We start from the raw sequence: 121,896 nt of genomic DNA on the forward strand, positions 1-121,896 counted from the left end.
TACATCAAAACAAATCTAATACATTATAGTTTCCCAAGAATGACCGGTAACATCTTATGTTCGTTTCCACATATGTGTGTAATAACTTTCTCCAGTAATTCTAGGATTCGTTTTAAGGTGTACTTATTTAACTTGGAATCGTCAAGAACCGGTAACAGAGCAACAGTCTTGTCTTCCTAGCCTCTTGTGACTCTTGTTTTGGCTTAAGGTACAAAGAGGGAGGGAGATTCATGTAGAGAAAGAGTAGACAGGGTCTCAATCAGTGCAATTGGGATATCCTATGATCCCTATATGCCTTAGCTTTACACATTTGCCTTCTAATTTACCATTGCACGGACAATAGGAATCATGTTTAATTAATATCTTTACTAGGTTTAGACCGCTAAAATAACAGTCGGCCGACGAACTATAATTATGATGTGCTATTGAATTGTGTGTTCGCATTCTAATTGAATCATTTTTATATAAGCAAAGAATTTGTTCTGATTGCATTTGTACAGGTTTAATTGATTAGACCCAGTGCTCTCGTAATCTCATTGATTAAATGTACACAATCAATTAGGACAGTAATCAGAGTATGTTCTAATCGATTAAACTTAGTAACAGAAACCTAAATCAGGGCTAGTGACCTCAAATGAAAAGTTATAGTTGATTGACAAGTGACCTCAAATGAAAAGTTGATTCCCTAGTAAGATAATGCTCGAGTTGCTATATGCTTTGATGAAAGTATGCTAATCCTATTTCTAGACTTAATTATGACCATGATTAATGTTATGAAATGTGAATGTCTTGTTGGAGAGTCCAAGGAGCGTTGAGAGAAACAACAGGTCAATGCTCCAGGACCAGGACCACAAGAGAGGGAAAGGCCACATTTCCGCCCAAAAGCTTAAGTCATTAGGTATATGAGTCACCTGTCTTATATATCCAACATCCTTCCCATTCATAGTCGATGTGAGACTTAAAAATTCATATTTCTACTGTTGTGTATTGATCTAATTAATTAGAATGGTGCTCTAATCAATTAAGTGCAACTAACTCGATTAAGGTCCTGTTTCGATTTGTTTGCTTAAGCTTATCTAATGACATAAGAACATGTGAGACTATTAGTAAGATCTTATGGAAACAACTTATAACATGTTCACAAGTTGTTTTCAACTTATTTATTTACACAACTCTCCAAAATAGCTTATACATTAACACGTGTATGATAAGCGCTTATGCTATAAGCGCTTTCGCAAAAAGAGTAACGAAAAGTAATAATGATTGGGAAATTGAACCTGGATAACATCTTCAACACGATCATTGCATCGATGAGCTTTAGGTTCAGGATGATTCTCTCCTGTTATTCCCCATGGACTCTCTCTTCGTGGAACTGGCCTTGTCTCGCTCATCTTCTTCTTCTTCTTCTTCTTCCTTCGCAACTCGTTCCCAACTCAACTCAACTCGTTCACTCAACTCTCTTTGCTTTGGTTTTGTCCAAAAACTCAGACTACAGTTTCTGTACTTTCTCTATTGGGCCGTTCCTCTATATCACCGAAGTCCATTTTTTCTATCAAATATATTGTTCATACCCCTACACTTGTTTTCTCACCCGTTATATATTTTTAAAATTCTCTTTATTTATTTTACCTTTTAAGTATGATATATTTTTAATTTTATTTGATTTAATAAAATAAAATGATTTTCTAAGATTTGAATTTTCTTAGATTTTTAATTTTATTTGATTTTAAAAAATAAAATAATTTTTTAAGATTTGAAAAATCATTGTTGTAACACTGAAGTTTAGTTTTTAAAATTGGCTCTAACTCCTTCCACCGTATGATATCAACAACAATATCATTTTACTTTGATAAGAGTCTATTTGTGTTAGTATAGAAGCTTGGATAGTTGGTTGGTCAGTTTGTCCGAAGAAACTACGTCAATAATATTTTAGTGTGTGGAGCAAATGAATAAGCAACCAAAACAAAATGAATGAGCAATTAAACACAAAAGTTAAAACAAGTAAAAACGGTGTGAAATTGAGCATGTTTTCCTCGTTTTCGTTTTTAAGACAATTTTCAACAGCTATTCATAAATAAATAAAATATTGTTAAAGAATTATGTGACTAATAGAAATTACCTTTAAAAAATTGTGCATAATTTATCCAACGACTAAAAAATCAACCACATAAGTAAATTTATAAGTAAAATAAAAGTTAATTTATTGGTATCATTTGCAAATTTATCAATGTGACTAATTGACTTTGAAAATATGAAGCCAATTAGTCACTAAACTATTAGAAAGAAAAAAAATCAAATTAATTTATGTATTAATGCCACTAATTCTCATTTATGTATCAAATTAACTTTGGAAATCTTATAAAAAAAAAAAAACTTTGGAAACAACATGAAACTGTTGAAATTTAAGTAACATGGATGATTTTACTTATTTCCTTTTTCCAATTTTTTTAATTTACTAATTTCCTTTGTGGATGAATTTCGTGGTCAAAAAGTGGACACACCACACATCAATTAACAAATTTATAAACCCATAGACGTCAGTTTGATGTACAAGTAACCTGCCCATAATTTGATATTTAAAGGAAACTTAAACTTTATTTTTCCTCATGCTACGACACTTACAAGGATATGATAGATATTTTTCTTGCGTGACACATTAAACCACCTAACTCTTCTCCAACATTTATGTCATAAATAACGAACATAACAAATAATATTCAATCAAGAAATCTAAGTTACTAAAATTGAGTAGACAAAATGGAATGCATAATCCATTTCAAAACCTTAAAAAAGGTTAAAACGCATGGAATGAGAAATTAACCACTCTGCATGGTAGTGCATGATCTAATTAAAGCAATAAAGCACAATTTTTTTAACAATAGAAGGAACATAAAAGGTTACATCACATTAAAGCTACAACTTAATCATAATCAAAATGATACTACCGACTACATAGATATATTGTCTTAGAAGGTGAAGAGAATATCTTCATTATAGCTCTTACTCTCTCTGATTTTAAATATAAGTTAAAAAAAGTTAAATGTATTAAGTTCAAATTATAACTAAATACATTTGACTTTTTACTTATATTTAAGAGCAGAGAAAATAGCTTTTACTATTACATAGGGAAGTCAATTCCCGAACCTTAATCCTCTCAGTCCTCAGTTGATCGTTCTGAGAAGGAAATCTTGCAAGGTGCGCTCTTGACTTCTTCCCATCCTTTTTTATATAAGCCTAAGTTCATTAAACCTCTTCATTATCCAAAATGCAATGCTTACCCTTTTTCTCTCCTTAACTGCACAAGTTAACAAAATTAAATCACATTAAAATGTAGAGAGCAAACTAAGAAAATTAATTACTATTTTAATCAAATTCATAATTCGTTACTATTCCTAATTACCTTTTCAACTCTATATGATTAAAGAGAGAGACTATACAATGCAGTCAGTAATTTACACCATTAAATTAATATTTTACTTGCATCGTTCACTTGACTTAAATGTGGTGTAAAACTCAAAGGTGTAATTCACTGACTGCGTGAATACATGCGTGATTACATGATTAATTAATAGAAATGTATGTAGTATAGGATTCATACCTTAATTATGTCCCATTAGATGACTTGATGGTCAAGCAACTTCACCTGACAAAGAAGCCTTAATCCTCTCAACAGTACAAGCAATAAGATTATTAACTGTAGCAACAGATCCAAGTGAAAGTTTTGCAGTAGGAACAGAATCAACCAATATTTGAAATGCAACTGTTAATAATGATCCACCATTTCCATTTTCACCACCAACACCACCATCAGGAAGTATAGCAAAGCCAGATGGAAGAAGTGCTACATAATCTGGATCACCTCCATTTAGTACCACATTCATTGCAACTATGTCTACAGGTGCATAGATCACAAATGAACCTGTTGTGTCTGTGCAACTCTCTTGTAATATCAACATGTTGCTTTGGCTTGAATTTGCACTCTACATGAAAATAATGTTATAGTATAATATAATTAGTCAAACTTCACTTTTGAATTTGAACTACCCACATGATTTGCAGTCACGCATTTGAAATGTCATTGACCATTCAGATAAAATTGAACTGAACGGTAAACAAATTCAATTTAATTTTATAATTTGAAATACTGTGTTTGAATTTAACTGTCCGATCTTGCTCAAACCGTTTTTGATATCATGACAGTGTGAATGCGAAGAATTTTTTATATTGAAAAATTTAGTTGTCATATTTTTTTTTTTAAAATATGACCTAAAGTCAACATACGTTCATGATATCATGACACTGTGAATGCGGAGAATTTTTTCATATATTAAAAAATGTAGTTGTCATAAAAAATAAAAATATGGGCTAAAGTCAACATACATTCACTCGAAGAAGAGAAACACAATTTCCAGTATCTCTTCCATTGGCAATATGTGCCATTTCTTGAACAACTCCACCATTGGAAAGGATATCCCACTGTTTTCAAGAGGTTGAAAATGTTAGATGAATCAAATATAAATAAATAATTAAATCAATATCACAATATGAAGAGTATACATATACTAGTAGTAAATCGACAAAGAATAATTTGGAAGCACTTTGGTAATTTTATTATTTGTAAAAATATATTAAAAAAAAAGGAAGATTTAGAAAACCATCATTGATATAAATTAAAAAAAAAATTACGAAATAATTGAAATATTTCTTACTAGGGATAACACATGATTATATAATAATTTGACAATAATTTGTACTATAAAGTGAGATGACATAAGATAAAAAAGGGAACAAAATTTCATGCAAAGTTATTCCAAGGTCTTCATTAAAAGGTGGAGTCGGTGTCACACTTTCTTTAGCAAATTGACAAAGATGTATGTATGCAATTCAAAGCAATTGATATATATGAGATCATAGAGAGTAGAAACTAGACGTATGGTAAAATACAAAATCATACAAGATGATGACTTCATATAAACTTAGTATAGAATAAATAAATACATCATACATTTAAACAAAGCAATTTTACTTAATCAAGAATAATCTAACAACCTATGATCACACAATAATGCAACCTAAAAATTCAAGATTTTCAAGATTAGATAATGATTGGTGTATAATTGTTTTCTCATTATAAATAATAATACTATTATTCTTTGATTACCTCACTTCTTGAGTTTTCATCTCTAAGAAATTCAAAAACTCTTTTTGGTGTAACTGGAAGCCAAAAAGAAGTTGCAGCACTAAGGACAATGCCAGCTGGTCTTCCTGGGTCATCTACACTTTTACGGGTCATTACCCTTACATCATCAGCTCCTGTACCCGAAAGTGTTGTCCACGTGTGTGCTGTTGAAGCACTCACTCCAGCACAAAAGCTTATGCACATTCTTTCAGCTAGTTTTAACATGCTCTTTCTTCCATCTTGGTTTGTTATCACTAAACATTGCAATATCACAAGCTTAATTACTTAATCATCAAAAAAATAAAATAAGGTGGAAAATTAAAATAAAACCCATTAGTTATATCTTGTCTCCCAAAAATTTAAATTTTGATTTTAGTTATTAGTATATTTGTGACACGCTTCTGATTTTTGAATTATGTCATTGTGGTTTTGAATTCGAAAGATATTAGATCAGAAATAACATATTTCAAAAATTACGAGATGAAAATACATGATTTTATGGAATGAAGTGTGTAATCTAAATAAAAAAGAAATGGTTTTTTATTGATACCGCCGACATCGACTGTGGGAATGTTGGTTGCCATGGCACTAGCAAGTCTTTCACATTGTCGATCTAAGGTTGCAATCCAACGTTTTGCACCAAATGCATGTCCTGAGCTAACAAGTTGTTTGTATAGATTATGAACACCTCTATCATCCACTTCTACATGCTCCACCCATATAACCTAGAGGAAAACAAAAAACTTAATAGTTAAATCACATAAAGATCAAAAAAAATATATTCCAACTATAACCGCACAATGGATTCAGAATGGCTGTTGTAGAAAAACTACGCAGTTTCACGCTGTTGCGAATCTCGGCCATTCATTTGTGATCGGGAGTCTCGGATTAAATACAAAAAAAACAACTATCAAAAGATCTCATCCGTCAGTTCATGTCGGACGGTTCAGATGCATTAATGCATCATGCAGTAACTACACCAAATCCAAATCCTCGCATATTGTTCTAACATTTACAAAATTGTAATGAAAATAAAGAAAAATAAATATTTTTTTATACTAACCTTTGAGTAGCCATTGGGCATTTCTTGAATTAAGCAACCAGAAGGCCTTCTTCTACATCTAGCAGAAGGGCTAGGGCGCAAATTGTCCAAAGAAACATCCACAACTGCCCAAGTACCATCAGAATGTTGCTTACAATACCTTACAAAATAACTCTCTCTAGTTGGCACTAGTGGTGAAGGTACTTGAAGTTCTGCTGTCATCTAAAAATTCAAAATTAATTTAATTAATTAATTAATTCATTTTCATCTTTAAAAAATAGTATACTAATTAGTTTCACTATAAATAATCATATAATTAAGAAAATAAATATTTTACATAATGAATTATTCATATATACATACCACTTGTAATGCACCATTGTAGTTGCCTGCCACCCCAGTTGATAGAACTTCCAATGTCATTGCTCTTGAAACAATTCCAGAAAAAACTGTGGACCATTGGTTCTTGTAACAATAAAAAGAAAAAAAAATGTCAAATACTACAAAATTAAAAATATATTGCATAAACTTTAAATATTTTTAGACTCAGATCCTTTGGTGCAACGGTGCAGCAAAAAACATTACTACAAACTATTTTAGTTAAGACTATTTAATGAATTAAAGTTTGTGTACCACGTCCATGAGGATCTCAACAAGGTTAACATGATTCATGATGACAACAGAAGTTTCTCTTGAAGCTTCACATTTAAAACCAGCTGGTTTTGGACCAATTCCTCTAGGAAAAGACCTAACATATTCTTCTTCATTGAGTATGGAACCACCTTCAAGTGTAGTTAACCAAAGTGGATCACCCATTTGTGCCATTCCAATGAGTTCTTCCATTGCAGCAACAGCTAGTTCGATTATCATTGGTTTATCAGCTTCAGTTGGTCCACTTATTGACCTAAGAAGATCTCCGGCTCCATACATATCTCCTCCACCAATTCCTGGTTGTCCTCCAAAACCACCAATGCCGAGTTCTAGAGGACGAGGTGGAACCGATGAAGGGGAGAGTAGTGGGTAACTCACCACTGGCTTCCCGACGTACTTGGCAGCAATGCCTGATATCCTATCAATCTAAGTATAAACACCAACATATGGTTAAAATTTAATTAATCGACTAGGTAAAAAAGGTTGCACTCTTGCACAAATCTTCGAAAAATAAGGAGAAAAATAGAGGTATGAAATTCGGTAACATATTCAAATAAAGATGAACTGGTTGTCAAAATTTTAGGTAAACTGATAGGTCAACTGATGACAAAATTTTAGGTAAAAACAAAATTTCAATTAGTCCAATCTTTATACAATAACTTCTTGCAATCGTCAAGATTTTAAATTGCAATTGATGTCATTTTGCAATTTTTGATATTACGAAAAATTGTGGTCAAATGTCGTTGATGCAATTTTAGACATCTAAACCCATGATGTCACTATTCCAAACCACAATCTGATACTATTTTCGAAACCGATGATGAATGTATGTGTTGTCTCATTTTTCAATTGTAGAGGGTCAACTAGATTGATCTTGATGTAGTTTAATTTAATACCTCTTCTCTAAGGCGAGCATTTTCGAGCCTTAAGTGATGTTCATCGAACGACATTTCTCCAATAGCAGTTGGACCACCACAATTAGGACAAGAAGCATTGCTAAGCGCTTCTCTAAACCTCATGTTATCGGCACGAAGCTTCTCATTCTCAGTTCTTAGTTGAGTATTCTCATGCCTCTCTTGTTGAGTCTACAAACAAAACAAAAAAATCATCATTCTCTCGTAAACTTTCTTCATTTTTCAACTAAAAAAACCTCTCCTCAAAATTAGTTAAATCATTTACCTTCATTTGAGTACGTTTGTTTTGAAACCAAAACTTCACTTGCAATGGCTCTAACCCTAACTCTCTACTTAGTTCCTTCCTTTGCTTGTCATCAGGGTGAGGACATTCCTTAAAAAAACTAAACAAACAAAAAAAAAATCGTTAATTTAACGAAACCCAAAAAAGAAAAATAATTAAAAACTAGTAAGTGACTCGTGTTATCCCACGGGTCATTTACTACATTTTAAAAATGGGTTATTTTTTTTATTGATTACTTACGCTTCCATTTCTTGGATCTGATGTTGTGTATGACGGTGGTAACGTTTCTTCTTAGCACGAGGTTGATCTTGATCATCACCTGAATTAGCAGCTTCTTGATTTTCACTATTACCAGATTTTGTAGCACTATCAAATAATTCATCTTCACGGATTCTTGGAACATCACTTTCTGAAGTATTGTTGTTGTTTGTTGTCATATCAAATGGTAGAAGTTGATGATGATGTTGTTGTCCAGCTTCCATTAGATTTGGCTGGAACATTTTCTACAGATCTTTAAGATTCCAAATGCTTATTGTTTTCAATCTAACAAAAACAATTTAACACATAACATATAGTATATAGTACATAGTACTAAGTACATTCAACAACAAAAAAACAAGAACTAAAACAATTTTTCTTTATTTATTTTTGTGAATAATTTTGAGAAATGGTTATGAGAAAGAAAAGAAAAAACATGTGGATTTGACTAAGATTTTGATGTTTTTGAGGAAAAAGAATAACGCGGTTTCCGAATATCGAGAAGGATAGTAGTAGTACTTGGTAAAATACAAAGAGTTTTTTTGTTTGTTTGAGTTGTTTTTTCACTAAAGACTAAATTTTGACTTCAAAATTAAAATGACCCTTTGAAAGATAAAGTCAAAATAGATCAAACTAAATGACACTAGTCAAATTATTAAATTAACATTCAAACAAATTTATTAATATTATTATAAAATTACAGTATGATGTAATTAATCTTCAGATCATCAGGACTCCTTCGTTAAGAATCAGACTAAGAGAAAAAATAATGGAGTATTTTTGATGAAAATGCGAAAAGTTAAATTATTTTAAAAGTATGAAATAAGTAATCTTTGGATTATCAGAATTCTTTTGCTGAGAATCGGACGAAGAAAATAAAACAAATAATGGAGTAATTTTGATAAAATTGTGAAAAACAAAATTAAAGAAAGGGGAATGAGTGATTCACCTGGCCAAGAGAGAGAGATGAAGAAAAACCAAAGACACCAACGTTGTTGTTGTTTCTTCCGATGATTGAAGGCATGTTACTTGCCGGAATCATTAAACTTGTTTGCATATTTTCACAATCCAAAATTGCATGAACAAAAAAAAAAAAAAACTCTTTGTTTTTTCTTCTTCTTAGATCCTTTAAAGGACTTTCAAAGGATGAAAGGATGAATGAATTCTTCCTTAGATTCTTTTTGTCAGCTTTAGCGGTGTCTTCAACGAGTCTAATGTGTCACTTCAAAAAAAGAAACAAAAACATCAACAACATGAGTAAAAAAAAACACAAACAAAGAAACCAAAACGTGACCTCAAAAAAGTAGGATGATTAAAGTACAATTTTTTTTCTTTGTTCTTAACAAAATTCCTATCAACAAATGCTCTTTAGATGACATAATTAAAATGCAGATAAAAAATTTGTCAATTTTATTATTACACTTTAAATCAACACAAGCAAAATCGTTGTTGTACCGTTGTATATGAGTTGGAGTACCCCTCAGAAAAAATATAAATAGAAACATAAAATTTTAATTTTTTAAAAAAATATATGTGAATGACATTTTAGCAACCCTAACTATATGGAAGGAGACATAAAAATAATATAAATATATAACCGATTTCTTTTTGTAAAAGAAATGATCTTAGAGTGGTGTGAATATGAGATGTGAAATGAAGTTATGATAACAAAGACTTTTTTTTCACTTACCAAGAAGAAGGGTAGTTGCAAAGAGAAAAAACCTAGAAGAAGAAAAAAAAAATGTAGATCTACTATTATGGTACTCAAAAACTAGTAAAAAGAAGGAACACTTTTCGAAAGATGGATATAAATAAGTAAGGTTTTTTAGAGGAAGTTATGGAAAGTTGGGTGAGTGGTAATTAATTAATTAAGGAATTAAGGGAAGGGCTTGATGAGTGTTTTTAGATGGTCTAGCTAAAAAAAGGTATAGGTAGTTTAAAGAGAGAAAGAAGAAGAAGAAGATGAAGGAGATGATGAAGAAGGTGAGAAGACAAAGGAATTGAAGGAGGAGAAAAGAGTTAACGGATGGAGAGAAAAATGTGGCAGTGATGAGAGTTATTGCTGAGTGTATTGAGATGGTGCAATTGCATTTAATGGTGGGCGTAAGAGGTGTAGTAATTGCTAGTCGTGTATGAGAGAGACTTTATGTGAGAGAGAGAGAGAGAGAGAGAGAGAGAGAGAGAGGTTTTTGGTTTGTGTAGTAACTTTTGGCTTTGGAGAGAGTAGATGGTGCAAAATATGACGGCTACCAAACTCGTTAATTTTTAATTACTCTACTGAATTTACTTATTCACCTAGTAGTACTCTACAATAATATTTGATAAAAAATACTCTAGTTAAACTCGGTTTCAAATTATAAGTCACTTTGAAATAAAAAATTGTAATAAATTATAAGTTACTTTACATTACCAATGAAGTATTTAATGTTAGGTTTGCTATTATATTATCAACTATTTATTACTCTCTCTTCTTTTAATTCTTCAATTTATCTTTCATATACCATTAATGAAGGACAATTTTGTAAACTAACAACATAATTTGTGTAATTTTCCAAAAGTGACATACATTTTGGAACATATGGAGCAGTTGATAAGTTAGTTAATAACGGATGAGTTTTTAACGAATAGGTTTTAGTTTATAGATAAGCTAATTGATTAAATTTATAATGCTTAATAAAATTAACGGTTTAATTAGTTTATAAATATGAAATGACGTAAAAAAATTATGTTTAATTAATATTTAATTTTTTTAAGTAAGATTGCAGGGACAAAATATGAAGAGAAAATGATATGTTATAAGCTATTTGAAATAACGTTTGAAAAATAAACTATAAAGTAGTAAAATAAAATATAAGTTCTATTTAAAAAAAAATGTTTACCAAATAAGTCTTTTTTTTTATCATTCAAATTATAAATCTTTCTCCTTCTTTTTCCCTCTCCCCAACTCTCTCCTCTCATTCTTCTCTCTTTCTCCCCCCTATATATTTCTCCTTCTCTTTATGATACTAACTTTATAATTTTAAGTGGACTCATGTGTGCCAACTAAATTTTATGATACTCTTATATATATATTTTGCTCTAATAAGTGATTTCATCCTTAAGTTGGTTAACTCACAAATATCATTTATCTCTTTTTCATATTTCGTATTCTCTCTCGTTTTTATACTTCCAAATGCACGAAATTAATATTTTAATTCTATGGTACCTACAAACCTATAAACAAACACAATTAAGCTTACCATTTTTAAATATAAAAAGAATGATATGCAAATAAATTCACAACTCAAATTAGTAGCTTAAAATTGTAAACTATTTATAAGTATTGTAATAAAATTAAAGTAATTAGCGTACACTTTATCTTTGAATTTACAATATTATTTAACGACTATCAACAAATGAAGATATACGAAGAAGGAAGATATACGAAGAAATAACCCAAGAAAAAAAAAACAATAAATAAACAAACTACCATTGAAGATGAAGCCGGTAGAAAAAATAATTATAACATCAACAAATGAACAAATTAAAACGCTATTAAAAACAATAATTTTTTATTTTTTTTATAAGTTAAGAGCGTATTCAAGAAATGAGTAGATATCCCAAAACACAGCCAGGAAAGGAATCAAATGATCACGAAAAACTTCACTACATGCAGCAGAAGGAGGAAGATTTGTAACTGACCCGTCTGTATTAACTAAGAGCAAAGATGAATTGAAGATGAACCAAAGAAAAAAATATAAGCATAAACAACTAAACGAAAATGATATTGAAGATAAACTTAGAATGAATGCGAATAATGAAGAAAATATATATATATATATATAGAGAGAGAGAGAGAGAGAGAAATCATAAAAATATAAGAAGTAAACTTTTTTTTTGACACAATATAAGGACTAATAAACTTAAAATAAAAAATGGGTGAACTTTGTTTCATCTGTTCTATACTATATTCATCTCCCCAAAATTCCACATAATATGAATTCTTAAGAAACAAAATGCAAGAAACAAAAATTAAGGATAAGTTTAGAGTGTGTTTGGATAAGGGATTCTAGAAATTCAAGGGATTTTAAATACTAGACAATTCAATTGATTCAATTGAATTTCCTTGATTTTCAAATTTCATTGTTTGGATAAAGTGGTGAAATTCCATCAAAGGTAAAATTGTTTGTTTGGGAAATATAATTGAATTTCCTTCATTTAATTTTATTTATTTTAATAAAATCGACCCTAAACCAAAAAAATTGGTTGAAAAACCGAAAAAATCGACCGAAAAACATAAAATCGGCCAAAAACCCTAAAATCGACTATCAAACATTAAATCGGCCGAAAAATCAAAAAAATCGACGGAAAAACCTAAAATCAGTTAAAAAACCTAAAATCGACTATAAACCATAAAATCAGCCGAAAAACCTATTATTCAAGATGGCAAGATGGCAATGGATGATATTCATAATAATCATTTATATGGTTCAATTATTCAAGATTGTAAGAATTTACTCGATCTCTATAACGACTTTATAGTTGTCTTTACTAGGCGACAAACAAACAATAGCACTCATATTTTAGCACGAGCAGTTTTATACCGTACTTTTTGCAAGACTTTTGATGTCATTCCAAATTGTAATGTTACTATTATTATTTATTATGAATGAATGAAATATACCTCTTGAGTTTGCTTGCATCCAAAAAAAAAAATGTTTAGACTCTTGATTTTAATTTTAAATGTAATGCATAGACACTCTTGCATTTTTATTTATTGCTATTATTATTGTTGTCATGTAATAAATATAATTGCAGCGCCAACTCTCGGATTGAATCAAATCATTAGAATTTAAAAGTAGTGCATACTTGTATACACTTATGTTTCATATGCATATTACATATCATGAATTTATTTTAGCACCCAAAATATTTGGCAAAATAAATGAACAAAGGTGTTTGGTCATTATTCATTAATAAGGATTTTGCTATAAATTGCAACTCAGTCAAGATGAAATTATAACTCGGTCAAGATGTATAATATCGTTATCGATTATAAAGAAGATGAGACATTTGAATTTTGAAGGGTGTATTTAGCACTCGCATAAATTGCTAAACACGTACAATGTGTATATTGCATTTATTAGAAAAATGAAGAAATTTTGTACCAAAAAAAAAAAGAAAAATGAAGAAATTTCAATATAAATATAAGTTAATAATTGAGGGACGACATAGGTAGAAAGATCTTTAGGTGGAACACCGCTGAAATGTTCTCGTTGAATGCTAAGTCACCTCTTCAATTTGTGGGGCAATATGTGACTTCATATCAAACCACGGTTGAATTCATGTCATGAATATATAAAATGGTCTTGATGATTTGGATACATGCAAGTATTCATGCATTTATGATTAGTGTGCTAATTTGTTATGTTATTGAAATATTGAGCATGAGCTTATTATTTGTGCATTTATATATAAATTATTATAATTCACTTATTTTATACTTTTAAGTTTGATGATTCCATTCACTTTTTTTTTTCTTTCCCTTTCTATGGTTGTGTTCTGGGCCGAGCTTAGAGCTCGAGCATCAGAGGGTGTCGAACACACATACCATCCGAGCATGTCCTAACGGTCAGATACCCTTGCGTATTGTAACGGCCGTAAACCGGAATGATGAGCATTTACTGCACATCAAGGCCTCCAAGCCGTTTTCCGGCAGCCACTTGATGGCCATTAATGCCATCAAGGGCCTTAGCCCAGCGCTGGGGGCTATATATATGCATCTCACTTCATTTGCAAGGTACGCATCTTTTATAGCTAAGAAAACCTTACACACAAACTGACTTGAGCGTCGGAGTGCCTGCAGGTACACAACCCCCCTCCGCTCCAACAGGGGTCTCAAACGCTCTCAACCACCGCAAACGCCGGCGAAGTCGCATCGTTCTGGTCAACACGATCAGTGGCGCCGTCTGTGGGGACTATAGTTTCCCTGTTTATTCAAACCAAAAACTAAAAAACTTCCTCAAAACACCTTCTTCACGACCAATGGCTGGCGTTAACAACCACCAAATCCCGGAGCACGTGGCGGAGAACCATGGATCACCGATGGACTACGCGGCGTACCATCCGCAGGACGGACAATTCGCCTCCGTAACAGAAGATGGCCAGGGAGGGCAAGACGCACATTACGAGCCCTACAACCCAGAAGAACCGCAGATCCCTGTGGCTACCCCGCCACAGGCGACTCCGGCAGTGGCTATCCCTCCGGGCGTTCCCATGCAAGAAATGATGGCTGCGCTGGTCAATGCAATCAACCGCCAGTCGGACTTACTGCTGCAGCAGAACCAGCGATACGAGCAGCAGAATCAAAGGCTCGAGCAACAAAGCCGTCGCATCGACGCAATCGCTGAGTCGAGGGTCACGGCGCAAGCTCGCCCAGCTCGCCGTTCACCCACACCTGTGAGGAGCAGAACCTACTCCAGGTCTCGCTCACCACCTCGCCACAGAAGCGAAAGGAGGTCGAGCCCAAGGAGAAACGAGGCTATATCTCGAAACTCCACCCCGCCGAGGAGACATTCCCCTAGAAGGGACAACCCTCCTCGCCGTCAAAGGAACCGATCCCCGGAAGAGAGGGACAGTCACCAAGGCCCCCTCTCCCGAAGGATCCGAGAACTTCCCCTACCGGTCGGACTCGAAAAACCACCGGCAATGGATACCTACGATGGCTCGACAGACCCCGACGAGCACATCGAAAATCTTGAAGCTCTCCTCGAGTACAGAAATGTACGAGGCTCTATCAAGTGTAAGCTCTTTCCCACAACTCTGAGGAAAGGCGCTATGGCTTGGTACAAGAGCTTGGCGCCAGGATCCGTGGATTCCTGGTCGGACCTGTGCGCCCGCTTCCGGGCTCACTTCACTTCCTCGAGGCGTCACCCAAAAACTGAAGCAACCCTCGAGGCCATCATTCAAGGCGAGAACGAGCCTCTAAGGGCCTACCTCGAACGGTTCAACAAGGCAGCCGTTGAAGTGAAGGTCGATGAGAGCATGAAGCTGTACCTCCTCGACAGGGGATTACATCCAGACAGCGACTTTGCTAAAGCTGTCGGTATCGAAGAGCCGAAAACGCTGGATGCATTCTTCGAAAAGGCGAAGAAGTACATAACTTACGAGGAGAAACAAAGGGCCAAAGATGTCAGAAGGCCTAAAAGTCAAGAAAAAACCAGGAACCATGAAAAGGACGAAGCTGGAACCTCGCGAAGAGGTAACGAAAAGCAAAGGGAGGAAAGGATCAAAGATTCCAAACCTCCTCGGGGAAAGTTCACAACATATACTCCGCTGAATGCGTCAAGAGATCGCATTTTCGCCGAAGTCTCCGCTGCGGACTTCAAAAAGGCTGGGATCCACTTCCCAAGACAGCAGCCCATGAAGGCAAATACTGATAGGACAAAATTTTGTCGCTATCATAAAAGCCATGGACACGTCACTGAGGACTGTGTCCACTTAAAAGATGCCATCGAGATTCTGATACAAAAGGGTTATGCCCGAAGATATGTTCAGAATGACGAACAAGCACAACAACAACAACAACAAAGGCGGGAGCCTCAAGAGGTCGCAATGGCCATTGATGTTCCCGAGCAGGAAAACAGAGGCATCGTCCCTCAGGCGCTTGCCATCTCAGCACCTGAAATTCCACTCCCATCTCCGGGGTCAGACGAGGGAGCGCTCATGAGGCATTTCAACGCCCACCTGAATGGCTCATGGGAAAATTTCCCAAAAGCACTAGTGATAACAGGTGGAGGGCTAAACAAAATCACCCTCGGATCGGTAAAAAGGAAGTTCGAGGAGCTGGAAAACGTTTGCTCGGTGACTCCCATCACCGTCACCAAACCTGAGGGAGACTCCGACCCGCTGGCCTTCTACAAATCAGAAGTTCCTGGGGGCTCACCAAACTATCAGATACCACTGCTGGTGAGGGCTCGCATGGCAAACTTCGACGTCCACCGCATCCTCGTAGATCAGGGGAGCTCGTGCGACGTAATGTACTCGGGGCTATTCAAAACTCTACAGCTGTCGGAGAAGAACTTGGTTCCATATGTAGGACCCGACCTTCAGGGGTTCAATGGGTCGACTACCAAACCTTGGGGATACGTGGACCTCATCGTTACCTTCGGCGAGGAAAAGGCTATGAAATCCGTGAGGACGCAATTCATGGTCGTCGACTGTCCCTCGCTGTATAACTGCATCATCGGCAGAACTACTTTAGCGGAGCTGTTTGCTGTGTCGTCCACTGTTCACTTGAAGCTGAAATACTACACACTGGACGGCCAGGTCGCCACCATCAACGGCGACATAGCCGCTGCGAGGAGATGCTTCGAGGCCGCGGCAAAGAATCTGAGCACCGTGGCAACCCCCAAGAAAACTGAAAAGAAAAATCCGGGGGTAAACACTATTGGAGGTTCCGTCGACATCGATGCTCGACTCACAAAAAAGGAGCATCAAGAAGAAAAACAGAAGGACCTCGCCGATGCTGAAAAGAAAATCTACCGCCCCATCCCGGACGGAGATTTCGAACTGGTGCCCTTGGGCGAAGACCCCCTCAAAGGGATCAAGATTGGAACTGGACTCCCCGACTTGGTCAAAAAGCAGCTGATCGCCTGCCTTAAGGACAATGCTGAACTGTTCGCCTGGAGCGCTGCAGAGATGCCTGGTATCGACCCTGAGGTCGCTTGTCACCAGCTGACTTTAGATCCTAGGGCTAGTGCCGTTGTTCAGCGGCGTAGGAAGCAGTCTCCCGAAAAAGCGGAGGCTGCCGAAAAAGCTGTAAAAGACCTCCTCGAGGCAAATTTCATTTCGGAAGCTAGGTATACCACCTGGCTATCCAATGTTGTACTTGTTAAGAAATCGAATGGAAAATGGCGCATGTGTGTTGACTATACCGATCTTAATAGGGCTTGCCCTAAAGACGCTTACCCTTTACCTAACATAGACAAATTAGTAGATAATTCATCAGGATTTAAATTACTATCGTTTATGGATGCGTACTCGGGTTATAATCAAATAAAAATGGCTGAAATCGATAAAAAGAAAACAGCGTTTATGACCGAATCCGGTAATTATTATTACAACGTAATGCCTTTCGGGCTTAAAAACGCAGGCGCCACATACCAAAGGATGATGAACAAAGTCTTCAATGATGAAATCGGTGACATGCTCGAAGTCTACATGGATGATATGATCGTCAAATCCGAAGAGGAAGTCGATCATACAGCCCATCTAAAAAGAGTGTTCGACCAAGCGAGAAAGTATAACATGAGGTTCAATCCTGAAAAATGCACGTTCGGCGTAAAAGCTGGGAAATTCCTCGGGTTTTACTTAACTGAAAGAGGAATCGAAGCTAACCCCGATAAATGCAGAGCATTCTTTGAATTCCCTACGCCGGACTCAAAGAAATCTATCCAATCATTAAACGGGATGCTCACCGCCTTATCTCGTTTTGTCGCAAAATCCGCTCAACACGCGCTACCTTTATTCAAATTACTTCGAAAAGAATCCGCATTCGAATGGACAAAGGAATGCGAGGATGCGCTACAACATTTAAAACGAGCACTATCCGAACCTCCAGTCCTAACACGACCCAACGAAGGGGAGACATTATATCTTTATCTCGCCGTAGCGTCGGAGGCCATCAGCGCCGTTCTCATAAGAGAAACCGAGCAAGGGCAAAAACCCGTCTATTTCGTGAGTAAGGCTCTGCAAGGACCAGAACTCCGGTATTTACAGATTGAAAAAACGGCCTTAGCAGTAGTCATGGCTGCGAGGAAACTAAGACACTATTTCTTAGCTCACTCCATCGTTGTCCGGACTGATCAACCAATTAAGCAACTCCTCGCGAGGCCAGATATGACAGGACGAATGCTAAAATGGTCGCTCGAGTTGTCCGAATTCGAAATCTTTTTCGAAAGCAGAAAGGCTTTAAAAGCCCAAGTGCTAGCAGACTTCATAGCCGAAATGACCACGTCATCTACCCCGGATAAAAACAAATGGACCATCTTCGTAGATGGATCCTCAAATCCACAAGGGAGTGGCGCAGGTATCATACTCGAGAGCGGTGAAGGAGCGCTCATAGAAGTTTCACTCGAGCTCGCCTTTCCAACCACAAACAACCAAGCCGAGTACGAAGCTTTCTTGGCAGGGTTAAGGTTGGCTCAGGATATGGAAGCCGAGGAAATTAAGATATTCACGGATTCACAGCTCGTCGCATCACAAATAACCGGGGAATACCAAACAAAAGACGAGCGACTCACGGAATATTTAAACTTGATCAAAGAAAAATTAACCAAATTCAGACAAACCGAAATCAAGCACGTTCCTCGCGAACACAATGCAAGAGCAGATATCTTATCAAAGCTCGCAAGCACTAAGAAAAAGAAAGGCGGAAATCAATCGCTTATTCAGGAAACGCTATCCAAACCAAGCATAGTAAAATCCGCCGAGGTATTCCTGATATGCGAGATCAACACCAACAGCTGGATGACACCCGTGTTCGAATTTCTGAACACTGGAAACCTCCCACTTGATAAGAAAGAGGCGGCTAAGGTAAAAAGAAGAGCCTGCGCATATGTAATCCTAAATGGAAAAATGTACCGCCGAGGATTCTCCATCCCTCTGCTAAGGTGCGTCGAGGAAAGCGAGGTAGCCTCGATCCTTGGCGAGATCCACGAAGGAATAAACGGTCAGCACATCGGTGGACGCTCCTTGGCCAGAAAGGCCTTGCGAGCAGGATTCTATTGGCCTACCATGCAAGCAGACGCAAAAGAGCATGTCAAAAAATGTGACAAATGCCAACGTCACGGGGATATGCACTTGGCCCCTCCAAACGAGCTAAGAACACTATCGTCCCCGTGGCCGTTTTCTTGGTGGGGGATGGACCTCTTAGGACCGTTTCCAACGGCAGCAGGACAAAATAAATACCTAATAGTAGCTGTCGACTACTTCACGAAATGGATCGAAGCCGAACCTCTCGCCCACATCACAACATTCAACGTGTTGCGATTCTTCAAACGCAATATACTTGCGAGGTTTGGGATCCCTCAAGTTGTCGTTACAGATAACGGGACTCAATTCACGGACAAGAAAGTGCGAGAATTCATGGCAAAAATAGGTACAACCCAACATTTCACCTCTGTCGAACACCCTCAAACGAACGGCCAAGCCGAAGCTGCAAATAGGGTTATACTACGAGGACTCAAAAGAAGGTTGGATGAAGCAAAGGGAAAATGGACAGAAGAACTACACAGCGTACTCTGGTCTTACCGAACCACTCCACATTCTACAACGGGAGAAACGCCCTTCCGACTGACGTACGGAACAGAGGCCGTAATTCCAGTAGAAACCGGAGCATCCTCCTTCCGAACAGAAGTACCCCTCGAAGGGGAAGACAACCACGAAATGCTCAGAGAGGAGCTCGACCTCCTGGAAGAACTCCGAGACGGCGCAGCCCTCCGAGAAGCTACTTTGAAACAAAAAATAGCAAAACGGCATGACAAAAGGGTCATCAAGCGAGAATTTGACGTTGGGACACTAGTACTCCGACGCAACCAAAAAGATTCTCGCGAGGGTAAACTCGCGGCAAATTGGGAGGGACCTTATCGTGTTCGAGCCAAAACCGAAAACGGTGCCTATTATTTGGAAGATCTTTACGGAAAAGAAATTCCTCGACCTTGGAATGCCGAAAAGCTCAAACAATACTACAGTTGAGAGAAGTTCAAAACCATCCCTCAACGAAGGCTGTGTCTTCGCCCATGAGAAGCACGCCTATACAACGGAGGAGTGCTTAGGTACGGGCATGAATCTTAAAATCTAAAACAAAGTCGAGACGTTTTTGAGCTCGATGATGTTGGCGAGGAAAGCTCTAGACCACGGAGCACCATCGTCATAGTACACGCCCGGTAGAACCCCAGCTCGCGATGGGATGTTCACACCCCGAGGAGGAAAGCTTAACAACAGCCCCTCTCCTCGTTATTAGTTTGGATTAACATCTCCAAACACTTAGAATGGTTCCCCGCACCTTCTAAGCCCGGCATCTAATGGTACCAGCTACCACAATGATGACCACGATCCAAACACACACTAGCGCGAAGAAACGAATAGTTCGGCGTATAGAATGTTTGGAAAAAGTAAAAAAACCTCAAAATTGGTCGAGCGCAAACAAAAAGACAATCAAAGCATAAGCTTAAAAGCGTTGAGCGTACAAACGATCGATTCGACATTCAGAGGGAATTAAAAGCGTCGCCACACAAACCCTAAATCTAGATATGAGATAAAGGTAAAAAGGCAAGAGAATAAATCAAAGTACTGGTAGTTAAAGACCCCGAAGGGCCATAATTGTCGGTTACATCAAAAAAGGGCAAGTGCCCAAGCGAAACAAAGAAGAAAAAATAAATCTACACTTCATCATCAGGAGGGGTAACAATGGCTCCATCTCTCACCTCCTTCTCCTCATCTAAACCCTCCTCGTTCAAACCGGGGTTGAGAATCCTAAGCTGAGCCACTGCGTTGTTGAAACTAAAAGCTGCAGCAGCCACCATGTTGGACTCAAGCTCCTGGATCTTAGCGATCAAATCAGCACGAGAGGAGAAAGCATACTCCCCTTGAGGATCGAGCTCCTTCTCCCGATCTTCAACAACCCCGGTGACTTGGAGCCTCTCCAATTTCCCTTCCAGCTCGCTAATCAAACCCTTCTGCTCGTCAACCTTCTGCACGGCACTATCCCTCTCCTCGGACACCGTCTTGAGCCTGTCCTCCGCTTCCTTGAGATTAGCCGAGAGGGTCTTGCGCTCCTCCCTGAACACTTCGCAGGAGGCCTCGGATTCTGCCAACCTCCGCTGCAACGAAGGCAACTCCTTGCGAGCTTCATCCCTTTCCTCCAAATACTTGCACTCCCGACCATTCAAAAAAGTCGCCATTTCGACCAATTTGAGTAGAGCCATGGATTGGGCAGCTATCTCGGCACGAAGAACCTCAGGACCCATATCCGATAGGATGGCTTCATCCGCGGGATTAATCTTCACTTTGGTAGCTCCGGTCAGTAGCTCGCCATGAGCATAAAGTGGAGGGAGGACAAAATCGTCAGCAGGAAGCCCAGCAGTCAACTTGTGGGGACCGGGAAGAGGAGGATCATCCTGGCCAGAAAGATCCACGATCACATGATCCTGTCGAGAAGAGGTTTCCTCCTCCAGTCGAGTCCTCTTCGAGCGATCCACGTTGGAAGCTGTGGGAGACTGAGGGGCAGAAGAAGTTGTAGCAGCGCTGCTCGCCTCCCTCTTGTTCTTGGCAGCACGAGCTTTGCGGAGAGCAGCAGATCCACTGGTCATTGTACCTACACAAGTCAGAGCATCAGTTAGCAAAACAGAAGGCGAGCGAATAGAAAAAGCAATAACAGTTGGTAGAAAATAAATAAAAGAAAGCTATGAGCATACTCCAAAAAACAGTCAATTCCTCCGAGGTGTCGCAAGCGAGCAACTCTTTGGTAGCGATCACCTTCGGGCAGGTCAACCTTCGACCATCTTCCCCAAGCAAAGGCTCGCCATTCGAGTCACTCAGAAGGAACGGAGGCAAGCCCTCCACAAACTCTAATAATTTTTTGTAATCAGCTCTCTCCTCAGCTGACAACGCTCCCAGCGTAAACACGAATTCTTTGGTCGACATGGAATAATGATCCCTGCGCCAATAGAAAGGAAATCGGGCAAAATCCTCCTCGATAGGGACCCCCTGCTCGTCAAGCACTTCCTGTCCCAGCTCGTCAATTCGATGCCCCCTACGAACGAAATTGTTCCAACCTTTCGTCGTTATGGGCCTAACCCCATAGAAAACAGACTTGAACCCCCGTACCGACTCGTCGAACATATCAAAGAGGCGTTTCCGTTGCCTCAAAGAAACCCATCCATGTTTGGTGTCCGGTACTGGGGCTCCTTTCGCGAGCTTCCCTTTCGCCTGTTCCCCCCGAGGGCAGCTCCGTTGAAGGCCAAAATGGTAAAAGAATAAAGGCAAGGTGGGGCCCAAACCCAAATACTCAGCAGTCTTTTCGAAAGCCTTGATAAAGGCCAACGAGTTTGGATGAAGTTGAGAAGGGGCCAAGCGAAGATGACGAAAGATGGACACCTCCAGATCTGTGAAGGGCAGCCGAATTCCCAGGTGCTTAAAGGCAATCTCGTACATGGGAATCGTCCCCCAAGCCCAATTACTGCAGATCCTATGACGAGCAGTAGGAATCCGCACCTCAAAATCTTCAGTGGGAGGAGTCTGTATATCCGTGCACATCGTCTCTGGGATGTCACTCTCGCAATTCTGATAAATCGACTCTGTCTCTCGAGGTTCGTCCGCCACCCATGAAAGGTCGGCTCGGACACGAATTGACGAGGACGGCTGTTGATCTATAAACGAGACTTGACTTTGAGATCCTTCAGCCATCTAAAAGAAAACCTGAAAAAGCAGAGGAAGGAAAAATGAATTCGACATTCAAATCCACCCTTCCACCGCCAAATCAAGTGAAAGGGCGAGGAACTCAACAAAAGACTACGCGAAAACTGAAAGGGATAAAATACTCTCTCCGGGCGCTAAATTCATAAAATAACCGAGCACGAAACGCATGTGGTGCTCGACACTGTTCTAAGCCAAAACCCAACCGTCAGTTGGTAAAAACGGCGATTTCTCGCCTGAAAACCGCGGAAAACCCCTATTTTGGGGGGAAAAGGGTGCTAATCACCACCTACAACCTTCAAAAAAAGACTACCCAGACTACACAGGAAACATACTACAGCCCTACACCGCGTGAACTATCTACAACAATCCAAAGTAAAATCCAAACAAAATCTTCAAAGATTAAAAGGATAAAACACTTACTTGTTGATCAAATGAAGACAGGAATGAGGAGTTTGTAGTAGAAAAACACCAGAGAAAGCTTGGACCGGGAAGGCAAAATGATAGAGAAAGTAAGTGAGAAACTGTAAAGTTTCAAACGAAAAACCTCCCTCCTATATATAGGCCAACGCATCCGTACAGGAAAATTCGCGCCGCTTCCATCTGAACCACAGGATCGATCTAACGGTCCGGATCAATCACGATCAAGTGGCCCAGATGTGATCTCAGGAGAAACGAAAAGGCGCGAAAATCCAACGGTCCAAAACGACCTCGAAGTTCAAATCTCAAAGAATAGCCACTCGAGTGCTGTTTCATAGCCTTTACACGTGGCGAGAGGAAACGAAGCGACTCGTCCTTTCAAGTCACACCCGTCTGCTCGCGCAAATCTCGCGAAATCCAAGACACCACATCCCGAGAAAATTGCGACCAAATAAGGAAACGCAAGATCCTCGGAATCCTTCCCCTTATTTCTTTGCTAAAAATACGGGGAAAGCCGCAGCAATCGAATAAGAACACCGCGCTCCTCGACAAATTCGTAAAGTCGAAAACATGCTCGAACAATGAGTATAATTTTTCGATCGAAAGTCCGCTCGGAATGGTTCGGAAAATTAGCGACATTATTAAATCAAGAGCATACATAAAGCATGAGTGCAAATAAATTATGCTCGGGAAAATCAAAAGAGAATTATTTTATTAATGATAGCCCGTTACAAAGGGAAGAGAATTACAAATGGATCTGAGCACCTAATCCTCGTGCTCGGAACCTGAGCTAATCGCGGAATCCGAATCAGTCCACAGCACCTCCTCTGGCCATATCTTAGCCTCTTTCCCAACCTGGGACCCCCCTTCACCAGAGGCAGGGCCAGGAGGATAGAGATGGGGAGATTGATGAGCCCTCAGGAACTCCTCGACTGCCCCAATGAAATCCGCCGATTCGTCGGAACTGGAGGTATCAGAAGTATCCGAGGAAGGGAACATCACCTTAGCTTCTTTCCCCTTTTGAGAACGAGCCGGTGCAGGCTTAGGAACTTCCGCTCTCTTTTTCCCTCTTCGAAACTCAGAGCCATCAGCAACAACCTTCTTGGAATCCCTATTATCCATCGCTAGCCTTCAAACTCCGGATATGGGAAGCCAAAGGATAAGCAAGTATTTATAGCAAAACTTGCCACCCAAAGGACCAGTCACCACACCTGACATCCCATAAATGCGAGAGGCGGCTGCAGAATCCTAGGATTGACCACTTGGAATAAACGATTTTCCCTTTCCAAAGCTTGACTTTGACCATAGGGACACTGCGAAAATTCAGCTGCCCAACTCGGATCTGATACGTTCGGTAAATCGAGACGAATCGATAAAGCTTCAAGTCATTACCCTCGCCTACGAGCATAACGACTTGGGGGGCTCCTGTTCTGGGCCGAGCTTAGAGCTCGAGCATCAGAGGGTGTCGAACACACATACCATCCGAGCATGTCCTAACGGTCAGATACCCTTGCGTATTGTAACGGCCGTAAACCGGAATGATGAGCATTTACTGCACATCAAGGCCTCCAAGCCGTTTTCCGGCAGCCACTTGATGGCCATTAATGCCATCAAGGGCCTTAGCCCAGCGCTGGGGGCTATATATATGCATCTCACTTCATTTGCAAGGTACGCATCTTTTATAGCTAAGAAAACCTTACACACAAACTGACTTGAGCGTCGGAGTGCCTGCAGGTACACAACCCCCCTCCGCTCCAACAGGGGTCTCAAACGCTCTCAACCACCGCAAACGCCGGCGAAGTCGCATCGTTCTGGTCAACACGATCAGGTTGTTTACACATTAATCATGTGAGTAGATAATGAGTTGGCAGCTAGGAGAAGATGAAATTAGTGATGAAGTTGATGAGCGGTCCACATGCTAATATCACATTAGATAAATTTCATTTGTCATTTTGTTTCTTTTCACAATTTATTTTTTTGTGAATTATTTCTTTTTATATTATTTATGGTTTAAACACTTCCAAAGAAAATGGTGTCACATACACAGTCGGTTCGACTATTTGAAGGTCATATTCAAGGCCGAGGCTAGCATGGATAAGGCATATAGGTCTTCCACCATGGGAGACCACTTTTCACCCTTAGATCATGAAGGTGTACAATAAGCCATAATAAAGTTTTTACACTGTACACTTTTCTCTTGAGTTTGATAGAATTTTTTTAAAAAAAGAAATAAATTACAAAAAATTTTATTTTCAAATTTAAAGTTGAAACTCAGATCCATTTATTTAATTGTTAAATATATTTTTGATCCCTACAAAATAGATGACTCTTTTTATGTGGTACATGCATTGGGGTCGGTCCTAGTCACACGTATTGATATAAGAGTCTTGCAATTAGTCGTGTTAAGAGAATTTGCGTCTATTGTGTCTAGTTTATATTCTTTTGATATTATTTATTCTTTTGTCAAGTAGTATATTGGCTACAATTCTTCCTTTTTAAAGATGAATAAGTGGAGTTTTCTAAATTTAAACTCGACTCCTGAATATAAAATATGATATCCCTACTAATTGAGTTTAAACTTACGGAGACAATTTCCTTAGATATTATCCATGTGTTTTTGCAATTTTATGAAAGGATGATTAATAAGAATGATCATAATAGTAATAATATTATTGGACGTCTTGATGAAATTAGAATCTGATTAAGAATTGTTCAGTCCCGAAGTCGATTTTGAGTTTTTCTGAACAATTCGTTTAATTTGTTATACAAGTCATCTAAAATGATAGGGGTGTCCCCTTCTTTAACATCAATCCTATGAAGAAAATTCTTGCAACCGTCAACTAGCACAACATTTTTAATTGGTTTTAAATTTTTAGATTGCATAAATTACAAAATTATCATTACGACAAAACATAAATATTCTTAAAAAATCTTTAATAATATTTTTAAAAATTTAATATCAATTTATTTTTGGATTCAACATGTTTTTCTTATCTTTTATCCTAGTGGTTTTTAGGTTCTAACTCAACTCATTAATTCGTGAAAAAAAAATTAACAAGAGATGCATATGATAAAATAATATTCAAAATTAACTTGTTATATATATATTTTTAAGGCAAAAGAGGTTGAAGCTAACCAACACAAAATGTATTAAAAAGAAGAAAACCAAAAGCAGTAAAACAAAATGGATGGAGGGGACATAGACAAAAACTCATCAAGAGTTACAAATTCTAAAGTTAGAAACAAATTTGTTTTTGACAAAGCTATCTATTACAAAATTGGGAACTACATCCCACGAAGCAAGAGATACAAAGATTTACCAAAGTTAGCAAGAATATCAACTACTTGATTCTCATCACTATAAATTAAATATGAGACACAATACAATTTATTTGTCTTAAGAAAATCTTTACATTGTGTCATCTGTTTCTTAGGTCCCAAGGAACATTAGAATTAAGATTTTTAAAAGCTAATACCATCAAAATTGAATCAGTTTTCAACCAAATGTTTTTCCAATTTCTCCTGTGAGCCACTTCAATTGCCCTCATTGCCCCACATATTTTAGATTGAAAAATTGATGCAGTAAAAATTCTACAAAACAATAGATCAAATCTACCACATAATTCCTAAATATACCGCCACAAGAAGCCAAACCAATATTCCCTTTTACACCTCCATAAATTAACTTGTTATATGACCACCAAACAAACCATTAATGGGATCATTTGACTTTTTTCACTAAAATCCCTTGAGGGAATTGTAATTTTTTCCTATAATACTATTAATTAATAAGTAAATAAAATAAAATAACCAAAAACAGAAAAACTAAAATACGACCAAGAAAACATCCCCAAAGCTAAATAGCTTGTGATTTTTTCCACATCACAAGTTTTTTCCCCATAGGGCCACTCATTTGGATTGATTTATTTGTTCGCATTAACTAAAATTGTATTTTTATAAGTTGTTATTTCATAAATTATATTGATAAATTTTTTTATTTGTATAAGTTATTTTGAATGAGCTCAAAAATAAGTCAATCCAAACATATTCTCATTTACTCTCTCATTTGTTTTATTTTTTTAATTGGTATTAACTCTCCGATTCACATGAAACTTGATAATCTTTGAGTATGTAAAGTAAAATTTGAATAAGAATCATTCTTAAAAAAATTGAATTCTTTCTAAAATTAAACTTGAGTTGCTCTCTCATTTCTTTCTAAAAAAATTGAATTCTTTCTAAAAAAATTGAATTCTTAAGTTGCTCTCTCATTTGTTTCCGGACAAAGCAAAACAAGGCAAGGAGGGGCTTTCCCAATTAAAAGCACAGCACACACACACGCTCTATCCCTGCAGATTTGCTTCTAACATTAATGACTCTCTGAGTCACGCAAGCTGGCTCTGCAAAACCCAAACACCATTTACTACCTTCATGTTTATCTTGCACACATTCACACTTGTCTATACTCACTATTTATTTAGTATTTACTTTCTATTTTCATTTCTAAAATTTCAAACATGTACTATTTCTTTACAACTCTATTATACACACGTTTATACTGAATTATTTTGATAATAGTATATAGTTAAAAACTCGTACATCCGCACGATAAAAAAAAGTACAATAAAATCGACAATTTTATTTTAATTTTTTTTGTTAAATAGTTTTGTGGCTGAAGTGGGGTGTTTGGGGTTCGAACCCCAACCCCTGCATATAAAATACGATATTTCTAACCAATTGAGCTAAGCTTCCGAGACGTACCGACAATTGTATTAATTTGAAGAAAAAACTTTACAATGAAAATATTATTTTAAATGTTAAAATATGAAAATAGAATAATACTTTTTTAATATTCGTTATTTTAAAAAAGAAATATGAAAATGTGGTTTTTTTTTTGTTGAAGTTGAAGATAAATTAGGAAGGTTTTCATTGAAGGATGTGAAAGGGTATGGGACCGTATAGCTTAGGTTTGGACTTTGTAATGGATGGAGCGGTCCCAGGTTTCTCTGTACATTGCGTATTTAAATTTTAAATAACATGTGTTTTTTAATTGTCTTCCTCTCTCTTTTTTTAAGGAGAAATTACTGATTTTCGTTGTTGTACATTAATAAATAAAAAGAAAACAGTAAAAAAAGGAAAAAATAAATTAAAGTCTGGAAAGAAACATTTTTAATGCATCAATAAGGAGAATACTTTTCAAGTATCAAAGGACTCGAAAATAACAAGTTTATAATTATTCATCGATCTCAACATAATAAGAAAATATGTTCTCCCAATTCACCTTCATCATATCTTAAACATTTGCAATAAACGATTTCATAACAGTGAAATGTGTTATAATTCTCCAAGATATATAGAAGTACTAGGGCTGAGCAGAATTCATCGACCCGACCGAAACCCGGTCAAACCGATAGAGAAGTGAAATAACGGGTCGGGTTCCATCAGTTTACGGGTTTGCGGTTGCAATTTTTCGGTCTCACATGAGTATTCATGGGCGGGTGCGGTTTCTAAAATTTTCTTTTACATGAACCCAGACCCGACCGAACAACACTGATAGTAATATGTATCTACTACTCCTATTGTGTTAATGACAATATTTTGAAATGAAAAAAAGGAAATGACAGCACTTAGAAAAAGTAAGCCTATACTTTTCTAGGCCACAGCTAGTATTTTCCTTGGACTTCACACTATCTTGTTTAATCTTACACGCTTTCATTCAAACCTTTTTATTTTTTATATTTTTGCTTAAAACATTTCTTTCAATTAACACAACCTAGCACTTCTTTTCTCTTCTCAATTCTCCTCCTATTGCAATTTATTCCACCAATCAACTTCTCAATCTATCTTCCAACTTTTCCTTTCTTATCTCCATTAACAATTTTTAACTTTTCCAATTTTTAACTATGCAAAGGAAGAAGGCAAATACCCAGAACTGTCTTCATTTAGTTTAGATCTAATCTTGCTTTCATTTACATGACAATTTTATTTTGAATTTTATTTTGAATGAGATGTCTGTGCTTCTTCTACTCTAAAAATTTATTTTCTATTCCTATTCTAAAACCGTGTGAACCGACCCGCGTCATCCGTTAAACCGCCCAACCCACAACCGACAAAACCGATGATTTAAATGGTCGGTGATGGTTTAGTTTTCTTCTTCTTCGGTTATGGTTGATTTGGAGTTTTTGGAACCGAATCCGACCATAACCGACCCGTGCTCAGCCCTAAGAAGTACGGCATAAATTTACTAATTTTTTAAATTATATATCTTTTAAAAATACAATTTATACTTTTATTTATTTTTAAATATAATACTCTTTTTACGTCAAAAAAAAAATATTACTCTTTTAATAAATATATCTTTCAAGTATATTTTTTAAATGCATAAAAATAATTTTTTTCCGTGACAAATAGAAAGAAAAAAATTATTATTTAACATTTAAATATATACTTTGAAAGGATATAATATATCCACGATTGGTGATATTTCAAGTGTGTATATATATATATATTAATATTTATGTTTTCTTTAATTTGATAAAATGTAACATAGATGGTGCTGTAAAAGGGAACCCTGGTTTAGCTAGTTGTGGAGGTATCTTTAGAAACCATGTTTCAGATATGCTATATTGTTTTGCTAAACTTGTTGGTGTTGCCACTTCCTTTTAAGCTGAGTTATGTGCAGTCATGTCTGCAGTAGAGATTGCACACAAGATGAACTGGCATAACTTATGGATTGAATCGGACTCAGCTCTTGTTGTGCTTGCTTTCAACAAATCCAACATTATGGTTACTTATAATTTAAGGAATAGATGGAATAATGTCGTGTCTCTTTTCAAGCAGATGAATGGTATAGTGGCTCACATTTATAGAGAAGAGAATAAAGTTGCAGACAGTCTTGCAAATCATGGTTGTACGTTATCTTCTTTCACTTTTTGGATGCATGTTCCTGATTTTATTAAGGAGAGCATGTTGAACAACAAATTAGGTCTCCCGAGTTTTAGAATATGTAATTGATGGAGTTTTGGTTTTTGTCCCATCCACAGTGTTTTCTTGTTTTTTTTTTGTTTTTTTTTTAAAAAAAATATTTTTGTTTTGTTTGGATTGATGAAATATAATAGGATGAAGCGGAATAGAGTGGAGTGAAATGAAGCGGAATGGAATAAATTTTTCATACCATTTTTTGGATATTTTAAAAAGGAGAAGAACAAATTTTGCATTTCATCACTTACCTCTCTCAAATTGAAGGGGAATGAAATTGAAGATAACTGGTGGTATGAAATGAAATTCATTTCATCTTATTCCATTCCATTATTATTTTTCAATTCTAAACAATGAAACATTATTTTATTCCATCGATTTTCATCTCATTTCATTAATCCAAACATAACCTAAAAAAAATCCACAAACAAATTTACTTGATGTAAATTACATTTATTTTTGACAGAAATGTAAACATTTTTCTAAAGGGTCTTGTTAACATGTGCCCTTAGGGCACATGTTAAGATATACCAAAATAGAAATTCAACATTTAATGATACAAGAAATTTAATGCTTCAAAAGTCAAAATGCACAAATTAGCATTTAATAATTTCTATTTTTGCTTCCTTAACATGTGCCTTAAGGGCACAAGTTAACATTCTCCTTTTCTAAAAAACCATAGTACTCCTATTCCCTATTCCTATATATAGTTTCAATGTTTTCATTTTTTGTTTTTTATGCTGTTTTATTTAGTTTGATTTTGTTGGACAAGAAAGGAAATTTAATGCAAAGTCAAACTATGTGTGTGTGTGGTTGGGTAAATGAAGATCTGGCAAATTCAGCAACATGACAACACTCCAGCGAGTTGGAAAGCAAAAAGTTGGATGTGGGTCCAACAATTTATTGATGTTATTGTGACTGTTAGCCAATTCAGATGAGAGATGAGACTTTGTTGAGGTCAACCTCAATTACTGTAATTTTATAAATTATATTTTAGTAAAATTATGGTGATTTACTGCAATTTTGAAATAATTGTTGTGGTACTAAATAATACTTAATTTTTAAAATTGAGTATTATGTTAGTATATTACACACATTTCCAATTTTTGACTGCATTAATTTCATTGTAAATTGGTGGAGGATATCTGATCAATACATACATTGTAGTTATCTGTATTTCTATGGTCAATTAAAAGAATATAGAGGTTTCAATCATAAAATTGGAGATATTCTGAATCACTTATGTGGTTTTTGTTGAATATTGGACTCTTTTTTCATTATGCTTCACTTATATATGTAGAGAGATGTCATATTATGGTTCGAATGAGAGTGGATTTTAATAAGGAGATCCTCTATATATTAATATGAGAAAAAAATCAAATTATGTTTTCCTCAAAGTTATTATTATAGTAAAATAACGATTGCGGACTCGTTAACTATGGGTTGGCCAACAACATCTGGTTCCTTTTGATGGATTGACATGTCTTACATGTTGTTAAAAAAAATAAAAAATGTTTTATGTTATTGTGAGTTTGTGAAAAAAAAAAATTTATCGAAAAAAAATTGTGAGTTTGTTAGTATTTTGTTATGGTGAGTTTATAAATAAAAGATTTTTGTGGCTAAAAAAAATTAATGATATAGTTGGTATTATGAAAAGTTCACATCAAATCTTTTTTATCCTCTTATATGTTGATGACAAGATAAGAAGAATTTCATTAGAAAATGACATTCAGTTATAACTACCACACTCAGGGACGGACTTGGAGGGGGGCAAGCAGTGGCTAAGGCCCCCCTCCCCCTCATTTACATACATACATATACATAATATATCATATTATATCATATATATTATTTATCATTTACACCAAGGTTCGCGGACCGACCCGTTTAACCCACAGCCCGCACGGACTTAAGACAAAAAAAATTTGGCCCGTTTACATTTTTGCCCGTGTGGGTTTGACCGTTAAAACCGCGGGTTTGCGGGTTAGCTCGTGGCCCGCCTTCTTTTTTTATATAATTAATTACAAAATTTATCAGATATAAATAATTTGGTCCATGTCCAAATTCAACTTTTTTTAACCAAAAAAAAGACTTAGTCTAAACTCTAATTATAAAAAACAACAACACACTACAATTTTAATCAAGTAGACAACAACACAAAACATCAGGATTCAGGCATATTCTTCTACTTATAATCTTTTGTTTTTTTTAATTATCTTTTATTTTGCCTTAGCTGTATATACATTTGCTAGTATTTAAAAGATACATGTCCAAATAGGTAGTTATTTTTCTTGCGGGTATTTTTTGCTATTATGTTTTAAATAATTTGGTTACCTTGATGTGATTTAGTTAAGTTGAATTTGTTAATCTTTTTATGCTTTTTTGGGTACATGTAGAAAGTTTTTCTTACTAAAATGGACGGTACAAAAATGACGATAAGAATCAGTTGAATTTGATTTTGGTTGCATTACTTACAAAGAGAATATAGATAAACTCAATGATATCACAGACTTTATTTATTTTTATTTCTTAGTTACAATTTATATGTTATAACATAAAATTATTAATAATATATTTTTTTTAAGCTCTCATTATATCAATATTTTACTAATTTAGTTTATTTTTTGAAAAAAGTGATTTTTTATTTTTTTTTTTGTTAATAGTCCGCGGGTTAACCGTTTAACTGGCAGACTTATGCGGACCGGACTCGGGCTTAATATTATAACTCGTTTATATTTGTCGACGGGCTTGTTCGTCCCGTTTAATATGCGGATTTATGCGTGGCGGGTTAAACGGGGCGGACTAGCCCGCATACCCAGCTCTATTAAGTAGTGTCTGAGTCACTGTTTAACATTCTAAACAAGCTTGTCTATTTGGATGAATTGTTCTATCATTGTGAATTGAGTATCGGCCCCTTCTAATTTTTTTCATTCCATATAAATAAATAAAAAATTGGTATCCGCTTCACTAAATCATTTAATCTGGTTCGGGGATTATTTTTAGCATCAAATAATTACAACCCCCTCTCGATCTCAATTGTAGGGATTGAACCGTACGTGGTCATTTTTATCAAATTCAGTGTCAATCACAACCAAACCAACTAACCATCTGTCATATAAATATAATTTTGTTGTTAAAGAAAAATAATAATTAGAGAAGAAAGAAAAGAAGCATTCAATTGCGCAGGTGAGAGGAAGAGTGGAAGACCAAACTCGGTGACATTACAAAAGCCAAGAAACCTTCTAGTTCAATGTTTGACCTAATCAATTTAGGGAAAACTGTTTCTTCTAGGGCTTACTCCTTCACTTTTTTAAGTCAAATAATCACAAAAACGCGGGAGCCCCTTATATTTATTTACATTGAGAATCATGACAGCTTGGTTTAGCTACATGCATATGCATATCCCCAATATATATGGACTTGCATCATCATCATGCCCTACAACAAATGTACATGAAATGTTGGCAGAAATTATAGCCAAGATATAAAAAAATTAAATTCATATATAAGAAATTAAATTAATACTAGTTAGAAAAAGAATGTTTACCAAAAAAACAAAAAAAAAAGTATATATCTAGATATATATAATATAAATAATGAAGCAAATAATAATAAATGAAACGGCCAACTGCCCCGAAAATGAAAAGAAAAAAAGTTGAAGTTTGAAAAAAGGAAACCATCTAGAATATTATGCCAAAAGAAAATTAATGGATATGGTCAAGAATCAATTCTACAAATTTATTTAAATTATTCTTGGCCAACATATAATATACCACGATTATGAAGTATGAACACCTAATTAGAACTCAGGCCAGATTTGGACCTGCCTTGTCCTCTAATCATTTATTGCTTCCTCTGGCATTAATATAAGTCCATCTTATTTTTACTTTTTTTCATATATTGTATTTTGAAAAAAAAATGAAAAGTGGATAGTAAATTTAATACATGTATTTTGTACGTAAATTTTTTTAAAATACTTCTTATATAGTACTATTTCCGTCCAACAATAAGTGAGTCGGTTGATTGTTTCACGTATGTCAATACATAACTGTGACGATTAATATATATTTTTAATTGTATAAAATAGTAAAAATTATAAAAAATTGAAATTTTGAAAATACTCATCGAGACGAATCTAACAACATATTATATGTTAATATTTATTTGGCTTAAATGCAATTTTGGTCCCCCTATTTTCAATATTTTGAAGTTTTAGTCCCCCTATTTTGAAAACCAACTTTTTGGTCCCCCTATTTCAATTTTTTATTACTTTTGATCCCCCACCATACTTTTGAGTCAATTTTGATGACGTGGCCAAATCAGTTATGACATGGCAGATGCCACATGGACACAATAATTATATATGTAATTATTCTTTATTTTAATTTAATAAAACACGTTAAAAAATATTTTTATTGATAAAATAATTAATTTAATTAGCTATATATTGTAATATATACGTATAAAATATTTTTATTGAAAAAATAATTAATTAAACTATATGTTACGTATAAAAATTAATTTAGCTAGGGGCACAAGATATGCCCCTGGGATTTAGGGTTTTTTTTCTTACGGTATAAGGATTATTTTTTTTAACAAATATTATAATTTAATTTATTATTTTATCAATAAAAATATATTGTAATATATTTTATTGAAATTAAAATAAAAAATAATAACATGTAATTGTTGTGTCCATGTGGCATTTGCCACGACACAAGAGAGTTGCCCACATCATCAAAATTGACTCAAAAGTAGGGTGGGGGATCAAAAATTTTAAAAAATTGAAATATGGGGACCAAAAAGTTTGTTTTTAAAATAGGGGGACTAAAACTTCAAAATATTGAAAATAGGGGGACCAAAACTGCATTTAAGCCTATTTATTTTTACTTTATTTGTAGAGAAATATAGTCAAAACATTATATGTGAATAGTGCACAATAATCTACTGACTCACTCATTGTGGAACGGAGGGAGTAAATAAGTTTAACATTTCCTAATGCTAACACAATTTTTGAGATTCTGCCACAACTTGATGATAACGGTGCTGCCTTGTTCTCTTCAAATGACTACTTATTTGTTAAAAAAAAAAATCGGCAAAATTACACTGCAGGTCATTTATCTTATTTTTTTTGTAATACTTTGGTTCTTTATCTTTTTTTTTGTAACACTTTGGTCCTTTATCTTTTTTTTGTAACACTTTGATCCTAAGTAAATCTTAAAAATGATAAAAGTTAGTTGTTTTTGTTTATAATTTGGGACAACAAAAAATATTGTTTTCTCCTTATAATATGGGATAGAGGGAGTATAACCAATAGTTTTCTTGTATATGTGAGATACGTTTCACTTGATAGAGTATCACATTAATTATATATGTAGGGTTGACGTCTGAATTTCGAACATTCTACTTATTCATTTAAAATATAGAATTTCACTTAAGAGCGCTTAGATGAGATGTTGCAGATCCCTCCTACCTTAATCAAGGTCCTAGGTTCGAGAGTTTGTCACACATTTGGATTCCACAAGACTTGAGGGATTAGTCCATGAAGTTGCACACAGATGATACCCAATTTACCCCAAAAGAAAAATATAGAATTCATTTGAATTTCACAAGACTCGATGGATTAGCCCCTGGAATTGCGCCCAGATGATACCCAATTTACGCCAAAAGAAAAAATATAGAATTTCTAACCACTTATTTGGAAAGAAAAAAAACTTATAATCAATCAAACGTATTCGATCTGTTCTATTTTCGTCGGACAAATTAAAGACACTATTAGTATTAGGTAAGGGAATGATGAATAAGCCATTCAATTGAAATCCTCTTTAATGTAACTAAGAAACTTTGCAATAAATAAGAATGTATATTATTATGATCGATGTTTAATGTTTCATTGTACACTGCTTTAATGCTCTAATTATTGAAATAATGTAATTGTTGGTAGAAACCAATTATGAAATTTAAATCTTCTTGCTTATGCCCCTCTATCGTCAGAAGATGCATGCTCCATACATATGCATACGATAAAGGACAATAAGGGATCTGAGGCATGCTTCATTAATCACTACAATAAATTAATTTGGTGCACAAATTAAACATGCTAGGGTATTCTTTTTTTTTATAAGCAAAGTTTGTATTATAAGGAGTACAAGAAGTATTCAACTCTTACAATACAATGGAAATAACACCTTAGATGTAATGTAAATAAACTAAGGGATTGTTACACCAGTCAGAGAAAACTATATTAACATTGCTCCCTAAACGACCTATTAACCAAAACCACGCGATGTAAATAATTTGTTCCACCAGAGAAGCTACATTGACTTGATCTCCTCTAAATACGATGTTATTACGCTTACGTCAAATACTCCACGTTGTTGCAAACCATATAATATGATGGAACTACTTGCTATTGTTTCCTCTTAACAAATCCCAAACAGATTAAAATTATTATAGACATCAACAAAGGGTAAATACAAAATGCTAGATCTTGAAGTAACCCATATCTAACAATACTTTTTGTCAAAAAAAAAAAAAAATAGTATTATTATATTTTGTTAAAAAAATCTAACAATACAAGTATGATTTTTTAAAAGTAGAAGATCATTACAAAATGAAAGTACGAAGATTAAAGAATACTATTTCAACCCATAATTAGTGATCAAAGAGAAGCCACAGTTAAAGTGTGACATCATAATAATTCATTATTTTTTTTAATTTTTTTAAACAGCTAAATTTATTTATAACGCAACTGAGTGTCAGATTAACACAGTACACAAAACCAACACATACAGACACATCACAACTAAAGAAAATAAATTAAAATGTAAACAACTAAATCCATCAACACTAGTTGCAGCCCTTTAAAAACCCTTAAAATCATAACAACAAAAACAACATCATAGAACAAAGCCAAAACACTCAATTAAATAGAAGTGTTACAGCGGAGAGACGCACCAAATACCAACACCTCTGCCCATCCTACCTAAACTTCATCGCCACAATTAAAACCAAATCCTACTTGAACACTAAACTCTTGCCCATCCTATCCTATTGTTATTTATTTTATTTCCCTTAATAGTAAGGTGCGTTTGATTCGTAAAACAGCAAGAACTGGACATAACAGCACAAGACAGAATAAGATAATACAGGACATGACAAAACTGTACCGGAGAGATATAGGGCGATAATATTTTTATATTCGATAATAAAATGGGTACTTTCGTATTTTTTATAGTTGTCCTGTGGACAAAAAGTTGTCATGTGGTTTAGTGAGGGACAAAAAATCTTGTTCTTGTCCTGTCCCTTGCTACCTAATTTGTTCAGTCTCATAATCAGTTTCAAATCAAACAAGGTACAACAAAAGTTGTCCAGTGCAGTCCCCTATTTTTTAGCAGATCAAACGCACCCATATGTATATAGTACAATTTTTATTTATTTTTTCATTTTAGCCCTATGCACTTGTTTTAATGTACAAAGTCTATAGTGTTGTAATAGAACGTTAAATTTTGCTCATAATTTTTTTTCGATGTTAACTTTTTTTTAATGGCAAAGATATATATATATATATATATATATATATATATATATATATATATATATATATATATATATATATATATATATATATATATATATATATATATATGTGTGTGTGTGTGTGTGTATAGAAATATAAACGAAGAGGTTACCGATCACAAGAGGAAAACCAAAAACAAAGAGCCATACTAGAATTACTGCAAAAAGACGATATCAGAAGAGAAGATAAATACTATAACAAAATGCAATTCTCTAACATTGAGGGATTTAGGTAGTACGCTATAGGTTTTTGGTTCAATCCCCAACTCATTGTAAACAAAAAAAAAATGCAATTCTCTAACGGCTCCAGCACAAGACCACCCAAATCCTAAACCAACCATCTGGTAACGGGGAACAACAATGGCCTAGGGGAAGGGAGGAGCAAACCACCACCTAACAAAGACAGTTATACCCAGCCAGCACCCACACCCCACGATGTTAACCTGATTGAATTGAAAAAAACACAAAATTTTCAATAGTTTAGTTTGGATTTTTTGAGAATATTTTACCAAAGTAAACAAACTATTCTTTATTGGTCCAAATTTTCTTATTTTAAATTGAACCAAAGGTGACAAAATAGGTTAGACACCTTAGCCTTTTTGTGGTGGCAAACCCTAATCATTGCCTCTACATCTTGCCTCTCTTGTGTTGCTCTCTTTCTCTCTCAAATTTTCTATGCAAATAACAACTTTTATTTATGGCCCGTTTGAATTAGCTTATTTTTTAGCTTGTGCAAACAGCTTATGCAATATAAATTATGTTTTATGCTATTTTATTAGTTTTCACTGGTGAATATTGTATTTTTATAAGCTACTAGCGGCCAGGGCGCGTCTGTCTGTGTCTATTATGTAAACTAGAACATCGACACGTGCAATGCACGGGTCTAATTAGCTGTATGATATACAATTATAAATTACGATATGATAATTGCAATAAAATAAGGTATATGAAAATTTTTGAGTAACATTAAATGATAGTTCAACAATAATTTTGGATAAATATTCATACAAAGGAAAATATATTACGGAAGACTTCCTTATAGACTACATTCGAAGTCTTAGTCGTATCTTCACTGTCATCCTCGATAATCAATATTTTTAATCCTTCTCTAGAAGTAACTCTTGAAATCGCAACATACAGCTGACCATGTGAAAACACTAGCGACGAAAGATATATCCCAACATGCTTTAAAGATTGTCCCTGACTCGTATTAATAGTCATCGCAAAAGAAATCATTAAAGGAAATTGTCTCCGTTGAAATTTAAAAGGAATTCTTACGTCAGATGGTGTCAGAGAAAATCTAGGTATGAAAACCTGATCACCAATATTACTTCCTGAAATAATTTTTCCTTCAAGAGGACGTTTTCTCAATCTTGTAATAATAAGTCTTGTTCCATTGCATAATCCTAATTTTTTATTCAAATTCCTTAATAGCATAACAGGAACTCCAACTTTAAGTCTCAACTTGTGATTTGGGAGTCCCGACGTAGAAATCGTGTTCAAAAATTCGGGAGCATGAACATAATCCACTGTTTGACCATCTACATTTTGTGCGAGTTGAGTATCATAACTCAAATATGTTTCTTCTTCACCATGAATTAAATCCAACATATAATCATTTATTGTGTCGACTATTGAATTTTTAGGAGCTAATATAGCTCTATTTTGGAAACACGTTATATCGTTCATGTTTTGTAAAAGTTGGGGATATGTTCTTTCAACGATAGAAGCAAGAGGATCACCTGAATTTGAAATCAATAAATCTGATGGAATGTCAAGTTCTAAATCATCGTCGTTGTCATCTTCAATTTCTCCATCGCCAGCACCCAAATCTCATTCAGAATACAATCTTCTTTGATCCAGAAAGGTTACGATACATTGTTAGCAAAAGAAATATATGTGAATCAGTGATTTTTTTCGTAATTAATAATATAGTCACGTTGATATATACCTGGAGTCAACTACTATTTGCATAAATATCATCTTGATATATATTTGCAGTAATACGATCAACCATACTCCTTAACATGAACAAACTTTTAAGTTTAGAAAGACATAAAAAAAAGTATATTTTTATTGGAATGTTTAGTTAAAAAAAGTAACTTTTAAGTCCAATGATTTTTTTCTTTCCGTATAAAACACACTAAGAAAACGGTTAACATGTTTAGTTAATTAGTAAAAAATATTGAATTAGGATAAAAAAAATGAATTTTTTTTCGAAAAATAAAACACTAAGAAAATGTATGATTTGATGATTTGCTATATTGCTAATTATCGGTTTTTAATTGTTTAAACTGTGCAATGTAATTTGATGATGTTTAATTGTTGTATAAAATCTTTCCTATGAAAATCGATTGTGCTTATCAATTATTACACATAATTTTAATGACAAATGGTATACTTGCCATAGTGGTTGAAAATATTGCCCGACACCGAAGGGTCGCGAGTTTGAATCATAGTCAAGACAAAATTGTATTATTTTTTAATAAAAATTGCAAGATAAAAATGGAGGAAAAACAAATTAGGTTTAGGGTTAGCTTGTGTATACAAGCTTATAATATAAAAGATAAGAGATAAAAAATTTATGTAAAAAAAAAGGCAATGTCTTATCTTTTAGGGAGTTTGTTAATAAAAGATTAATTTGCTGCTAAAAAAAATAATAAAATACATGTCTTATTATTAATAAAAGATTTTTACTGTTAAAAAGAGTATTGTTGCTATTATGAAAAGTCTCCACCAAGTTTTTTTGTGCATTTTTATATATAGGTTAAATTTTATCGTTTTCCTCTTTATATATATGTATAGATTTTATCTTTTAGAATAAAATCGAATCTCATTTTATTTATTTTTTCTTGATAAGAGAATCTCACTTTATTTTTAAATATATCAAATTTTTAAAAACAAATATAATCTTTCTTTGTTTTAAACATATCTAATTTTTGTTTTTAAACATATCCAATTTAAAAATAAATAAAATCTTTTTTTCCTGATTTTCAAGTCAAATAATCTCCACAGACAAATATATATAAACTTATTCTGTACGCTTAAATAAAATAAGAATCTGAAGGTAGAGAGGAGAAAAAGTGCTTTTTTGGTAACTAGAAGAAGTGCGCCTTTGGTTCAGTGAAAAAAGCTGAGAGACATGGCGACACTCGATTCCGACGTTCCAATGGTTCCCGCCGGCGAGAGCTCCTGCTGCTCTCACGGTGCCTCTTCTTCATCCAAGAAGCCTAAGCGATTCGAGATCAAGAAGTGGAATGCCGTTTCTCTTTGGGCTTGGGGTTTGTCTCTTTCAAACCCTAATTTCAATTTCGTTCTACTTTTCCGTTATTAACGAAATTTCTGATACTTGTTGTTGTTTTGGTTTGTTGAATTTCAGATATTGTTGTTGATAATTGCGCTATCTGCAGGAATCATATCATGGATCTCTGTAAGAGTTTCTTTTCAATTTTAATTTTTTGATGAATTGTAATTGTTTTAACCTAATTTAATTTGGGTTTGTTATTGTTTTAGGCATTGAGTGTCAGGCAAACCAGGCTAGTGCTACCAGCGAGGAATGCACAGTTGCTTGGGGTATGATCCTAAACTTTATAATTCAACTAAGGGCCTGTTTGGATTGACTTATTTTTGTGCTTATGCTAACAAATAAGCTTTTATGTATTATTCATAAGCTTGTTAAGGTAGTTTACAAAAAAACAACTAATGAAGATACAATTTTTGTTAGTGAGAATTTAAGAATTAACATAGTTAGTGAGAACTTATGAATTAACATACATAAGCTATTTTTCATATGCTTGAAAATAAGCCAATCCAAACAAGCCCTATATGATTCTTGGTTTTATGTGAAATTTGGTTTTAGATGATTTTCAGTTAATGGTATTCAATTATTCATCCATCTATGAACAAAGTTGTTGACCATAGGATTTAGCAATTTAGGATTGTTTTAAGGGTAAATCTTATAAGGATTTAGCAATTTAGGATTGTTTTTAGGGTAAATCTTATAAACAGTGTCTTACCTAGTGTTCGTACTGTAAAATAATAAGGGGTGTCTTATATATATAACTGTTTTGTGGTATATGTTTAATAAAAACAACGGCTTTTTTTGTGTCTAGCACAGTACGAATAGTGTCTGAAACTGTATATAAGTTTTGTTTTTGTTTAGAAATAAGGGGTTGTGAAACCAATAAACCTATGAAAGGAGTAAGCAGAAACATCTTTTGGTCTACCGTCTCTAGTGTTGTTTGTGCCTGTTTTATGGTGTTATGTGTGCGACTGTTTGGTACTCCCTTTAAGGAGATAAAAGGCGCAACACATACTTAGGCTGTGATGTAAACTTGCCTAATTGCCTTAGGTAATGCTTCGATTTTTTGTTCTCATCTTTTCCAGGATGCCCTGCCTCCCCTTCTTTTTTTGTTGCACTTTTATTTGCTGTTCAAGGGCTGAAGCAAAGTCAGCTTCTTAAGTATATTTCAGTGACATTTTTCATCCTTTAGTGTTACTTTTCATTTAATATGGCTTTCCTAATCTGTATTATTTTGCCACCACCACAAATTCATGTGTTTTTTCCAGGGGGGCTGTATGACTAATCATACTGTAAAACGAATCCCACCCTATCTTTAAAAAAAGAAGAATTTCGCACACTTAGCAGGATTTTAAATAGCCATGTTCATAAGTAAACTTCAGTAGAAAATGAGCAGAACTCTTCTCCTAAGTCCTAGGAAACATCACCCTCCCTAATAATGAGCTCGTCGAACAAGTTATTGTACGACTAATTGACTAGAGAAAAAATATCACTGTTTATAATTTCACATATTTATGAAAAGGAGCTTTGGAGGCACAATGGTTGGAGTTGTTACTATGTTGCTAGTGGTCATGAGGTTGAGTTGTAGAATTAGTCTGTTGCAAATTCAAGATGAGGATGCCTATAATAAATTCATAATAGATCCAATACCTCCTTGAACCTTGCCTAGACCGGAGCTTTATAGCACCAGGTTGCCCTTCTTGTATAAATTTATCTACATATCAATAGTGGGCCTTTAATGTTAATGGTAGCTAACAATTAAATACTCCTGTCATGAAACAGTGCAACCCAAAGTTCAACTATAAACAAACATGTAAACAAATTCAAGAGAAAACCAACTATGAACCATTAAAGTTGTCAGTCTTTACCAACTATAGATGCAATAAGATACCAATAATTAGTACCATGTAACTCTGCTTTATTGTTTGTTTTGGCTTTGCCATCTTTGTTTTTGTCCTTACTATTGAAGTATGATTGCTTGATAATATTATAATGGCATCTTGAGCTAGATTGTAGAGTGTACACCATTTTATTTGATATTGGTAACAGCTTTGAAACTTTGAATAGGTCACCTTCAAAGTTTATACCATAATGTGATCAGTATTTTGCTTTAATTTCAAATTCAAAAACATGCTTATCTTTTAAACTAATGTGCTTTCTTGATCCATAAGGCTAGTTTGATCTTTGAGAATTAGCCATTATAACGATCTTCATTTTTCTGTTTTCCTATTCTGTAGATCATGTTTTAATTTGTTGCTCTAAACATATCTTTGTATGGGCATAGTTATACAGTTAACCGTGAATGTATTTTTTTGGCTTTCCCGACATTTTAGTATAGGTTGATCCATTTAATAGATTCAAATTTCAAATTCTTATTTGTGTTCCTTTATCATAAAATATAATGGATATATTATTTTGGCACGAGGTAAAATCTTTTGATTCTCAGTGAGATACTCGAATCTGGAGGTATATCCAATGCTGAGACCTACATGATATTCATGAATTTTTGTGGGGGTGGTGGAGTGGGGTACATAGTAGTAATTGCTGTTAGTCCAAAAAAGCCCATTATAATTTATTGCCACTGTAAAAAAAATATCAGATGGAGTAGATTTCATCTTTACCATACACAGTAATCTTGATGGCAACTCATCATCTGAGGCGTTGGGAAAAGTGGCAGAATGATAGCAAATAAGGCCCTAGGCTAAGAGCGGGAGAGAGAATACAAAGGAAGGGCATGATAGTTGTGAAGTCTAGTGATAGAGAATGCATTATACTTGACTACTGAATATTTTTTGAAAATTTATCATACTTGATACTTGTAATGGTACTGTGCTGCATTGGGTAAAATTTAGAAGAGTTTAATTTTGACATTCCGGCGCCCCAAACTTCTTATTGATCCCAACAATTTTAATTGATTGATAGGGTAAAATAACTTTATACACAGACAGCACATTTTAATTAAAACCAACTAGAACTTATTCATTAGTGAGGTTTTCTAACATTAGTTAATAGGTCAATTTTCTAATTCTGTATGATTGTCTAGTTGTTGTATCTTAGCTTTGCAATAGCTGGATTACTCAAAAGTTTCTCATTCTGGCTGGTATCTTATTACAGGGGTTTGTAACCATGCTTTTCACTTCCATTGCATAAGTCGATGGTTGAAGACTCGTCAAGTTTGTCCACTAGGTATGTGGACCTTGTACCTTTCTTTTTCTGTTTGGACTTTGGACCCAGTTGATTAATTAGTGTTCCTTACTGGTTTCTTGTTTCTCTGCTTGGTATAGATAACAGTGAGTGGGAGTTTCAGAAATATGGTCACTAGAACTTTGATGCAGCTGAGATACTGCCTACTTGGACATTTGGACTATCTATCTTTTATTTTGGAACATTTATAGCTCTATCTGCACAGTCCTTTGCTTGTCTACTTGAGTTTTTAACAGTATTTAAAGATGTAACTCATAACTCGTTAAATGAATTGTAACACAGCTTTGGCTAGCATGGGAAAGTCATCACCTTTAGATTATAACGGTCTACCATAGACTACAATAAATGTTCACACCATATTCTATTCTCTTATACCAAAATTATCTTTTAATTTATATATTATTATTAAATTAATTTTTACATGCCAAAATTAGTTTTTCTTAATTTTTCAAAGTTAATATCGTGTATGCAATTTTAATCTTTTTCGGTATTATTTTCATTTTTTAATCTTTCTTTATCTTATTAATACATTGTATTTGTTGTGACCAAATATCAAGAGTAAGACAAAAATGGAGTTCTGCATGTTAATTTATTTTGTATTTGATCAATTCACTAAATTAACATTTTCAAAATATTATTTGAGAGAAAAATCAACATTTTTAATAGTTTTATTTGTGTTTCTTTATGCTTTGAAACAATTTCTACTCTAAAAATATAAATTTTCTCATTATAATAGACATTAGTTTATTATTTTAATAATTGTTGTAAAAAAAGTCACTATTAGGAGATTCGATCCCCAACATTTGCTATCGGAGAGTGCTGAAATCACTTGATATTAGAATTGACCACCGAATAAAGTTAGGTGATTCAGTGGGCAGGAGCCTGATGGTGGAAAAAAAATCACTATTAGACAATAACAAATCAACTTAAAATTGAGATATTAACTTAATAAAATGGGATATTTAGTACAATGAGACGTCCTCTTATGTGTGCTTCATCTCCCAACCTTCTCTATTTTTAAGTTCGATTTTTAATTTTTTTTTTCACCTTCGTTATTGTACACAAGGTTGTCAGAATCTAGTTTTTACGTCAACTCGTTTTGGCTAAGTGAAATCGAAACGTAGATTCAATTCGTAATATGAAATTAATACTTATTTAATTTTGAACGTAATATGAAATTAATACTTTTATTTTTAATTTAGAAATTTAAGTGTTACGAATATTAATTAAAAAAAATATGACAAATATTAATTTTATATAAAAATGAATTTTAAATATTGGATAATTCACACTTAATTGATTTTCTCTCGTTCTCATTAGTTAAATACAGCTTTATATCGTCATGCATTTCAATAACAAATAACATAACTATATTCCTATCAATATATCTTCTAAGGAAATCATATGTCTCTCTTTTTTTTACGTATTAAATATGACTCTTTAAATGATACATATCACGTGAGATTGAATATGATATATGATTGAAATACAAAATAATTGTATATTTTAACTTGATTGGCCCCTATTATACTATGTATCTTTTTTTTATATAATATTTATATATCTATTATTTATCAAATAACTTATTTTATTTAAATGTCCACATTCTTAGCTCAACTGATAAAAATATCGAAATTGTTAGATCAGATGTCATTTTGTCTATCAACCTAAAAAACTTATTGTATTTAAATAATTGCATAAAATTTTGCGATATTATATTATTTTATCAAAATATAATAATTACTTATTTGTTTTTGTTTCTCACTTGTTTTAATCTATTATTTTATATTTTTTTCGCTCATGTGGATAAAAATAGGAGACATTGTTGGAAACACACAAGTACTAAAAATTATTATTTATCTAACTCTTAATGTGCTTCCTACGTTCCCCCGTCCCTTTTTATAAGCAAATATTCTCATGTATACTATTATAAAAAATAATCACAAGTGCAAGTAATTGTTGATCATATAATTATTAACATAAACTATTATAAAAAATTAAGCTTCACTCTACATAAAATATTGTATTTATTTATTATTAATATGATAAAAGTATTTATTTATTATTAATACGATAAAATTGAACTTTTGAATTGACTAAAAAACTATTAAATTTGAATCGTAGGTGAAAACGTGCGAGTTTAAGTGATTTTATTGATTTTATAGGGAGTTAAATTGTGTAAACTTGTTTTGAATTTTGATTTTATTCCAATGTAACACAAAAGTGAAACCTAAAAACGTATAATCCATAGAATACTCTCGGATTGTGAGGGGAACCAAGATAAATATGTGTTAATGATTTTTTTTTTTGCACTTTTGATTTCAATGCTTAACATCAAACCAGAAAATTAATCATACTTGTGTCCAAAACTAGAAAATCTCAGCAGCTCAGTTTAGACAACGTAACATTGATATTCAACAGCTGACAAAATCGAAATTCACTCCAAACCATTACGTGAGATTGATCTATCGATTACAACAAGCATTATTTGAATTCAAAAAAAAAAATCATAATCAAGCTTAAGCGACTGAAAATCTTACCGATAGAAATCCGAAATGACAGATATGAAACTGAAAACTGAAATGCCGGCGAGGTTGTTACTCATTCCGTCAGAGGGAGATTTGATTTTGGGAGGGAAATATTTGGAATTTGAATAAGACATGTATTATATACTAATGAAATCATTTATTTTATAATTTTTTTTGTCCTTTATTTTATTGTAAAAAAAATGAAACTAGAATTCAAATTCCGGCATTTAGGAGGGAGATTTGATTTGGGAGGGAAAAGTTTTAGAATTTGAACACAAAAGGTTTAATGCGTCATTATTTACTGTTCACGAAATGCGATTTATTTATTTTATTGTAAAAAAAAAATCTCTCGCCTTAACAATCCGAACCAGAAAAATTTGAAAATTTGAAACGTGAGTGCTTTGAAAATTTGAAACAAGAAAATTTTAATTTGTATACACTCACATTTTATGAATTATCCTAAAAAAAATCACCGGTGTGATTTGATATTATTCTTGTGTAATTTTTTTTAATACTAGTGGGTTATGTTTGATGAGTTAGATAAGTACCGGATAAAACATACAAAATAACATAAGATAAATATTTAAAACATTGAATAAATTGTCTTATATGTTGTTTAATGGACAAAATGTTATTTTGATATTTTAAATAATTTTTGCAAAGAACAAAAAGTTGTCTCGTGGTTTAGTGAGGGACAAAAATTTCAATTTTTACCTAGCTCTGTAGCCCTCGATTTTTTCAATCCAATGAACAATTTTAAAATCAAACACAATATAACATAAAACTTATTAACATATTGGTGTGAACATTTTATTATAGTCTATGGTAGACATTTGTAATCTAAAGGTGAAAATTAATCTCCCACCATGTTAACACAGTTACACCCTACACTTGCAAATGTTATTAATTCTATTTCAACTTGCACCAATATGGAGATTTGGGTTGGCTCATTTGATTCCTTCCTTTGAGAGGAAAATTGAGCTGTATTTGATTGGAATATACAAAGATTATATGCATGTACATATATAAGACAGACTGTATTGCTTGAATGTTAGATGTTTGCTCTTTTAATTAACCATACACTTGATGAAAACGTGTAATACATTATAGTTACCAATATATTTAATCTTTCTTTCATTGAAAAAAATTGTTGCGGAAATATAACATTAATCAGGATTCAAACTTTACCCAAATATATTATTAATCAATTTGCAACATAAAAAATGGCGCCGAAATTCATCAAAATTGAAAAGGTTTCAGTAAAGAAAATAATATGGTGCAGAACGCAAGAAGGAGGTATATTTAAGGTATAGAGTTTGAGATCAAAGACGACACACAGCTCAAAGGAGCAAACGTTTAGAAACACACTCATTGTTATAATTTTGTGGAATGATAACCATCGTAAAGTTGATTATGTACTTCAGAGAATCTTTTATCTGGATTCTGGACCATTATTAAATTTGTCTATGAAAGAACAATCCACTTTTTACCATTAAATCAAGTATGACCAGTGATTTTATTTCATTATAGTTTGTCCACTTTCATATATGATACTACAACTTGAACAACACTGTATGAAGCATAGAAAAAATGATATTTCAGTCCCATGAATAAAATATTAATGAAGATAAAATTAAAATAAAAAATAAACTGATCTATCATAGAAAAGTATAATAGTAGTAGTCCATGTTTTTCTCCATAAAGATATATATATATATATATATATATATATATATATATATATATATATATATATATATATATATTTGTCAATTACTCCCATTAATCTCATAAAGCAACAATTATGTTCCGCACTGGGTCATGATCCATTATATGTGACCCAAATGCTTTAGGTCCAACCCAAATCCAATCCTTCACAAAAGTTTCTCATGCAAATCAATGGTGACAGACATGATAGTATTGTACACCTCCTATAATGAATACACTCTCTTATACGTTCACGAGACCATTAAATTCATCTCAATATTAGACCTGAACTGAAGAGGAAAAAAAAAAAAGAGAAAAAAAAAATTCATCTCAATATCTCTCATCATCTCTAGTGGTCATCATCTCTAATGGTAGCTATCATAGACATATATAATCGCCACCCCCTATATAAAGACAAATTTTGGCGCCAAAGTACACAATTTAATCAATTTTTATTTTCATTCCACCTTGATCATATACCATTGTGAACGTTGGAAATGTTGGAATACTAACATGTTTTGCAGATATTTTTTCACTGTGATCCGCCATACATGAAGTCTATTATCACCGTAACCGTCTCAAACTCCCCATTATAGTCATCTAGCTCTGTTGTGTGCAGATCAAATTTATTTTTTGGATTTGTTAAATAATTGATATATCTTATCTATATACTATAGACCAAATACATCAATTATTCAATTGTTGCTTAAAAACGGAGAGTATATATGATTAATTTTCATTAGTGTTAAAAAATACTCACAATTCTTCAAACAGCACTCACCATAATTTTAACAATAACCACAACTATAATTTTAAACCATGTCACCATAAGATGATACAAACTCTATCATGAAGATAACATCACATAATGTTTTGTTTTTGAATCAATACATCACATAAAGTGAAGTCACAATTTTCCATGAACCTATTAAACATGAATCTAACCTATGAAATTTGTACAATAATGGTTCCAAGTTAGGTGTACATTTTTTGACCTAACTTGGCAGTGGGCTCATTTTTTTTTCTCTCATGATAAGGCCTGCTACTGTTTAAGTACAGTTTGTTGAAGTAGTCTATTTTTTATACTTTGTTAGTCATTCTCATTAAATGTATTTAGTTGAAAGATGAGTTTTAATAAGGAAATTAGAATCCATTTTATATAGGAAATCTCTTTCTAAACACAAAGGTCAACCCTATTCTTTTTTTATATACTATTTTTTTCTCCCTTGCACGTTCTATACTTGACTTGTCTTCCTTTTAGCCATGTATTTCTGTTGTAGCCTCGTAGGCTTGCAACAAACAAGAGTTAATTTAACTTCCTCATTATATTCTCATGGCCTACCCACAAGATTCTATACTACTGCTGGTCATGGATGGAGCCAAGACCCGGCAACTAAAATTAATATTTTTACAGGTTAGTTTTGAGCAAAACTGAGACTTTTAGGAGTTAGTTTATGACAAAACATAGATTTTTTGTTGGACTGTTTATATATTATGTCACATGTGAAATTTTGTCCAGACTCTATCATTTTTCTGGCTTCGCCACTGCTACTTGTACCATATCTCTCAATGTTTTACTCAAGAACTATTATAGGGTCTATACGATCCGCTCGCAGTTGAAATACTCTCTATTTTTTAAAGAAAATATAAATAAATAAAGAATTCAAACAAATAAGATATTAATAAGTCCTATTTGTAAAAGAAATTTTAAATTTTATCTTACTAATTTCTTATTTGTATTTATCTTTTTCATAAATAGAATTTTCTATTTGTTTTTAAAAATGAAGAGTATTTTGACTCATGGACTTGCACTAAGCATAGATGCAAAAAAATAATTGGCATGGAAAAATTGTTTTCTAATATATAAATGTGAATGAAAGATTGATGGAAGGGCCGACACAAAGATGTAAAATGGATAAGTAAATTGATATTTTGTTAATATTTAGATTATTAGATGATATGATTTATAGATAATAAAAGATAGATAGAGACACTCTAACATAATCCTAAAATTAAAACAAATATACCATTCCGTTTTATATGATGTGTCTCATTAGTAATACTTTTTTGTTAAAAACTATTTATCATTTTATAATACCACTACATATTAGTATATTACTCTTGTTTATTATAGTTACTTTTGGTGGATAAATAATAATTACATCAACATTTTTGTCTTTAATATGTTATTATGTATTGAAAATTGGTATAAGTAAATATTCAAAATATAAGCAAATTTTATCTTTTATATTTATTACATAATTAATATATTTTTCGTCTATAATATAGATCAAATACATTAATTATCTAATGAATATAAAAAAAATAAATTTTATTTATATTTTATCACAGAAGAAGTGTCTACTTTTAAAAGCGAGCATGTTTTAAATGAGATGATACCGCGAAAAATACATTGTGTTTTTATTAAATACTATCATGATGATGGTTTTTGGGTTTATATATTCTCCCAACCTCTGACAAAACATTCTTGTATGCTTTGTTATGTTATAATTACAAGACTAATAAAGCATTCTCTGAATTATTCTATGGAAAAAACAGTATCAGCCAGTGCCATTGAAAACACAACTTATCAACATGAGGAAAGTGGTTGGACATCTTACTTTGATGATTTCTCTAAAAACATTGAACCAAGTTACTGTTCTTCTTCAAGTTTAGGTGGTTCCTCTTTGGTCTCAGATGCTGCTTCTTGTGCTGCATGGAAATTCTCACATAAAAATCACATTAGAAACTCACAAAACCTCTCTAAGAAACTCTCTTTGAAGAAAACAAGAACCAAACAAATATCACAAGATGACCCTTTAGAAGACACCGCCAGCTCCCCTGTCAATAGTCCTAAGGTACGTAAATAGTTGATGTATCTTGTCAATAGTCGTCATGTATGTAAATAACAAATGTATGTGGTCTATAATATAGATCAGATATATACATCAGTTATTCAATGAATCTGAAAAATGAATTTTTGCTTATACTCATTATTTGTAGGTAAGTGACATGAATCCAAGAGAAATGATTTCAAGGAAGATTGATGATCAACAAGATGGCTCTAGGGTAATCAACTATGATTAATTCATAATTGATGTTTTTGGTTTTTTTTTTCTATGTATGTTATGATTTTGGAATTTGAATTTTTATCTTAACCATGTACTATATTTTATGATGATTTTGTAGGGTAAGGGATTTAACTCAGAACATTTTTCAGAGCTAGAGACAAATGATTGTGACATGAATTTCAATGGAAAAAATATTGATTGTACAGATTTGAAGAAAAGAGGACTCTGTTTGGTTCCCATGTCCATGTTGGTAAATTACTATGGATGATGATCGAATGATAGTGTGTTTGTTCTTTGTCTACAATCTCCTTTCTTCTTTATTCTCTATTCCTCCAATTCTCTTGGTGATCTCTATGTGTAGTGTAGCTTAAAGAAATGGATTTGATGTAGTCAGTAATCATTGTACTTAATGATCTCGATTGTTGATGAAGATTGGACACCGGAGATTCTTAGTTTTTCCTCTTGTCGAAGGAAATTGTAAATGAATTCGATTGTTAATGAAGATTGGACGGTGGAGATTTCAAGTTACAAACTTGCTGAAGGAAGTGGATTTGGTGCATGTAGTTAGTAGTCATTGTAATTAATGATCTCGATTGTGTGATGAAGATTGGACGGTTGAGATTTCAAATTTTATGTTTTCATAATGAAAGATATATGATCTCTATCTAATGACTTAGACATCATCAACTGAAGTGTCGGTAGAAAATTATTGACCGCGGTGATTTTGAGTCTTAGATTAAGTGCTCATGTTAAATTGCTATATTACATATAGGATGATCAATGATGGATGAAATAATTTGTACAATACCTATTATTATTCAAATTGAGCTAAAAATTCATATTAATGTTTTATTTATTTGTTCTTGAAAATAAAGTTAGTTATGTAGTTCTAAATTTGGCATTCTAAATGGTGATTATTATTATTGACTTGAAAAACACAATAAAAAAAGATATCATCTAAACAAATGAAAAGGATCTTAATTTCACTAAGATAATGTTAGGAAAATAAGTGGTTGACATTACCATGAACTTGAAATTAATAAACTAAATGTTGATTTCAACAAAATAATGGAAAATTGTGAGGAAGAGCACTATTTAATTTTTTTATCCTGTTATTGCTAATGGGGAGAAAAAGTCTAAGAGATATTGGACATAAGTGAAAAAACTAGGTGGATAAAATGCTTAATTTTTTTAAAAAAAAAAATGCTTAATTTTTACTTTAATAAAAATTACTTTTATGATTTAGTAAAAAAGAAACTTTTATGTGTGAGTTCCTATAGCATATATCTCCGATGTTAATATCACTTTGCATATCATACATTACTAACAAGTGGATAATCATTCACCTATGAAACTCTTATTGGAGATACTCTAAAGTATCTAAGTTACACGCTTTACTTCTTAAATATAGAAGTGGTAATGTCACTATAATTATTTTTTTTGGTTACAAGTGTCACTTTTAAATATACATCTAAATTATACAATATTTTCAACAAAACTGATTAACAAATATACATCATATGTGTTGGGAAGTTTGGAGGAGTTTGGGAGAAACAATGAGGCTAACACTACTAGAAAAAGTTTAAATACCGACAGAATTTAGAGACGAAATTTATTTCTTCTCTAATTGAGACAAAATTGGAGACGGAAAAAAGTAGTTAGACACCGAAATTAAAATATATGTATTAGTCACGGATTTTAGAGACGGAAATTTCTGTCTCAACAAAGTTTTGTCTCTAAATCCGTCTCTACTTTATCATTTTTATAATTATAATTGAAAATTAATAGTTGGAGACGGAAATTAGAGACAGAGTTTTGCAGTGTCTAATAATTTTGTCTCTATATCTGTCTCTAATTAGTCAACTTGATATTAAAATAGTCAAACATTTGTCAGAGACAGAATTTATTCGTCTCTGAATTAATCCGTCTCTATAAATGAAATAACATTGAAAATTCATCCCTCCAAAAATTTCACGCCAATTTTTTTTTGTGCGCCCAAAGTTTTAAACAAAATGATTTTTCTTATAATAAGATTTTTTTTAATGTTTCAAAACACATTTTCCTGAGTCACAATTTTCTTTTTCTCTTCACAATGACTTAACGCTCACGAACTCAGTCTATTTTCTCTACATTGTCTCCGCCACTCAAACTCAATCTTCCAGTCACGATTTCAATTTCCACCACACGTTATCATCACCGCCAGTCACGATTCTTACCTCCTCCGATCACAATTCGGAGGTAATGCTTTTCTCTTAGGTTTCTTGATGTTTTGTTTTTCACCTTCTCTTATAATTTAGAGATTTCTAAATATTTCGAAAGATACTTTTCATTTGTTTACCATCATAAAAATTATCTATTACTAATATATTTAAATCGATTATCAACAAAGTTACTAATTTATCCTTATTACTTTTAACCACGTTGCAAGTTTTATATCTTTTATTGTAATTTCCCTAAAAAATAAAAAATTATAAGATAAATACAAAAAAAAAAAGAAAGAATATAAGATAAATAAAAAAAAATATGCTTAAAAATAGAAACAAAACAAATTATTGATTGGAACAAAATTTCACTAAATAAAATATAAGATAAATAAATAAAAAATATAGAAAGAATACAAAATAAATACAAAAAAAGACGATATGATTAAAAATATAATCAAAACAGATTAAAGACGATATGATTAAAACAAATTCACTCTTAATTTTGTAAAAAAAAAATCCACTCTTTTTTTCTTGACAAAAAAAAAAAACTAGATTTATAAATTTTTTTTTATCTTAATATAATAATAAACTTAAATATACTATAAATAATTTTTTTAACCGTAAAAAAAAAAGGAAAATTGACAAAGGTTGAAATTGTGGCAAAGCAACGCGGGCGATATTTTCAATCTCCAAAATTTTCACTCGCGCCCATATTTCATCTCTTCCCTCTTCTGTCTTTTATTTTTCAAATCAATCCTAAACTCAAATCAGTAGTTTGCAGTTGCACAAATCATCAATTTCCTCAACACTATCCTTTTCCCTTTTGTTCGAATCTGGTTCTACCCAAAAAACCCTAAAATCATGAAGAAATCCATTAACCCTAATCGTTTTATTTCGTCCTTGTTTCCGACCCTAATCATTCTTCACTTTATGGATTGTTTCCAATTCCGCTTGCTAGGTTCTCTTTCTACGCATACTGGTCCGTTTCAAAAGGTATTGTTGAATCTCAAATCTTTATAGTTTTGTTATTATGTAAACTCAAATTTGGAGGTTTTGATTTTCGTTAATTTTTTATTTGCTGGAATTTGTTTTTCTGTGTTGTTTCAGGTTTTATAATCTTTTTTCCACCAGATTTAGAGGTTTGGAGTTTATTTAGGTTTTCTCTTTCTGAGTTATTTCAGATTTGTTGGGTTTTTTTTTGCTATAAGCTTCTTTATATTAATTTATTATTGTTTTTCAGGGACACCAAGGAGTCTTCTTCATCCACCCGTGAGTCTCTATGATATCCAAATCAAGCTTTTATATTCTGATTCTTCATTTTCATTTTAGGCACTCATTTTTATTTCTACACCCTTTTTTATACATTTGAGTTGTATAGCATCATTAGTTCCATTTGCTTTCAATATGTTTAGTATAGTTATTATTTGAGACAACAAGAGAAATAAAAAAAAATTCAAAATAATATAAACTGAACATCTTTGTGTGTATATTAGTGTTTGTGCATTTTTTAAAGGGTAATTAAGTATGGGCCATCATGTGCTTCACCTTTAGTAAAATCAGCTTTATAGTTTTGTTAAATAGACTCATATTTTGCGGTTTTGATTTTAGTTAGGTTTTGATTTTTTTTCTTTCATTTTTAACTATGTGTGTAGTTTTTTTTTATACTTCGGGTGATCTTGGGACCAAGTGTACTGTTTTGGAAGACAAAATTTAGTGGAGGATGTATTTTGTTGCCTAAATGTTGATATCTGATCCGTGTTTTTCCTGCATTTTCTCTATCGTTTCTAGATCATTGTTGTTTTGTTTCTGGTGCAGGGTAGTTTCAGTTTTGGTGTTATGGCAGGGTTCTCATGTATTGGTTTTTGCTGTTACGCGTTGGGGATTGTTGTTTGTTTTTCTTCTGTTCTGGTTTTGCGGTTATCCGTTGGATTTTAGGCTCTATTAGTGCTGGTTTAGGGTGGTTGCTACTGTAGTTTTGTTTAGCAGGTGGTGTTGTCTTGTTGAGCCTTTTTAGGCTTTTCTAATTGACTCAAAAGTTACCAAGCCACAATCAATATGAAACAATGAACTATGTATACTATATATTAGATATACCCCTTATTTCAAAGTCAATGGGAGTAAGAATAAAGATAACTTATTTTCTTGTAGTGTCAATTTTAAGTTCTCCTTTTCTTTATTTTAATGACATCAATAGTTATATTTTAACTTCTTTTTTTTCGGTCAAGAGTTATATTTTAACTTTAAATATAGAACACTTGATATTCACTATGCCTCAGATGAAATAACTTAGTTACTTTCACATGTTCAGCTTCTCATTAGAACACATACTAGCATTGTTCTAGTACTCAAGAAGAGTTGAAGCACTTGATTTGCTCATTACTTGTTTGATGGGATGCTCTTTAGTTACTAATTGATTACCACAAAAATGTAAGTTGTAATTGTTGTGGATGAAAAATACTTTATAAAATTGACACTATTTTATGATCTAGACTTTTGTTGAAGTTAGGAGGCTCATGTTGGATACTTGTTACACTGAATTTTTTTTCTGGTGGTGTCAATTATAGTTAGAAATTTAGCCTGGTGCAGTGTATTTATATTGTAACATTGTATTCCTGCATACTGTTGTCATTGTTGTGGATGAGAAGTACTTTATTAAATTGACATTACTTTATGATGTTAGGTTTAGGATGCTCATGCTGGATAGAACTCCTTGTTCAAGTCATTCAAAGCTTTAAAGCTCTATCAACGTCAATATGTTCCAGCTGTAAAACAAGGTAGTCACATCAAGTGAGAAGTTTGATAGGCTTGCTTCTGGGAAAATACATATGCTGCTTCAAATGATATAAAGGTATTAAATGCCTTATTTATCTCAATATATTTGTTGTTTTTTGTCTACTCTTGGGTCTTCTGTCCAGCTATTTTTAGAGCAATTTTGTTGCATTTTATGTGTATATCCCGGGTTTAATGCTTAGAGGTGGATAATGTTCTTAGTTGATTTTGTTAGGCGATTAGAAGTGGTAGTCTGTACACCTTGTGGACATTATATGGTATTGTAGCACTTGCAGGCTTGTTTTGTTTTGGATATATCCCTGCTAGTGCAGTGTAAATACCCCTCTTAACTATTAAGTTTTTGTGATTTTCTTATATGCTCTTAGTCATAATACTTTTTATACTTTTGAACTCCTATATTATGCTCAAGTTATATCATAGTGATACTTGATTCAATGCAGATTTTTGCTACGAGTGCTTTTCCTTGTCCATATCTACACAATCCTTTGGATATCTATTTCAGGATCATAAACAGGTTTGAAATGCTAAGGAAACTTTGAATTTGGCTAATGTTTATTTGGTAGATTATCTTTCTAATTAAGAAACTGCAGTGGTAAACTTGAAAATATTTGAGGATTATCGTCTAGCTTTAGGTGCTTCCTATGTTTGTAGCAATCAGAACATGGCTATCTTCAGTTTCTTCTTTCCCGTTTTAATTCTTTGCTATTTAATATACAGGTTAAACCGAAAGTGATGTAAAAGATACATAAAGGAATTAGAGCTTATAAAGACACTTCACAAAGATTAATCTAGAGATGACATAGACTATGTAAGTCATGAGCTAGAAACTTTATATGTTGGATTAAGTTTCTACTAGCTAGGTAAGTTAAGTCTTGCAATTGGTTTGGATATTATGCTGTAGTTGATACTTTGTATAATGCCATTTGTTTTTGCATTTGTGACCCACACACATAGGCATGCTTTGTACCTCTGGTTTATAAGTTTGCCAAAATAAGATAACTTATATTTTTATCTTGCAGCACTGAGACTTAACTTGAATATAATTTATGATACATGGTTGTGGTTAGATTAGACTAAAAATAAAATAGCTTGTTTTTAGTTGATGACATCTATTAAGTTGAGTTTATAACTTATATATATATTTTTTTCGATAGGTTCAAGACCAAACAAACTATCCAAGTCCACACATTGATTGATGAAGATGGAAGAGATGAAGATTAGAAGCTAATTATATTCCGACGAATTAGCTTTAGTTACTTTTCGTTATGTATTTTTGATATTATATAGTGCCGCAGTGGTGCACTTGATACTTTGTAAGAACGACAAATTTTTATGTTAATGTTACAAATTTGGTGTTGATCAAAATTTGATTTTTTTCACATTCTAGAATTATATGAATTATATGAATTATAAATAGTAAATAAAAATTAATATTTAAAAAATTGTATAAGCATTTAATTGCTAAATAGACAAAAAAATAATAATTTATTAGGGATGGTAATAATAACTAATTAGAGACCGAAAATATTTGTCTCTATGGAGACCGAATTTTTTGAATTTAGAGACGGACAATTCTGTCTCCAATAGAGACAGATTTATTGTGTTTTGAATTCAATGTTTAGAGACGGATATTTATTTGTTAGTGACGGATAGATTCGGTCTCCAATCAGAGACGGAATATAAAATCCGTCTCTGATAGTTTAGAGACGAGGAAATTAACGACAGAATCAAATCTGTCTCTAATTCTGTCTCTAACATGCTTAGTGACGGAATATTTGTGTTTTAGAGACAGATTTCTCCCGTCGGTATTTAAGATTTTTCTAGTAGTGTAATGTTCCAGGATTATAAGAAAGGGAGACACCATATCTCAATTCAAAACCTTAAGGCATTAAATTAATAGGTCACTTTTTTTATATATCTAACATTCAGATATTACCGTAACAATGTAAAACACATTAGATCATTAAAATGAAAATTTACTAAATTATAATTTTATCACTCTTTTAATTTGACACCTGCGGTAATGCTTAAACTAAAGATTTATTGTTAATTGAATAATAATCAGGTATGTTCAGTGATGAATGATGACATAATTACTTGATGGCCGGAACAAATATTCTAATGTTTTGAAAAAGCATAAGAAAGTATATATTTTTTCTGTACAACGTGGAAAAACTAAGATTCATGGGCAGCAGTACTCTATTTGGTAGTAATAGTAATACAGATACAATTGTGCGCCACATGTAAAATATATATACATTTTGACTAATCTCTAAATAATATGCTTATATATAGTTAATTGTGATATTAAACATATAATTATCTAATAGATATTGTGTTAGATAGTGGTTATCCAAATATGTTGAGAGATGGGGGGACAAGAAGGAAGGGTGAACAAGTGGGGTGGGGAGCACCTTACACAAATTGTATAATGCATTGCGGTCATATATCTTGCAAATCATAATAAACTTTTGAAATTTCTCAAAGAACTAACTTGACTAATAATACTAAAGTTTCATATTTAATGAAGTACCTTAATTCAACTTACATGTAGCTCTTTAAGCAGTACAAATCCCAATATAAGTATCAATTATAAAACTTAAGCCCGTGAGAAGAACTCGAACCATAAGATCAATATTAGATGAGAGTATTTCATATTTAATACTTTTATCTACTCAATTTGATAACCTGACCCGAAACCTCAATACAAATCAAGTAAACTTATTAACCGATTAAATACATGTTTTTTTTTTTTTAGGCATATTCTATCTCTTGACAATTTCGGGGCATTTGTCCAACAATCAATTAGAACAAACCACGTAAAGATATTTGCATATAGTATCCACAACTAACTTGTAATCAACTTTTATTTGACATGCATAACTTGTTCTTATTGGTTGATAAGCAAATACCTCTAAATTATTAAAGGGTAAATTAGTAAAAACTTTTTCCGTATACTATTTGTGTAACTTGATTATGTTGATATTTTGCCTCATTGATTTAATCACTTGGAAAAAATATACTGATTAAGCTACACATATACCTAGCTAGTTATGCTATGTGATTCTCTTGAACATTAGTCTTCTTTGGTGATTCCCCTATGATTGAATAAACAAATTAAACAATCTATATATTCATTCGGTGAATGTAGTAATGATTGATATAATACTTTACTGATAAATATATTAGATTTAAGTGCTTAATGAGTTCCCTTTGGTACGAATTGTTTAGTGTAAATAATTATTAGTTATATTTTACTTATTTTACACCTGAATTCTAGATTATCAGGCCTTCTTTCTCTAGGATCCGGAGAGATAAAAAAAAATATTATAGTCAAGCAAGAAGAAAATCAAAACAAAGAATCACCAAAGATACTTCTGCAAGCTTCCTTCTTATCTTAAAAGTTTTTTATTTATTTTTTATAACTCTCTAGTTCCTAGGGAAAGAGATCCTAGTAGTCCAGAGTTCAGTCACGAGGTAAGTAAAGTCTGACCAAAAAATTATTTCACTCAGGAATTGAACCCGGGATCTCCCGAAATCCGTCCTTTTTAGTGAAACTCGTTAACCATTTGAGCTCAATGACTTGATTTAGTTTAATTAAAAGAAAGAGTCTCAAATTAAAAAATTAGTTTCGTCTCCTACCTCATGCTGGCCATGGGCAGTGATTAATGAAAGAATATATTCATAAATGGTTGCAACAAATTAAGACCCCGCCATGTGCTTAAGCATTTAAAACAGGTAAGCACCGAAGAATAGAAACTTCTTAAAAAAGTTTTACTTAAATATTCCATTGTTGTCTACTAATTGTCTTTCACCCTCTCCATTATTAATTACAATCAAGATTACGAATTTTGGTCATTGTGAGTGTGCGTGCATTGAAATAAAATAATTGAGTATATAAAGAAAAATAAAATTGGTGAGTTAAAAAACATTGAAGAAATTTTAAGAAAAGTTTTTAGGTTTGAAGTTAGACGAAATTTTACTAAGGATCAAATATAAAGAAAAATAAAATATAATTTTTGAATCTTGTCATGACAATTTTTATTATTCACAAAACATTTAGTAAAGTTATTCGGTAGACTTAATCCTATAGCTAATAAGTTAGTAGATACTAAAGATATTATTGGAGGAGATGGAATTTAAACTTTAGATTAACTATTATGTGTGAGTTTAGTCACTTGGTTATTAAAAAAAATAATGTAAATGGATGAATTAACATGACTTAGAGACGGAGGGAGTATACAACATTGAATATTTTATGTATCTGATTCTTAATATAGATCAGATACATACGATACTCAATAAATCTAAAAATGACTTGTTTCTTATATTAAAGACTAAGGGGGTATAAACGGTTCAACTACGTGCTTTATTTTTATTTTTTGACAAGATATATGCTTTATTTATCAACTTAAAAAGTTGTTTTTTTGCTTATTTTCAAAATCGAAGGGAGAATATTCTGTTTTTTTTCACCATCATAATCCGGCTCACTGGATCACCTAATTTGATTCGGGGGTCAGTTCATGCATCAAGTGATTCAAGTCACCTTCTGATTGCAATTACGGGTGGATGAAATCATGGTTCTTTCTACCAAATTCAGCGTCAATCATAACTGGACCAACTCAATGTTGATTGATAAGGGAAAATAGTTTTTGTGTATAAGCTTTGTTATAGTCACCACTCACCATCATAAAATAATAATGTAAATGTGAATTAACCTTTTGACAGTGATATGTGTATAATTGCATCCCATTGCCATGGCAATATTAATGTTTTTGAGATTGACAATGTTGGATTAGACTATAATTATGGGATAAGTTAGAACAAGAGAAATAAAATTCATTTATGTCAAATACTGTGTAAAGTCTCTTCTACTATATAAACTTGCCACTAGCTAGCTAGATTGAAATGACAATCATTCATTCATTATCTGAATCTGGCTTCAAAATTTGTTTATCATCACAGGTTAGGTAACCAATCAAATAGTTAAATGGCTATTAATGATGTGATTTGTGTGATGAGTTGGTAGATTAAAGGTCTAAGTCTAACTCAAACCCATAAATAAAAAACAAATTAGTTAAAGAGAGTAAAGATCCGCTTTATTTTTATCTCTTCATTTTTGCCATCACTAACTTAAACCTTGTTTCCATTTGCGCATGATTAAAAATAAGTTTTCGGTGCCCCGTAAGTGTAGCTCAAATGATAACTACCGGGGATATTATTGACGTGGCCAGGATTCGAACCCCGGATTCCACAATTCTCCACATTTAAATGTGTGAAACTCTAGCCACTAAGCTACATTTGACAAAAAAATAAGTTCTTGGTAGTCCTGTAAGTATATAGTTTATTTGGTGGCTATCAGAAATATATTGGAGGATCAAAATTTGAATTCTAAATTGTTTACTTCAAATTTAAAGTGTGGGAGTCTAGTCATTATGCTACTTGAAAAAAAAAATCCCAACCTTAATTACTCCAATTGCTATAGTATAAATTATGTATACTTCAATTGCTAGATTGAACATCGTCTTCATGTTTAAATTCAAGACCTTGCAATTGTGTGTATATCTTTTTTTGATGTAATTTAATTTAATTTAATTTTTTTGATAAGCGATGTAATATTTTTTTTTGTTACAATGGAGTCAGAGATGATCGAACATAGGACCTCCTGCATATTATTCAAATCCTTCACCACTAGACCAAACTTAGTGGCTTGAATAAGTGATGTAATTTAATTTGTGTATAGTTACTTGTATTGACTTTTGTAGAAAAACATCTTCCTATAGTACCCCGTGACAAGAATAAAGTGAGAGCGATTTTACACTGTACATGTTGCTTACACTGAACTTATCTAGAATGCGATTTTACAATCATGAAGACATGCATGAGAGACTTTTTTATACAAAATCAATTAGAAATGTCTAATTTGCTTTTTGCTAAATGTTTCTTGTTAATTTAATTGATAGCATATATTATTTGATTATCGTTTACAAATATTTTACATGTCAATTATTGATTTCAGAATATTAGCTTAAATAAACTAAAAATATCTTTCTGTCAAAACAAAAAAAAAGCTAAAAATATCTCTTAAACGAACAATTAATCAAAATTGTCAATTTTATCTCTCCCCCCTTCCCTTCTCTCAATAAGAGCATCCACAATGGAGATATCCAGTTTTGTATTTAAATGAGTCTCTTAAAATTGAGTTTTTGGCCTAACTCACCATTACAAAACTGGCTTGTAAGGTGAGGATTGTCACTTGCTTATAAACACTTGTCAAGGCCATCTCACAACCGATGTGAGACTTCTTAACACACGCTCTCACGCTCAGCACTATTGGGCTTGGTGCATGGATGTAAATGGTGGGTGGCCCGATAGCGGAAACCTGATAACATATGACCCAACGGATCAGAGAGAGGCTCTGATACCATCTTAGAATTGGGCTTTGGGCCTAACTCATACTTACAAAACCGGCTTGTAAGGTGAGGATTTTCACTTGCTTATAAACACTTATCAAGGTCATCTCACATCTGATGTAAGACTTCTTAACAGAGTCTTATATGTACATATCACTCGTATATAATCTTCTAATAATAGTACGTAATAAACATTTAATCCCTTCAACTAAACACCTCTTAAAAACTCTATATGGATCCCATCAATAACTCAACGTTCATCAATAATTCTATATATTTATAAATGAGTCCGACAAAATATATATTTTAACGAGGAGAGAGAATGCTTGTATAAGAAACAATACCTATCTATTCCAAAAAAAAAAAATGAATGCACAATTTTTAAGATTAATTTATTTTATTTTTTTGTCAAGTAGTTTAATGGCTAGAATTAGTCAAAAAAAAAAAAACTTAGTGGCTAGAAAATTCAACTTAAAGATGAATAAGTGGAGTGTCCTGGATTCAAACCCGAGCTCCTGAACATATAGTGTGATATCCCTACCAACTGAGTTAAGTTCACGGGGACAAAGATTAATTTTTCATATTAACTATTTATTTATATTTACATTTAGAAGAAGTACTATAAAAAAAATTTTGAGTGTGTATAATAAAAAATTTGGACTAAATACGTAATTTTTACTTGGACATTCTCTGACATTGTTTATGAAAATGGCCGGCAAGCAAGAGAAATGAGAGAACAATATCCAACAATGTAACGAATAACGTATCTTTCTGGGCGGCGAAGCTTAGGGATTTCGACCACATTCTCTTTTTGGCCGTTTCTTCATTGCACCCAAAAAAACTAACTCTAATATTTTAACACCAAATCATATCTGTAATTGCGGATTATATGGGTGTCTAAACTCCCAAAATTTAAGTAAAAGAATAAAGTTAATTTAGAATGTTTATATATATAAAGAAAAAGTTAATTAGAAAGTCGCATATTTATAGGGATTTAAAATATATTTAAGGTAAACTTTAGTTTTCAAAATATAATTGTCATTACGTATAATTTTCAAAAAACCATTTTAATTTTTAATAAACTTCTTCATGTTTTTCACTACTCTTTCTTTCGTCCAATGTTCAAATGTAAAGAAAAAATTATTAAAAGATTAAATAAAATTTTCAAAGGTTGAAGTCACTTGATTTGGTTGTACATTAACTAAGTTTGTGTTAGAAACAATAAACTATCGACCATAGGCTATAAGTTAGCTTATCAGTTAGCCGTTATTTTTACCAAATAGAACTTAAGTGTGAGTTAAGTTCTATATTGGTTGGAAGAGATGATATTGATCAACATATATGTGAGATGACTTGTATGATTACACAAATATTAAAGACCCAATAGTTAATGAGTGTAGTGTTAATCTAAGATGTAGTGAACGTTTAATGGAATCTATTATTATATGTACATGTTAATAGTATTATTTCATGCTTACATTTTTTTTTTCTTTTTTGAGGTTTTCTTCAATGTATATTACGCAAAATGAATCATTGGATGAACTAGAAAAGGTTTCGGACAAAATAGAATTCATGAATAGCCACATAACAGCTAGAAATATAGGTCCTTCAAAAAACTAGAAATATAGGTAAAGTTAACTTTAGGTTGTGAAAGAAACGACAAGTAATTCTTTGCGAGATTAGTTCAGTTGGTAGGTATATATTGCATTATATATGGAGATTGAAATTCGAACTCCGGACACTATACTTATTGACTTTTTAATGGAATTTCTAACAAACCACTAAACTAATTCATAAAACAAAAAAGAAACGACGAGTATAAATCTTGAAAGAACCTTAAACCAATGCGAGGTATTTTGCATCCAAAAATGTCAAGTTCTATTTACATTGAGAGGGATACTTGCAATTGCAAGATATGAAGGATGGAATATGCATAATGTAGCATGTGTTCTACACAACTGCAAATATATTCTGGTCATCCTTTTATTGACAGACTATTTTGTAAAGAGAAGACATTTTTTATCAAGTAGTCCAGTGGTTAGAAATTTCAATTTTAAAGTGAATAAGTGGGGTATCTGAGGTTCAAACCTCGGCCCATGTATATTTAATGCAATATTTCTACTATAACTGGATTAAACTCACAAGAACGTAAATAGAAGCCTTTAATCAGTGACATAGTGACATGACGAATAATGTGGTTAAACCAAAAAAAAATCAACCATCATATTTAAAGATCATGATGTGGAGAGATTAACTACCATCAAAGTGATCAAACACGTTTATAATGAGCGTGAAAGTAGTGGCGGCTAAAATAACTACCATCTCAGTTGTTTAAAAAAAAACTCAGTTTTGCATTGAAAAAACTCAGTTTTGCCCTAAAATAACTTCTAAAATGTAAAATACCAAAAAAAATATTACCAGAGCTTGGACAAGTATTTGGGCTGTAGATCCACCCATACGTGAAGGGACTGAATCTTCTCCGGTGATAGGAGAGCCAGAGGTCCAACACAATCATCACCATCCAAAATTAAAAATAAGATAAAATTTCAATTGCTTAGATTTGCACTTGAGAAAAATTCAAGGACAAAATCCACTCCTGAAGCATGTCGTTCATTCATTAGAGGTAACATGACTGAAATGTGTCATGGTTAGCTTAACTCAGTTGTAACGACATCATATTATATATGCAAGAGCCGAGTTTCGAACTTCGAACATTCTGACTTATTTACTTTTAAGTTGAAATTTCTAGACACTATATGCGCTCTACTAGAAAAAAAGACCGACATATATAATAAGTCAATAACAATGATGGAAAATGATATAATATTTAAAAGCGTTTGACTAACTCAATTGGCCAAGATGAAAATTTCATATCATTTTCTTTGATGTTTCAAATCTAAGACTCAGCAAAACTTGATTTTTTTTTCCTGTCATATATCTTGTATTACTTTTCCATTTTACAATTTTCTTTATGTCGCTAAACATGTTGAACCGATCATATCCTGTTACCTAAAAAATTTCAAATATATATACTGTACAAATATTAAAAATAAATATTGAAAATTGTCCATTAATTTTGAAATTACACACAAATAAATAAAATTACATTTGTATCACAAAATACTTGCTTCCAAATTAAAAAAGCTTGATTCTAGATATACAATTACTCTCAACACCATTGGAAGTTATATTAACAGAAATGTCACATGAGCAAGAAGCTATAGCCTTCAATTTAATATATTTCAAAACAATTGCTTTCCCAGGCAATTCAGTTGTTGATGTCAAATTAAATCTCATCTTATTTTTTATAATATCTGACCAAAAATTTGGATTTTGTATCAACTTTCCAACCATAAAATTTGCTGAAGTGTTCACATTAATTTCACTACGTGAAGGAACAAATTGTGACTCAATTGGAACATTCCCTACAATAGTATCATTATAAGTGATATAACCTGTAGAATTTTGATACTTGAAGCTTCCATAATTTGGGTTCATTATTGTGATAATCATGCCTAAAGTCACATTCATAGGCATATTGGGTGAAAGGAAATTAAAGTGAGCAAAATTAACACCAATAGTAGGATCCTTGGGCTTAAAGACTGTAAAAATCAAGGTTATAGTCACAATTGAGACAATGATCAAGAACAATGTAGACACAATCAAACAAATTTTGAGGCCTCTTTTAGCCATATGGTTTTGATTTTTTGGGTAATATGAAGGGAATTGGGAAAATGAAAAAAAAAAATTGATATCTATGTATGAACTCAAGTTGCTTGCTTTGTTGACTATTGTTGGATAGAACTTGTTTTTGAAATGCAAAATCTATTTGAATATATATATAATGATACTGTTTTAGTGTATTGGACTCATACTTTGCTATCTATTGGTGTAGTGGACATATAACAAAACAAATGTTAGCCCAAAATAGTGGCACTTAATTGACTCCTAATTTGTGTTTGACTATTGAGATTAGATCCATACAATAAAAAGCATATTTTTGGGTTATCATGAATTTCCATCGCCGTTAGCAATAATTATAACCAATCTCCTCGGAAAACTTGTGGGGTACACAAAGTGAGGTCTTTACTTCCAACTGAATTTTCTCCATGCGCATGAGCAGAAATCGAACCTCCAACCACATATTTAAGGGGAACAAGACTCTTACTACTTGGGGCAATTCATTGTTGATAATAAAAAGCATTTTTAATTAAAACATTAGATTGAAGTGATTAATAATTTTACACTAAGATGCATTGTTCCGAAAAACCCAAATTTAATTACTAATAGAAATAACTCTGGGTCTGTTTGGTTCGAAGTAGATGGAAGGGAGGAGAGGGGGTAACCTTGAAAAGGTTCTTTTTTATTAATTTTTTTTATAAAAAAAACGTTTTTTATTCTTGAAAAAAAAAATTAAAAACAAAAAGTCTTGATTATTAAAGAGATTTGATTGGTTAAAAAAACGTTTTAAATTGGTAAAGATAATATTTTAAATTCATAGAACATTTTAAATTGTGAGGGAACATTTTAAAAAAAATTATTTTTAAATTTTGTATTTTTTTCAAGAATAAAAAATGTTTATTTTTTATAAAAATGATTTAATAAAAAGAAAATTTTTTGGTAGAGATTACCCCCTTCCCTCTATCTACTTCGAATCAAATAGACCCCAAATTTTTACTTATATCACGACGGAACTCTAAACTACATCTTTAACTACATGTTTTCATCCATAAGATTCGAATTTGAGAGATTGCTTATAGTTATAGGCCCCATAGTTATTTTGTACTTGCCTATACAAAATTAAGCATAACTCTAAATTGTCGTTGTAGTGTAGTGGTATAAAAAAAAGAAAAAAGCATAACTCTGAATAGTAATATAGTATTATATGGCTTTTTCCAAAATAAAGTACTCCCTCCGTTCAAAATTTTAGTCTTTTTAGAGTTTTGCACGGAGATTAAGAAATAATAAAAATGATAAATAAAGTCATTTTTACCCTTACTTTATTAAAAAAGAGAAAATATATTTAATTAATAATTTAACTTTAGTAAGGGTACAAATGGTAAAGTATCACTAAATATGCGTTGGTTTCTTAAAAGAACTAAAATTTTATGACAAAACTAAAAAAGTAAAAAGACTAAAGATTTGCGACGTATGGATTATTATATATGATGTTACTGATACGGTGACAATAAAAATGCAAAGACAAAATCAAGGATATCAGTATATGTCTTTTCTTAGTGTTATCTTGACCTCAGTCCTTCGTAAAATTTAATGTCAATGTTATATTTTTATATATTTTTTTATATTATAATAAATTTAAATTTTTAAATGAATTTTATATACAGAATATCCGTATCCAACGATAAACATCAAAGTACCTATGAATTTGCCTTCTTCGTTGTATATCTAACTTTTGTATAAAGAAATTTATGATACTTTATAATTTTTTTTTCCTTCCTCATCTTTAATTTAACTTTCTTTTCTTCACTTTGCTTCATCTATCGTTGGAAGAATGATCTTCCTTTAAAAGTTGGAGTTTTTTAGTGGAAATTAATTCTTGAGAAATTATCCACAAATAGAGGTGGGAATAGATTAGGTCGAGGTAGACTTTGTCAAGCTCGAGTCTAGCCTGTCAACAACTTGAAGGCCTGAGTTTTGCCTGTGGCCTATTATAGGCTTAATTTTTAGGCCTGACCTTTTGAAAACCTGATGTGGCTTGTTAGCCTTTTTAAAAGCCTATTTCATATAAACATATTTAAATAAATAATTATATTTATTTTTAAATATACTTATGAACTAATAAACCAATGTTCATTTTGATTTTTAACATGATATTTTAGAGAATTTAACTATATATGTCATCATATTTCAATTCTAGTTTATAATAACACGTTTATATATGTTAAAAACTAATGTAGATTAATAAACTTAAATTACTTAAAAATTAATAGATTTATATCACAGTTTGATCTTCTGCAACTGCGATTAGGAGGGAACTGATAAAAACCAAAAAAATAAAAATACTTCTTTCAGTCACAAATACTAGCTCAGTGAGTGATTATTTCACAAAAATAGAGAAAATGTAAATATGAAAGAGAAAGAGATTGAGAAGTATGTTTAATAAAGTATCTTTTTTTAATAACAAGTATTTACTAAAGTCTCTTTAAGATTTTGTGTTCTAATATGTAGTTGAAAATTATGATATAGGTGATCAAATGTCTTAATTTTTTCGGTTGGATATATTCTTTGTTGTAGCTCAATACTTAGAAAAAAACACAAAAATCGTGGTTGGGAAGGTTATCGTAGCAAAAGCCATTGGAATTTTTATTTGATACATTGGAAAAATCCATTTTGTTATAAATAAACTGGGGACGATAAAAGAATAACTGAAAGATAAAAATCAATTATTCACAATTCTTCCGATATTCGCAATTGTAACAAAATCTTTTTAAAGAAATATGACCGGGAAGTTGCTTCTAAAGTATGAAATGGAGTTTTAGAATTAGGGGTTGAGGTGACCTCGTTGGCTGTGGAGAAAGCTAAAGAGTTGAAGACAAAAGGAAATTCAGAGGTGCATTCAAGAAATTCAGGCTAATGAAAAGAGGGATGCAGAAGAAAGATTTAGAAGGGAGCAACAACAATCTCTCCATCAATGAAGATCGTCTCTTTGAATATGAGAGAGTGTGGGGTGGAAGTGTTAAACAGCGGTAGTTGAGTTCGTTTCTTCAAAAATGTGTTTTCGATGTTTGTTTACTTCAAGAAACAAAGAAAGCGATGATTTTCTCATTCACAACCTATGGGGGGCACAAAAATGTTAACTGGGTGCTTTCGAAATAATATTGTATTTAGAGGAGATCGGGTTAATGTATCTTCTTTAGTGAACAAAATTATTTACATTTATTGGTTTTGGTTTTTAGGCCGATTAGGGAATAATGCTAATTTAGCATTTTCTGACTGGTGTAACAATCCTTTAGTCTGTCTAGGATGATTTTATTTGAATTGTAAGCGATGAGTACCCCTTGTACTCCTTATAATTCAATTTTTTGCTTATAAAAAAAAAGTCTTAAATTTTTAAAATAAGAAATTAAAATTGTGCAAAACAAAATAGAGGATCAAAATTGTGAATTTTGTAAAATTTAGAGATCAAATTGCGCATTTTATAAAATAAGATCAAAATTACATTTAAGTCAAAAGGTTAAAAATTTAAAAGTATTATTAAGAATTTCTAACTATTTATTGCAAAGAGATAAACATATAGGTTACCAAAAAAAGAAAAAGAGATAAACGTATACACAATGGATTAAATAGTACTTATGAGTTAATAGAGGTAAACGAATAATTTCATTAATAGAGATAAACATATAGGTTACCAAAACAAAGACGAATAATTTCATTAATAGAGATAAAATATTTTGTTTACTTAAAGAGATATGAATTTATTGTCTTGCTATAAACAATAGTTATTCTTTAGGTGGAGGATATGAATAAATCATCTTAAATGGACAAAGGGAACGGATATGGTAACGTTTTCTAGTATTTATTTTCGTTTAACAAACGGAATTTACGAGCACAAAAGTAAATATTTCCGGTCATAAATATACACAAAGTTTACTTTTTTAGATTCATTGACAATCTAATGTATTTGGTCCATAATATGTAAATTCTCAATGAATCTAAAAAGTTAATTTTCTCTTATATTTAGGACTAGAGGGATTATATTTATTTCACTGAACGACAACTTTAATGAAAGATATGTTATTATATAAATAAAATGAAATATATGACTTTTCCCACTAGTTAATTGATTTAGTGGAGATTGACACTGAACTTGGTAGAGAGAATCATATGGTTCGATCCTGAAACTGCGATCAGGGGGAGTTATAGAACCACTTGATGTTGGAACTGACCCCCGAATCAGATTATACGGTCCAGGCGGACCGGATATTAGTGGTGAAAACAAAAAAAAAAGGTTTTTTTTCCAAATAGCCTAGTGACTACAATTTCATTTTTTTAAAGTAAAATATTAAAAGTACAAAAGTTCGAACTTCGATCCTTGCATTTTTCATGCAATGTCCATACCATACTCACGAGGTATGAAAGTATTTTAATAACATTGAAAAATGATATCAAAAGAGAAAAATATCATTGAAATTATAATGAATATTGAATATAGTAAAATCTAGGTTTAATTAGTAAAATGATCCCTTAAAGATATTTTTGGTTTCATATTGGTCCCTTAAAGAAAAAAAAGGTCTGAATAGGTCCCTTAAAGAAGAAAAAAAAATCCGAATAGGACCAAACTGATTAACAGATATGTCTTTAAGGAACCTATTCGGACATTTTTTTCTTTAAGGGACCTATTCAGACTTTTTTTTCTTTAAGGGACCAATGTGAAACCAAAAATGTCTTTAATGGACCATTTTACTAATTAAGCCTAAAATCTAAACTATGAAATCCTGCAAATACATCTCAACTAATAATCATAGGCAAGGTTATCAAAACCAAACCGGACCGGACGGTCGGACCGTAAACCGGTCATGAAAACGGTTTCAGTTATGAGCAAAATCGGATAGGAAACCAACCAGCAAAAAAACGCGTGAACTAGTTTCGAACCGGGTTGAACCGGCGAACCGACCGAAACGGTCCAAGCGGTTCTGCAGATTTTGTTTTAATAAAAAAAACATGGCAAAACGACGTCGTTCTAACTTTTTTTAAATAAAAATAAAAAATCTGAAACAAAACAACACGTCGTAGTAATAGGAAATGTTTGTTTTTCATCGTAGGAATTGATTTTTTTGAATGCAGTATGTTGTCGATTGATGTTATGGTGCTATTTTGTGTTATTGAATTTAGTTTATTATATAATTTCTAATTTGGTTTGAATTATAAATATTTTTTTATTTTAACTTGTGATATTTTATCTTTTTAATGTGTGAAATTGTGAAATATTGAGCAATTATTCATATTTTTTATTTATATATTAATTAAAATATATATTTAATTAAAAACGGTTCGATCCCGGTTGAACCCGGTCCGACCAATTGAACCTTGAACCGATGAGCTCGACGGTTCGATGACCGATCCGGTTCTGACAACCTTGATTATAGGAAGTTGATATGCAATGATCTATAAAAATTTAAACCTTAAATTTTTCATTTCAACACACTTTCTTTTTTTGACAAGCACTTCTACACACTAAAAGTGTGTTGAATTTCTTCATTAGACTATTCAACCCAACATTAAAAAAACAACAACATAAACTATAAAATTATAATTCATTATCGAAATTACATAACATAAACTAAAAAAAACATAAATAAACCTACTAGTGTATCACCAAATATCTCCTTCAAATCCTTGTTTCCATACTAAGTAAACATCTTGAGTTTCGATTGGCAATTGCTCTCAACATTATTGGAAGTCATATTCACAGAAATGTCACATGAATTGTAGACCATAGACTTCACTTTAATAAATTTGAGAATAATCACTTTTCCAGGAAGTTCAGCTTTTGATACCATTGTAAATTTCATACCGGGTAGTTCTGCAAGAAAAAGTGGATTTTCTATCAACTTACCCACCATAAAATTTGCATTAGTGCTCACATTAAGTTGACTACGTGGTGGCACTAAATGTGACCCAATTGGAACAATACCTACAATTGTTTCATGATAATGGATATAACTAAATCCATTATTGAATTTGAAGCTTCCATAATTTGGATTTCCCATTGTGATCACTAAAGGTAGAGTAATATTTGGGGCTATATCTGGTGAAAGAAAATTGTAAGGTGCAATGTGGACAACAATATTAGGATCCTTAGGTTTGAAAACAGTGAAAATTAAGGTTATGGTTATGATGGCCAAAATGATGAAAAATATTGCGGATACACCTAAACAAACTTTGAGGTTTTTCTTAGCCATGGTTTTGGTTTTTGGGTAAGGAATGGATTGGGAGAAAATAAAGATTTGAGAAAAATCAAGAATGAACAATTTGTTATATAGATAGATAGATAGATGGAATGGAACTTGTTTTAGGTGGAAAATTTGTGGATGTATATAATAATGAAAATTGATGTTATGGGGCTTATACAATTAAATTATTATTATTATTTTCTAAAGAGATTTAATTATTTTTTGACCTGATTTAGAGATTTGATTTAGGAATTATTTATTTTTTAATTTTTTTTTGGGTCAAGGATTTAGGAATTTATTTATGTGTATGGTTAATGGAAAGATTTTTACATATTTTGGATAGTTGCATCATTAAAAAGTCTTAATGGTTTATAATTACCTTAAAAGTTTTTTTTTTTGAGTAAAAACGGGTAGAGCTGGAACCCAAAAGTTATAGTACACATAAGGTCATTTCGTTACTGATTAAGATTTTATTTTTCTATCTTCAAATTTTTCCCCTTGTTCTATAATTGAATTTATTATGTTATCGAAAAGAGCAGTGCTATATAGCGACAACTCCTTTCACGAATTTTCACAAAGTGACGTGGATGGCTTTCATTAATGAAAAATTTGCTGACTTGCTGCCGCAACCATTAACAAAGTTAATAAGACTCTAACCAACCGACATTCATAAGCGTTTGGTACTCTGTTTTCATCCGTGAACTTGTGGTGCAAAACATAGCAAAAATCTTGACTAAATATGTGAAATTGTTGTAGGAACATAGCAGAAAAAAACCATAAAATCAGTAGTAAACTTTGGTCTATCAATTCAAGCACGCCCAAAAACACCGCATAACTACTTGAACCTGCCTATCTCATACAAGTACAGCAGAACAATACCCATTTTTTTTTCATACAGTAGCATTAAAGTACCACAAATAGAGTAACCAACAATCACAAATCAATTCAATTCACAATAGAAATTTATCCAATTTGCATAGAAAATCAATTAAGGAAGGAAAACTATGAACAATGGTAATTAACAATGAACGACGGTGATGACATGATGACAGACACAGCTGGTCACAACGGCAGCCATGGGTATGATTTTGGGAAGATTCATTTATTTTGGGAAGGTTCGTTTGATTTTGAGAGAGAAAGTGAAAATATAGGGACACGTCAGTTCGTGAACAGTTCGTGGGTATTCTGTTCGCGAGAAATAGCATTATTCTATCTAAAAGAATAAGTAAAAAGCCACACTCACTCAAAGAATGAGCGCAGCTATGCTCCATTTCTACTAGCTCCTTTTATTCCTGTCCATTGAACAGATGAATGACATGTGGGAAACTAAAAATAGAGGGTTGAGATTTAAAGGTTATAATTAATTATTCTTTTAACAAAAGCATAAGAAAAGGAACCCAGAAACGACACATGCGCCGCTTCTTCTTCTTCTTCTTTCTCTGTACAATCATCGTTTCATCTTCCGCTCGCCGCCGCTCGCCACCGCTCGCCGTCATCACAACAGCGGCGTCCTTCCTCCATTCTTCTCCACACACCACCTCGTCATCACGACTCTGGCTGTTTTCACTGCATTTGAGTTGAAACAAAGATGAATTTTGACAAATTTTAATTATATAAAAAGATAATTTTTCAATCCATTTAAATTAAAACATCTGTTGTAACTATGAATTGGGGAATTTTCTCACTGCATTTGAATTAAAACTGTTTATATAAGGATTTTCTCACTGTATTTTAAAGAAGGGGTCAATGTCAATTTAACATATTTCAAAGAAAGGATCTAACATTACACTTATAGCAACTGTTTTAATTCAAATGTAGTAGTGAAATTTTCATGGATTCAAATGAAGCAAATGAGTGAAAATTACATGGCAGCACAGTAACAACACAATTCTTAATTCTATTTGAATTTTTCTCTACTTGCAACTATGTTGCCTAGGTACGGGTACGTACCGGTACCGGTACTGGTACGTGGTACGATATTTTTAGAAAATTTAAGGTACGGGTACGTTAGTATAAAATATTAGAAAAATTATTTTTAAGTGAATTATTATCATCATGCTTTGAAGATTTAATTTTTTTTGTCTATCGTCTCAACTATTTTCATAAAAAATGAGAGATAATTGAAATATAATAAAAAATTATAATATTTTAAGAGAATTTTCAACCGTCAATATGTTTTTTCCGTATTCATCATCATAAATCAACCAAATAAAAATGGGTACGGAATCGGTGCGTACCATACGAGTACCATGGAGTTTCCGGTACTGATACGTACCCGGTACGGGTACTTCACCATTTTAGGAGTACCCATGCTACATAGACTTGCAATAACAAAGAGGATCAAGAATAAAAAAGAGTGTAGTTTTGAAAAGGAATAATACCTTGATCATGAATATTAGTAATGACGTTGGGTTGCTCTGCAGCAGCTTCGACATGGTTGGGTTCTGTCATTGCGGCAAAACGGGCCGGCGGCGAATGCGAAATGACAAGATGTTGAGGTGGTGCGTGTGCGTGGTGGTCGATTGAGAAAAGGGGAGGAAAACCGCCGCCCTATGACGGCTGGAAGGGGGTGGCAGTGACGGTGGCTGAGGTTGACAAAGTGACGAAGGAGGAAGAAGATGTTTTTAATTTTTAATTATTTAATTAAAGTCATTAAATTCCAACCATCAGATTCATTTTTGCCACATGTCCTCAATCAATTAAAGGAAAAGGAAGAAAAGGAGCTCTAGGAAAAGGAGCAAAGCTGCACTCCTAAAGGATCAAACCAAAAATAATTGAATTCATGAGGTAGTTATGTAGGTCAATGTTTGTTTGCATTTCCATATAATTTTTTTAAGGGTCATCCTAACCGCCACCGGTGCCCCTACCGGTGCCCCCGGGGCACTGGTTAAGGAAACCAAAAAAGAAAATTTTAAAATTGAAAATAATACTTTTTAGACTTTCGATGTATTGACTGCATAAATTTCAATATGATATTACTATATTTGGTTCCTTAAATAGTGCCCTCGGGGCACTGTTTAGCATTTTCCTTTTTTTAATAGAGATAAAATGACAACCCATTAGAAATTTATACATACAAGGTGGATGGATTAGGGTTTCAACTCTCCGACTTAACAATTTCTATATTTCTGGTAGTTGAGCTAGAATTTATAAACCATTTTCATATAATTTTGATTTACGGTAAGGGAACTTTTCAATTCAATTCTTATTCTTACTCTTATTAATTTGGTTAATTTACCGCGAGTTTGTACCTATAAAAAGTTACAAGATTTTAGGTTTGCCTCCATTCGGTACAGTCTTAATATTCATATTAGTCTTTGTGATTGATGTCGAACAGTTTGAGCCTCTATTGTATTTATTATATTTAGAATTTTTCTCTTCCCACCCCATGTTGCTTTTTTACCCCTATTTTTGTCCTTGTATAAAACTTCAGAATGCATTTTCTGAAGTTTTTCTAGTTCAAATTCAGAAAATGCATTTCGAAAAATTTATTCAAAGGCAAAAATGAAAAACCAATGGTGAAAAAGAAAAAAAAAGGGGTGCAAAGAGAAAAGTTTATATTTATGAGTACTTGACAATATGGATGAGCATCATGAATAAACCAAAATAATCGTCCATAACCAAATATCATAACCGGTTTGGTTTTCACAAAATCAGTTATTAAACCGGTTATGTCCATAACCACTTTTATAACCGATTTTTGCTTTTAAAAATCAATTTTTGGTTAAATAATTGATTTTTTTTTACAAAACCAATTTTTGAGTAAAACATTCAGTTTTCAAAATTGATTTTTTAAAAATTCAGTTTTCAATTCAAGAATTTTTTCAAAAAAAAAAGAGTATCCGATCTTTTTTCGGGAAATATTTTATGACTATTTGACAAACCATTAGAGTTTACAAGAGGTACAAATCTAATTTGCATGTCTTTTATCCTCTTAGATCTAATTATAAAAATGAATTTGTACCCAAAAAAGAAGTTATCATGAATTATGCCTCATAAATATTTTTTTGCCATGAATCAAAAAACAAATATGTTTATCCAAAACAGTGCCACTTGACTCAACACGAACGTAACACGACGAATGTAAAGATTATGCAGGCCACTGATTTACATGATCCTTCCTTGGTTCCATGTCCCATTGTACACACGAGATTAATTTTTATGCAACCTCGTTTAAATGTTTTGCATATATTTTCAATAATAAAATCGTATCAAATAGATTTATGTAAAAATAATCTATAAACTAACTTAACAAAAATATTATAGGGTGATTCTATATAATTGAAAATAGTTCCGTCAATGCTAACTTTAACTTAGTTTGTAGGAACTTCATATTTTTCAGACAAGAGTTAGCATTTGAATCTCGGATACACCACATATTCTCTTATAGTCATTAGGTTACTTGACAAAAAAGTATGTTTGTAAACATATTTTACAAGTTATGCTAATTAAATATCTAAATTGTAATATATTCTCTTTACCCCAAATTTTTGGTTTTTTAGTGTTTTGCATATCGATTAATAAAGTTATTTTTATTCTTACTTTATTAAGAAAGAGAAAAATTCATATTTAATTGATGTTTTTAATTTTTGTAAAGGTACAAACAAGAGCGGATCCTTTTACAAGTGAGGATATACAATTGCACACCCTGAATTTTTGCTATTTGCACCTAAATTCTTATATTATATCTATTTTGAACCCCTGAAAGTGGTGCTTGATTATAATTTTTGTAAATTTAATCTTTTTCCTTCCCTCCCCTCTATCGGACCAAACAGACCCTTTATGGAGAGGGAGAGAATTTTAATTTATACATGTTTACTTCAAAACAAGCTAGGGGAGAGGAAGTGAGAGATCATAATTAAATATGTGTTTGGTTCACCAAAAAAAAGATGAGTTTATTAATTAATTTATATTTTTATCCTTATAATTTACAATAGTCTCATAATATAAATCATACCACACATTGAATTAAATCTCTACGACACAAATCAAATTATTTGTTGATAGTAATTTTTTTAATCTTGATGATTCCTGTAATTCAATAAATATTTATAAAATTAAATTATGTATAAATATATTAAATAATTTATTAACGCACAAATATATAATATTAGTATTAGGGGGTGCAGTGCACCCCTTCACTTATGAGTGGCACCACCACTGCAGGTACATGCGGAACTAAGATCAAGTATTGTGGGCATTGGAAAGGGATTTAGATTCCATCTTGCGGACTCTCCATTGGAGGAGGCTAGGTCCAGGTAAATCCTGGCTGTCCATTTTAATAAAATTAAAATTAAGGAATGAGATTTTTTTTTATTTGAATGATAAATAGATATTATATATATAATTGGTAAAAAAAAGTCATAATACAAAAAGTACTAGATCTAGATGTACTCAAAAGCAAAATAAAAAGCTAAAAACATTAACAAAGAAAGACTCCCAAGACCAAGAGCTACTAACCACCACAGGGTCTCAGAGCAGCCACCAAACGAACGAGTGAGGAAAAGCTGAACTATAAGAGAGCATCCTCCAAGAGAAACTACTCAACCTGCACGAGAAAATTCATACACCACTTCATCACGTAACTTTACTGGACCAGCACAAGAGAAGTTACACCTCCCACTCGTAGAAAGAACATGGGATATCATGGTGTTTATCTAGAAAGCATTTCCAAGAATCAAGGGATGAAATTGTATCGTAGAAATAATGCACAGGAGATGATCTTTTTCCATTGGAAAGATTCCCACCTCATGGCATTTTAAATGTGTTATCCAGAATATTAAAGAAAGCATTTAAATTTACTGTGGATTTTATTGTGAGATAGACGACCCTTAAAACTACTTCAAGTAAAATGACCAAACATAAGAAACCGTGTTCTCACAAATCACAATCAACATGTTTTTATATCATTTGCGTTTGACACTTTTAGCCTTTTAGCGCCAGAGGTTGTTCTGAAAAGAATTCAAAGACTCTTGTATAACAATGTAAAGAGGATTGGTTTTGCAACATTAACAACACATCTTGTTGTCTATTTATCTTTTGATCAAATGAAGTTATCTTGAATATATAAACAAATAATTGAATTAATAGTAAAAAAAAATACTAATGACATGAATAATGTTTGTATCTTGATTGGAATCAAAGATACACTTAAAATTAACTGTCATACATTCTAACATTTTCTTTTTACCGAAACAAGCATTATTTTCCAAAACTTTAATATTGGTATTCAGAAAATATATATAAAGGTAAAAGGAAAACCACCTGAGTTCGATTCCTAACGAAAATAATTTTTGATCAAATTTTATTTATTCGCAGTCAAAATCTAAATTATCGAGGTCCATTCTCCTGAAAATCAGAAGATTAAACAAAAAAAAATCATATAGAGTTCCTAGAGGATTAATGGAGCCAGGGACATTTTTCTTTTTAAATATTTGTTAATTCTAGCTTATGCTATGTAGATAAATACTCACGAGGTTCAACCAAAGGCCAAATTTGGCCTAAAGAACAAGTAAAGTCCATATCTATTGGCCACTCTTTTTCCTTCCCCCAATTACCTCCCAAAAAGTCAACAACTCTCCTAGTAGTAGTAATATTCTCTTATTATCAGAAAAAAATTGTTATTGTAGAGCCATTTTATTTTTTAACAATGTTATAAGTATGAAATATTTACTAATTTTAAAAGTTTGAATTGAGTTATACTCTAACAAATGTAAGTTTGTAATGAATTGCTAATTGGAACAAACTAGTAGGATGTGTGGCCGTGTGGGTGATGATTTTGACAAAAGTGCATGATATTGTCCATGTCACTTTATTGGTTCCAAGTCCAAAATAGTCTCTCTAGGGAAAAGGTCCATCATTTGCTGCATAATTTGTTGGCATTTGGTTAGTAGTTTGTTTTTGAGAAATGTTATTTTGAGATGAAAAAAATTGATGCCAAATAGTAGTTGGTTAAATATTTAATTCATTCCTTCTTCACTCATTTACCCTCCATTTTGTTCCTGCCTCTATTGAAGACTTGTAGGGTGGCTCAGATTGCATTTAATTAAGAAATGTAAGACAATAAACATCGGAGTCGTCGAAAGTTCGACAATAAACAAATGTGAGATTTTAGTAGTAAATAAAGGGGATCAACAAAAAGAAATGTTAAAAAATCCATAGAGGAATGAATATCATAGGACCGAGACCAAAACAAACAAATGTATTATAAGGTTGTTATACAAAAAAAAGTATTATAAGGTTATTTATGAACTCCAATTCTTGTTCAACACTACTAATGATTTCTAGATACTCTAAGCAGTTTACAATATGTTTCTCATAATATCACCCAAAAACTTTCAACTCTTAGATTTTTTTTTTTTTACCACCAGTTTAATCTGATTTGGAATCAGTTATGACATCAAGTGATTTCAGCCCTCTCCCGATCGCAGTTGTGGGGATTGAACCGTGGTTTAGACTTTGATTTCATGAGAATTCTCTCTTTCTGGTCTAACCCTAGCCTCCAATGTTGGTCTCTCAAGCTCTCAAATTCTGCAAAAATGAACAACTGGATTTTTTGGTTTTCACCATCATGATCCGGTTCACTCTACCGTCTAATCTGGTTCGAAGTCACTTCTGGTATCAAATGGTTTCAGCCTCTCCCGATCACAGTTGCGGTGATTGAATAGTGGTCCTTCATACCAAGTTCAATGTCAATCATCACTGAACCCAAGTTCAACGTCAATCATCACTGAACCAACTAACGATTAATATAAACAAATGAATTTTAGTTTACCATCAAATTGGTGCAGGTGCCTCGCAGCTATTAAATAGTAGTAACACCCCCTATTAAATTGTACATAAGTTTACCATCAATTGAAATAATTGATAGTGTTTAAGTGATTAATGAATGTATCTTAGAATTGTTCAGTAAAATTCAAGTTTGATTCTTGATATAAATAATTATTGGTCAAATTTTATTCGTAGAGTTTTATATTTGACTTTTGTATGCAAAAAGAAATTGTTGGGAGGTTGAAAACCTCCTTGTGTGCCGCCACAATTTTTCCAATAGAAATTTGTGACCGGTAAATGACGATGAAAACTTCATTCTCATACCATACAAAAAAAAATCATATTTGTTTGTTCATATATCAAAATAAATAAAAAATAATCTCAAAATATTTAACCTACTCAATTTTAAATACAATAGTTTATAACTCTACCCTCTTATTATTATTATTTTCACTTCACTACTTCTAAGTAAATTATTGATATTTTTTAAGAACAAATAAGTAAAAATCACATTTTCTGTCTTTAATTATTACATTTTTCTTAAACTGTACTCTATGAAATAGTCAAATAAATCATTTAAAATATCGATTAAAGCTTAATTTTTAAAGTTTTTTATTTGAGTTACTATAAGAACAAAAATTTTACCCAATCAAATTTTTTGATAAGCAAAAGTAAAAGATACAGCAAGATCTTGGACTCAAATCCTTGCAACTTTGACATTCCTTTGTTGGCAATAATTTTATTTATTGAAAACATTAAACTAAGACAATAGACAAAGAAACAAAAACAAAAACAAAAACAAAAACAAAACGCATTGTTGCTGTTAGAAAGACTTCGTGGGTTACCTACAATTCGCTGTCGTTTTACAGCCCATAGACACTATCATTGTTGCCGTTTTAACTCTCTCTCTCTCTCTCTCTCTCTCTCTCTCTCTCTCTGTTTCAAAATTCAATTCATCATTCAACAACATGAACGACCTTCTTACTGTAAGTTCATATCTCTAATTCCCTCTCTTCATATAAAAATTCAATTTTGATTACTGGGTTTTGCTTCCCTTTCCCAAATTCATCTTTCCCACTTTCAGATTTGATTCATACTCTTAGGTGGGTATAGTATTTTTTTTGTGTTAATCAATTTTATGTTAAGTAAAGTTTCAATTTTTAGCTTTCAATTTTACAGTATGAATCTGAACTCATCATATTTTGATGTTTTAATCCTTAAAAGTTATAATTGATTTAACTCAGATCATAGTTAATCCCTATTTAGATTTTGGGTGATTATGATTTTTTGCTGTTTGAATAGTGACTTAGGTGTTTGTACTTTATTTTGTTTTATAGTTTTTTTAATTTGACTTGGATTGAATTAAATTAAAGTATCATGTTTTTGTCATTTAAGATCAAACTCTTTTTTTTGTTTTGTTTTGTTTCTTCCTTGTTGCAGGATTCATTTGTTGGTGAGGCTACTAATGGACAACCTTCTAGACAAGGTGATATTGAAATGGGAATGCAAGTTCAAAGAAGTAACTCTGATTTGGGGATGGAAACTTTTAATAAACAGGTACACCATGTGTTTGCTATTTTGTTAATTTTAATCTTTTATGCTTCCAATTGTTAATTTGGCCTTTGGTGATTAAGGAGGAATTGATGAGGAGTACTGTATTCGAACCCTGATTGGAACAATCCTTAGCTAGACTTTACTGACCTCTTGACCCAATTTTGGATTATCAAGGACCCTTTACCCTAGGAACCGGAGGGTTAAGACAAAAAAAGAAGTCTAAGGGAATAATAAAAATGAGAAGTTTTGCTGCTTCAAGCTGTTTTTGTTTGGTATGCCAATTGAATATGCTAAGTTTACTGATATTTTTATTTCGTAATTAGATCCAAGATGCTGATAAACAAATCGAGAAGCTGTCCGCGCTCCTTCAAAAGCTAAAGGTAGCCATCACCTTCATCATTTAGTACTTTGTATAAGCAATGTTTCAGTTATTATTGTTACTAAATGCACCCTTTGCAGGAAGCTAATGAGGAATCAAAAGCTGTTACAAAAGCATCTGCCATGAAAGGTATTGTTAAAATACAATTCTGTCATTTTTTAGTTGAAAGCACTTTAAATTGGATCATAACTTGTAAGATTTTTCTGGTACTGGTAATGGTACTGGTGCTGTCAGGTAGTTATAGTCAGAATCATGACAAAGTCGTGCTAGCAACACTGACGCGTCAAATAAATATTAATATTTAATATTAGTTTCGTTTGAATATGTCGCCTGTGCCGTTCTGACACATGTATGTGAAATTTAATGCAATTTGTATGACTAATGAACCTCTTACATCATTCTCAGCTATCAAGAAGAGAATGGAAAAAGATATTGATGAAGTTGGAAAGATTGCACATGGGGTCAAAGCGAAAATAGAAGCTATCAACAGAGAAGTAATACGATGCTAGCTGAATATTGTTTTAGTTTATGTCAGTTTGTTATATAAATTTCAGATATGTATTAGAATTAATTAATTGGGACTTTTTTCCGCAGAATCTAAATAATAGACAAAAGCCTGGCTGTGAGAAGGGAACTGGTATTGACAGAGCAAGGATGAATATGACTAAGTAAATTTATACTACATATCTTTATTAGCATACTTTATATATAACAATGTAAGAAGCTGAAATATCTAATTTTTTGTGAAATCGCAGTGCCTTGACCAAAAAGTTCAGGGATCTTATGACAGAGTTTCAGGTATGTTAGTCTGAAACACCTACACTAGATGCTGTTTTTACAAGTTTATGTCTATGTGCTCATCAATGTGTATGTTATGTTGCAGACTCTCAGACAAAGAATACAAGATGAATATCGTGAGGTTGTGGAGAGAAGAGTTATTACAGGTTTGAACATTTTAGCCCTTTGACAAAAGTTAAATGTGTTGCACTATGGTAGTAATGTAGTTATTTTTTTTTACCTATTTTTTAAGAAAAGTATAAGGTGATCATGTCCTTGTGTTTTTAACTTTGTGATTGTTTGACTTGATTCTTCAGTCACCGGAACTAGACCAGATGATCAGGTTAGTTTGATTCGTTAATTTGTTACTTGAGATGCGATATTTCCTAACCCTAAGTTTTGGTCTAATTGGTTTTTTAATGACTATGTTAGACGATTGACCACCTGATAGAAACTGGAAACAGTGAGCAAATCTTCCAGAAAGCAATTCTTGAATCAGGCCGAGGACAGGTGCACTATTTTTTATTCTTTATTTGACTGTATTTTTTAATATTGAAGAGCTATCAAGATATTATGACATCTCCTCAGTTGATTTGTCTCTTCCTTAAGCATAACTATATAGTCAAGTGATTTTCATATTTTCATCTCATGGACGAGATATTGGTGTGGGGCGAAGACGTTGGCGTGTTGCTTCTTGAACATAGAGGAGGATATCTCATGTCTTTTTCATTTTAGTTGCTTAGTAGTAAGAGAAAAGAAAGTTGTAATGTAGGCCGAGAAGTTTATCCAAGACTATTTTTTATTTTCAAACACGTCTCCAATTACAAATGCAGCTATGATTTGTCATTTTCTCTTGTGGAAAATCAAAATTTTCTTCGTGTAAATGTTTAATTCAGAAAATTTGTGTCGTTACATTACAGGTTGTAAGCACGGTAGAAGAAATTCAGGAGAGACATGATGCAGTGAGAGAAATTGAGAAAAAACTTCTTGATTTACATCAGGTTTACTTGCAAGAATATCTTGGTCTTCAATATTTATTTAGTTGAAAGTGATAATAATAATAATAATAATAATAATAATAATAATAATAATAATAATAATAATAATAATAGTAATAATAATAATAAAAATAATAATGTCTAATCCTATTTTATTATTTCTCAGATTTACCTTGACATGGCAGTGTTGGTTGATGCTCAAGGAGAAATTTTAGACAACATCGAAAGCCAGGTTTGTTTCTGATTGGTTATCCTTAATTTTCTGCTTGTATATGTTTGTATGTAGAATGCAGCGCATATTTAGTTCAATTTGCGTTAATAAGAGGCTTGTTCAGGTCAACAATGCAGTCGATCATGTCCAGAGAGGGACAACTGCACTTCAAAGTGCTAAGAAACTCCAGAAGAACTCTCGAAAATGGATGTGCATTGCCATCATGATCCTGTTAGTAATAGTAGCTATCATAGTTGTTGGTGTTCTCAAACCTTGGAAGAGTAACAGTGGCGCTTGAGTCAGACCCTTTGTCCCTTGTCCATATATATAAGAATTGCGGGTTGGTTTTGTTGGGAAAGCATTTGCATGTGTCAGCGGGAACATCTTAGAGCGGGATTTTTAAGACCTTTTTTCTTGTATTTATGATGCTTGATTTGTTTGGTGTGATTGTCTTCTGACTTACTAATACATCGGTGTGTCTCGATCTGACAATATGAAATTCATATTCTTTGTAGCCTTCAAAGGTTTATCTGGGCCTCTTATTTCCTTGTACCATTCTAAAGCTGTTGTTGCCATTTGCTTGTGACAAAAATATATACATTGCTATTTTTCTTCTAAAGAAACTACCTTTTTCTATCCCATTTTATTTCTTTTCATATATTTTTCATTTTGACAAATTGAGAGTTTCTTTCTGCACCCCCAACATGTGTTTGGAAGTATACTTTCGAAAAAACTAAGTTTTTATGTCCTCTGATAGTATGAAAGTATACTTCTGAACAAAAACCTAGTTTTTTTTTTCATCTGAAAGTATACTTCAGAACACATGTAGTTTTAGAAATGGTGGGGGGAGGAGAAGAAAGAAACTCTCAGTTCACTGTTTTAGGCCCATGATATGGTGGGCTTGGGCCAACACACCATTAGGGAGTGTCCCAAAAAGAAATTGTTATCCAAACAATCTTAGCTCTTGAGCTCTAATGCTTGATCATTTAATGAGTGATTTTCAATTATCCAAAGAGTTTTTTTGTTTTGATTTATTATCCAAAGAGTTAATAATTTGGAAAATTTGATGTGAATTATTTCTTTTTTTTTTTAAAAAAAATGGAATTTGATTTGAATTATTTTACTATAGTGTCACTTTGCTTTTGAATATATTATGTTGATACTCTTTAAATAATCTCATGTTTATAGAAATGAGATAGAAAGACCTTTCTTGCTTAGGTAAAGAACAATTGACTAAGGCATGGATTTTGTAAACTTGCAATACACCGTAGTCTTCGAAAGTAGAAATTAATGTAGAGTATCTTCGCATGACATTCACTTTTTTAAAGTTAGATCTTCTTCATTTTTCTCTACATTTTTCTTCTTACTCTATTTCTCTCTTAATTTTACTCTCTTGATTATTTTATTATTTTTAACGAAGAGTGAGATTGAGAGTTAGAGAGTAAGGAGAGATGTAGATAAAAACCGAAGGAGATAAAAAGGGTGGAATTAAAAAAAAAAATGTTCTATTTTTTTGTCCATATATCAAACGTTACCTTCCTGTTTCTTTCGAGAAATGAAGAGGATTTATACTTCTCTTGTTTATCATTTTTTTTCTTGCTCAATTAAGATAATGACTGTCATTAGATGTGATAAGAATAACTAATGTTTTACACATTATTTTTACACTGAGTATGTGAGTGTTACAAAAAACTTTGCTTGGATGATGTTTTATATATACTATATATAATTTGGTTTGAAATGATTTTAAAGAAAGTGCTTATAACAAAAGTTAACCTTCATTGAAGTATGAATAGTTTGAGTGCTTAGTTAGATAAATAGGCTTTAAACTAAAGTGAGTTTATCAAAATTACTTAGAACAACTTCAATGAGGGTTCTTACAGGGTTTTCAGGGGTTCATAGAGTTTTCCCTAAAAAGCATGACATTCAAAGTGAAAAATTAGTTCTTAGGCAAATGCTCAAATCTTGGCAATATTATTTTTTTGGTCCATAAATCTTTGCAATATTTAATGATAAAAATGTTTCTTAGTTCCACTATTAGTGACAATCCCATTAGCATTAGCACTTTGGAAAGAGAAATAACAGAGTAGTTGAAATTCATGTGCATCCTACATGTTTAGTGGAATCCATTTGACTTTGAACCAACAAAAAGTATGTATTGTGAAGAGTGTGTTAAAGAATGAGTTGCTAGCACTCATTGTATAAAGAAGGGAGGCATAACCAAATATTTTCTCCCACAAAATTTGACTTTATCTTTTACTATTTTGTTACTGCTCATCATCTTGTAAGGAGCATTGCTCCAACCATTTGATTTTCTAGTTAAATACAATTTTATTTTCCAACTTACACTTTAGTATGAGAGATATAAGGTTGGCTTGGGGTCAAAGAGTTTTAGGGTGAAGTGATAAGAATGTTCATGGTTTGATACACAAATATTTTCGTCTCTCTATTCAGGTTTCTGTTAGTTTTGTTGAAAGGAAAAACAGAAACTAAGTCGACTTTAAGTAACACAATATTAGAACCATTGAAGTTCTTAAAGGTTACATACATTATTCGCATAATTGCTTAAAAGTGGTTGCACTATCAGTGTTGGTCTATCTATGCTTCTTTTACTTGCTTAGAACATTATTTTGGAAGGAAATAATCACTTTGTTTTGTAGAAGTTATCTTAATCCTAACACTGTTTGATTCAGTTTCTTTTGAAATCAAATTATTATCATACGATTTTCCTTTGTTATTTCATACTGCTAATGATTTTTTGTGTTGTCAAAATGGCGTTCTGATACAAACAGGTGGCAAACGCAACTGATCATGTGAAATCGGGTAACGACGCTCTCCATACTGCAAAGAGTTTGCAAAAGAAATCAAGGAAATGCATGATGATTGCTGTTATATTGATCCTGCTCATTGCCATCTTTATAGTACTTGCTGTTTTGAAACCATGGAAGAAAGAGAAGTAACTTACACATGAAAGAAATCTCAATATCACACATACAAATTCTTTTTTCAAGTGCATGAAAACTAACATTTCATACAGTAGTATATATAACATTGTTTATGGTATCTGTCTTTACTTTTATATTTTTGACAGAGGTATCTCTCTTTATTGAATTGGCTTTCTGTGCATATTTGCATGCAAATGCATAATATGTCAACTTTTATATACTCTAAATTATTAAAGCAAAAAAAATGCACTTATGCAATTCATGGCTATCACATACTTGTGAGCATTGATGATTTCTTGCTGGAGAATAATGCTACTGATACCAACTATCAAGCTTACTTAATCAATGATCTACTTATAGTTAACCACAAAACTAAAAGGGATTTGGCAGCAATAGCCATTAACCAATAGTTAGGTGGTTAAGCATATGTAGATTATTGCCTGAATAGGTTAGATTTAAAATTAATCAAAGTGTATGTGTGGAAGTGTGCAAAAAATGGTTGAGAATGACCTGAAGACAACCTTGAAAAGGTAAACAGATGCAAAATGGTGGCACAACTTACAAGTTGGAGAAATAAATCTTATGACCATTTTCTGTTGGAAAACAAAAATTTGAAAAAAATTAATAAGGGGATATGATCTATGTTGTGCCACCATGTGCTCATTTCAAAGGTTTGAACACGAGTTAGCTCAGAGACGAGGGAAAAGCATGAAATACAAAAACGAATCACATGCTTTCGCTGTCTGTTTCTATGATGTTGGCTATAGCTAACACTAACATACCTTCTCATGGAGTATGGATATGTTTTTGTGATTGAAAAATAAAGAAAATCTTATCTTTGTACTATTATCATGCAATATTTCATTTATCGTCCATACTTCTTGGAATGCTTTGAAATTGTCAACAGCCTTACCGCCTACTGTCTCCATTGCTCATCTACAACAAAAATCTTCTATACACATCTAGACATCATGAAAAAACAGCAAGCTAACATTAAAGTTCAGAAGGCTTGTCTAACATGAAGAAACAAGAATAGGGGAAACGAGTTTCACCGATTACAATGCTCTCACTTATCCTAATAGTGAATTGATATGTCATTTCATTAGATTTTGCATGTCCTTCACCATCCATAGGGCTTAATGGGCAATGGAGTCATTCTATACTCTTCAGTTTGGTATTTTCATTGCTGAATACAATAGATAAAATCGCAACAACAAAGTTTGTCAGTTGCAAGCTGCTCTCACACCCAACACTCACCACTCACCATAGAAGGAATTTTGGAACTATAATTTTTTCAATTAGGCACATTATCTAAGGAGCAAATGCATTCAACTTTCAGAATTCATCTTTTCTTGATAGGTAGGTCTGCTACTCCACAGTAGCAGATGGACAAATTTCTTGCTATCAAAACTAAAGCAAAGTCATGGAAATACATATAGCAACTTGGAGCAACATTTATCATTCAAATCAACTGGGTCAAAGGCAATAACAGCTATTTTTTACACATATTTCACCTTTTTAAGGTGAATAAGTGGGTCTACCAGGGTTCGAACCCCGAGCTTTGCATATTATGCAATGTCACTACCAAGTACCAACTGAACTATGCTCACAGGGACAAATAACAACTATTTATTTCCCAACAAGTTTTCACATGTTTCGGCATAACATTTATTAGGCCTCCGACATACGATACGAGACTAAATAAACATCGAGAATAGCACTATTTCAAGACAGCAATATGATTATCAAACTATAAAATACCAGAAAAGGCATGTCAAGCACACTATACTTTGTGGATGTAAGGGACAAAAAGATAAACCTTTAAGCAGACAAACAACTTCAAACAAACACATGTCAAACATTAAACAACCAATATTGACATTTTATTTTAGTTCCACCAGAATCCAATTATAAAAGCAAAAGAATCCAGATCCAAAATTTCTCATGATAACAAACAAGGAAAATACCTAACAGAAATACTAGTTTTTCAATTGCATAGCTCAAATTCCCATTAGTTGTCGAAGAGAAACATGATTTTGTTAAAAAAAGTCCTGTTTGCCGTTTGATTGTTTTCGTGTAAAATAAAGTTTGCTCCAAAATGAACATTCAATAAAAGTAAAAAACGTAACTCAATGTAAAGTTAAGAGTTATGCGCAATTTTTACCAGAAACCTACTGTTGCGATAAAAGTTTTCAACCATATACAAATTCACTCAAAACTAACATTTTAAACAATCAATTTGTAAAATCAAGATAATATACAATCAAATTGCAACCATTAATCCAAACAGGCACTAAAAAAACACAAGCTTTTAAGTTCTCCAATGATCTTTGAGCTATGAAACCATTCTCTTTTTTTTTTTGCATTCATTAGTTCTTATGATGTTAACTCACATAAATGCAATCTTGCTTTAATAAAACGTTAGTTTTTGCATTGAACAGAGAATCTAAATGTAAACCACTTCATCAAAATTTTCTTTTAACGAAAGCAATTAATAAATATAATTGAGGTGCTAGCTCAGTGGTAAGAGTCGAATTCAAATCTCGTCGGAGACAGTTGTAAAATGACCATCAGTGTCACTTTGATTAATAAAAAAAATTCCCCTATCCCAAATTTTGAAGAAAATCAAATTTACAAAGCCTCAACAAAAGTCACAAAATCCATGATTTTGGATGTAATATTTCTTATTAATTTAATTCACCTATTTGTAAACTTTTATTTTATTAAAGAGAAAAAAAAATGAAAACCCAAATGACAAAAGCATATATTTTTACTGTCATTATCATGTTTTCTAATTTCCAAAACATCCAAACAGCATACTGATAAGATCTCAGCAGAAGCAGCAATATAATATAATATAATAATATTTCAAAACCAAAATCTGTAAATAATAATAATAATAATAATAATAATAACAACTATAATCAATAATTGATTCCTTCAAAAAACTATAATCAATAATTGATGATAATAATAACAAAGAAGAGTTTAATTTGAAGATTTAGAAGCTGATATATTAAAAAAATAAAATAATAATGATACCTTAAAAAGCTTAGAATTTGATGTTGATGAATGGTTGGTTTGGTTAGAAGAAAGAGGAGAAAGAAGACGTGCGTGTATCTTTGATGGCTAATCAGCTGTAAAATTGCGGTGACCCGTGAATTGTGATTTGTGTTTTCAGAGAGAGAGAGAGAGAGAGAGATGTTGTATGATTTTATATGCAAGGAGAAAAAGACGGGACAAGGTGTGCTTTGCTTTCTATTGCTAAATCAACAATAAGGAAAGCGCAGTAGGGTGGGTTGGGTATTATGCATAAGGTTTTGAGTTCATGGATTCTATTGTAAAAAGAAAATAAATAAATCAACAATAATGAATACTTTAACGCAATGAAATAGATTATACAGATTAAATGTGTTAACACATTAATTGCTGAGGATTATTCGATCAAAAAAGAATGATTGTGATTGAAATTATATAAAGTCTGTCAAATTGTACAAAATAAATTAGACCTGTTTGATCAGTTTTTTTTTTCATGTTGAGATTGTTTATTGTGTGAAACTATATGAAACAGGGCCGATCCCAACCATTTAGAGGTTCAGGGCCAAATATTAAAAATGTCCCTTAATAATACTTATTTAAATTGTAAATAACGTCAATCACGTTGGACTCATTCAAACCAGTTCGGGTCACCACCACGGGACTGTAGCGAAGAAGACGAGGGTTTGAGTCACCATCACCTTTTCCCCTAATCTAAATCACTTTTTTCAAGATGTAGACCTTGAGGATATGGTGGTGTGTTTGACCTTCATGACGTCACCACCAACAAACCCTAGTCGTGGTAGTCAATTGCTGGCGTAACTTTTCTTTGTCATTTTCTCAAGTCGTCGCAACCTTCTTTAACCTCTCACTGTCGCGATTATTGTTTCAGTTTTTGGGCTGTTGGTTTTCGTGTGCGTGACAAATCTTGGTTGTAGGTCTTGATTTGGATCTGCTATGTTTGAGATTTGTTTCTCTATATGGCGGTGATTCACGCCACCGTCTCTCTCAGTTTGACGACAGATTGTTAGGCTCGAAGAGCTTTTGCTTGCTGCTAGTTTTTGCAAGGCATTGATGACACTTGGTTTGTTTCCGTATTGACGGTCAATTCATTTGTCAACTTTTGATCTTTAGTCGGCGCTTGCAAACATTCATGCATCATTTTATTTTTTTGCAACTTGGTTTTACGCTCGTACGCGAACTCGCTAGGTTGTGCTCGTGATTAGTAGTTGAATTTGTTAGAGTTGGCTAGAGTTATATCAACTATGGCTCAGTTTAGTAGAATAAAATTAAAGTGTTTGACAAATTTAGCTGTTGTAAATACAAAATGACATAAAAGTACATGATTAGTGGGTAGTTATTATATCTTTTTTAAAAAAATAAAGAAATAATAAGGCTAAAAATGAGATAAATGTAAAAAGCTATAAGCTATAAACTCATACGCTACTTGAAATAGCATCTTAAAAAACGTTACAAGCTAGTTAGAGAAGCTCTTTACCAAACACTTCACATTTTTATAAAATAAGCTTATCGGCTAGTCCAATAAACTATAAGCTAGCTTATTGGACTTACCAAACAATGCCAATGTTGTTTTGTTTGTATTATCTGTTTTAATTTGATTGCACTTTTTTGTGGTTTTATTTGATCATTTTATCTATGTGCTTACAAAAAATACATTCTTTTATGATTGTTTATCAATCTAAACATATTTTATAAAACACAATTTTTTTTCTTTCTTTATTTAATATGTCTTGGCTAACACCACAAAGTTGTATTGTCTCTAACTTCCAAATGTTCAATCAAACTTCTCTTGCTTCATGAGTGAAACACACTCTGATACTTCATTGGCTACTTGATGAGTATCTTGAAGTCCAGTAATTCTTTATTTCTTCAGCTGTTCTTCCAGGAAGTCTCCCAGCAATTAAAGGCCACCTGAAAAGGAATATGTTATATTCAAATTGTTAATTTTTTAAAAAAATGAGAGTTGAGCTAAGTTTTATGTGCTTATGTATTCAAGGAAAGATTATATTAATTAATCATACTTACCTATCCCCCACTAGTTTATGCATTCTGATGATAAGATCTTCCTCATCTTCAGAGAATTCAACCTTGGAAGATTGACTAGAATTGGATTTCTCTGCTTTAATTAAATTTAAAAATAAAAATCATACTTCTCTTAATCTAAAATAAATGGAGTTTGTTATATTTAAATTTTTTCTAAATTAATCAGATCGAAGCTTTTAGTAGATCACACACATCATCTCTATATAGAACTCCTTAGAGATGATGTGATTCATGTAAAAATCATACTTCCTCTATCTGGTTAATTTAATAAATAAGTTAGGGTTCAAGTGTATAAAGAGATGATGCACTACTAGAAAAAGTTCAAATACCGACGGAATTTAGAGACGGAATTTGTTTCTTCTCTAATAGAGATGGAATTAGAGAAAAAAAAAAGATGTTAGAGACCGAAATTCAAATATATGTATTAGTCACGGATTTTAGAGACAGAAATTTCTGTGTCAATAAAATTTTGTGTCTAAATCCGTCTCTATTTTATTTTCTTTATAATTATAATTGAAATAAATAGTTAGAGACGAAAATTTGAGACGGATTTTAGTCGTGTCTAATATTTTTTGTCTCTATATTCGTCTCTGATTGGTCAACTTAAAATTAAAATAGTCAAACATTTGTCAGAGACAGAAGTAATCCGTCTCTAAATTAATCTCTCTCTAACTAAATAATATTGAAAATTTATTTTTTGTGTCATCCCTCCAAAAAGTTTACGCCAATTTTTTCACTGCTTTTTTCACTATCCGCCAAAAAAATTCAAAGAATTATAATTTTATTTAATATTTTTTTATGATAAGATTTTTATTTTAATCAAACAAAAACAAAAACAATGTTTTGAGTTGGGTTTCACGCACCCTGCGGTTTCCTCCTGCCGTTTCATCTCTGTTCGTCTCCGCCTCCACGATTCGTCTCCTCCATCCACGATTCATCAGAGGTCACGTTTCGGTAATGGTTTCTCTTAGGTTTTTCTTTTTTGTGATGTTTTCCTTGTTAACCCTTCTTCTCTTAGATTTCTACAATTTTCTGCATTTTTTCTTGCCTATGGTAGAAAATACTAGAAAACCCTAATTAAAAATTACCCCAAATAAGTTATCTTGATAAATTTCCATATTCAGAGGTTTTTGTGTCTTTTTTATAACAATGGAGATATATATATATATGTTAAAACTAAATCAATGATTCATTACATTTTCCTTTCAAAATCATGCCCTCAATAAAGTTTATGCAAAACAATAATATCAATGGTTTTGAATTTGCTGTAGGGCTATATATGCATATATTTTGGATGGCATTCATTGTTGATGGAACTTTATTTAAGCTTTATGATCTTAGAAGTTAGAATGGCACTGATACCATGAAAAAGGTTTTGATTTCCCTGGTAAAGAAAGAGATTTCAAATTTGACCCTTTGGCATAAATAGAATATTTTGGGTTATTTGTAGTTTTGTTGCGTGTGAGCTTATTTGTGTTCTAATCTAATTATAAAACCAGTTCTGTTTAATTATGTTTAGAATTACTTATTTGTGAGATTAAGTGAAAACTCACTTGTTTAATTAGGTTCATGTCATGGTTTTGAATTTGAAGATCGTGCTTGTGAATTACTTGTATTAATTTGTTTTTTTGAAGTTTTTTGGGATTTTTAAGGTATAATTGAGATTTGTAAGAGTTGAGTTTTAAGGCCTGGCTGTTGTGTTGATCCTCGGTGAAGGTGGCTGGTTTTCCTCTCTGTCCTATTGGCCTCTGCTGTGTGTTTTTTAGTCTCCTGGGCTGCGCTTTTGATTTTTTTCTTCCCTGGTTCTGGTGGTAGCTTTGTGCAGTTTTTAGAAGCTGGTTTTGGTGTTGTTTGGGACTAGTCTTTTGGTGCTTCTTACCTTCTTGTATTATTAGAGATGCTTTTTACTTTTTCTGTGTTTGCTTGGTTTGGTGGTTGGCTTGTGTTAAGCTCAACTACTAACTCCTCCCTTTTGTTTGTATCGTTTCCTTTCTACCCTTGGCATTTCTCATGCTTTGGATTAGTGGTCTTTTAATAAATTTGCTGTCAAAAAAAAAAATGTTAATTGAATATGTTAGATGATTTTGTCCACATTAGTAGTGGTTTGTGCTTGCTGGTTCCATATGTGATGATCACTTATTTTTTATATTGTAGAAAGCTAAGTGAGAGAAGTTGGAGAAGCTTGCTAGTAAGGTATGTCTTCAAATTCCACCTCTTACTCTTCTAATCTTTTACAATTTTACTAGTTTGTATGGTATCAATGTGAATGTTTTGCTATTTACTAGCTTTAATATAGTAGCTAGGGAAACATTGGCCCTGAAAAATGCTTTGTTTTCGTAGCGGTAAAGATAAAGGTGAATGGATTGATGAAGACAAAATAAAAGAATTAACGGACCAATGGAAAGGTGAAAAGTGGCAAATTATTTCTAAGATTAATACACAAAACTGAAAGTCTCAAGCTGGACATAATGTGCACAATGGAGGATCAATTTCAGCCAGAGAACATGCCAAAAAAATGGTTAGTAGTAAATCTGCTTTAGTGAATTTCAATTTAAGTAGATTATACTAAATTTATGTTGGTTATTGTTTTAGAGGATGAAATTGAATAGAGAGCCAACCTGTTTTGAGGTTTATCAGAGAATGCATAAACCAAAGGAAAAATCAAATGAGTGGTTTAACAAAGAACAAGCTCTGATAGCTGTAAGTATAAACTAATCTTGTTTAAGTTATAACTTTTAGCAATGTAAATAATAATATACTTATAGTTACAATCTTTTAGGAAAGTTACCAAACTAAATTGTTTGAGAGAAATTCTCAAATAGGTAAGGGTAGTAACCAACAATCTGATGATAGTATATACATGGAAGTTGTTGGAGGCATTAACAAGAAGGGACACATATTTGGATTGGGATCTCAAGCTGCCACTATCAAAGAATCTTTGAAATTTTCTCCTTCAATTTCTACTGATGTGGTACGGTCAAATAAAGTTGCTACTACGGAGGCTAAGATTGAAGCATTAACCGTTGAACTTGAGCAAAAGAATCTTGAACAAGAAACGTTAAAACAAAAGATGGAGCATTGGGAGCAGATTTTTGGAAGGTTTGTGCCTAGTATTAATCAAAACTCTCCGGTTCAACTTGAAAGAGAAGGTGATAATGAAAATTATGAGATGGATGCTAATGAAAATGATGTGATAGATGATGAAGATTAGCTTTAGTTACTTTCTTTTATGTATTTTTGTTAAATCAATTGTATGAATTTTTGTGTCTTTGACAATTTTAGGTTTGATATTATATTTAGTGCAGTAGTGGTGCATTTGATACTTTGTAAGAATGACATACATTTGGTGTCAATTGAAATTTGATTTTCTCACATTCTAGAATTATATAAATTACATGTAGTAGATAAAAATTAATATTTGAAAAATTGTATAAGCATTTAATTGTATAAATGTGTTTTGTCAATATGGAGACAGAATTCTATGCTTAGAGACGGAATTTTTGAGACAGAATTATTTGAATTTAAAGACGGACAATTCTGTCTCTATTAGAGACGGATTTATTATGTTTTGAATTCAATGTTTAGAGACGGATGTTTATTTGATAGTGACAGATAAATTCTGTCTCCAATCAGAGACGGAATATAAAATCCGTCTCTGATAGTTTAGAGACGAGGAAATTAAAGACAGAATCAAATTGGTCTCTAATTCTGTCTCTAACATGCTTAGTGACGGAATATTGGCATTTTAGAGACAGATTTTGCCCGTCGGTATTTAAGATTTTTCTAGTAGTGATGTGATCCACATAAAAGCTTCCTTCTAGTACCTATAAGACTTATTTATAAAAGATGTTGTTTTCAATACAAACTGATATGGGGACCATAACCTCCTTATTTATAAAACTTAAATTAGGGTTAATTATTTTTATTTTTATTTTAACCCATCACAAGACAGAATTACTTATCAATCTCTATGCGTTAAATGTTAAATTAGGGTTAATTATTTTTATTTTTATTTTAACCCATCACAATACAGAATTACTTATCGATCTCTATGCGTTAAATGTCCACACTATTGGATACTCATAAGTCCACTTTAATCAAACCTTAACAAATCACTTATAACTGGGATCAATTTAAGTGACAATCTACAATACATCATTATTCACATGAAACTCCAATGGATAAATGATCCAACATAGGACTTGTTTGTTTGAGATTTTAAAAAAAATGATTTTTTTTGAAAAAAATCATTTTTAAGAAAATCATTTTTTAGAGATTTTGAAAAATATCTAAAGCTATTTTTCGTTTGTTTACAATCATTAAAATCTATTTTTTTAAGATGGTGAGAGATGATGAATGATTAAAAAAATGGATTTTGATAAAAGCTATTGAAAATAAATTCTCATTTTGATGACAAAAATAATTTTTTTACTAAAATAATTTTTGAAAAAATCTGAAACAAACATAACTAAGATAAAAAAATAAATTTTTTTGTTGAAAAATCTGAAACAAACAGGCCCATAATTATCCTCCACACAAATAGTTCCCTTCTTATAAAAATAAAAAACTCTAAATATTAATAATAAAGTTCTTATTAAATTTAAACTATTTTTCTACTTGATTTGAAGCCTCTAAGTGATCAAGTTGATGTTGGTAAAAATTTGGACAGTTAAAAGAGAGTCACATCTAGCCACAAATTTGAGACAAATTGAAAATTGATTATATGGGACACGGTGGAATATAAATATATTAAAACTACTTATGTTTTACTTAAATTAATTAGATAATTAAATTGTATTGTTTAATAAAATCAATTTTTGAACAACTAGCCGATAAATATAATGATATATAAAAATATATTTAATTAATTAACATAATTGTCAAAAGACGTTATAAGCTATAAAAAAAATTATAAGTTCGTGAGAAAAAATTATTATCGAACAGTATAGCTTGGTCAAATATGAGCTTATAAATAATAAATTTTCTTGTATAAGCTCAAAAACATTTCTTAACTTTAAAATCTACATACTCCCTCCGTCCCAAAATATAAGCAAAAAGTGATCAACGAAAGTTGATGAATTTGGTTTAAAATTTAGTCCAAATACATTCACTTTTGTTGACCCTTTTTTACTTATATTTTGGGACGGAGGGAGTACATTACAAGAAATCAATTAACGACTCTAAAATGTTTTAAAAAAAAAAATAAAAAATTAACGCCTCTAAAAAGAGTACCTGTAGAAGTATTAGCTGAAACTTCTTCAGAGGAGCGATCCACATTGGCCATGTATTATGTGTATTATATGTATAGTGTACGTATCCGTTAATATCAATAATATGGAATACTATAAATGAATAAAATGAGTTTGCAGATGAGAGGCTAATATATAGTAAGTAATAGGTGGAATTAATATAGGGCAAGTTAGGTGGGGTGGTATAATATGGCAAGTAATATGAAGGGAAGTACAATTGTTGGCAAGAGTAGTGAAGAATGGGTGGTGGAGACTGGAGAGGGTGAAAATAAAGTTAAGTAAAGAGAAGACTGAAGGTTGGTTGGACTTTCTCTATTTTTTTCTATATATATGTAGTTGGACATCATTGTTAGATGAATAATAATAGCATAAAGTTACTGATAGTTAGTTGGTCGAATGATGATTGACGCTGAACTTGATATGGAAGATTAAAGTTCGATCCCCGTAACTGAAATCGGGGAGCGCAGCTATGCTCCATTTCTACTAGCTCCTTTTATTCCTGTCCATTGAACAGATAAATGACATGTGGGAAACTAAAAATAGAGGGTTGAGATTTAAAGGTTATAATTAATTATTCTTTTAACAAAAGCATAAGAAAAGGAACCCAGAAACGACACATGCGCCGCTTCTTCTTCTTCTTCTTCTTTCTCTGTACAATCATCGTTTCATCTTCCCCTCGCCGCCGCTCGCCGTCATCACAACAGCGGCGTCCTTCCTCCATTCTTCTCCACACACCATCTCGTCATCACGACTCTGGCTGTTTTCACTGCATTTGAGTTGAAACAAAGATGAATTTTGACAAATTTTAATTATATAAAAAGATAATTTTTCAATCCATTTAAATTAAAACATCTGTTGTAACTATGAATTGGGGAATTTTCTCACTGCATTTGAATTAAAACGGTTTATATAAGGATTTTCTCACTGTATTTTAAAGAAAGGGTCAATGCCAATTTAACATATTTCAAAGAAAGGATCTAACATTACACTTATAGCAACTGTTTTAATTCAAATGTAGTAGTGAAATTTTCATGGATTCAAATGAAGCAAATGAGTGAAAATTACATGGCAGCACAGTAACAACACAATTCTTAATTCTATTTGAATTTTTCTCTACTTGCAATAACAAAGAGGACCAAGAATAAAAAAGAGTGTAGTTTTGAAAAGGAATAATACCTTGATCATGAATATTAGTAATGACGCTGGGTTGCTCTGCAGCAGCTTCGACATGGTTGGGTTCTGTCATTGCGGCAAAACGGGCCGGCGGCGAATGCGAAATGACAAGATGTTGAGGTGGTGCGTGTGCGTGGTGGTCGATTGAGAAAAGGGGAGGAAAACCGCCGCCCTATGACGGCTGGAAGGGGGTGGCAGTGACGGTGGCTGAGGTTGACAAAGTGACGAAGGAGGAAGAAGATGTTTTTAATTTTTAATTATTTAATTAAAGTCATTAAATTCCAACCATCAGATTCATTTTTGCCACATGTCCTCAATCAATTAAAGGAAAAGGAAGAAAAAGAGCTCTAGGAAAAGGAGCAAAGCTGCACTCGAAATCGGGAGGGGGTTAGAACCACTTGATGCCAGAACTGACCCCCAAACCAGATTATATGATTCAGTGGCCGGATAATAGCATAACGTTAATTAATATGTCTGGATATTAGTTAAGAAATTAAAAAACAATAAGTTTGATATTAAAAAAAAATCTTTTATATTTTTGTGTTAAATTTTTTTTTTGACCCAAAAAATAAATCTTTTATAATTTTATAAGTTGTCAACACAAATTTTAAAAATATTTGTACTATTTTTATTTCTTTAATTAGTACTCGAGAGAAACTGATTATGATTTTCCATAATAATAATTCTTGAGTGCTTACTTTTTTTCCTTCTTCAAAGCGCCGGCAAGTATAGTTTTATCTATTGAGTCATTCTTTAAATTTTTTTATGGGAGGAAGTGAAGAGGCTCGTAAGATAAACTGGATAAAGTGGGACAAAGTTTGTCACGATAAGGAGGTTGCAGATTGGGGGTCCGAAAGGGTTAGAGAGTTTAATTTAGCTCTCTTAGGGAAGTAGAGCCGGAGGTTGTTGGTTGAGCAAGTGGGGTTGTGGTATAAGGTTTTGGTAGCCAAATATGGTGTTGAGGATGGACGGGTGAGGGGCGGAGGGAGGAATGCGTCTAGTTGGTGGAAGGATGTGTGTGAGGTTCGAGAAGGGGTTGGGTTGAGTATTGGACGGTGGTTATTTTAATTGAACTTCTGATTGCATTTTTTGCAACCTCTTGTAAACTTTTTTTTTTTGAGTGTTTAGCAAGTTTGTTAAAGTTGGTGGTTTTTGGCATTTAAATGTTCGACCACTTTTTATAGTGGGTTATGTTATGGTTTTATGATCTGTACTTTTGGTTGTATTATTAGCTTTTGTCTAATATTTTGTAACCCTTTCTTTGGTTGAATGTTGGTTTATATTTATTTTTATGTCAAGTAGTCTATATATTGGCTAAAAACTCCACCTTAAACGTAAATAAATTGAGTGTTTAATATTCGAATCTCAACTCCTATATATATAATGTGAAATGTTGGTTTCCTATTATTTTTTTAATAGCAAATTAAGCTATGTTGATATAAGGTCTGCTTATAAATGGGTTACATATAATTTAGAAGTTGAATCTCGAAAAGGCGAACAATCTCATGGAATGAGAGTTCATTTGGCTCAACTCAATATACACATTCATATTTCAGAATTGCATATCATTGACCTCTATGAGTATAAACTAGAATGGTGATCTCAACTCTAATTTCATGAATGTATGTGCGAATTTGAAAAAAAATGATTATTTTGACCAATGCTTATTATTTATATGAAAATGGAAGAGTGCTAAATAATACATTTTTTGAAACAAAAAAATTTCAAAAATCACCGTTATCAAGAATGAAACCCGGATCAGCCGCACGATAGGCAAGATTTGCAAGAATAATTACCACTATACTACAACGACTCAATGTGAATGTAATTTTTAATTTAATAATTTCGGGTAGAAAATATAGATACACACAAGTATAAACGTATAAACTATGGAGATAAATGCATTATTTGAATAAAAAATTTATATAAGGATTATTTATATTGACATCACCATAGTTGAGTTAAAAAAAATTAATTTATTTAATTATACCTACTTTAAGAATCATATAAATGATTGGAAACATCCCATTAAAAGTTGTTTGTAAAAAAAATCCTCGACAAAGATTAATCCTCGATAAATTCGGTGAATATTTCTCATAAGTACTATTTTCTTACACAATTTCTCATAATTACTATGGTTGCCAAAGAAATGGGTGTGAAAATGATCGAGGCTAAATTGCATTTTTGGTCCATAACTTTCATAACAACACTTTTATCTTCTAACTTTAGGCCTTTTTGCAAAAAAGCCGACCAAGTCAACGCACATGTAGACATTGATTCACATGTCACGTCATGTGAGTCACTATCCACACGTGTCTTGATTTGGTCAAAATCAGTGGGTCAACTTTTTACAAAAGGGTTAAAGTTAAGGGCAAAAAATACTATTATGAAAATTAAGAGACCAAAATTATAAATTTGTAAAAGTTAGAAGACATAAAATATAATTTAACCAAAATTAAAATTCTCAAATATTACAAATAAATAAAATAAAATAAAGAGTAATTTTGCTTATAGAAAACTTAAGGAAAAAAAAACCTAGGAAACAATAGCAACAGATCGTGTTCATCTCTCTTGTCAACAAAAATACAAAAGATTGTTCATCTCTTCACTCCTTCAATTCAATCTCCTTCTCTGCACCACTCCTCCTCAACATATTCTGCCACTGGTACAGTCGCATCCCTTAATCATGCTGTCACTATTCTTGTGCTTTTCACGTGCTCAACAATCATCACCATTAACCTACATTCATTTTTCACAATGCCCTCTAACTGTTCGATGAAATGCCAATTTGGTCCCATCTAAATTTTTACTATTGTTTTTCATTGCAGGGTTATTCAATGGCTTTGAGAAAGGTGTTTTGGAATGATCTTCTTCTATATGAAAAATTGGGTGGGTATTGTCTTAGGAACTTTGGAAGATTCTATGCTACTAAAGTGGATTTGAGGAAACTACGACCCATGATTGTTAAGAGAATTGAGAGACGTTCTCAATTTTACCCTGTTCGTGATATGATTCCTGTTGCAAATGAAGTCTTACTTGCTAGGAATGTTCTCATTCATGGTGTTTCTACTCTCCTCAATTCGTTTCCTCTCATGGCTTGCAAGTGAGTTTTGATTTCTGATTGCACCCATTTTTTGTTTAATCCGTAAAAAATATTATGTTTTTGTTTTTATTGATGAGATTTTTCTTCTGAATTTGGTGTTTATAGTTCTTTACGGAAGTAACTGGGATATATGTGTTCTTAACATCTGTATTGAATTACGGTTGTGGTCATGGTTTTGCGGGCGATACAGTCAAAATTGCGGTTGTGATGTCCCTGAGTTTATGATTGGTGCTCTAAAATTTAATTTGGGACTAGTGCATTAGGAAGTTTTCTTTTGCATTGGAATTAAATAAAGTTGTAATCTTGTTGATGCTTGTGGTCACTTATGAGTAATGAATACTGGGTATGTTTTGATGCATTTTATTTGGGTTCACATTTCCATTTAGGTAGTAAAAAGATGGAGGAGTAAAATTCTGAAAAGATTTTCTTGGTCAGAAAACATAAGATTGACAACATTAGTGTGTTCAGCATAAATGAGCTAAGACTCGTACTTGTCACTGGTGCTTTATAAATGATGAATGTCATCATAAATCATGAGTTAGTAATTTCTGTGTAAAATGCTCAAAAGTTATTTTTCTCGAGTACTTTTAAGCTTTTGAACTTTAAGCATTATAAGTTTATAACCATTTAATAACTGTTAATAAATATTTTAAGCAATGAAATTTGAACCAGTGAGGTCACTAAGCAAATTGTACTGTACTTCGACTTGTGGTCTTATCAGTGTTGTTAGCTCAAATTATTGATAACTATGTTCTTTTCTACTTATGCATTTACAGATTTTGTCCAGAGATATATATTGGTGAGCAGGGACATTTAATAGCAACTTGCCGGGGTTACAAGCATCGTGCCAAGAACCGGGTTCACGAATGGGTCAAAGGCGGTTTGAATGATATACTTTTTCCTGTTGAGACATTTCATCTTAATAACATGTTCCAAAGTGTTATTAGGCATGACCAAAGGTTTGACTTTGATCGGATCCCTGCTGTTGTTGAGCTATGCTGGCAAGCAGGGGCTGATCCCCACGATGAAAATCTTAACTCAAGTAGTGGGAACTTGGAGGCTAGTAATGGCAATGTCGATGGTACCGAGTCTTTGTCACCAAATGATCTTGCCGTAATTGCAAAGAAAACTTTAGAAGCTTGGGAGACTCTCAGGTCTGGGGTGGAGAGGTTGATGTTTGTATATCCGGTAAAAGTTTGTAAATATTGTTCAGAGGTTCATGTTGGGCCATCTGGCCATAAAGCTAGGCTCTGTGGAGTGTTCAAGTATGAGAGTTGGAAAGGAGCTCATTTTTGGACGAAAGCTAATGTGGATAATTTAGTGCCGCCAAAGATCGTGTGGAGACGAAGGCCTCATGATCCTCCTGTACTTGTGAATGAAGGGAGAGACTTCTATGGGCGTGTTCCAGCTGTACTGGATTTGTGCACAAAAGCCGGTGTCATTGTTCCTGCAAAGTATAATATTTTGATGAAAGTGCAAGGTCTGTCTGGTCCAGTCAATTATAAAATTTGACAGGGGCATTAGAGGATCAAACAACAAATTGAATCGTAATCGCTAATCGGACACACAATTGTTTGGGGAAGAAATCTGAGATGACATTACTTTCATCTGCAATTTCCTGCATAATTTGAGGTTGTCTGGGATATCTGAATATGGATCTCTGTGACTGTTCTTCTGTTGGTTAAAGAAATATACTTTGTTCCAGACCATATCTCCTAAAATATTTCTGCAGAGCTTATTAGAATCTCTACATTTATGCATGGCTGGACTTAATGGACCCGCTCCAGATTTGATGAAGGTAATTTATTGTTCTACTTCTCCAGTCAAAGATTCTGGTTATTTTTCCTTTTAAATTATTTTTGTCCCTTGAGGAATCTTAAGTCCAATAATTGGTGGAAATATTAACATGGGAGATACTACATTGTTGTAAATGTTTGTAAAAAATTCATTGCTGCTAAAAAATGGCAGTTTATTGCTGAAATTTCATTTTTCTTGAGATATCACACAAATAGAAAGATTAGTTTGTTGACTAAAGAGTTTATTTTCTATCAATTATCAACTGTTTAGTTTTCATTTTTGAATCCTTTAAAATATTAGCTGCACTCTAGAGGGAAAAGTGCAGAGTTATAAACGTCGATTGAAAAATCAATGAATAAAATTGTGATAAAATAAGTGTAAGTTAGGACTCATAACGGGCCCAGGTGCTTCGCTATTTGAGTTGGTTTATTGCAGAAAACCTTCCGCCTTGATTTGCTACTTATCTAGGGGAGACTAGAGGCAATAGCAAATGATTTATAGGATAGGGATGAGATTCTTAAACAGCTTGCAGCAGTGGATCCAAAAACAAACAAGTCATTCTGCGAACTAAAATAGGAGAGATGTGTCTAGTAGAGGTCACACCATTATTCTATACCTTAACAAAGGTTCTCAAGTTCACTCAATTTTCCACGTTTCTCTGGATGCAATGGAAATCCGTCCAACCACCTACGTTGTTATAGATATAGGCATGTAGAACAGTTATTGGTAGGGTTTGGGGGGCTTTTAATTCATTGATTGAAGGAGCAAACTTGAGGAAATGCTGAAAGGTTGCATGTATTTTGATTATGAAGAAGATATAGTTGCACTGAGAAGTTCTGTTCTATATTTGCTGAATCACTTGCATTAGCACAAATATCCTTTAACACATTATTTTTATTCAATTGAATAGAAAACCTTAAGACATTCCCACAGAGGAATATTTGCATCTAATGAATAAGGACTTTCATCTGATTGAGTTCTTTTCTATTTTTTCTTTGGAGATTATTGAGGCTAATTAAGCTATTGATTGATGTTAATAAAATATGTGGCTACATTAATGGAATCTTGTTGTTATGTTATATTTAGAAGAGTCATATACATTTGTAAAAGTCACAGCTAGTATCACATATATAAATACTAAAATCTTTTAAAATTTAAATACACTTATGATAAAACAATAAGAATTAATGTATAATGGTCTTGAGCTTTTCATCCTGAATGTGATAAACAATGCACAAAACAACCTATGACAAATAAACTATAATTATGTGATAAACAATGAACAAAACAACCTATGACAAATAAACTAGAATTATTATGGTAAACTTCAAGATGTGGCGTACCCATTGCGGCTAACCGTCCCTTTAAACACGTAGAGACAGTCTCCATTTTCAACTCCATGCCACTTAAGGCTACAACTATCACGCATGATCCTCTGCCTGTGAATAAACAAATAATCATCAGCTGGCAGAATTTTTCTGCTTAGCAGGAACTGCTTCAAGTCATTAACAGTGTTTGCATCTCTCATCTCCAATGGAATGGTGGCAGCATTAAGCAAACTAGAGGATGTTTGTACCACCAAACTCAGCTTCTTACTTGGTGGATCTTTTGGCTGATGTGCGTTCTTGAGGAACGCAATAACTTCAGAAAACTCACAAATACCATATTCATTTAGGTTTCGAAAATCATCATTCAGTTCCCTCCCCAGAAAGAAAAGTGTCATTTTTTTGATCGGGATGCTCTCAATGATGTGAATTTTTTCCTTCAAGCTACGGACAGTATCTGTCTGGTCCACCTCTATGTTAATCTGTCTAGCTGGAAACTTCACTGTGATCTGCATTTTCATTTTGTCATTATAGCTAATGGAATTTGGCTCCACCGGCTTGATGGCAAGATCAACTTTTGTGCCTTCAGTGATAATTGGGTAATCTTCCATGTCTAATCCATCCATCAGTTCCCATCCAGAAACTGTTAGGATTTGGTGAGCCATTGGAACACCATAGATTTGTTCTATTTTCCTTTTGATTTCAACAACCTTTTCTACGGTACCCACTTCCATGAAAAATTGGGTACTTCTTATGGTAATAATAATTCTCATGATGGAACTAAGTTTTGAGTCTGATATTCTTGGATAGAAAAATGGGAAACAAGAACTGGAAGTTTGAGTAGTTTAAAAATTTCTACTATAACAGTACGTCCAAATGTGTAACAAACTTTTAGCTAGCCTCATGAGATTATGAAAGAAAATGGTTATAATTTGATGTAACTCGTGTTAAAGATATATGAGTATTTGGTACATGCATAATGCATTATATATTTATTCTCTAGTGTGGGGATCAATATCATGCTCATGCACAACATCTCCCCTTTCTTTCTGTATGATTGCTACATGCATTCTGGGATATCTTTGAAACTGCAACTTCTGAAGTGTGTTTAATCACAATTTCACAAACAGAGTTTTGTTTTTTTTTGGTCAAGTAGCCTACGAATAGAGTTATTTTACCAGTGCTATATTATATGATTGTAACATGTACACCGAGAATACACACTCAATTTTGTCTTGAATATATGCAGTAGATTGAACTCAAATGGTTAATGAACTACACTTAAAAAACAGATCGTTTTGACAGAATCTGAGTTTATTTTCTAGATGAAACAATTCATGACCATATTTTACTTATCTTTTGGCCGAACTTCATATTACTAAGGTTCCATTCCTCTAGAGACTAGAAGTTTTGTTTGAAAAATAAATTAATTTTCTTAATTACTGGAATCACTTTGCAATAGTTTAGGGATGTTTTTGATCCATATATCTGACCCTTTAGTACTTCTCAGCCAAGGAGCTGTCCTACAATATCAGACATATGCCTACATAGGGAGCTTCCTTTTCAAAATCGGATTCCCTTACGGCAGGAGGTCTAGTCCACACGTTTCAAACATATTCATTTATAAATAAAATAAAATTTCAATGTTAATAAAATTTAATACCGAGATTTTTTTGTCAATCTTGAGTTCCCCACTTCTAAAACTTAATCCAACTTCATCCATGCATCTTCATCAATCTGATGTCATAGACTTATATTTTTTTGTGACATTTTTTCTTAAACACAATAAGTGAGTGTTTACTTTCTTCCTCTAATTTTGTATTGGGTTCAATCAATGCCACATATTTTAGTTGTTGATTAAATTGAGATTGATTAGGTTTTGAGTTGGAAAACTATAGTACTAGATTTTATTTAAGTATATTGTTTGTGTTGTTTTTAATTAGTGAAATGGGTTATTGAATTTTTCTCCCAAAATCATTATCAAATTTCTCTATAACAACATTAGAATCTATATTTGCAACTTCAGAATGAATCCAATTAATCAAATCATCTAGAACCTTATATTTCTTATGTGTGAAAAAGTGCTTCATAGTATTAACATGCATCTCAGGTTGAACAATGTTAGATTTACCAATATCCGATTTCAAATCAACCATAGGTTCAACTATGCCTACAAACACTCCCTACATGCCCATTAAGAACCCCTTCATGAAAATTCTTTTCTCTTAGTGATATATCCAGAATTAAGCCTTCTAAATCATTCCAAAACCTTGCTTCAAAAAAAAAAAAAAAAAATCCAAAACCATACTTTAAGGTGTTCTTCTAATCCTACATGAGGTGCTAAGCACTAATAACATTAAAGCTGTCTTGTTTCACTAGAAATTTTTAGGGTATGATCCGAATTCATATAATTTTTACATCTACAATATCTTTCTTCCATTCTTTATCAACAATAATGTACCAAAACTTTGCAAGTTTACCAAAACTTAAATCTTGAACTATTTTCTCCACTTAGTTTCTTGTAGGCACATAAGATTGATCCTCCTCCTAATCACAGTGCCACTATTTCACATGTTTTCCTTAAGATTTGAATATAGTTTATAAAGAGTGACATCTTTCATCTTAAAAGATAATTTTGTAAGGACAAGTATACCATATTAAAAATTTAATATGATTTCAAAGTCTATTGATCCGGTCCGGATCATCCATCATTTATATTCAGACATCAAACTCAATAGTGGTATGAGTAATGAAAAAAAAAAGTATCGCATAAATTAAAGATAAATAATAACTAGGGTTTATAAGAGTGGCATCCCCGAGTTTTCTTTTTCGAGTGAATCATCTCTCACGTTAAAAATCAATTTTATAAGGACGAGTTAATATGCAAAACTTAGGATTCGATTCATCTAAAGTGAGTAATTTACTTTAGAGTGTAAAGTGAATAATATCAACCGTTAATTAATAAATAAAAGATAAATATTATAGGTACATTTTAACAAATCATGAGATTGTTGCAACCCTAACCAATACCTACCAAATACGACACATATGCCCCCCTCAAAATGCCACCTTATTCTTCTTTGCCTTAACTTGAGTTAACTCTCTCCCTCCCCCACTTGTTTGTATTTGCATTTTTTTTTGTAAAGAGCATCCCTCACCGTCTCTTGTTGTTTTTGGTAAGTGATTGTACAACGTCCTTATTGTTTTAATAATAGGAATCAATCAATATCCCTCACCGTCTCTTGTTGTTTTTGGTAAGTGATTGTACAACGTCCTTATTGTTTTAATAATAGGAATCAATCAATACCAGAGGCTCTGATACCACCTTAGAAATGGATATTGGGTCTAACTCATCCTTACAAAACCGGCATGTAAGGTGAGGATTGCCACTTGCTTATAAACACTTAGTCAGACCATCTCTCAACCGATGTGGGACTCTTAACATTTATTTTAGAAGAAAGTAGCATATTTAACCTTAAACTTATTTTTGCTATACATTAATTTACAAACTTTTTGCATACTTTTGTGAACATGATCACGATTCAAACTTGAGGAAAATGGGATTTGGTATAGTTTTTTAATATGACAAAACTACAACTAATAAACATCTGGGACCAAAAGATGTGACATTTTGTATTAATCCATACGACTTATATGTTTCGTTATGTGCTATTTTATCATATCTTATAATTAATAATGTAGCATTTCTACTTCAAGGCACTGTCCTTAGGGCCCAATTTCTACATTTTTCATAATAGTTTATGTATGTAGAAGGAAAAGTAAGCATTGAGCATGTGGTTGTTTGCCAATAATAACCATCCAGCTCAACTATTTTGGACAGGGCTAAGCTAATAGTGAAATTTTGAGTGCTTGAATAAGGAAATAAGTGGATTATATAATAATAGTAATATATAACTTAAATTTTTCCATTTCATGTTTAGCAAAATCACAATAATCCTTTCATGCATAAATAAGGTTCTCTAAAATAATATATAGCCCACTCAACAATTGGTGTAGAGGCTTAAAACAAGAGAAAAACTAGTGAAAGCATTAAAAGAAACACACGGTTTATAAAACTAAATTAAAAACATTGATTTTTGTGAAGCCTTAAGAAAAATACAGTTTACGAAAATAAATTAAAAATATTAATTTTGCAAATATTGGACTTTGGTGAAGGGAAATACGAGAGTTCTAGAAAATATTATAAGGGAGTACAAGGGGTACTCAATCCCTTACAATATACAAAGCAAAAAATTATATGCTTTGAAGACAAACGAGTGGATCAATACACCAATTATAAAAAGAATAAGCGGATTGACGACCTGATCGATCACTGAACCATATCCAAGAGATAGTTTGATCCTGACTCCGTGACTATATAATCTATTTTATAACATATACGTAGTAAAATTACAATTCAGATTCAATTAGAAAAATTTTCTAAGGGGAAACAATAGTAACTAGGTAATATTATTTTATGACTTGTTCATGCATTTGGAAAATAATTATATATTGAGGATCTGCTTAGTATTTTCCTTTTTTACTTTTGGATTTTTTTTCTTCAGGTAACCTAGTAAGTAGAAATACTATTTTTGCTATTGCAAAAAAAAAAATTGATGGATAAATGTGATATTGAGTTCGAATATCGACCTTTAATTACATATAAAATACAGTACACTGTTTCTAGCAATTGTGGTAAGTTTAACTTTATGATTTGTTTACTCATATTGGAACACCAGTGTGACACTGCTGGTTTCACTGGCTGCCGACACAATTATATTCCCGGCCTAATTTAATTATTATGGAATAATTAAGCAGCAGCACTCCCAACACGTACACAAGAAAACAATGAAAAATTTAGGGCACACGAAGAAAATATTAAAATATTTTTTGAAATTTTTGTATTTTAATTTTTTTAAAATATTAAAGTTTTTACATTATTAGTTTACCATTTACCATACATACATTATACATTGGATGTAAACAAAAAAACACATACATTATACATTGGATTTGCTGCTGTGCGTTATGCAATTACAACTTTCAGCCGTTTAATTTAAATTAATGGTTGAAATAATTTGATTGTATAATTTGACTGTACGATCTAGACCGTTTGATCTTAAATCAATGGTTAAGATTTATTACTGCGTGAAACTGTGTGATATTTAAGCTGCAGTTATTATTATTTTTTTTTTAAACAAGGCTGCAGTTAATCTTGATCCCACTTTTACGATATTATAATAATACTATGTACTATTTTATGTATTGTATACTCAACTATATATATATCGCAAGATAACAAAATTGTAAAGTTGTTAAGTAGTAAAATGCAAGCTAGTGTAACAAGCATCCACCACCTACTTATTTGAAAAACATACTTGATGAATAATAGTGAACCTTCCTTTTTCTTCAATATTCCCTTTCCTTACTTCTTGTCATCATGCTTCAGTCCAACATTGGAGACTAAGCCCTTTTTTATTGATCAAAATCAATCATTGGTTTATATGGAGTGAGTACCCCAAAACGTGATTGATTCAAAACCTTGCATGATTTAGGGGTTTCTATAGGCTTTGCTCTTTAAAATACCACTAATAATAATTAATGTTGTAAATAATCTTGCTTTTGATATGCACATGCATTTGGCGTTTGGAATCTGCTTTACAATTTACATGCCAGCTTGCTATATATGCAACATATATATGAGGACAGAAGTGACATGAAACTTGGCCCCATATTACAGTACTACGTGATGCAATTTCCATAATTAATTAAATTCACTACAATTATAAATGCATCCATGTACTTGAGTTTTTTTTCTTTCGATTAAACAATCTGTTTATAACCCAGAACGCTTGGAATTAACCAAGATTATGAATTTGATTTTTAGTTTGGGCATGCAGCACTATTAAAACATTTAAGGATAGTTTGCCATCTATTTGAGGACTTAAGAGAATAGTCCCTACGATTGCGCAAGATTATCGGGTTAAAAAAAATCTCTTTATAGAAGTTCATTTGTCATTTCCTAAGTATATATATATATATATATATATATATATATATATTAAAACCCTTTTGTAAAAAAAAAAAAATTAAAACCCGTGAGCTTATATTATGTGGCAGTACATTACATTATATATGTAGGGACTGAGATTTGAACCTCGATCATTCCATTTATCCATCTTAAGAGTCGAATTTCTAGCCACTATCTACTTGAAATTTTTTTTAGTGTAATTGATGGAAATTTGTGAAGCACATCTTCATTTACAAAAATATCCTCTGAGTGTAATATACTCTATCTGGTCCTTAATATAGGAAAAAGTTAACATTTTAGATTCATTGAGTGTATGTTTGGTTTTAATTTTGGAGTAGCCAGAATTGATTCTGGACATGTAGAATGGATTCTGACTTGTTTGGTTCCTCAAAAGTAGAATTGATTCTGCCTCCAGAATGGATTCTCCTTGAAGCTAAAAATTGTAGCTTCTCATTTTAGAATTGATTTTTACACTCAAATTCTTTGTTCAACTCACTTTTGTATGAATATATTCAAACATAAATCAATTCTATCAAACTCAATTCTATCAAAATCAATTCTGTCAAACTCAATTCTATCAAAATCAATTCCGTTTACCGCATAATCAAACACATACTGAATGATTGATGTATTTGACCTAAAAAATAGACCAAATACATTAAACATTCTATGAATCTAAAAAACAAATTACTTCTTATATTAAGGACCGGAGGGTATATTAATTAATTTCGACTAGATTTCTGTAGATGATTGAATAACGGTAAAAACAAAAAGTACAGTTAAGTTTGTCTAAATTGATACTACTCATAATGAGTTTCAGCACTTACTTATCCATCTGAAATTTGACCCAGTCAGCATTTGACACTATACTACATAACATAACCGAATTTTGTTAGCTATTATGGTAACATGATTTCCTCCATAATTGTCTCCCATATCATTCACTATTTTTGACTTCTAAGTCTAATTACAATTATTTTTCTCTAATTATTACAATTATTTTCCTTTCACTCTTATCTTCAGATAAAAGTAATATCACAAGTTCTCAAAAGAGCAAATGTAAATTAAACGAGTTTATACTTTATAACATCCCACAAGTTATTCACAGGATCAATTTGACTTCCTTTATACAAAAGGAACTCTCAAAATGTGTCTCTATCTTTATCATCACTATTAAGTATTCAAATGAGTATGTTTATAATCACCACAATGATTTAGATCTTACGAAATTTTTTAGCAACTTTTTAACCACTCTACAATTCATTTGTCATGCTTTTTCATTTCTTAACAATTTATGTATGTTCCATAGGTGGCAGCAGGTAATGGACCGTTAATTTAATTTGAAAATTGGCTGGCTCAATGTGTTGCATCATTAAAGTAATAGACTCATAGTCATAGCATAGGAGCAGGTAAAGAACAAAGTTTATTCTTTAGTTCCTCTTTGATTCTAGCAAAAATACAAAGGAATAAAGAGATTAAGAGACAGAGGTCAATACATAATATACATTGGCATAATTGATTGATTTCTTAAAATATGCATTAAGAATACATATTAGTAAACAAGGGTACTAGGTTTGAATTGTGAATGATATTTTCTCTTAACTATTCTCAATTGTCTAAAACTGATAAAAATTTGTTTTCCTTACCCAAGTGACACAAGTTTCTCTATAAAACAGACACTCTAAAGACGGAAAAAAACATGAAAATCATATTGTTATGAGTCAAACCGCGAGCTGGGTTGACGTTTTGTTGAATGATGAATCGAACCATGAAACCCCTGCTATTGTTTGCTTCAGAGAGAAGCAACAACTTTTTAGGGTCTAATTTTTAAGATTAAAAAAAGCCTTCAAGTTATTTGGGACGACCCTAAGCACCGACAGCAGAAAAGTGGGGTAGCCACACACGAAGGCAGACATACCCTGTGTAGTCCCTTAGTCTCGACCGGTTAGCCACATGGTTGCACAGGTTCAATCTCCATATACGGTGTCAATATTCCAACCTCAAGTCTATTGCACTACTTTCAATATATTAGTCTCGAGTTTCAAACAACGTGAGACTTTTTAGTGTACCAGTAGAGAATCCAACAATTTTGAGAAAAGCATCAATGTTAAATATGCCATACTATACTACATTATTTGAGATAAGCATCAATGCTCAATATGCCATAATTAAATTACTAAATAAATCAACTGAAGTTATTGAAGCAGTCAGAAATCCAATAATATGGTACTAACCATATCTGTATTTACAAGGACATTCCAACCTAATCAATTTTAAATTAGACTATACTATACAATACAATAGTATAAGTGCAAATGGATAGCAAAGTAGCATGTGTTGTCACCTTATATCACATGTTAGTTACTTGCATGGACCATAGCTTTATCATTTTCTTTGTTTCTTCTATCTAAACTTTTCAACCAAAGAGTACTATATATAAATCACTTACCACTATTATGTAAACAGCAATACAGAAATTAGTTTTTCATTACTCTCTAATACTCTTATAGCAGCCAGCTATATACATATGAAAATGAGAAATCAAAGTCATTGCATCAAGGTTTTGATTCTTTGTATTTTGGCAGCTGGATCAACTCATGCTCAATTGCAGCTAGGATTTTATACTAAGAGTTGTCCAAAAGCTGAACAAATCATCGCAAACTTCGTTCATGAACATATCCGCAATGCTCCTTCGCTTGCTGCTCCTTTAATAAGAATGCATTTCCATGATTGTTTTGTTAGAGTAAGTATGCAGTTCAAACTTATATATATGTTAATTATGTTCTATGAAGGACGGACACTCCTCAGACACCGACAAGACACTTATGATTACATTAAATTATGTTATTTTCTTAAATTATTATCAGTGTCGACGTATCGGCGTCTGTGTATGTGCTTCATAGATTATGATATGCTAAAACATCATTGTTGGTTAACGAGTAATTAATATTAAGCATTTTAATTTAGGGATGTGATGGATCAGTCCTTTTGAACTCAACAAGCAAACAAGCTGAAAAAGATGCTCCTCCAAATCTTACAGTTAGAGGCTTTGATTTTATTGACAGAGTTAAGAGTCTTGTTGAAGCTGAATGCCCTGGTGTAGTTTCTTGTGCTGATATATTAGCTTTGTCTGCCAGAGACTCTGTTGCAGCCACAGTAAGTAGTAGTACACAATACCGTCGTTAACATACTAAAGCCTCATGAATCGACTTATTTAAGTTGATCTACTTTTTTAAGTTGTTTTCAACTTATTTTCATACGCTATTCATATGAAAACAAATTATAGCTGATATGGAAAAAGTTTGACTTCATTTTATTTTGCTATAGAAATAGCTTATACTTAAGCATTTATATCATAAGTGCTTAATTAAATTGTTTATCCAAACGGAGACAAGTACAAGTTCTACACATTTACATTTTGGTTGCATGTGATTTCAGGGTGGTCCCTATTGGAAAGTTCCAACAGGCAGAAGGGATGGAGTCATATCTAATTTGGTGGAAGCAAGAAGCCAAATTCCTGCTCCATTTCACAACATCACTGTCCTCCAAAAACTCTTTCAAGATCAAGGACTTGATTTAAAAGACTTAGTCCTCCTCTCTGGTATATTATCACTTTCAACAATTACCTTAACATTAAGCACTTTTGTAGTGCACGTTAAATCACACTACCTAGAAAATGTCGAGTTACTGACAAAAATTAGAGACAAAATAAAATAAAATTTAGCGATAATATGACAAACTAGTTTTTATTTTACTTATCTCTAATTTTTGTCGTTCATTCAACGTTTTTTAGTAGTGAACTACGAGGTTTTAATTTTAATGACCATGTTTTCAAAAAAATTTAGGTGCGCACACAATTGGTATCTCCCTTTGCACATCTTTTTCAAACCGTTTATACAATTTTACCGGAAAGGGTGATCAAGATCCATCACTTGACAGTGAATATGCGAAAAATCTCAAGACATTTAAGTGCAAGAACATCAATGACAATACTACAATAGTCGAAATGGACCCCGGAAGTCGTAAAACATTTGATCTTAGTTACTATAATCAGGTTTCAAAGAGAAGAGGTTTGTTTGAATCTGATGCTGCATTGTTGAATAATGCAGTTACAAAATCTCTTGTGACTCAATTACTTCAAGGGTCAATTGAAAATTTCTATGCTGAATTTGCAAAATCAATTGAGAAAATGGGTAAAATTAAAGTTAAGACAGGGTCAGAAGGTGAGATCAGGAAACAGTGTGCATTTGTAAATAGTTAAGAATCTTGTCTTGCTGATTTGGATTTTTTGGGTTTGGTTAATTTATTCCATGTGATGTTTTGTCTCAAAGTAATAGACCCCTATATCATAGGGTCCCCCTATATGATATGGGTGTTCTATTATATGTGTATGGTAATAACAATTGGGATCAATCAATTGTAATTCTTATTTTATAGTTTGATGGTACATTATATGTTCTTGTTGTAATAAAAGTTGAATTGAGAGAGAAATTCTATATGTAGCATGTTGGTTACTTCATTTATGCTTAATTAATTTAATCCAATTGTTTAGCAATTTTTTTAATTCCATGTCAAGTTCTAAAGAAAGACTTTTCCTTATATTCTTAATGTATACTTAGGGCGAGTTGTTTGAGTATCATAAGATTCGAAGAATTAGTCTCTGCAGTTACATATAGAGGATACCTGATTCAAAAGAAGAAAAAAAAGAGTTGAAGATAGAATAATTATATCTAGATACATTAATGTAAAAGTGAGTAAATCCATAAATTTGAGTGTAAAATTCAATTTTAGAATTATAAGCTATAATTTCTAATTTTGTAAAATCAATTATGGAGGCAAATTTCATTTATGGAGATACATAATTACTCACTCGGTTTCACATTAAGTGTTACTATTTTTTTTTGGGGGTATAATAAGAGGGACAAAGCCCCAAAAGAGGGGGAAAAACACCTAAAAAGCTAACCGAATGGTTCGAGACATGCAAACGCTGGACATGTGATTAAACATGAGATTTTGAAGCTCTCTATGAGGAGTTTCAAAGATATGTAAATAAAAAAGTTTAAGGTTAGACTGAAATTAACTAACCAATCAATTAATCTATTTTTTTCTCGCAATATATGGTTGATATGAACTTGTCAATTCATATTCTTGAGATCCCGAATGTGCTTGATCAAAGTCAGAATTCTTCCATTACTATTACAATTTTCCATGATCATGTCAATTAACACCTTTGATTCACTCGCCACTTGAAGTTGAGAAATCCATTGTCTTTGAGTTAATTTCATTCTCATATACGTGAGTAACATGTTCCACATCTTTTCATGGAGCTAAGTGTTACTAAAGAAAGTTGTTTCAAAATGAACTTGATTTTAAATTTTTTAATGGGACATCAATTTGTTTCCCTTTCTTCTATTTATTATACAATATTTCTTAATATTTATGTAAAAAATTTTAAAATTTTATTTTAAAAATTATGAGCAAATTGAAAAAAAAAGAAAAGAAAAAGAGTAAGACATATCTTGCTTAACTTATTTGTTATAGAACTCATTATATATTTCCAAAATAACTTTTGCTACTTAAGTAGCGGAAGAGAAAAATTGAAAATTAGACTGATGAGAATTGATCGTCGGTGCATAAGACATAGATAATGTACGTTTTTTGCCAGCTTCTGGTCAAAATGGATCACATGAATGAATAATATTTACATCAGAATGTGAGAGATAATTAAGTATGTGCTACATGGTTGAATTGAAGGATGACTATAAGAATTGATTGATAATATCGACGTGACCATGAAATCATTAAGTATATGGAGGAATTCTATAAACTATAAAGTGTCCATTACGATGAAGAGGCCAATGAGAAAGTAAGTTCAAGACAATAGAAGTGAAAGAAGCATTGAACAAAGATCTTGCGCTCAAGTCCAACTATGAATAACCAAGCTCTAATTTTATCATTTATTTCCTTAAGACTTTTTAATTTTTTAGTAAGGGGCAATTTGCATAGACATTAGGTGCAAATAACACAATAAGGGGTGTTTCAAAAAAAAAAAAAAAAAAACACAATAAGGGGTGTATCTTGTACAAGTGGGTCAAGGCCCACTATGATCCCCCCCAAAAAGATTTTTTTGCCCATGCATAAAAAGTTCGGGAAATATTTTTCGAACTTTTTCTAGTGTAAAATACTTATTATTTTCAACAGAAAAAAAAGGTCGGAAAAGTCTTTGGGGTGGGGGAAGAGAATTCTTCTGCATATGATGTCTTGGGCGCGACTTTGCTTCTTGTGAAAGCTAGGGTTGGCTGCCCGACTCAATAGCAAAGAATGAGGGGAATTTATGACCGTTATAGATATAATAGTCTTGTATTCTCCTTGTTTTCCCATCTTTGAATAAAAATGAATTTGCATTCCTTTGTGAGTTTGTATCAGCAGAGCTCTCTTAAGTTCTTGGATGAAGAGCTTCCTTTCACTTTTCATGAGATAAAAGCATCAAAAGTTCCGTTCTCAAAATTAACCGGCAATACAACACCCGACAAGTTTCGAGTTTGAGACCTGTTAGTGTTTAGTGGGATAAATAAATATTAATATTTTTGTAAATGTTATTTAAGCCCTAAAACCTTCTCTATCTTAAATTTTTGTTAGCAAAAAAAGAAAAAGAAATAATATGACTTTATCTATACAAAAGGAACTCCCAAAATGTGTCACTATCTTTATCATAACTAATCGATTTATTCAATCAATGTATGTTTATAATCACAAAGATTTAGATCTTACAAACATTTTGTAGCAACTTTTTACCAACTATACAATTCATTCGTCATGGTTTTCCATTTCTTAACAATATCTCCAGCAGGTGGCTGCAGGTAATCATCGTTAATTTAGTTTGAAAATTGGCTGGCTAAATGTGTTGCATTGTTAAAGTAATTCACTCATAGCATAGGAGCAGGTAATTCACTACATAGTTTATCAAATCTTGTTTGATTCTAGCAAATACAAAGGAATAAAGAGATTAACCAAGACAAATACATAGGTCGAGACTATCATTAGTCAAATCTTCGGCTGATTGGCGCTATTTGTGCAAAAGAGGGCAAAACCACGCACGAGTGACACAAACTCTTAATATGCCATTAATCCCCTTAGTTTCGACTAGTTAGCTAAAACATGGTCGTGGGTTCATTCTCGATGGCAAACGTCAATGTTCCAACTTCAAATATGTTGCATTTCTTTTTCGATGTATTGTCTGCTTTGAATCTTGTGTGAGCTCTCATAATTATACCCTCACCTAAAAGACGTAGAGGCCTATACTCAACCACAAAAGCTAGCTTGAGAGTTGAGGTTTGCACTACACTTATAAAGGCTATCTTTGTCATATCTCTAGCCAATGTGGGACTTCTAACACACCCCCTCACGTCCAGGACTAAATATGGGAGGTCTCCACAACAAACAACAAATTGATCTAGGATAGGCTCTGATACCATCTTAGAAATGAGGATTGGGCCTAACTCATCCTTACAAAACCGGCTTATAAGGTGAGGATTGCCTCTAGTATATAAACACTTAGTCAGGCCATCTCGCAACCGATGTGGGACTTCTTAACAATACTTAATTCGAAAAAAACATTAATTAATCTTCAATATGTCATAAATTACTAAATAAATCAACTGACGTTATTAAGCAGTCAGAAATCCAATAATATGGTACTAACCATATCTGTCTTATAAGAACATTCTCAACTAACCAATGTTAAATTATACTATAAACTATTATTAAGTGCAAATGGATAACAAAGTAGCATGTGTTGTCACCTTAATTATCTCACTCTTGTTAGTTAATTAGCTGCTAAGATCATCTCTATCATTTTCTTTGTTTCTTCTATATCAACCCATCAACAAAACAGCTATATATAGATCACTTGCCACTGTTATAGATTCAGCAACAAGAAAAACATTAGTTTTTCATTAGTATCTTATAGTTGCAATATACATAATGAAAATGAGTAATTACTTCAAAGTTTTGATTCTTTGTCTTTTGGAAGTTGCATCAACTCAAGCTCAATTGCAGCTAGGATTTTATACTTATAGTTGTCCAAGTGCTGAACAAATCATTCAAAACTTTGTTCATGAACATATCCATAATGCTCCATCACTTGCTGCAACATTAATAAGAATGCACTTTCATGATTGTTTTGTCAGAGTATGCATGCAGTTCAAACTTATTTATATGTTAATTATGTTATGATTTAATTTCATTTAGTTACTAACCCACTTGGTTGGTCTAGCGGTGTTAGCTTGAGACCTTGAAGTGTGCTTCTTTCAAGGTCTCAAGTTCGATTTTCCCTGGTGTCAATTTAGGTGGGTCAGTCTATACAAAGTTTTGCTCTAACTTTAAATGATGTCCCCGCAAATGGACAGTGGGATTGGACCCCTCAGTTTAGTCAATCTTTGGGCCGGATACCGAGTTTTCAACAAAAAAAAAATCATAGTTATTTTTTGGTTAAAGACTATATATATTGTGTCAAAATTGATGAAATAACATTATGCATTTTAATTCAGGGATGTGATGCATCAATCCTTTTGAACTCAACAAACAAACAAGCTGAAAAAGATGCTCCTCCAAATCTTACAGTTAGAGGCTTTGATTTTATTGACAGAATAAAGAGTCTTGTTGAAGCTGAATGCCCTGGTGTAGTTTCTTGTGCTGATATAATAGCTTTAACTGCAAGAGACTCTATTGCAGCTACTGTAAGTACTCAATTCTATCTTTAATAGAATAAGACCTGTTTGGATTTCCTTATTTAAACTTATCTATTGTCTAAACGTTGTTTTTGTTAGAAGTCCCACATTGGCTAGAGATATGACAAAGATAGCCTTTATAAGTGTAGTGCAAACCTCAACTCTCAAGCTAGCTTTTGTGGTTGAGTATAGGCCTCTAAAATTCTAATATGGTATCAGAGCCTCTCCACGATCTGTTGGACCACCCGATATCGGGCCACCTACCATTTATATCCGCGTACCAAGCCCAATAGCGCTGGACGCGAGGGGGTGTGTTAAGAAGTCCCACATCGGTTGCGAGATGGCCTGACTAAGTGTTTATATACTAGAGGCAATCCTCACCTTATAAGCCGGTTTTGTAAGGATGAGTTAGGCCCAATCCTCATTTCTAAGAGTTTTCAGCTTATTTTCATAAACTATCCATATGAAAACTACTTATAGCTTATATGAAAACTATTTATAGCTTATACACAAACACTTATATGTTAAGTGCATAATTAAGTTGTTTATCCAAACAGAGTCGAAGTAAAATTACATTTGGTTTTATGTGATTTCAGGGTGGGCCCTATTGGAAAGTTCCAACAGGTAGAAGGGATGGAGTCATATCTAATTTGGTGGAAGCAAGAAACAACATTCCTGCTCCATTTCACAACATCACCACCCTCCAATCTCGCTTTGCAAATCAAGGACTTGATTTAAGAGACTTAGTCCTCCTCTCTGGTATATTTTTTCATTCAACAATTTCCTTAGCATTAAGCACTTTTTGTTTGCCTACGCTAAATCACTACAAGAAAATGTTAGAGTTACTGACAAAACTTAGAGACAAAACAAAAAAAAAAAATTGTTTGCGCATGATAAATCTCTATTTTTTGTAGCTGATTCAACATTTTCTAGTAGCGACTAGCGAACTATGTGGTTTTAACTTAATGACCGTGATTTCAAAAAAAATTTAGGTGCTCACACAATTGGTATCTCCCTTTGCACATCATTTTCAAACCGTTTGTACAATTTTACCGGAAAGGGTGATCAAGATCCATCACTTGACAGTGAATATGCGACGAATCTCAAGACATTCAAGTGCAAAAACATCAATGACATTACTACTATAGTCGAAATGGACCCCGGAAGTCGGAAAACATTTGATCTTAGTTACTATAATCAAGTTGTGAAGAGAAGGGGTTTGTTTGAATCTGATTCTGCATTGTTGAAAAATTCAGTTACAAAAGCTCTTGTGACTCAATTGCTTCATGGGTCACTTGAAAATTTCTATGCTGAATTTGCAAAATCAATTGAGAAAATGGGCCAAATTAAAGTTAAGACAGGGTCGCATGGAGAGATTAGGAAACATTGTGCATTTGTAAATAGCTAAGAATCTTGACTTGTTGATTTTATATTTTAGGGTTTGGTTAATTGTGTCATGTCATGTTGTATCTCCATAAGATAGACCCCTATGTTGTATGTGTGTTCTATATTTTTCTTTTGTTTTTGAACAATTTATGGGTGTTATATGCATGTTGTAATAATTGTAATAATAACAAGTGGGTTCCATTAAAGTAAATTCTAATATGGACCACTTGATCAAGTGGTCCATGATGAACCAGTCACGAATAACATTATAACGAATACGAATTTTACAAAATCCACGGTTGGATTGAAAGTTTATATTATATAGATCATCCATAGAAAAATTTAGAAAAACTGAAAATCATTTGATATGTTATTGAGACACATCAAGATTAACGGTTTATTAAATAACGTAAATCTTGATGGGACTCAATAACATATCAAATGATTTTCAAAAAATTTTAAAAATTTTATGGATGATCT

General features: G+C 32.5%; 12 protein-coding genes and 1 long non-coding RNA gene across 21 annotated transcripts in view; 8 read left to right on the plus strand and 5 right to left on the minus strand.

Annotated features, from left to right (window-relative positions):
* Positions 1–1,458, minus strand: part of LOC123894886 — a 2,583-nt gene extending 1,125 nt beyond the window's left edge. The window contains exon 1 of the mRNA XM_045944989.1: positions 1,278–1,458. Coding sequence (XP_045800945.1) covers positions 1,278–1,391 — 114 coding nt within the window. The 5' untranslated portion in view covers positions 1,392–1,458. The remainder of the gene's footprint in view (positions 1–1,277) is intronic.
* A 1,351-nt stretch (positions 1,459–2,809) lies between these two features.
* LOC123894885 (homeobox-leucine zipper protein HDG2-like) lies at positions 2,810–10,523 on the minus strand. Of its 4 annotated transcripts, none has more exons than XM_045944986.1 (13): positions 10,018–10,523; positions 9,277–9,549; positions 8,310–8,560; positions 8,052–8,169; positions 7,769–7,957; positions 6,855–7,298; positions 6,585–6,686; positions 6,243–6,443; positions 5,730–5,904; positions 5,162–5,433; positions 4,381–4,476; positions 3,599–3,980; positions 2,810–3,295 (listed from the first exon to the last, which is right to left on the minus strand). In XM_045944986.1, the coding sequence occupies exons 2-12, from the start codon at positions 9,382–9,384 to the stop codon at positions 3,630–3,632; spliced, it is 2,307 nt and encodes a 768-aa protein (XP_045800942.1). In that variant the 5' UTR covers positions 9,385–9,549; positions 10,018–10,523; the 3' UTR covers positions 2,810–3,295; positions 3,599–3,629. The 4 variants fall into 4 exon arrangements, with proteins under 4 accessions (XP_045800942.1, XP_045800941.1, XP_045800944.1 ...); XM_045944985.1 differs by having other exon boundaries at positions 8,310–8,572; positions 10,018–10,436; XM_045944988.1 differs by having other exon boundaries at positions 8,310–8,580; positions 10,018–10,421.
* Positions 10,524–40,811: 30,288 nt separating this feature from the next.
* LOC123899636 (RING-box protein 1a-like) lies at positions 40,812–44,657 on the plus strand. The gene is made up of 5 exons (XM_045950813.1): positions 40,812–41,038; positions 41,137–41,187; positions 41,271–41,330; positions 44,173–44,244; positions 44,343–44,657. The coding sequence occupies exons 1-5, from the start codon at positions 40,900–40,902 to the stop codon at positions 44,378–44,380; spliced, it is 360 nt and encodes a 119-aa protein (XP_045806769.1). The 5' UTR covers positions 40,812–40,899; the 3' UTR covers positions 44,381–44,657.
* A 6,244-nt stretch (positions 44,658–50,901) lies between these two features.
* LOC123898233 (vascular-related unknown protein 1-like) lies at positions 50,902–52,413 on the plus strand. The gene is made up of 3 exons (XM_045949134.1): positions 50,902–51,355; positions 51,501–51,566; positions 51,687–52,413. Exons 1-3 carry the CDS (start codon positions 50,990–50,992, stop codon positions 51,834–51,836), a joined length of 582 nt encoding a protein of 193 aa, XP_045805090.1. The 5' UTR covers positions 50,902–50,989; the 3' UTR covers positions 51,837–52,413.
* A 1,992-nt stretch (positions 52,414–54,405) lies between these two features.
* Positions 54,406–57,927, plus strand: LOC123899180. 3 transcript variants are annotated; one of them, XR_006805530.1, is made up of 8 exons: positions 54,406–54,765; positions 54,880–54,911; positions 55,013–55,041; positions 55,588–56,199; positions 56,453–56,620; positions 57,003–57,076; positions 57,280–57,422; positions 57,717–57,927. It is a non-coding gene; the product is annotated as an uncharacterized LOC123899180 (long non-coding RNA). The 3 variants fall into 3 exon arrangements; XR_006805529.1 differs by having other exon boundaries at positions 54,412–54,765; positions 56,081–56,199; positions 57,280–57,370; XR_006805531.1 differs by lacking the exon at positions 55,588–56,199 and having other exon boundaries at positions 54,414–54,765; positions 57,280–57,370.
* A 14,416-nt stretch (positions 57,928–72,343) lies between these two features.
* On the minus strand, positions 72,344–72,898 carry LOC123896581. The gene has a single exon (XM_045946952.1). The coding sequence runs from the start codon at positions 72,896–72,898 to the stop codon at positions 72,344–72,346; it is 555 nt and encodes a 184-aa protein (XP_045802908.1).
* Positions 72,899–81,435: 8,537 nt separating this feature from the next.
* On the plus strand, positions 81,436–87,641 carry LOC123897665 (syntaxin-132-like). 2 transcript variants are annotated; one of them, XM_045948385.1, is made up of 13 exons: positions 81,436–81,645; positions 82,100–82,216; positions 82,537–82,593; positions 82,673–82,721; positions 82,998–83,086; positions 83,187–83,260; positions 83,348–83,390; positions 83,476–83,536; positions 83,687–83,712; positions 83,802–83,879; positions 84,290–84,370; positions 84,534–84,599; positions 84,703–85,214. In XM_045948385.1, the coding sequence occupies exons 1-13, from the start codon at positions 81,628–81,630 to the stop codon at positions 84,874–84,876; spliced, it is 933 nt and encodes a 310-aa protein (XP_045804341.1). In that variant the 5' UTR covers positions 81,436–81,627; the 3' UTR covers positions 84,877–85,214. The 2 variants fall into 2 exon arrangements, with proteins under 2 accessions (XP_045804341.1, XP_045804342.1); XM_045948386.1 differs by lacking the exon at positions 84,703–85,214 and adding an exon at positions 87,371–87,641 and having other exon boundaries at positions 81,437–81,645.
* Positions 87,642–92,185: 4,544 nt separating this feature from the next.
* On the minus strand, positions 92,186–97,990 carry LOC123900126 (MYB-like transcription factor ETC1). Of its 2 annotated transcripts, none has more exons than XM_045951455.1 (3): positions 97,856–97,990; positions 92,606–92,696; positions 92,186–92,491 (listed from the first exon to the last, which is right to left on the minus strand). In XM_045951455.1, exons 1-3 carry the CDS (start codon positions 97,905–97,907, stop codon positions 92,401–92,403), a joined length of 234 nt encoding a protein of 77 aa, XP_045807411.1. In that variant the 5' UTR covers positions 97,908–97,990; the 3' UTR covers positions 92,186–92,400. The 2 variants fall into 2 exon arrangements, with proteins under 2 accessions (XP_045807411.1, XP_045807410.1); XM_045951454.1 differs by having other exon boundaries at positions 92,606–92,699; positions 97,856–97,980.
* Positions 93,454–95,987, plus strand: LOC123900125. Its single transcript, XM_045951453.1, has 4 exons — positions 93,454–93,577; positions 94,778–95,141; positions 95,216–95,323; positions 95,403–95,987. Exons 2-4 carry the CDS (start codon positions 95,139–95,141, stop codon positions 95,832–95,834), a joined length of 543 nt encoding a protein of 180 aa, XP_045807409.1. The 5' UTR covers positions 93,454–93,577; positions 94,778–95,138; the 3' UTR covers positions 95,835–95,987.
* Positions 97,991–101,566: 3,576 nt separating the features above from the next.
* LOC123899709 (APO protein 4, mitochondrial-like) lies at positions 101,567–104,841 on the plus strand. 2 transcript variants are annotated; one of them, XR_006805721.1, is made up of 4 exons: positions 101,567–101,710; positions 101,874–102,148; positions 102,925–103,946; positions 104,381–104,841. XR_006805721.1 is itself a non-coding variant. In XM_045950921.1 (3 exons), exons 2-3 carry the CDS (start codon positions 101,883–101,885, stop codon positions 103,658–103,660), a joined length of 1,002 nt encoding a protein of 333 aa, XP_045806877.1. In that variant the 5' UTR covers positions 101,567–101,710; positions 101,874–101,882; the 3' UTR covers positions 103,661–104,193. The 2 variants fall into 2 exon arrangements, 1 of the variants encoding a protein (XP_045806877.1); XM_045950921.1 differs by lacking the exon at positions 104,381–104,841 and having other exon boundaries at positions 102,925–104,193.
* A 429-nt stretch (positions 104,842–105,270) lies between these two features.
* On the minus strand, positions 105,271–106,263 carry LOC123899711 (polyubiquitin-like). Its single transcript, XM_045950922.1, has one exon. It carries the CDS (start codon positions 106,041–106,043, stop codon positions 105,273–105,275), a length of 771 nt encoding a protein of 256 aa, XP_045806878.1. The 5' UTR covers positions 106,044–106,263; the 3' UTR covers positions 105,271–105,272.
* A 7,313-nt stretch (positions 106,264–113,576) lies between these two features.
* Positions 113,577–115,803, plus strand: LOC123898830 (peroxidase 3-like). Its single transcript, XM_045949846.1, has 4 exons — positions 113,577–114,044; positions 114,269–114,457; positions 114,740–114,902; positions 115,147–115,803. The coding sequence occupies exons 1-4, from the start codon at positions 113,829–113,831 to the stop codon at positions 115,560–115,562; spliced, it is 984 nt and encodes a 327-aa protein (XP_045805802.1). The 5' UTR covers positions 113,577–113,828; the 3' UTR covers positions 115,563–115,803.
* Positions 115,804–119,166: 3,363 nt separating this feature from the next.
* LOC123898831 (peroxidase 3-like) lies at positions 119,167–121,622 on the plus strand. Its single transcript, XM_045949847.1, has 4 exons — positions 119,167–119,491; positions 119,851–120,039; positions 120,627–120,789; positions 121,023–121,622. Exons 1-4 carry the CDS (start codon positions 119,285–119,287, stop codon positions 121,436–121,438), a joined length of 975 nt encoding a protein of 324 aa, XP_045805803.1. The 5' UTR covers positions 119,167–119,284; the 3' UTR covers positions 121,439–121,622.
* Positions 121,623–121,896: the final 274 nt, after the last annotated feature.

Source organism: Trifolium pratense, linkage group LG7 (assembly GCF_020283565.1).
Source record: "Trifolium pratense cultivar HEN17-A07 linkage group LG7, ARS_RC_1.1, whole genome shotgun sequence".
Taxonomy (NCBI): domain Eukaryota; kingdom Viridiplantae; phylum Streptophyta; class Magnoliopsida; order Fabales; family Fabaceae; genus Trifolium; species Trifolium pratense.

What these genes read in the sequence shown, in the direction of transcription:
- LOC123894885 (XM_045944985.1), bottom strand. Translation starts at nt 9,384, where the DNA reads ATGCAAACAAGTTTAATGATTCCGGCAAGTAACATGCCTTCAATCATC. An exon ending in CAGATCCAAGAAATGGAAGC is followed by an intron (nt 8,170 to 8,309) that starts GTAAGTAATCAA and finishes TTGTTTGTTTAG; the next exon opens with TTTTTTTAAGGAATGTCCTC. An exon ending in ACAATGGTGCATTACAAGTG is followed by an intron (nt 6,444 to 6,584) that starts GTATGTATATAT and finishes TTGAATTTTTAG; the next exon opens with ATGACAGCAGAACTTCAAGT.
- LOC123899636 (XM_045950813.1), top strand. Translation starts at nt 40,900, where the DNA reads ATGGCGACACTCGATTCCGACGTTCCAATGGTTCCCGCCGGCGAGAGC. An exon ending in GGAATGCACAGTTGCTTGGG is followed by an intron (nt 41,331 to 44,172) that starts GTATGATCCTAA and finishes ATCTTATTACAG; the next exon opens with GGGTTTGTAACCATGCTTTT. An exon ending in TCGTCAAGTTTGTCCACTAG is followed by an intron (nt 44,245 to 44,342) that starts GTATGTGGACCT and finishes TGCTTGGTATAG; the next exon opens with ATAACAGTGAGTGGGAGTTT.
- LOC123898233 (XM_045949134.1), top strand. Translation starts at nt 50,990, where the DNA reads ATGCTTTGTTATGTTATAATTACAAGACTAATAAAGCATTCTCTGAAT. An exon ending in CCCCTGTCAATAGTCCTAAG is followed by an intron (nt 51,356 to 51,500) that starts GTACGTAAATAG and finishes CATTATTTGTAG; the next exon opens with GTAAGTGACATGAATCCAAG. An exon ending in ATCAACAAGATGGCTCTAGG is followed by an intron (nt 51,567 to 51,686) that starts GTAATCAACTAT and finishes ATGATTTTGTAG; the next exon opens with GGTAAGGGATTTAACTCAGA.
- LOC123896581 (XM_045946952.1), bottom strand. Translation starts at nt 72,898, where the DNA reads ATGGCTAAGAAAAACCTCAAAGTTTGTTTAGGTGTATCCGCAATATTT.
- LOC123897665 (XM_045948385.1), top strand. An exon ending in ATCTTATGACAGAGTTTCAG is followed by an intron (nt 83,391 to 83,475) that starts GTATGTTAGTCT and finishes GTTATGTTGCAG; the next exon opens with ACTCTCAGACAAAGAATACA. An exon ending in GAACTAGACCAGATGATCAG is followed by an intron (nt 83,713 to 83,801) that starts GTTAGTTTGATT and finishes TGACTATGTTAG; the next exon opens with ACGATTGACCACCTGATAGA.
- LOC123900125 (XM_045951453.1), top strand. An exon ending in AAGAACAAGCTCTGATAGCT is followed by an intron (nt 95,324 to 95,402) that starts GTAAGTATAAAC and finishes ACAATCTTTTAG; the next exon opens with GAAAGTTACCAAACTAAATT.
- LOC123900126 (XM_045951454.1), bottom strand. Translation starts at nt 97,907, where the DNA reads ATGGCCAATGTGGATCGCTCCTCTGAAGAAGTTTCAGCTAATACTTCT. An exon ending in TTCAGCTAATACTTCTACAG is followed by an intron (nt 92,700 to 97,855) that starts GTACTCTTTTTA and finishes ATTTAATTAAAG; the next exon opens with CAGAGAAATCCAATTCTAGT. An exon ending in CATAAACTAGTGGGGGATAG is followed by an intron (nt 92,492 to 92,605) that starts GTAAGTATGATT and finishes ATTCCTTTTCAG; the next exon opens with GTGGCCTTTAATTGCTGGGA.
- LOC123899709 (XM_045950921.1), top strand. Translation starts at nt 101,883, where the DNA reads ATGGCTTTGAGAAAGGTGTTTTGGAATGATCTTCTTCTATATGAAAAA. An exon ending in TTTCCTCTCATGGCTTGCAA is followed by an intron (nt 102,149 to 102,924) that starts GTGAGTTTTGAT and finishes ATGCATTTACAG; the next exon opens with ATTTTGTCCAGAGATATATA.
- LOC123899711 (XM_045950922.1), bottom strand. Translation starts at nt 106,043, where the DNA reads ATGAGAATTATTATTACCATAAGAAGTACCCAATTTTTCATGGAAGTG.
- LOC123898830 (XM_045949846.1), top strand. Translation starts at nt 113,829, where the DNA reads ATGAAAATGAGAAATCAAAGTCATTGCATCAAGGTTTTGATTCTTTGT. An exon ending in TCCATGATTGTTTTGTTAGA is followed by an intron (nt 114,045 to 114,268) that starts GTAAGTATGCAG and finishes ATTTTAATTTAG; the next exon opens with GGATGTGATGGATCAGTCCT. An exon ending in AGACTTAGTCCTCCTCTCTG is followed by an intron (nt 114,903 to 115,146) that starts GTATATTATCAC and finishes AAAAAAATTTAG; the next exon opens with GTGCGCACACAATTGGTATC.
- LOC123898831 (XM_045949847.1), top strand. Translation starts at nt 119,285, where the DNA reads ATGAAAATGAGTAATTACTTCAAAGTTTTGATTCTTTGTCTTTTGGAA. An exon ending in TTCATGATTGTTTTGTCAGA is followed by an intron (nt 119,492 to 119,850) that starts GTATGCATGCAG and finishes ATTTTAATTCAG; the next exon opens with GGATGTGATGCATCAATCCT. An exon ending in AGACTTAGTCCTCCTCTCTG is followed by an intron (nt 120,790 to 121,022) that starts GTATATTTTTTC and finishes AAAAAAATTTAG; the next exon opens with GTGCTCACACAATTGGTATC.